This window comes from Bufo gargarizans, chromosome 3 (genome assembly GCF_014858855.1).
Source record: "Bufo gargarizans isolate SCDJY-AF-19 chromosome 3, ASM1485885v1, whole genome shotgun sequence".
Classification (NCBI taxonomy): domain Eukaryota; kingdom Metazoa; phylum Chordata; class Amphibia; order Anura; family Bufonidae; genus Bufo; species Bufo gargarizans.
In genome coordinates, this window is record NC_058082.1 from 464,314,128 (window position 1) to 464,455,667 (window position 141,540).

At 44.4% G+C, this 141,540-nt stretch overlaps 1 protein-coding gene and 1 long non-coding RNA gene across 3 annotated transcripts; one reads left to right on the top strand and one right to left on the bottom strand.

Annotated features, from left to right (window-relative positions):
* Positions 1–17,804: 17,804 nt before the first annotated feature.
* Positions 17,805–97,311, bottom strand: SPAG5 (sperm associated antigen 5). Of its 2 annotated transcripts, XM_044283640.1 has the most exons (25): positions 97,176–97,311; positions 95,762–95,842; positions 95,566–95,682; positions 93,330–94,504; positions 80,449–80,632; positions 78,854–78,973; positions 77,684–77,776; positions 76,211–76,345; positions 74,707–74,826; positions 71,917–72,009; positions 64,002–64,136; positions 58,472–58,544; positions 55,035–55,182; positions 51,334–51,387; positions 49,564–49,678; positions 47,488–47,621; positions 39,186–39,354; positions 38,490–38,580; positions 36,486–36,612; positions 31,881–32,013; positions 23,240–23,320; positions 20,131–20,274; positions 19,336–19,410; positions 17,987–18,068; positions 17,805–17,907 (listed from the first exon to the last, which is right to left on the bottom strand). In XM_044283640.1, exons 2-25 carry the CDS (start codon positions 95,816–95,818, stop codon positions 17,876–17,878), a joined length of 3,687 nt encoding a protein of 1,228 aa, XP_044139575.1. In that variant the 5' UTR covers positions 95,819–95,842; positions 97,176–97,311; the 3' UTR covers positions 17,805–17,875. The 2 variants fall into 2 exon arrangements, with proteins under 2 accessions (XP_044139575.1, XP_044139576.1); XM_044283641.1 differs by lacking the exon at positions 64,002–64,136.
* A 178-nt stretch (positions 97,312–97,489) lies between these two features.
* On the top strand, positions 97,490–107,173 carry LOC122930290. The gene is made up of 3 exons (XR_006388115.1): positions 97,490–97,633; positions 99,448–100,406; positions 107,076–107,173. It is a non-coding gene; the product is annotated as an uncharacterized LOC122930290 (long non-coding RNA).
* Positions 107,174–141,540: the final 34,367 nt, after the last annotated feature.

The window sequence follows — 141,540 nt, forward strand, 5'->3', positions numbered from 1 at the left end:
AGATTTGGTGAGTGGCTCACTCAGCCTTCCACTTCTGCACCCTCCTCATCCTCTCTACCTGCAAACTCTTCACTCTCTGCTGTGTGCACCCCCAAAGACACCACCACCACCATATACCCTCCGCCTGAGTCACAGGAATTATTTTCTAATCCATTACAAGACATTTCTGATGCGCAGCCATTCTTGGCATCGGATTAGGAATAGGAGGTAGCAACGGCCGCCACTCAGCAGTCTGACGACAGTACCCAGATCAGCCCAAAGAGGTTGATCCCTGCTGTTGCTGCCTACTCTGAGATCTCTAATGTCAGTGGTGGTGAAGGTGACGAATCCGATGATGACGTGTCGATGGGCATCACGTGGGTGCCCACAAGAGAGGAAGAGGAGGGGAGTTCAGAGGGAGAGATGGACCAGCAGATAGGGAGAAGAAGCAAGCAGAACTTACATTGCACAGGAGGCAAAAAGCAGACTGCAAATGTATCAGGAGCGAGCCATCTACCATGCACGGTCACATCTGGCGCTCCCAGGACGTCGGCACATGGCTCCGCAGTGTGTTTTTTTTTTTTTTTAACGTGTCCGCTGCTGACAATAGTGTTGCCATCTGCAGTCTTTGCTGTCAACACAAGTCGCGGTAAGCCTAACACTCACCTAGGGACGACTGCCTTAAGAAGGCACCTGGCCTCCCATCACCGAGCCCTGTGGGAGCATTGCCATCAGAACCCACAAAGCCACACTCCAGGCGCTCACTGTCCAGACTCTTCTCCTTCTCCTCCCAATTGTCCTCCACTCCACCTTCCATCGTGCCGTCCTCACATTTATCTGGCAAAAGGCAGGCTTCCGTGGCCCAAATTTTCGAGTGTAAAAAGATGATGACGCCGGATAACCCTCTTGCCCAACGGTTGACCGCTAGCTTGTCGGAACTGCTAGCCCGCCAACTACTGCCATATAAACTGGTGGACTCGGAGGCCTTTAGAAAATTTGTGGCCATTGGAACACCGCAATGGAAGGTCCCAGGAAGGAAATATTTCTCCCAGAAGGGCATCCCAGAGCTATATGGACATGTTCAGCGGCAAGTGAATGTATCTCTGGCACACAGTGTCGGTGCCAAGATACATCTAACCACATACACGTGGTCTAGCAAACACGGGCAGGGAAGGTACAGAACTTTTACTGCTCACTGGGTGAACCTTCTGACGGCCGTCAAGCATGTAACCCGTGTAGATTTGGTGTTACCGCCACGGATTGCATGCAGGCCTGCCTCCTCTTCTCCTCCTACTCCATCCTCCCTCTGCTGACTCCTTTTCCGCTGCTACCATCTCTTCCGCTGCGCCCCCCCAAGATCCCCAGAACCTATTCGACATGTCAGGTGAGACGTTGCCATGCTGTGCTGCGTCTGTTGTGCCTGGAAGCCAAGAGGTACACCAGTCCTGCACTCCTTTCAGCTCTGCGGTCACAGGCCGATCAGTGGCTAACCCCGCTTAATTTGACAGTTGGTAAAGTGGTGTGCGACAACGGTGCCAATCTGCTGAGCGTGCTGAAACAGGACAAAATGACACACGTGCCGTGCATGGCACACGTCCTGAACTTGGTCATTCAGTGATTCATTGCCAAATACCCCAGGGTCCAGGATGTCTTGCGGCAGACCAGGAAAATCTCTGGCCATTTCAGAAGATCTTACACGGCCATGGCTCGCCTTGCTGACATTCAGCGGCGACACAACCTGCCTGTCTGATTTGTGACTGCCCGACGTGATGGAACTATACCTTGTATATGCTTGATAGGCTGCTCCAGCAGAAATATGCAGTTAATGACTACCTGTACGAACTCTGCGGCAGGACAGGTTCTGGGGAGCTTGTTTTTTTTTTCTCACCGTGCCAGTGGCTGCACATGCGCAACGCATGCAGACTTCTGTGGCCATTTGAAGAGATCACTGATAACTGAACTGGTTAGTTGCAGCCAGGGTCCCATCAGTGACATTGTACCTTATGCCTTCTATCTGGAGTGTGCATTGCGATGTGTCATTGACAGGGCTTTTTTTCTCAGAGAAAAGGTGGTGGAACTCACCCCCCCCCCCCCTTGAAAATCAATGGGTCTGTAACTGTTCCGCTAAATTGCGGAACGGATGCGGACCCATTTTACAGACGTGTGAATGGACCCTATATGTATTTAACATGTATTCACCGGCTGCTGTCAGTTATGGCTGATTTAGGCCGAGCTATTACACTAAAAGAAAGCAATATTAGGCTACTTTCACACTAGCGTTCGGGTGTCCGCTTGTGAGCTCCGTTTGAAGGGGCTCACAAGCGGCCCCGAACGCATCCATCCAGCCCTAATGCATTCTGAGTGGACGCGAATCCGCTCAGAATGCATCAGTCTGGCAGCGTTCAGCCTCTGCTCCGCTCAGCAGGCGGACACCTGAACGCTGCTTGCAGCGTTCGGGTGTCCGCCTGGCCGTGCGGAGGCAAGCGGATCTGTCCAGACTTACAATGGAAGTCAATGGGGACGGATCCGTTTGAAGATGACACAATATGGCTCAATCTTCAAACGAATCCGTTCCCCATTGACTTTCAATGTAAAGTCTGGACGGATCCGTTCAGGTTACTTTCACACTTTAACAATATAATGCAGACGGATCCGCTCTGAACGCAAGTGTGAAAGTAGCCTTACAAAAACCAAAATACACGTTATAACTGTATAAATGATTTATATAACTTATTAGAAAAAATAAATACATTTTAAGGTAACTTTTCCAATAGCAGGAGCATCTCCTGCACCCCCTTCATGGCCAGGCGGTGTCTCTCCTCAATGGCCTTCATCCGCTCCTGAATGGCCAACATATCCTGGCGGTACTCCTGCATTTTTGCCACTTTGGCCTTCAATGTCTTCAGTACTGTTGGGAGAAAAAAAAAAAAGAACATTATTTGCAATTATTATTAAACCTTTAAACTTTTATTTTGTGGTGCATATGACTTTTTGATCGCTTGCTATTACACCTTTTTGTGATAAAAGTTGTCCAAAAAATGCCTTTTTGGAGAGTTTTTATTTTTTGTTTTGAAAGGTGTCCACCTAAGGGGTTACTTGGTATGATATTTTTATACAGCTGGTTGTTACAGATGCGGCAAGACCTAATATGTTTCCTTATTTTTTTTGTTATTTCTGTTTTACACAATAAAAGCATTGTTGAACCAAAAACAATTCATGTTTTAATGTCTCCATAGTTTGAGAGCCATATTATTATTTTTATTCGGCGATTGTCTAATGGTAGGGTCTCATTTTTGGCCGAATGAAATGACAGATTGGTACTATTTGGGGGGCATATGCCTTTTTTGATAGATTGGTGTTGCACTTTTAGTGATCTTAGGTGACAAAATTATATATTTGTTTTAATTGTTTCTTTTTTATTTTATTTTTACAATGTTCACCTGAGGGGTTAGGTCATAGGATAAGACGGTCAATATGTACACAGCGGTACCAAATATGTCTGTCAATTTTTTACCTTTTTTTTCTTCATACACATTGACAATTTAAATCTCAATACATGTCAATATAGTGATATTTATGATGATTATATAGTTTATTAGTTTGTGATATTTCAGTACAGTATAATTTTATTTTGTTAGTGATAGTTCAATAAAGTTTAATATTATTTATTTGTTAAGTTAATGGTTTTAATGTACATTAAAGAGTACCGTATTTTTCGCCGTATAAGACGCACCGGCGTATAAGACGCACCTAGGTTTTTGGGGAGGAAAATAAGAAAAAAAATATTTTTAACCAAAAGGTGTGCTGTGGGTTTGGTGGGTTTGGAACTAGGTGGTCTGTGGATGGCACTATTACTGGGGATCTGTGGATGACTGACACTGTTATGGGGGGGATCTGTGGATGACGGACACTGTTATGGGGGGATCTGTGGATGACGGACACTGTTATGGGGGGATCTGTAGATGACGGACACTGTTATGGGGGGATCTGTGGATGACTGACACTGTTATGGGGGAATCTGTGGATGACTGACACTTATGGGGGATCTGTGGATGACTGACACTGTTATGGGGGAATCTGTGGATGACTGACACTGTTATGGGGGAATCTGTGGATGACTGACACTTATGGGGGGAACTGTGGATGACGGACACTGTTATGGGGGAACTGTGGATGACAGACACTGTTATGGGGGGATCTGTGGCTTTCACTGTTACAGGGGGATCTGTGGCTGGCACTGTTACAGGGGGGGGGGGGGGATCTGTGGATGGCACTGTTATACATGTGTCATCCACAGACCCTCCCAGCCCATAACTGTGCCATCCACATATCCCCCGCCGCTCCAGTATACTAATATAATATGTCTTATTCAATTAATAGTTATTAAATATGCCTCTTTATTCCTAAAAGTACCTTAAATCCTAAGCGCTTCAGTACAATGCCGGCAGGCCGGGCAGCCGGCGCGGCGCGTCACTCACTGACGTGACTTGCCTGCGCCGCCTGCTTCATTCATAAAGTAGGCGGCGCAGGCACATGACATCAGGGAGTTACGCTGCCGCCCGCCCGGCCTGCATTGTACGGATGCGCTTAGGATTTAAGGTACTATTAGGCATAAAGGGGCATATTTAATAACCATTAATTGAATATGACATATTTTATTAGTACACCGGAGCGGCGGGGCGGGCCTTTAGTACAGTGACTGCACCGCCCCGCCGCTATTGCCGGCCCCAGCTCCTCCTCCCAGTCCCTCCCCGAGTCCTCGCTCGCTTTACATCGCTGCCAGCGATGTAAAACTGACTGCATTCGCCGTATAAGACGCAGGGGCATTTCTCCCCCATTTTGGGGGAAGAAAAAGTGCGTCTTATACGGCGAAAAATACGGTATGTTGTCCCCTCATTGTTGGCCTTCCGAATGGAGGGAATAGGAACTTCTGTAATCACAGAATGTTCAGACTTTAGAGAAACCACTCCGAAATCTTAACATTAGATATAAAGAAATTCCAATATGGAGGGATCTATATATAATTGCAGTGGCTGCCAGCTTCATGCCACATAACTCAATCAAAAATGAACAGCATGCAAACAGACATCCAATCCAGTGTGTCTTGATGAAACAATAGGGAGAGAGGAGACCCATGGGATCATAGGATGATCTACTTCTCTACACCAGAGTCGGCTACTTCTTAATCCAATCACTAACACAATAGAACAACCGGACAAATAAACTAACACATTAATTGGGAGTCTCAGAACAGAGTTAACCCTTATTGCGTTTATGGATTCACACCATGCAACTTTAATGGGGAATAGGAAATATGTGGCCTATAAGCTCAACCAATAAAGCATGGTTTATAGTTCACTCTAACCCAAATAGGTCAGAGTGGGGGGTCTCCATAGTCTTGGGGCCATAACCCGTAGGAAGGAGGCTAGCCCTCAGGCTTCTACTGCAGACCCAGTGATGGTTCAGTCAGTCACTTGTCTGGCACAAAGCCATCACATCACCCAAAGAACACCATCCCCACAGTGAAACATGGTGGTGGCAGCATCATGCTGTGGGGATGTTTTTCATCAGCCGGGACTGGGAAACTGTTGAGGGAAAGATGGACAGGGATATTCTTGAGCAAAACCTGTACCACTCTGTGCATGATTTGAGGCTAGGACAGAGGTTCACTGTCCAGCAGGACAATGACCCCCAAACACACTGCTAAAGCAACACTTGAGTGGTTTAAGGGGAAACATGTAAATGTGTTGGAACGGCCTAGTCAAAGCCCAGATCTCAATCCAATAAAAAATCTGTGGTCAGACTTAAAGATTGCTGTTCACAAGCGCAAACCATCTAATTGGAAGGAGCTGGAGCAGTTTTGCAAGGAGGAATGGGCAGAAAATCCCAGTGGTAAGATGTGGCAAGCTCATAGAGACTTATCCAAAGCGACTTGGAGCTGTGATTGCCGCAAAAGGTGGCTCTACAAAGTGTTGACTTTAAGGGGTGAATAGTTAAGCACATTGACCTTTTCAGTTATTTTGTCCTATTTGTTGTATGCTTTACAATTAACCAATTTAAAAAAAGTTCTAAGTTGTGGGCATGTTCTACAAATCAAATGATGCAAAGCCTCAAACAATCCATGTTAATTCCAGGATGGGAGACAACAAAAAAAAAGAACAAAGTCAAGGGGGGTGAATACTTTTGCTTAGCACTGTATACATTGCAGGGTTAGCAAAACATACAAAAGTTATTTTACGCATCTACCTGGGCATTTTTGGTCCCCGATTTCGCTTCATGTCTGACCATTTTTTAATGATAGCCAGGCGGCGGTGTTTAAGACCCGATCTCGCACAATCCGCTGCTTCTCGGCGTGGGACCGGGTGCGGTCGTATTCCTGCCCCAACATCTGCTGCAAGATAAAAATGCAAGCATATAATCCCAATTTTTAACAATAGTAGTATTGAAAATAATTTACTCAAGTAAAGTATTTAAAGGGATTCTGTCACCAGTTTTTGACCCCCACATTCAAAAATATGGTTATGTGCATGGAGCCCTTGTGATTCCTAATGTGGTCTTATAAGCTAAATCTGCAGGCTCATTTAGTGTAAAAAACGTTTTATCTAACCTGTCATTCATCTCAGTAAGGTGCCCAGGGGGATGCTCATGTCTTCCAGATGCCGCCCGCACCCGCCGCCGTTGGTGCCCAGCTCCTCCTTTGCTGTCATCAGCGCCGCCTCAGAATCATTTGCTACTCCTCCGGCTCTCCCTCACTCCCCCCTCCTTCTTCTCTAACATCCCGCGCGTGCGCACAGGCCTGTGCCTGATGCGCCCATGCGGACTTCTCCATTCAGCTTCATTGAGCGAAGTGCGCATGCGCCGGCACTTCGCTCAACCTCCCGATGACCTGAAGGCTGAAGTCATCGGGAGGTTGAGCGAAGTGCCGGCGCATGCGCACTTCGCTCAGTGAAGCCGAACGGAGAAGTCCGCACGGGCGCATCAGGCACAGGCCTGTGCGCACGCGCGGGATGTTAGAGAAGAAGGAGGGGGGAGTGAGGGAGAGCCGGAGGAGTAGCAAATGATTCTGAGGCGGTGCTGATGACAGCAAAGGAGGAGCTGGGCACCAACGGCGACGGGTGCGGGCGGCATCTGGAAGACATGAGCATCCCCCTGGGCACCTTAGTGAGATGAATGACAGGTTAGATAAAACGTTTTTTACACTAAATGAGCCTGCAGATTTAGCTTATAAGACAACATTAGGAATCACAAGGGCTCCATGCACATAACCATATTTTTGAATGTGGGGGTCAAAAACTGGTGACAGAATCCCTTTAAGGCTTTGAAGTGGAAATATTAGTTTAGGCCGCCTGCACACGGGCATGTTTTTTCACAACTACGGACCGTACAAACCCGTCCTGCCGAGTGGAAGAGCGCACAGCGTCATTGGTTGCTATGACGCCGTGCGCTTCCGGCCACCTCCGCTGTACTGTGATACACTTGTATGATCTATACAAATGTAATACTGTACAGCGATGGCGGCAAGAAGCGCATGGCGTCATAGCGAATTAGCAACCAATGCTGTGCGCTCGTCCACTCTGCAGGACAGCAGCCAGGGTTTTTACGGTCCGTAGTTGTGAAAAAAACACAAGCGTGTGCATGCGGCCTTACTGTTAGGGGTAGTAGATGGGATTGTATTACGACTGTATGTGGGACGGGTCTGAGCTATCAGATATTGTCCAGCTAAGCAGAGATGTACCTGTCTAGTGAAGTGAGGGTACGGTATGGGGTGTACAGTTGGTTCGCCTCCCCGCGATTTTTTTAACACTCTTTATGCATATAAAGCGATTGTTCAGACATGCAGGTGAAATGTAATCAAATACACTACTTTAATGTAAGATTACTTACAGTCACCAGGAGTTCTTCCTCTTAGTCGCTGAACTTGGTTCCAACCAACGCATCCATTTAATTTCTAGTCGATGCAAACCAGTTGCTGTAGGCCACGCCTTCCTAGCGCATGTGCTCTTGCGATTAAAACTATGCCGAAATTTTGCATATAAAAAAATAATGCTTGTAGATCGCAGATTCGCTTAATACTTCTGGCATGTCAGTGTCCATGTTGTGGGACTGTGTGCACATCTAGCAAGAATTTTGTGGCTGCAAATATGACCTGGAGGTTCTTCAGGTTCACCTGACATTAAGATGAATGGGACCCGCTGCGAACCTGCGGTTCGCGAACATTTGATCGCGTTCACGAACCGTCCAAGCAGATGTTCGTCCATCACAACTGGTTTGTAAAATGAAGAATATTTTTCATGGGACAACTCCTTTAAGTATTGTGTTATATTTAATTTTCCATGTCACTATCAACATTAAAAAATCCCAAAATCCTGCAGGTACTGGCCACCAAGCCTAATAATAGGCACCACTTGTTCAAAGTCTGTTTAGAACACTTTTCAGCAGTCACCTCATTATCACAGGCAGGATTAGAATAACTGATACAGAAAGATAGGTAACACAGGATCCATCATTCACAATAGTAGATTATCAAAGTTTATCTATTATTTCCTAGTACAATGACATCTGCACAGGTCACAGAGCATGCCTCCATGACTCCGGTCTATGGCCCATTGTGGCTGCTGTAAAGCATGTCTCTAAGGGCTGTTGCACACAGCCGTAGGCGTTTTTGCAGAACGGAAACATCCAGCCCATAATAGAACTTCCTATCCTTGTCGTAATATGGACAAGAATAGGACATGTTCTATTTTTTTGTGGGGAAAACAGAACAGACATACGGATGCAGATAGCACATGGTGTGCTGTCCGCATCTTTTGCAGCCCCCTTGAAGTGAATGGGTACGCCACTCCTACAGGGCTGTTGCCCTATTCTTTAGTGCTGCATTGCAGCACCCTCCTTCCTTCTCCTGCTGTTTCATCCTCTCTGGTGCGGCACTCCAGTACTCTGATGAAGGCTTAAGGCTGGTTAGAAAAGACCAGGCAAGATGGCCGCCACCATAATCCTGTTCAGGAAATAGAATAAAAATAAATAAATCTACAATCAGAAAACAAAAACAGATTTGAAAAAAATTTCATTTTCTGGTTTCAACTCACAGAAAAAAAATAATTATAGTTGACACATTCCCTTTAAATTGAAGGTTTCCGACTGTAAAGATTATAAAAGGAGACAGACTCTGCTGGTGGCAATCTTTTGTGAAGTGTTGTCTTGAAGTCCCAAAGGTCAAGGAGAATATGCTTTGACTCGATCTCTCCTATTTCTGACAGCCAGGGAAATGATGGGAGTGTTTACCTCAGGAATTTGTCAACCTCATCCTGCTGAGGGTACACTTTAAATCATTAGATGACAATTAGTATAAAACATTGTCCTTGTAATGGAAGAAATCAGGACAGAGAATAAATCAGTGATCTGCTCCAGTAGAGCTTTTTCTATCACCTTGCATTCACCCAGGCATCTAATGGCCGTTCTGTATACCACAGCGCTGCACACATCCTCCCACATCACTGCCTAAGACAAGTAAGTGCTGTTCAGGTCACCTTTATCCCTGGGATAATCGATTTAACTCATACACTGCCAGGTGCATCGCTATCAGAGGGGTATTATAAAAAGATCAGTATAGTAAAAGATCAGATGCATGTGGATTATAGGCCACATGATCATTCAATGTAATAGCTGAGAAATATACCATGGTGGAGGAAGAGACATATCTCCCAGTGAAATTAGAGTGCAGTGACCCAGCGGATCAATGCTTATAGTTAATTGTTTTTGCTGTGATTTAATGCTAAAAAACACTTTATGCACTGTGTATCCCAGACTGATGGACAACAAACAGTTAACATTGGCAGCGTTAGCCTAGTTTCTAGGGTGATGGTCTGGTCCCACTCCCTGGCTAGTGAGAATCAGAGTTGTACAGAGCTAAAAGCAAGACCTACATGTGTGAATTCCTGCTAAGTATGCCCAAAAGAGAAGCCTCAACCAGTAAATGCCATTCCTGAGACTGAAAAGCTGCCAGAACGCAGCTTAAGGGCTCATGCATGCCACCATAGCCTCTTTTGCGATCCACAAAACACGGATACTGGGCGTGTGCATTCCCCATTTTGTGTAACGGAACGTCAGGGCCATAATAGAACAGTCCTATCCTTGTCGTAACTGCAGACAAATAATACATGTTCTATATTTCTGCGGATGCCACGGAACGGACAAACAAACAGTGTGATGTCCGCATCTTTTGGGGCCCATTGAAGTGAAATTGGTCCGCATCCAACCCACAAAAAATGCAGACTAGACAAAAATTCACATTTGTGTGCATGAGACCTAACTGAGAGACTAGACATGAGGGAAGAGAACAGACATTTACATAAGGTCTAGAACCATCGAGCACCCTGCAGCTGGCAACTGCAGAAAGAGTTAAGGCTAGTTTCACATTAGCGTTAAAACCATTGTATAGTCGGAAACGGTAAGAGTATTGCCAGGCCCCATTGACTATAATGGGACCTGGCAGGGATAAGACTCGGCTAGACAGAAAACAGTGCTTGCACTGGTTTTTGTCAAGTCCCATAACAGTCAATGGGAAGCCGCAGTGAAAGGCAGTATCCGGCTATGCTAGAAGCCAATTTTCCTCACTTTAGGGGAAAAAAATCTCCCCGACTCCAATCAGATAACTCCCTGGATCAATGACCCCTCTCTAGTAGCTATAGCCTGTAATATTATTACACTCCAGAAATACATCCAGGCCCCTCCTGTACTCACCATCACCACCTCCTCAGGCAGAGAGTTCCATAGTCTCACTGCTCTTACCGCAAAGAATCCTCTTCTATGTTTGTGTACAAACCTTCTTTCCTCCAGACGCAGAGGATGTCCCCTCGTCACAGTCCTGGGGATAAATAGATGATGGGAAAGATCTCTGTACTGACCCCTGATATATTTATACATAGTAATTAGATCTCCCCTTAGTCGTCTTTTTTCTAAAGTGAATAACCCTAATTTTGATAATCTTTCAGGGTACTGTAGTCCCCCCCATTCCAGTTATTACTTTAGTTGCCCTCCTCTGAACCCTCTCCAGCTCTGCTGTCTGCCCTGTTCACAGAAGCGCAGAATGTAAAAGCCGATGCCAGTAGATTAATCCCCTCTATGCCGCAGTCAGCGCTGTCCGCGGTATAGAAGGTGCTTGTGGTCAGTGAGGGTTCCCATCGGGTCCCCGCTCTGCAGTGACAGGGACCCGATGTGTGAGAAGGCAGCCTGATGCCTTGCAGAGGCATCGGGACCTGCCATCTATGGAAGCCTAGGAGATCCAGATGTATTGTAATTCATTGCAGCGGGGATCAGACTCCCAAAAGTTGAAGTTGGGACAAAAATAAAGTAAAAAAAAAAGTTTTTTAATAAAAATAAATAAGGTTTCAAGTAAAAAAAAACAAAAAAAATGTAATTGAAAAAAACTAAAAAATTAGACATATGCATTGCCGCGTCTGTAACGATCAGCTCTATAAAAACATCACATAATCCACCACGTCAGGTGAATGGCGTCAAAATAAATAAAAACTGTGACACAAAATAATTCTTTTGTCACCTTTCATCATAAAAAGTGTAATAACAAGCGATTTTATGTGTCCAAAATAATACCAATCAAACCATCACCTCATTGCGCAAATAATGAGCCCCTACATAAGACAATCGGCCAAAAAATATAAATATATGGCTTTCAGAACATGGAGACACTAAAACATCATTTCCTTTCCCACAATGACAAATCAGTCTTATTCAGCTTTGAAATGCACAGAAATATTGTTGATTTTAGCATTTATTCCAGGCAAAATCCTTCCACGAACCATGTCTGATTGATCTCAATGGGAAATCCGTGTGGCAGTTCATACAAAGATTTTTTCCCCAGTGAATTTGAAATCTGTGTTGCAGGGAAAAATAAAAGGTGATGTCACTTGTGGATGCAAAAAACTCAGCTTGTAGGATTAGTCCCATTGATTATTCCATACGGTATTTTATGTCTGGATTGTGTATACTTCGGTTGGTCTCAATGCAGTCTTTGATATTTGTTGTCTGTTGATCCACTAGCCATTGATGCTATTATTTAAATAACTGTTTCTTAAGATATATATATAAAAAAAAAAAAAATATGTATCATTTTTGCAAAAGCTACTAGAAATGTATGAGGGAGAAATGTTACCAATTAGGTTACTTTCACACTTGCGCTTTCCCTTTCCGCTATTGAGATCCATCATAGGATCTCAATAGCGGGGGTTAAACGCTTCTGTTTTGTCCCCAAACATTGTCAATGGGGACAAAACTAAACTACATGAAACTGAGTGCACCAGAATACATTCTGTTCCGTTTGGTTGCGTTCCCATTGCGAAAAGAATAACGCTGTCCGTAATATGTTGCGGATCAGATTTTCTCAAACACAAAAGAAAACGGATCTGTACCTCATTGACTTACGATGGTTTTAGAGACTGATGCATCTTGGCTATTTTAGAGATAATACAACCCGATCCGTTCAGAACAGATGCAGATGGTTGTATTATTATGACGGAAGCGTTTTTTGCTGAACCAGGACGGATTGGTATTATTGCTTTTATTGGTATGCAGTGATCCCTCAAGATACAATATTAATTGGTTCCAGGATGACCATTGTATCTTGAGTAATCTGTTCCAAAAGCCCCAAAACATCATACAAAATAACAGAAAATGAAGATTTAAGAAAAATAAGCAACCAGATTGTGTCAGTGAAAACGGATCCGTCCCCATTGACTTACATTGTGTGTGATCCGTTTGGCTCAGTTTCGTCAGACGGACACCAAAACGCTGCACGCAGTGTTTTGGTGTCTGCCTCCAAAGCGGAATGGAGACTGAACGGAGCCAAACTGAGCGGATCCTTATCCATTGAGAAAGCATTAAGGGCAAAAATGATCCGTTTTGGACCGCTTGTGGGAGCCCTGAACGGATCTCACAAACGGAAACCACAACGCCAGTGTGAAAGTAGCCTAAGACAGATAAGACAAGTCCTTATATATAATAGTCAGGAATAGCTGTCAACTAGCAACTAATCCGGCTATTTTACCAGAGAAGTGGCCTTGATTGGCTGGATCTGAGTCTGGGACATTGTATGTTGAGTCTGTAATGTTGCAGACGCCGGGAGGCCATCGGACGCTGACAGAAAACATTGCTATAAAGATGGCAGTGTCACTGGTTCAGAGTTATCATATACGCACTGGGCCCCGTAGATTTACCATCCAAAAAGGTCGGCAGAGACACCACTGAAGTACCATTATGTTCTTCTGATTACTGGACCCCGGCAATTAGTCAGTACTACACATGGTAATACAGACATCTTTCTGCATGTTACAACTCAAAGCCAACCATAACCAGGTGACTGCTACTACATGGAGATAGCGGGTATAACGCCCTCATCCGTGATACGCAAGTAGACAAATATTTATCAATGTCATAACTACCAATTTAAATATCATTTAGATACTAGGGCACTATTAATACCCCTGTTTCTGAATACAATTTGGTTCCCTGATGAACCCGAGTACAGTAAGGGTGAAACGCGTCAGGACAATGGTGTCATCAACCTAGATGGCATCATATTATCTATGAAATAAAGGGATATTGATACCACCAACTCTAGGTGATGTCACACATTCTGTTTAGCTAGACTATGGGATTATGTGCTATCTGACCACTAATAGTATGTATCTACAAGTATAAGCAGGAGATAGACTAATCATTTCATGATCGGTCTCTAAAACTTTTATTACTTTTTATGGTATATTTGGCTTTAGTTTTTTTGTACCTTCAGTCGTTAGCCATTACAATAACGTTTAACTAACAGGTTAGCATACAATAGCTACCAGGGACACCCCGACTCAGGGCCATCCAAGGACATTCAGGAGGTTCCTGATACGGGATCGCCCCTATTGGGGTGGCTATTCCGTTTGTAAGCAGGGCACAATTAGTGAGAGGGTCAGCTATGGGGAGAGAGCCCATAGCTATATATTAGGCCCAATCTCTGCCATTCCTAGCCCCAAAGCTAAGTATCAACCTAATGATATCTTCCATCTTGTTTTCTTATTTTACTGTTAAGTGGTTTGTGTTGGAGGGTTTGTAGCTATTTTAGATAGATATTAAAAGTTAAGTTTTAAGGGTGGTTACCTGTGACATTGTTAATTGGAATTTGCCACCCCAAACACATAAGACCTGCAGACGGGTTATTGTCTGAACTGTGAAAATCATTTTAGTAATGTAATTTTTTTTTAAGGACGTTAGAAGGTTTTAAAAGCAATTTAACATTTTTAAGAAAATTTTCAAAATCAACTTTTTTTTTTTAAGGACCAGTTTGGTTATGAAGTCACTTTGTGGGGCTTACACAGTAGAAAACCACCCATAAATGACCCCATTTCAGAAACTACACCAGTCAAATTGTTCAAAACTGGTTGTAGAAATGTTAACTGGGTTCTCCAGGAATAAAAAAATTGAAAAATACTTAAATATTATTTTGTAATAAATGTATTCACAAATACCTTTCATTACTTAGAATGGCTTGTTTTGTCTAGGGAGCAATCATTAGGAGAAATAAAATGGCCGCCGTCCTATCAGTACACACAAAATGTGTCACTGACAGTGGGCCCTATGCTCGACAGCTGCACGATTAGAGTGTAGCTACTTTCTCTGAAAAGATGTTTAGAAACGTCCGATCAGAGAAACCCGACCGCCCAGGAAGTTTTTAGTCAATGGGTGATCAGGAAGTGGTTAAGAAAAGCTCATGCAAGATGGCCGCCCCCATAATCATGTTCAGGAAATAGAATAAATAAATTTGCAATCAGAAAAAAAAAAAAAAAAAAAAAATAGATTACAAAAAAAGGATATTTGCCACTATCTGCATTTAACTGGCAGATAAAAAATTTAGTGACACATTTCCTTTAATTCAACTGATCCTTCTTTTCCTTGACATCATTTGGTCGGGAGTGAGTTAAGAGTCTCACACACATTAGTGAAAAACTATAATGCATATAGCCAGCTTTTGCTACTGATGTTGTAAGTACAGTTAGATTGAGACACTATGATATGGTTGCTGCTCCATGTAAAATACTGATCATCTGGGACAGGTGACATCTGCACTAGCAACTAGAGGAAAGGCTTGGTTTAACTGCTGCCCTCAAGTGCGCATGGCACTTTTTTTTTTTGTCAATGTCCGTTTCATTTTTTTTTTTATTGCGGCCCATATGCCGAACCATTCATTTCAATGGGGCCACAAAAAAAATAAAAATAAATCTGCGTGCATTTCGTATTCGTATGTCCGCAAGTCCATTCTGCAAAAAAAAAAAAGAACATATCCTATTCTTATCCGTTTTGCGGAGAATGGCGAGCATGGTTACAATTGATCCGCAAAAATACGTATGAAACACGGACGTGTCACTTTTTTTTTTTACCACACAATACATACAGTGATGTGCATGAGCCCTAAACCAGATTACTAATCACTGCCACTGGAACAAGGGCAGAGAAAGAAACCTCGGAACCATTTATTGTGGCTTTCCCAAAAATGGATAATGATCAGCCATCCACTGATTTGCTGACTGAATGCGGAAGCCCCCACAGATTACTAGAATGGGGGTCCATCATCCCCCTTCCTATTCATTACATGATCGCAATCAGGAGTTTGAATGGAGTGGTGGTCGAGCATGCGTCTTGCTGCTCCATTCAATGACTATGGAGCTGACAAAAAGAGTCAAGGCTCGACTTGTGTCAGACTATCAAGAGTGAAGCAGCCTGTCCTAGATTGGGCAAGTTCTGCCAACCCACGATCTGTACTTTTAGCATATTGGAGTCCAGATTTCTCAGTTTGTACCAAGTGTTTTACCCACACTATTAGAGTATCTGCGCACGGTGTGGATTATACACAGTTTTTTGTGTGGAAAATCTGCAGCATAATACAGTAACAGCAAAGTGAATGAGATTTGCCAGATCTCGTGTATATTTTGTATGCGCAGATATTGACCTGTGGTGCGGCCTTTAAAATCTGCAGCATGTCAATTGTTTGTGCCGATCTGCGGCTGATGTAATGTGGTTTCCCATAGACGTCAATGGAGTTGTTAAAATCCACAAAAAATAAAAGATGCACGAAATCCGTGATAAACAGCGCTGATTTACATCTGGTTTTGCGTTTTGATGTGGACTTACTGCATACAAGTCTGCACTGTGCGCAGGAAGTCTTCGGATACGTGCACTTGTGTGTTTCAGCCCATGTAGACAAAGTTACATGAAAAAGGTTTTCCAAAACTTTTTTTATATTTAAAATATTATTTAACTCAAGAAATACATATGAACAATAATATACATATATTAACATTGTAAAAGCACTAAGTGCAGGATACTACAACTTTACATAGAAAGAGAAGGACCAGATATCAGTGCTTGAAATTACAGTCACGGTGTAGCCGCTTTTATTTTCCCCATGATAACACTTCTTGCCTGAGATAGGAAAGGTTCAATTTACTGGCGGTACATTAATATGTAATTACATGAAAGCATGTGCCATATTCTCCAACATGGCACTTTATACTTGGAGCTTGCTGACACATTTCTGGACAGAAAAACGTTATCCATTTTTTTCGCCCAATGGAAATGCCACGGGTGAAAGAAAAGGTGCAGAGATGCCAAATAAATATACTATTCTGTATGGCCCTCCATTTATTTCAATGCAGTTTTGCCAGGAATTGAGAGGCATAATAGCGATTTATAAAAACGGTATTTGTGCTGTGTGGCCGTATTAGACAGCCCGATTTAACTGGCAATTGTCAGGAGAGAAGCCTTCCCTCTCGGCAATCGTCTGCTCGCTAGTGGAGGAGACCACTGCTACTGCATGCAGCGAACTCCTCCTCAGTATAGGGAGGAGCGATCGTTATGCCATCGCTCATTCCTATACTGAATCATTGCTTGCCGACAACAGATCATGGATTAGACACCACTGATCTGCCACCTGTAAACAATGTTTTTTTTTTTTTTTTAACCTTTAAAAAAAAAAAAAATTGATTGCCCGACGAACGAGTGTTTGCTCATTCATTGGCGGCAGTATTACACTGCCAGATGATCGCTAACTAGTGTTACTTCCAACGCTCGTTACCAATCATCTGACGAAAAATCGGCAGGTGTAATACGGGCTTTAGACTGCTCATGAGAAATTATAGCTTTAATTGGCTATTTAAAGCAATAAAGACATTTTTAAGAATTTCTCTCATTGATATTGGCCTCATGCACACAACCGTTGCTTTGGTCCGCATCCGAGCTGCAGTTTTTGCGGCTTGGATGCGGACCCATTCACTTCAACGGGGACGCAAATGATGCGGACAGCACTCAGTGTGCTGTCCGAATCCGTTGCTCCGTTCCGTGGTCTGCCCAAAAAATATAACCTGTCTTATTCTTGTCCGTTTTGCGGACAAGAATAGGCAGTTATATCAATGGCTGTCCGTGCCGTTCCGCAATTTGCGGAACGCACACAGACGCCATCCGTGTTTTGCGGATACGCAAAACACACAACGGCTCGTGTGCATGAGGCCATTCATGTTATGATCAAGTTCTAATAAGCTTGAATAACAGTAGCAGTCGTGTTTGTGAATGTCAATGTGGATGGCCACCTGGATTAAGACAGTGGCCCTGTGATAACACTGAACTTGCCAGAGACCAGGCAGGGAGTTTGTCATGAGGACACAGGATGCAGAGTTACTACAGGCTTCAGTGCTGAATATTTAAAGCACTGATAACTTGTAAACGAAGCTTTAAATAAAACGTAGCTGGCTTGTTTTGGTATATATTTTTTTTTCCTTCTGGCAGGTTCTCCTTTGAGCCGATCCTCTATTTTAGGAAATCCAATAACTGTTGCAGTTTATCGCAGTTAGTTACAACTTCTGGTATAGAAATGAGAACCTACAAAATAAAAGGAGAACATTACGTTATCACAATGACCATGAGCATTTACCCCAGAATCATCTAGTCACCATCTTACCTGTCGTATTCTTACAACAATGTGGTCCAGTTTCCGCACTTCTGCCTCCTGATAAAGCTAGATTCGATTTCAGTATATCCTTCTACAACAGACAACACAGATACAGTATGACCAGGATTGTCCATAATGCCTCCCATTTTATGGGCTTCTACCTGTCATGATTCAAGAATATCCCCACAGAATGAGTCCTGATGCATTGACACTAATTATATCACCCGCTCAATGCAAAGGAAATCCTGAAAATATGACATGCTGATGGGGCATGATTAGGCGTGAGCGAATCAACTTTCGCATTATAGAACAGAAGTTGATTCGTTCAAATACTTACATTTTAATGCGGTCTCCATACAGCATTAAAATGTATTGGCTCCTTGGAGTCAAAGTTCGTTTCGGCTAAAGTCACGCATATTTGCGTATTGAAAAACTATTTAAAATGGCAATACAAAGTGGTAACTCGGAACCAAGGTCCAGTTAGGATTGCCATTTTAAATTGTTTTGTTTTTCAATAAGCAGATATGCATACAGTAGGCGCGACTTTGAGCGAGTCGAGAGGAGAACTGTATTAGGGAACCCACTTACAACTTGGCTACCCTGTGACTTTTTGTAGCGCAACTGATTTGAACAATTGAGTAACATCTGCAGTCCACAAGATTGGATTTAGTTGAAAGCATTTATTTGGACTGCACCTGTAGTTCAGCCCATCTTCAGCAATCGAGAGGAGACGCTTGTCAATCAAGGGAAGAGGGGAGTGTGCAAAGCACAGGGGGTGTGACAAAGCAGTGCTCAAATGATTCAGCCTCGCCTCCTGGTGCTCCAGTTGCTGATTGGCATATGAATAAAAACACATATCTCTGCAGCTGTTTCGCATACAGACAAAAGAAAGGTATAGTTTTAATCAGCATGATGAGCCCTACCTGACAGCATGTCTGGTTAAATACGGTTGATACTGGTGACCGAGCCGCTTTCAGCTCAGAAAGAGCGGAGATTTAAATGCATAAAATGATAAGCATTACTGAATCTTTTCCCGCAAAACTATAGATGAATCTGCTCAGCTCCTCCTGCTGTATAACATGCTGCCTGCAGGTAGCACTGCATTTCGTGGTGACAGATTCTCTTTAACACTCTCCCTCTCATTACATACAATTAAAAGCTGTCCAGGATTACAGTTTTATATTATTTTTTTAAACCCAGGCAATATTTCTAAGTTTACAATTAGCATTACAAATTAGGCACACAGTTTCTTCTTACAGCTACTGTCTTATAGAGTTAACCGTATAGGATGCTGGGGAAAAACGTCAAGCAGAAGAGTAATGTGTGTAAGGAAGCTGGTCAATGTGGAGAATACTTACATGTCTCAACAGCCGCTGAATAGCTTCAGACTTTGAAGATTCGGCGTCAACTAGTTTCAGTCTCAATGTAGTTAACTAAGGACGACAAATACAACATTAAGATGGATAAAATGAAAGGAAAAAAAATAAAAATATATAAGCTCATATAGAAGAAAAAACACAGCCCTCCAGAAATAATCTTCAAACCTTCATCTTCATTTCTAGCTTATGTTCATGGGAATAAAAATAAAGGTCGGAAGATTATTTCTGCAGTGCTGCGCTTTTTATTCAATATCACCTAAGAACCAGGATTTGTTGTTTGAAAGTCTTGATTAGGGCTCATGCACGCGTCCGTATGAATTTCACAGTCCGCAAAAAATATGGATGACATCCGTGTGCATTCTGCATTTTGCGGAACAGCATGCCCCTAATAGAACAGTACTGTCCTTGTCTGTAATACGGACAATAATAGGACATGTTCTATTCTTTTTGTGGACCGGAATGCACATGAAGTAACTTCCGTTTTTTTTTTTTTTTTTTGCGGACCCATTGAAATGAATGGTTCTGCATACAGTTTGCAAAAAAAACAAACAAAAAAAAAAACACGGACAGAAAATACGTTTGTGTGCATGAGCCCTTAGTCTGAGGACGGTGAGGATTGTGCTGCTGGTCTATTTTCTTTACTGTTGCCCATTATTCTATGGTGAGATTAGGATAACTGACCACGAGGCACCTTTATGTTATAGCCATTAGACTGTTGGAGGACCCCGGTGGAATCCACAAGAAGCAACACACACGGTCAGAAATCAGACTCACATCCTTGTGTAAGAGCAGCTTCTCTTGAATCCAGTTTCTTGCGGCCTCTGTGGAATTCTGTGCTAGTTCTTGCTTCAAGACTTCTACCTGATTTTCACACACCTTTAAAGACATCTGCAACTCTGCAATTTCCCGAATAAGGACCTAATAAAACATTAGGTTATAGAAATCTTCCATCACTTAAAGGGGTTGTCCACACAAATATAATTCAGCATGAAAAACGACTTTTGTTTTATATATTACTTTCTTAAAAGATGACCCCTGGTTTTCAGTCTGGATAGTAATATGCATGTCCTGCTACTGAGCTGAATCAGCTGGGTCACACATGCTCAGTTCTATCCTTTAACTGCCACCAGCCAGATCTACTTTTAGAAGTTGTGATAATTAAAAAGGGAGAGAGCTGTGGCAGAAAGGACATGCTCCCTAGCTGCCTACTTAAAGAATGATTGGAGAGATCTCTGGATCCATGCGAGTAAAATTTTTTTAAACCTTGAAGTAGCCGTATAATGGCTTTTTGGTACGATGCGCTGTATTTTTCAATGGCCCTAATTTGGGTTAGATACAACTTATTGAGTCATTTATAATAGTTCTTTCTGAAGTTATTAAAAAAAAAAACATTGAATTTGACACTTCCAAATAATATCAAATATGTATATATATTTTTTAAACCGTACTGCTTTTGAGTAAATTGCATATCCTTCACAGTTATTTTTAGGGACGCTAAAATGAAATAACAAAACCAAAACTTTAATTTTCGTACTTTGCTTTGCTTAAAAAAAAGGGGGGTCACACTTCAAACCCAATACCATAAAGAGGAGTAGCATGTAATTCGCCCTGCTGAACCAGCTGGGAGTTGCTCCAAAAAGAGGCCCAATGGACTTTGCGCCTCAGAACGGTTCGACCTGATGGTCTAAACGATCACATTTACTATAGTTGCTTTCTTTAATATGTGATGTGACAATACCTCTCGGTGCTCCGATACACCTCTGTTGTGTTTTCTGCGAATCAAGCAACTCATTGACATCTTTTACGCTTCTACAATGTTTAATACTGGTGACCAGGGCGACAAATCAGTATGTGATCCAGGTTATTATAGAGACACCAGTACAGGGATTGTGGTAAGTGATGCCACAGTCCGGTGCTGATTTCACCCACATGTACTATTCAATTATGACATTTAATCAGGTAGGGTTGTGAAGCCCCCCATCTCATCATCATAGTGGTACCCAGTCATGATCTGACACTGAGGGGTAGATGGAACTAATGCATCAGCTGGTACCTAAAGTATGGGATTATACACTAGTTGTGTTTTGTACCCATACTATTCTATACCATTGTCGACACGTTGTATGAATACAGGTGAGCAGGGAATATATTTACTTGCCACTGGGTTCATCTGTATTATAATATGTACCGACGTCTGCAGTTAGGGTAGCGAAGTAGTGGGCAGCCGTCAGGATGTCTATCATCATAGGTTGAGGGTCCTCATTGAATTTATAGTGCCCTGGTCCTTTTTTGTGTCACCCGGATTATAATCTTACAGAATCAGGGGAGTGTCGGCTGATTGGCTGGGCCGCTAGTTAGGGGTGGAGCCACAGGGGTTAAAACATTGTGGTTCTGGCGGCCGCTTCATGGCCGCACTAGTGCCGGGAGCGCTGCAACATGCGAGAGGTGGCGTGCTCATATTTATGTTTGTTTGTCTGTACGGATATAGGCAGTATTGGCTGTAACGGGGAAAGGGCTACAGATGAGGTCTTCCAACTGGAAACGCGTTGAGCAAGAGTTCTACTGTAGCCAGTATTAACAGACGACATCAATACGTAACAGGCAGCTATAATTATTTTATTCAAGTTAGTAGTGAGGGTTTTTAAGGATTATACCGGTGCTCTTGTTAACTGGTAACACTAAGGGCTCGTTCACACGAAAGTTTTTTGTGTTCCGTATACGGGCCGTATTTGGTGTTCCTTATACGGAACCATTCATTTCAATGGGTCCACAAAGATGCGGACAGCACTCCGTCTGCTGTCCGCATCAGTTGCTCCGTTCCGTGGCCCTGCAAAAATTATGAGGCATGTCCTATTCCTGTCCGTTTTGCAGACAATAGGCATTTCTGTAATGGGCCTCCTGTTTCGCAAATTGCAGGATCCACAATTTGCGGACCGCAAAAAACGGCACGGTTGTGTGAACGAGCCCTAATAGTGAGCAAGATTCAGTTTAGCCTCTACCTGAGCCTGGTATCCCTCACTAATGATCCTAATTCATATAGGAGCAGCAGTGTTAGTACATGGATATAGGCACCCACCTAGTTCAGCAGAGTGAATTACATGCTACTCCTATTTATGGTATTGGGTTTTTCTAGGCGATTAGAAGCGTGACCCCCTTTGTTTTAAGCAAAGTACGAAAATAAAGTTTGTTAGTTATTTTCATTTTAGCGTCCCTGAAAATAACTGAATCGTATCCATCAGTGACGCAATTGTGAATATCTATCAGTAATTGCAGTGATTCAAATGGCATATCCTATTGTAAAAAATAAAAATGGTTTAAAGTCTCCAAATTCCAAGGGTCATAGATTTTATATATTTTTGTACATACACCTGGTCGCGAAGTGGTTAAAGGCAAGGTCAGTGATAAGTTGTGATGGCTTTGACAGAAGCATCAGAAAACCATATGCAGTCCCTGGTATTGTTAAAGGGTTTGTGTCACTTCAGCAAATAATTATTATGTAAAGAAAGTTAATACAAGGCTCTTACTAATGTATTGTGATTTGTCCATCACATTATAAACGGTTTGTTTCCATGGTTTCGACTACCATTTAATCCAGCAGTGGTGACTGTGCTTGCTCACGTTAGGAAAAAGCACTAGCTTATGTGCTAGAAGCCAAGCACAACCACTGCTGCTGGATTTCAGGGTGGTCGTAACCATGGAAACGAGCAGTGTATAATGTAATGGAAAAATGAATCCAGTTAGCAAAGGAGGCAATATGGACAATCACAATACATTAGTAAGTGCCTTGTATTCACTTATTCTACAGGATAAATGCCACTTGCTGAAGTGACACAACCTCTAAGGTTGAGGGAAGACAAGTAATTAATGTCCACTGGAAGATTACCTCGCTTTCTTTAGCCGTACTAAACTGCTGAAATATCTTCTGTTCTTGCTGATTCACAACCTCCTGGAGCTCACTGATGCACTGCAGACAAACGAGGTGCATAATTTATCAAGTCTCTAGCCACATCACATCTGTCATACAACTAATGTATTCAATACATACAAATTCATGGCAAAAGGATGCAAAAACTGTATAAGCATGTTTAAGTATATACTTTTTGAATACAAACTAATCCCTTAAAGGGGCTGTCCACATTTGTTATTATAGCTCCTCCTTTCCATTCAATAGGAAAGCGCCTTCCTAATCGAGTGAATAGAACAGAGCCTCCTCATTTAAAGGGAACCTGTCACCTGGATTTTGTGCATAGAGCTGAGGACATGGGCTGCTAGATCACCACTAGTACATCAACAATACCCAGTCCCCATTGCTTTTATTGTGTCAAAAAACCGATTTGATACATATGCAAATTAACCTGAGAGGAGTCCTGTACGTGAGATGAGTCGGGGACAGGACTCATCTCAGGTTAATTTGCATATGTATCAAATCGTTTTTTGACACAATAAAAGCACACAGAGCTATGGGGACTGGGTACTGTGGATGTGCTAGTGGCCATCTAGCAACCCATGTCCTCAGCTCTATACTCAAAATCCAGGTGACCGGTTGCCTTTAAGTGAATGGAAACGGTGGAGTTGTAATTTTACTGCTAAACACTGCAATCATGATAGTGAGCTAAACAGTTCAAAAATAAAAAATAAAAGTTCTCTGATTGTTGGGGGGTGCCGGCAGTCCTGAGAATAGGTCATCAATATTACAAAAACCAACAACCCCTTTAAAGTAAATTGTGGACTTATCCTGATAGGAACGTTCAAAGGGAATGTGTCACCTATAATTTTCTTCTGCCAGTTAAAGGGGGGATACGGTAAATGATAATGATGACCTACACTCAGAATAGGTCATCATTATCAGATTGGCAGGGGTCAGAGTCCCGGCACCACCCCCAATCCGCCATGCTCCTCGAAGCTTTCCAAGCACAGTGCAGCTCCATTCACTTTTATGGGGCTGCACTGCAACTAGGCCATGTGATGTCACATGGCCTAGGAAGAGGTGAGCTGATTGGCGGGGGTGCCGGGTTAATGGCATAATGATTTGTATTATGAAAACAGAACATATTACAACTAGAAAAGCTACAATTTTGGGGGAAATTGTGTGAAGTGTTCTTGCCTCCACCAGTAGTCTACAACTGGAGTGGGCGGAGTAACTGGGTGGAGTGGCTTGAGTAACTGTGGAAAGGTTCGACTGGGCAGAGTAACTTTATGGAGTGGGCAGAGTAACTGTGTGGAGTGTTTGGAGTGAGTAAAAAATAGTAAACATTACACTAATCAATTGATCAAATTTAAAAAGTGCACATGGCAAGCTTGATAGAGTGAGAAATGCATTTTTACTTTTATTTATTTATATAGCACATTTAATTGCAATGTTGTTGCCCAAAGTGTTTCCCAATTGCATTAAAACATACATTTATAAAAACATAAGCAGCCGATTTGTGTAGGTGGGCTTGAAAATGAGGGATTTTTCAGCTCACACTCTAGCTTTTGTCACTCTGCTGGCTGCTCACACACCTGTGTTCCTATGGCAACTCACTCCACAGCAAGGGCAGAGAAGAGCGGTTAAAAACAAACTGCTCCAACTAGCTCACTTCACTGGCAGTTGCCATCTTCAACGGTTGTAGTTTAAAAATGATAAATCCTACAGCGAAGAGCTTTATATTGTGAGAATCGCAAGACCCAGACCTATATTGATGCATTGTATGTCTCTGAAATATTAAAAATGAAGGCACAGTCGCAGTTTAGAAATTGCCCTTCAAATTTGAGGTGGCTAGAGTGGTTTTTCAATGAATGTCAAAGCGTGAGTTGCAATCAAATGGTCATATTGTGAAAACTATCAGGACTATGGCTTAGCCGTGGACATTTTTAGTGGCAGCAGGGATAGCTGAACGTTTTGATATAAGATTTGTGTAGGAGGGCTTGAAAATGAGGGAGTGGTGGCAGTTTAGAAATCATGTCCTGATTTTTCAGCTCGCACTCTAGCTTTTGTCAGCTCCCACTCTAGTTTTGAACATTCCGCCATTCATTCCTATGGGACCAATTTCGCCACAAATACACCGATATTTTGTGAACCATTCGGCGAAATGTTCCACTAAGTAATAGCACAACAAATCGGGAACAATCCGCACGTTTCGGTATATTACCGTCTATGTAGTGTAATAACTGGGAGGAGTTAGGTGGTAAATTTGGCTACAATAATAAGAATATATATGCAAGATAACAGTAAGTGGTCTTGCCATGCAAGAACATTTAATTATTGGTAAAGATGACCTATGAGGATCCTGCTGTCCGTGCAGTACCCATTCCAGAGTGAGCATACTTTCACATATTTTAGCTCAGAGGGAATTAAATTTATATGTTCTGCATGGGCTCCACATCTTTAAGAATTTGTCATGCCTCCTTTCTTCCCAACTGGCCAGCTCCTCCAAATCAGTACATCTGATCGCCTTTATCTCTCCGTTGTTCCACCGTGGGTGGATCCTCACTTAACCATCTCATTGGGACTAAAAGTCTCGCTGCCTGGATTAGGTGGTGAGTAGGTTCCCCTTGGAGGGCTGCAAATCTGGAGTGGGTAGCCATAGGAGGACAGCTTCTGGAGTTAATTTGGTGGGGCGTGTGTTAGTATTTTGTTGATTAAGCCTGTGATTTCTGACCAGAAAGGTACTATCTTAGGGCAAAACCAAACTATATGACTCAATGAGCCTATCCCTGATCTGCATCTCCTGGATTTATCTGAGTCCCGGAGACCTCTTGAGTACAATTGTTTGGGAGGGGGCTTGTACCATTGTGTCAGGACTTTATAAGCGTGCTCTTGAACCCTAACACACCTCGAGAACCCATGAGATTATGAGTGCATATGCAGGGTATCGGTTTCTAAAAAGCCTCTTCCCAGCTCTGAAGCCCATGTCTGTATGTACTGAGGTGTGACTTTGGTCTTTGGTGTCAGTAGGCTGAGGTATAAATGCGAGATTAGTTTTCTTGGGATAGAGTCTTTATTCATTAGTTTCTCAAACCATGTCCTTTCCCTATCCTTCCCTATATTCTTAAATAATAGTTTTCCAATAGAGTGAATTTCTTAAGTGTCTAGGAAGTCACTACGCCCAAGGGCCTGAGGAATAGGTTGATGAACCTCTTCAGCTTTAGATGGTTCTTCTATAAAAAGTCTTCTACTGTGTGGTTCCTAAATTTTTCCCATATCGGAGCAATGTCAGTGGCTCCTGGTCTGACAGAAAAAGGGATAAGGTCTGCTGGCATATGTAAGGATGGTCTTCCAAGGAGGTTGTGATCTCTATTTATATTTCGTAACACAGATGCTGTTCCTCTCAGGAGTGGATTGTCCTCTATGGGAGAGGTGTTGAGACACCACAGACCAGCTCTCTGCACGTGTGAGGCATGCTAGTTCTATTTCATTGCCTAGGGCTTGAATTGGGGATTTGAATTTGGAGCCATCTTTTTAGGCCAAACCCACCCTGCTCTTTTCTTAGTATTAACCTTTGGGAGGTTATTCTTGGTTTTCTCCCACTCCATAGGAAGTTAGAAAAAAATCTCTCTTATTGTAAAGAAAGAGCTGGGCAGAAAGACAGGCAGCATTTGCAGTACATATAATAGTTTGGGCATAATAAAGGTTTTTAACCATTTTTTTTCGACCCATCCATGAGACATATGGGATCTTAAGGGATTTTAAGTGTGCTTGGATATCCTTGAGCAGGGGCAAGTAATTTAATTGGAACAGCTTTCCCAGCTGAGAGGGTATTTTAACCCCTAGGTAGGCGATATGGGACACCTGCCATTTAAATGGAGTTGAGGCCTTAGGGTTGTGACTATCTCCTGAGGGGATGAGACACTCATAGCTTCGGATTTGGAGTGGTCAACCTTAAAATTGGATAGGCTCCCATATAGGTCAACTAACTCCAGCAGATGCAGGAAGGCCTCGACAGGGTTTGTGACCATGAGGAGAGGATCATCAGCAAAGGCCACATTTACATATCTTGGCCCCTTATCTCCGATCAGGAATCCCCGTATGCCCAGGTGATCTCTGATGGCTTGAAGAAGAGTCTCCATAACAAAGATATAAAGAGTGGGAGACAAAGGGCACCCCTGCCTCGTACCATTCCTGATAAGGAAAAAAAGAGTTGGAAAAAGAGTTCTGCACTTTCATTTAACTGATTATCTATCCAGAGGATAGATCAGCTTCTAATCGGCAGGGGTCACTTGAATGGAGCTTAGCCGCGCCCACGCTAGTTGATACTAGTCGTGACGTCAGTGGGCCGGCGGTAAACAGTGAGAAGGCCGCGGCGCTGCTGGAGCGCCACTGCCTTCTCAAACAGCTGATCGGAGGATAGATCATCCAGAGGATAGATCATCCAGAGGATAGATCATCAGTTAAATTAAAGTGCAGAACCCCTTTAAGGCTATCTTGCCCCCTTTTGATTTGATCATGGAGATTAATGTGGAGTCTCTTCTCTGTTTTAGGAGTCTAGCCATGAGTTTTCTACCCTTGTCTCCATGAGCATAAAAGCAATACTTAGAGTACTGACATACCTTCGCATTACATACATTAAGGTGATTTAATATTTTTTTTAACTCCCCCCCCCCCCCCCTCAGCCTCAGCAACTCTGCATGTTCCTGTGTTGCCTTGGATCTTTTATGTAGGGATTCTATAGTTGCTATCTGAGCAAGCAGAGAATATAGTAACTTTTGCCTGCCTTTTTTGATTCTGCTCCCCAAAGCAATGAGCTCCCCCCTCATTATGGCTTTATGCGTCTCCCAGACTGTCTCCACTGAAGTATTCCCTGGTTTATTTTCCTGAAAGAACAATTGGAGCTTTCGCTGAAGGGACTTTTAAGTCCTCTCCTTTGTCTAGTAAAATTTCATTTAAAATAGCCACATCCACCGTCTCTGGGGTAGACTAATGAAATTCACCGAAGCCAAAACGGGAGCATGATCTGACACTGTAATAGAGTCTATGCTTGCCTGCTGTAGCGAATCTATGGGAGATGAAAATATAATCTAATCGTTGAAGGGAATTGTGTAGGTGAAAAGAATGTATAGTCTTGCCCTGTTGGGCGAAGCAATCTCCAGGTGTCAACTAAGCATGACTCATAAATCATTTTATTAATGCTTCCTAAAGAGGTTTAAGAATGCCCTAAGGAACCTTCTGATCTATCCAGTGCCACATTTAGATCCCCACCAACTAGTCTGCAAATGTGATTAAGCTTCTCAGGGTCTTCTCCACCCATCTTCTGTTAGGACCATATAGGCTGGCCAGTGTTACCAAGTCTCCCCCTATTTTCCCTTTCTCAAAGATATAGCGGCCCTCTGGATCAGTCTGGGTGAGTATGTGTGTGAAGGGTACATGTTTGGAAATTGCAATCCCCACCTCCCGCGACGCCTTCACATAAGAGCTATTATACCAGGAATGAAAGTGAGCTCGTGGCAGGCTGGGAATACGTCCCTCTTTAAAATGTGTCTCCTGAAGGAAACCGATATCAGATTTGGTTTTCTTTAACATGCATATTATTTCGATCTTTTCTGTGGGGTGTTTAGGCCCCGAACATTGAATGATATACACTTAATAGAAGTCATCTTAGTATGCCTGACATTTTGTGGTGCCCGAAATTAATACACAGTGGGCCACCCAGGGTAAAAGGGAGGGCAATGAAGTGGAGGTATAGTAAATGTATATGGCAAATCAAACAGATCAACAGTACCGTTATCTTCATAAACTGGTAAATTGGCATGGTGGTGCATAATAAAAGGATCTCGGGAAGGATCTCATGTGTTCCTCCTGTGTGTGAGACGTGTAGTAACAGACTCTGCAGACATCTGATAATAATCAGTTATGTCAATGGCGCCACTCATGGACATGCCAACTTTAAGAACAGTGTAACTGACTAATGATAATAACACCGATAAACAGGTTATAGATTAAAGTCCAAGTCTGTATTGTCCCGTTAAATTACCGATCTAAATGGTGATCATTACAGCTGGAACGGGACTCTCACATAACACCCAGCTTAGTTATCTCAGGGCTTAGTGTAAGGCAGCAGGCCCTGCTTCCACTTATTACATTATTAAATAGCATGATACTTAGCTATCAAGTGTCCTTGTGTCTGGGGCTTTGTTTCTTCCTCTGTATTACTTTCTCCTAGCGGCCTATGTCTGGCAGCTCCGGCAATGGCCCGCCGACAGCCGCCACTGGCAACCATGAAGGGATTTCCACAGGAGGTGTCCGCAGGAGCGACCACGCCGCCGGCAGATCTCCAGGGGTGCGGACTGTACATCTTTTGCCATTGGAGGTAAAAGGTAAGTCCAAAAGGGAATAGCCACTTGAAGGGTATCTGGCTGGACTTGAGAAGATCTTTCAGCGGGCGCAGCACCCTTCTTTTGTTGAGCGTTGATGGCACCAAATCTTGAAACAAGATGATCCTCTCCTTCAAAGAGAATTTCTTACCTTTCCCTGGCAGCTTTGAGTAGAGCAGCAGTAGCTGTATAAGGCCTCTTTCACACGGCCGTCATGTTTTTTGCCCGGATAAGAGGCGGGTGCGTTGCGGGAAAATGTGCGATTTCTCCGCGCGAGTGCAAAACATTGTCATGCGTTTTGCACTCGCGTGAGAAAAATCGCGCATGTTTGGTACCCAAACCCGAACTTCTTCACAGAAGTTCGGGCTTGGGATTGATGTTCTGAAGATTGTATTATTTTCCCTTATAACATGGTTATAAGGGAAAATAATAGCATTCTGACTACAGAATGCATAGTATAATAGTGCTGGAAGGGTTAAAAAAAATAAAAAAAGTTAACTCACCTTATCCTCTTGTTCGCGTAGTTCGTTCCCGGTCTGTTCTTTGCTAGCTGTGGGCTTGGGCTAAAGGACCTGTGGTGATGTCAGATCACATGCTCCATCACCATGGTGATGGACCATGTGATTGGAGCATGTGATCTGACGTCACCACAGGTCATTCAGCCCAAGCCCACAGCTAGCAAAGAACAGACCGGGAACGAACTACGCGAACAAGAGGATAAGGTGAGTTAACTTTTTTTTATTTTTTTTTAACCCTTCCAGCACTATTATACTATGCATTCTGTAGTCAGAATGCTATTATTTTCCCTTATAACCATGTTATAAGGGAAAATAATACAGTGAATAGACTGTCACCTAGAACCCATGCATGAAAATCGCACCGCATCCACACTTGGTTGCACAGCCCCATAGAAATGAATGGGTCAGGATTCAGTGCGGGTGCAATGCGTTCAACTCACGCATCGCACCCACGCGAAATACTCGCTTGTGTGAAAGGGGCCTAACTTAGGAGACCACACACCACGTCCCTCGGGTGTTCACCCTTCTTGGGCATCTGTGAATGTGCTCTATCTTGATCTCGGAAGCCCTTTCTACTCCTAGAAGGGTAGTAAATATGGCATCTGCGGCCCTGTGAAGAGTCTCGTGCAGCACACTTTCTGGGATGCCTCGAATCCTGATATTTTTGCGCCTGCTCCGGTTCTCTTGGTCCTCTATTAGGGCAAAGGAGGTGATGAGCGAGTCCATCTGAGCCGCGTTATTCTAGGGCACAGTTATAGGAGATGATGGCCGCATGGTTGTTTTCTAATACCTCAACTCGATGTCCAATGTGCTTTATATCGCTTTTGATCTCAGCAACATCTTGTAGCACCGGGGCTAGTGCTTTCAGCAAAGGCTGTTGCAGGAATTGACGAGATATTTGAGTGGCGTTGCATGATGGTGTTGCAGAGCTAATTTCAAAGGCGTCTTCTACTTTGGCATCTGAACTCATCTCCCGCTCCTCTAGTTCCTCCGGCGCCATCTTACTTGATCCCGCTGGTTTGCTGTAGTTTTCTTGGAGATATTTCTCCATGTCCGAGGGACCCGGATCTTGTTTAACTTGGTCCGTCTTATCTTTAGGTCTGTCTTTGCCTATTTTGACCATTATTTGGTTAGTGTAGTCGCAAAATATACCAATCTGCAGAGTGGCGCAGCGAGGAGCTCACATACACACGTCCGTCTTGCTGAGCAGTCAAGCTCCGCCCCCCCTCCCCGATAACTCCTTTTAAACCGCATCGTAACACATTCTTTTTTTCTAATCTGTTTGATAAGATATTCTTTTTCCAGTACATGATTATGGGGGCTGCCATCTTGCCTGAGATTTAGAGCAGCCACAGTGGTCGATAGACATTATAGATAGGAGGGTACCCCTTTTACTTCTATGGGAGTTTTCTAGGCATGCTCTGTGGCCTGTACAGAGGTTGTTGTTCTAGGAAGAAGTAGATAAGATGTGACCATCACCTACTGTGAATGGTGGATCCTGTCTTATCTAATACATTGGTGATATCGGTCATTATAATTCTGCCTGTAATGATTAAAAGTGATCTGTAGAAACCAGGAATTGACGCTTATTATTACGTTTTTTTATGTAGATCATATAAACCACCAAAACTTTTAACATAAAACTGGATTTAAATAATAGGTCATTTTCTGATGACACATTCCCTTTGATTAGATTTAAAAGTTTTGCACGGTCACCTTTTCTTTGCTGTTTAACTTCTCATCTAAGACACAATTTCTCCTTTTCAGGCTGCCAAGCTCCTCCTGGAGGACACGAGTTTCAGATGTATGCCGCAATCTTTGACTCTGAAGTTCTTCCTTTACAGATGCACTGAGAAGAAAATAAATAAATAAAATAAAAATTCCAACTGCATCATTATTTCTGCAGAATGGCAGAAAGGAAGAACATTGAGCGAGAAGGTGGATAGAGGCCTCACAGGAGACAGGGTATTCTAGAGAAAATCCCATTTATATTGTTCACAAAAACTTTATGCCATTTCAAAATTCTAAATCAGGAACTATAATATTTAGCAGAAGACCTTTTTGCTACAAAACTAAATGGTTCTCCTGTTCCATACTACCAGTTTCATGCTTACGTTCTTGTCAACAAGATGGGTGGAATCATCAACTGCCCCTTTTGTAGCATTCAAACACCACAACTATTTTAGCTTTACCGTCCCTTTAAAAGGAGGATCTTTCATGTGTCCAGACATGATGAAATAAGTAGGGGTGTGTGTAGGGTATAGTGCAGTCATGTAAGATCACTTACTAGCTTTATCTGTCTAGCACTCCGTTCCCCCGCTGTGCCCCCTTTTATGGAATTGAATATCATCGGTACAGGGAGGAGGAGGAGACTGCCCCCGTTTAACAATGGGCGTCTCCTTCTCTTTGGCTGTAGAGCGGTCCAATCACAGCCAGGGAGAAAAAATGCTCCCCTTCTCTCCGCTGTAATTGGACCGCGCTACAGCCAGGAGAAGGAGACGCCCATTGAGAAACAGGGCCGCCTCCTCCTCCTCCTTGTACCGATGATATTCATTAGCATAACAGGCAGAAAATAGTAAAAAAGGTTGCTACAGTGGGGGAACGGCGCGCCAGACAGATAAGCTAGTAAGTGATCTTACATGCCTGCACTATGCCCTACATAACCCGCTACTTATTTCATAATGTCTGGACCCATGAAAGGCCCTCTTTAAGGCCATTCCAAAGTCCATCTTATATTATTTTGCCGTAAAGTTGAATACAACATTTTTTTCTTTGCTGTCAGTGATTTTGGGACAAGTAGAGGCTGAATGTAGAGTAATTCAATGCAGTAACTGACAGGAAGCACCCCCCGTGATTACTACTCCATCTCATATATCCAGATCCGAGGCCCTCCAGAGACATTTCCACAAGTGTGTGAAAGTTTTTTTTTTTTTTTTTAATAAGCTGCACTTTTAGGCTGGATTTCAGTGTGCAGGCTTTTTTTATGCAGTTTTTGAAGCCAAAGCCAGAGTGAACAGAGAAAACGACTCAATTTTGTCTTTATGTGTGTCCTCAGGTCAAGATCCATTCTAGCTACAACTTCAAAAACTGCATAAAAAACCTGAACATGGAAACCCAGCCTTGTAAAAGTGACCATCTTTAAAAGGGCTTTTCAGAGACCTTTATACTGATGACCAATCCTCAGGATAGGTAATCAGAATCTAATCTGTGGGGGGTCCGTCACCAGGGACCCCCTGCTGATCAGCTGTTTGAGAAGGCAGCGGTGCTCGCAGTAGTTCCACGGCCTTCTCACAGCTTTTTTTTTTTTTTTTAGGTCAGTGACGACACGTTTATTGGTCACTTGGCCTAGGTGCAGCTCAGCCCCATTGAAGTGAATGGGGCTGTGCGTAATACCAAGCACAACCGCTAAACAATGTATGGTGCTGTGCTTGGTGAGCACATAGAAGGCAGTGGCGCACATAGGAGCACCGCTGCCTTCTCAAACAGCTATCGGACCCCACTGATCAGATACTCATCAGTATTTAAATCTTGGAAAACCCTTTTAAGCCCTCTCCTGCTGTAGCCAGTTTTCTTTTTTTTAAATCTATATCCACATGATCGTATAAGTCTTATTTTCAAATCATACATGTTAATCTGGGGACAGATTATATATATATATATATATATATATATATATATATATTTATAAAGTACAGACCAAAAGTTTGGACACACCTTCTCATTAAAAGAGTTTTCTTTATTTTGACGACTATGAAAATTGTAGATTCACACTGAAGGCATCAAAACTATGAATTAACACATGTGGATTTATATACATAACAAAAAAGTGTGACACAACTGAAAATATGTCATATTCTAGGTTCTTCAAAGTAGCCACCCTTTGCTTTGATTACTGCTTTGCACACTCTTGGCATTCTCTTGATGAGCTTCAAGAGGTAGTCACCTGAAATGGTCTTCCAACAGTCTTCAAGGAGTTCCCAGAGATGCTTAGCACTTGTTGGCCCTTTTGCCTTCACTCTGTGGTCCAGCTCACCCCAAACCATCTCGATTGGGTCCAGGTCCGATGACTGGAGGCCAGGTCATCTGGCGCAGCACCCCATCACTCTCCATGGTCAAATAGCCCTTACACAGCCTGGAGGTGTGTTTGGGGTCATTGTCCTGTTGAAAAATAAATGATGGTCCAGCTAAACGCACCGGATGGAATAGCATGCCGCTGCAAGATGCTGTGGTAGCCATGCTGGTTCAGTATGCCTTCAATTTTGAATAAATCCCCAACAGTGTCACCAACAAAGCACCCCCACACCATCACACCTCCTCCTCCATGCTTCACGGTGGGAACCAGGCATGTAGAGTCCATCCGTTCACCACCTTTTCTGCATCGCACAAAGACACGGTGGTTGGAACCAAAGATCTCAAATTTGGACTCATCAGACCAAAGCACAGATTTCCACTGGTCTAATGACCATTCCTTGTGTTCTTTAGCCCAAACAAGTCTCTTTCGCTTGTTGCCTGTCCTTAGCAGTGGTTTTCTAGCAGATATTCTACCATGAAGGCCTGATTCACACAGTCTCCTCTTAACAGTTGTTCTAGAGATGTGTCTGCTGCTAGAACTCTGTGTGGCATTGACCTGGTCTCTAATCTGAGCTGCTGTTAACCTGCGATTTCTGAGGCTGGTGACTCGGATGAACTTATCCTCCGCAGCAGAGGTGACTCTTGGTCTTCCTTTCCTGGGGCGGTCCGCATGTGAGCCAGTTTCTTTGTAGCGCTTGATGGTTTTTGTGACTGCACTTGGGGACACTTTCAAAGTCTTCCCAATTTTTCCGACTGACTGACCTTCATTTCTTAAAGTAATGATGGCCACTAGTTTTTCTTTACTTAGCTGCTTTTTTCTTGCCATAATACAAATTCTAACAGTCTATTCAGTAGGACTATTAGCTGTGTATCCACCTGACTTCTCCACAACGCAACTGATGGTCCCAACCCCATTTATAAGGCAAGAAATCCCACTTATTAAACCTGACAGGTCACACCTGTGAAGTGAAAACCATTTCAGGTGACTACCTCTTGAAGCTCATCAAGAGAATGCCAAGAGTGTGCAAAGCAGTAATCAAAGCAAAAGGTGGCTACTTTGAAGAACCTAGAATGTGACATATTTTCAGTTGCTTCACACTTTTTTGTTATGTATATAATTCCACATGTGTTAATTCATAGTTTTGATGGCTTCAGTGTGAATCTACAATTTTCATAGTCATGAAAATAAAGAAAACTCTTTGAATGACAAGGTGTGTCCAAACATTTGGTCTGTACTGTATATTATACATAAACAGGATGACGGTAAGGGGGTTATGTCCACCTTTAAACATCATTTTACAATTTGCATACAGGACTGAAGCACAATCAAGTAACTTTTTTTAAATACAATATTGTGCTGGGTATAGACAACAATCTCATGTCAGATCCATCTCTTTGATTTCTCAACATCAGATTACTGCACAGTCTGGTGCAAATATCCTCAAAACTGTACTGGTAAATAAACTGTGGAATGGCACCCTGAGAGGGACATATCTGTAACACCCCTGAGTGGTGTTGCCACTCCTACACCCTGCTACTGTCCTTAATGGTCTAACAAAGTCATCTATGCATTATGTTCCAGGTCCTCGGCCTTCTCGCTGTTTACCGCAGTGACGTCACAACTGGCACCACTGGCCTTTGCGAGGCTAAGCTCTGTTCACTTGAATGGAGCTTAGCCCCGCCCAGGCCAGTGATACTAGTCGTGATGTCACTGGGCCTGTGGTAAACAGCGAGAAGGCCGCGGCACTACTGCCAGTGCCGCTGCCTTCTCAAACAACTGATCGGCGGGGGTCCCGGGTGTCGGACCCCCCACCAATCAGATACTGATGATCTATCCAGATGATAGATCATCAGTTTCAAATAACTGCAGAACCCCTTTAAGCTTGTCAGGACAGCAGACTCAGATATAGCAGAGTTGAGTTGGCCTGCCATTTTAATGCTAAAGCCTGCGGGAACCAAGATGAAGCCTGAAATCTGTTTTGGAAAAACGTTTACCCAAGTAAAGCTGCCATTGAACTTCATCTCAAGGTCTGGACTCAAGTTCTTCCTTAATCCCTCAATTATTCCCCTTTATTTATTGCTTCGGAGCCAAATCCTGGGGTCCAGCGGTATCCAGGTAGGAGCACCGTGACACAGATAGGCTGCACTATACCACTCGGCATTCCTACACCATAGAGGGCCCTAGGGGGAGGTGCCCATTGCATATCCATTAAACTGTAACTATGCAATAATGTCTGCATTCCAACTCACATTTCCACTCGAAGGTCTTGGATGATCTGCTGTTTTTCCTCCATGGCATTCGATGAAGTGGTGATGAGATCTGCAAAAACACTTCTCAACTGACGTAATACATCAGCCAAATCTTCCTCTGGTGGACCTGGAAGCCAAGTCATGGATATTGCAGGTGAAAAGTAGCTTGCAGATGTCCTTGTTGACCAAGCAATTTTATTTTTTTATTTTCTCATTGTCATCTTCCAAGAGGTATAATCTTTTTATTTTTCTATGTAGATTGGGGGCTTGTGTTTTGCAGGACAACTTCCGTAATACATTTGTACTCTTTATGCAGTACAATGTATGATACTGTCAGTGATAACGGACAGTCAACAGCAGGCTGCACCAAAGAGGCACAGCCTGCTAGGAATACACTGCAGGTAGGCCTAGGGATATTATCAGGCCCCAGGCTGCCATGCGAAGACATCGGCACCCCATAATCTCATTTTGAACCACTTAGATGCTATTAAAAGCTGTACCTAAGGAGTTAGGCTACTGTCACATTTGCGTTTTTGCCTGATCCAGCAAAAACGCTTCCGTTTCTGATAATACAACCGGCTGCATCCTTTATGAATGGATCAGGTTATATTATCTTTAACATAGCAAGGACGGATTTGGCATGAACACCATTGATGGTCTATAGGGGACTGATCATTTTTATTTATTTTTTGCGTCCGAGAAAACATTACGTTCTGTTGCGTTCCAATACCGGAGAGCAAACCGCAGTAACCTGCAGTTTTGTGTCTGGTGTGGAATGCAGAGCAAATGGATTTGGCATGATACACAATGGAAGTCAATGGGGACGGATCAGTTTTGCTCTGCATCCCACACCGGACACAAAACTGCAGCTTTCTGCGGTTTGCTCTCCGGTATGGGAACACAACCAAACGGAACGCAATGCATTTTGGAACATGCTGTTCTGTTCAGTTTTGTCCCCATTGACAATGAATGTGAACAAAACAGATGCGTTTTTCTCTGGTATTGAGATCCTCTGCCGGATCTCAATACTGGAAAAGTTAAACGCAAGTGTGAAAGTAGCCTTAAACAGCCAAGATTGACGCTTCTGGCACTCCAGGGCTTTAAAACAGGAGACGGACACATGCGAGAACCGCATCCCATACAGGGCTTAAACTAGGCCACCGTAAATAGGTGGCCTGGGCGCTTGCAACGGCTCAGTAGAATATAATGAAAACTACTTTGACAATATGGAGGATCTGAAAATAAAAGTAACATCTGTGTTATGTCTTTGAGTCCCTCTGAACTATGCGAACGGTTTAAAACCAGTCAGATTTGTGACAGACTCCCTTTAAAGGGTAAAGCCATTTACATGCTCGAGGCAATTATTAGGAGGGGACCTTCCCAATACCTGCCTGCTCGTCAGTGGAGAGACGAGCAGCATTTACATGCAGCAATGTCTTCCATTGTATATCATACAGATTCATTGTTCACGCAGTCCGATCTGATCCCCACTAACGACGACAATGTTCTGCATAAAAGATCATTTCACCTGATGACTGAGTGTTTTGCTGGTTCATCAGCAGCACATTTACACTGGTCTATTATCAGGAAAGTGTTCATAATAATGTTCATTCCCGATAATTGGTCCAACAATTGTGCAGTGTAAAACCGCATTAAAGGGTTTTCTGCAATTTCGATACTGATGGCCTATCCTCAGGATAGGTTATCAGTATCTGATCGGTGGGGGTCCTATACCCAGGGACCCCTGCGCCCACTGTTTGAGAAGACACCAGTGCTCCTATGAGTGCTGCGGCCTTCTCCTTGCTCACCAAGCACATAGCCGTACATTTATAGCAGCTGTACCTTGTATCGTGCTCAGCCCCATTGAAGTGAATGATGCGTGGTAGTTCAGGTTTAGAACAGCTCAGCAGCTCCCGTGAGCCGTACCCCCGCCTGGTATTGATAAGCTATCCTAAGTAGAGGCCATCAATATAAAAGTCCTGGAGAACAGTTTTAAATTCTGACCTTCTGCATAGACACTTGTCGTCAGCTCTTCATCCTTACATGGTACAAGGTTTCGGCCGGGTGTTTGTGACCCAAGTAAACTCTCTATTGCCTACAGAAAAGGATTAAACTTCGGCTATAAATACAGAATATAACATTACAGAGACCACAGAAAATGTTACAATTTAAAAATGTCTAAATTTAATTATTATTCTACAGGGTGGTCCACGAAAAAGTCCTGTAGGGACTAAAAGCAGTTTTACATGAACTTGTACATTTGTAAAACCCCCTGTATGGGTTGGTTATAAATCACAATGACAAATCATTGTTTTCAGAAATATCCCCAAGTTAAAGGGGTTGTGTCACTTTAGCAAATGTCATTTATAATGTAGAGAAAGCCATTTACTGATGTATTGTGATTGTCCATATTGCCTCCTTTGATTGGCTTGATTCATTTTTCGATCGCATTATAGACCGATTATGACCACCATGTGACCGAGCAGCGGTGGTCGTGCTTGCACATTACAGGAAAAAGAACTGACCATGGATGCACAGGCACACATGCGCAGCAACTCCTACCCAGCCACCCTGTATCTGCGTGGCGGTAGCCCTTGGAAACCAGCAGTGTAAAATGAATGACATTTGCTGAAATGAGACCCCTTTAATAATTTTTTGTCATTTCTATATTTTTTTTTATTGTTTTACAGAATTCTGTACCTCAGTCTTTGTATTTTCTCTCAAATCCTCTACCAGCTCTAACATACGTGACTTGATTTTGGATACTTCTGTGGACGAGTCTGACATTTCTTTGTTCAGTTTCATGATCCTGGTCTGAGCTTCTGCCTGAGTGTGCGACAGCTTCTCTTTTAAGTCACTTCCTTCCTTCCTGCAAATAAATCACAGCTTAACATACAATAAAAAAAAATTCTTTAGGGCAGTGGTCCTCAACTCCAGTCCTCAGGGCCCAGCTGCCGGTCATGTTTTCAGGATTTCCTTAGTATTGGGCAGCTGATATAATTAGTGACTTACCACAGGTATTCATTCTGTGGGATACTCCTAAATCCTGACCGGCAAGTGAGCCCTGAGGACTGGAGTTGGGGAACCCTGCTTTAGGGGCTTAAGGGAGCAGGGAAGACCTGATCTGTGTCCTCCAAGCAGTCCTCTGTATGCAGATCACACACTTGGTGCTGCTGGCCATTAGATCCCTATTAGCAGTTATCCACATACTAAGGAATGCTGGAGGACACAGATCATCTCACTGCTGCGTCCTCTCCTCTCCGATGTGAAGCAGATCCCGCTATGATCACGGTGTTTTGTACCATTTGTGATCTATAGACTGGCAACAGGAAGGGACTAAAGTAGTTTTAGCTTTAAAGGGAACCTGTCATCAACTTTATGCTGCCCATACTAAAAGGCAGCATAAAGTAGAGACAGGCGAGTTGATTTCAGCGGTCGGTCATTTAAAAGTAAAAAAAATAAGTGGTTGCCGAGAACCAACATCACAATCATTGCAGACTAGGCCTGGAAAAGAGTCACGGCCACCTGAGAAGAGTCCTGGTTATTCATGAATCCCTGCTCTCCTGCCCACCTGCTGATGACTGACCGTCTTCTACCTAGTTTTCTCCCTTTCTCTCTAGGAGAGAACTGCCAATCATCAGCAGATGGTCGAGGAGAGCAGGAGATTAGGAATAACCAGGACTCTTCTCAGGTAGATTGGACTCTTCAAGGCCTGGGCTGTAATGATTATGATACTGGTTCTCAGCAACCACTTACTTTTAGCTCATGAGTGACACACCTGCTGAGATCAGCATTTCTGTCAATTTATGCTGCAGTCAGTGAGGTCAAGATAAAGGTGATGACAGGTTCCCTTTAAAGGGAACCTGTCACCAGTTTTATGGTGTCCTAACTAAGGGCAACATAAATAAGTGACTGATTCTCTTAGCAAAATGCTGGCTCACTTTCTTTAATTGACCCAGTCAATCTGCCAACATCTTGTATTGAAAAGCTCCAGCTGATAATGATCAGTCATGAATATTCATGAGCTCCTGACTCTCCCCGCCCGCCTGCTGCTGAATGACAGTTTGTTTCCATAGGAATCAGCAGCAGGTGGGCAGGGGAGTGGCTATAGCTCTGAATTAAATATGCGCTGGACTCAATGACATCACGCTGGACTCGAATCAGCTCATTAGCATGCGGCATCTTTGTGTGTATATTATGAGGTAACCATCTGTCACACCAGTAAGTGAATACATCTAAGGTACTTTTTAGTAGTTAATGATTGTATATAATTAGTTAGGTTCCCTTTAAAGGTAATGTACCCTTTACTTATGCAGCAGTTAGGGTCACATGTTAATAAAAGTACTTAAACCCCTTACAGTCTTTAACCTCTTAAGGACCGGGCTCATTTTCACCTTAAGGACCAGGCCATTTTTTGAAAATCTGACCAGTCTCACTTTGTGGTGATAACTTTAAAACGCTTTGACTTATCCAGGTCATTCAGAGATTGTTTTTTCGTCACATATTGTACTTTATGGTAAAATGGAGTCAAAAAAGTTAAATTTTATTTATAAAAAAAATACCAAATGTAAACAATTTTTAAGTTTCCATTTCTCTACCTCTATAATACATAGTAATACCTCCAAAAATAGTTATTACTTTACATTCCCCATATGTCTACTTCATGTTTGGATCATTTTGTAAATTACATTTTATTTTTTGGGGACATTACAAGGCTTAGAAGTTTAGAAACAAATCTTGGAATTTTTCAGAAATTTTCAAAAACCCACTTTTTAAGGATCAGTTCAGGTCTGAAGTCACTTTGTGAGGCTTACATAATAAAAAACAACCCAAAAATGACCCCATTCTAGAAACTACACCCCTCAAGGTATTCAAAACTGATTTTACAAACGTTGTTAACCCTTTAGGTGTTACCTGTATGCCCCATGTCCCAAACAGGTTAAAAATGGCACCCCAATCAATAGCTTTTTGGTTTCTGCCATTTGACACGGCTGACAACCGGGACTAAATGTCTGTGATTGGCAATAATGCCGATCACTGATATTTAACCACGCAGATGTAATGGTCAATTGCATTTGAGGTGACTTTCCCAGGAGGCGCTGTACTACTGGGACCTGAGCAGCCCCCCTGTGCAGCAATAAACCATTTGTTCTCTGTGGTAGCTTCTCTTTTGGGAATCTTTATATTCCCTAGTTTGATATCAAGCCAATGAATTCATAAGCTTTATTGCACTACTACTAATACATTCTGAGATTGGTCATAGTTTTGGCAGAGCAAGGGCTCGTATCTGTCAGTCAGTCACTTGATTGGTTTATCTCATAAATTGAAAGCAGTATTGCATAATATTCTTGTGTTGATTGTATAGTGTTTTGTTAGCGAATTCTGGGTACTGCATATTATTGAAATTTACATTGATGAATTTTTGATTGTATTTTAAATTCTTGTATAATAAATCATTTATATTTTTGCATAGACACTTGTACCCTGTTCTTACTGATTGCACAAAATAATTAGGCTCTCGATCGAACTCTTTTTGGAGAAGTTTATATTTCCACTTTGCGGATCAATATCATTTGAATAATTTTTCTTTTGATCCATTAGTTTTTACTGTTAGGCGGGCCTCTGTGGACGACGCACTGTTAGGCGGGCCTCTGTGGACGACGCACTGTTAGGCGGGCCTCTGTGGACGACGCACTGTTAGGCGGGCCTCTGTGGACGACGCACTGTTAGGCGGGCATCTGTGGACGACGCACTGTTAGGCGGGCATCTGTGGACGACGCACTGTTAGGCGGGCCTCTGTGGACGACGCACTGTTAGGCGGGCCTCTGTGGACGACGCACTGTTAGGCGGGCCTCTGTGGACGACGCACTGTTAGGCGGGCCTCTGTGGACGACGCACTGTTAGGCGGGCCTCTGTGGACGACGCACTGTTAGGCGGGCCTCTGTGGACGACGCACTGTTAGGCGGGCCTCTGTGGACGACGCACTGTTAGGCGGGCCTCTGTGGACGACGCACTGTTAGGCGGGCCTCTGTGGACGACGCACTGTTAGGCGGGCCTCTGTGGACGACGCACTGTTAGGCGGGCCTCTGTGGACGACGCACTGTTAGGCGGGCCTCTGTGGACGACGCACTGTTAGGCGGGCCTCTGTGGACGACGCACTGTTAGGCGGGCCTCTGTGGACGACGCACTGTTAGGCGGGCCTCTGTGGACGACGCACTGTTAGGCGGGCCTCTGTGGACGACGCACTGTTAGGCGGGCCTCTGTGGACGACGCACTGTTAGGCGGGCCTCTGTGGACGACGCACTGTTAGGCGGGCCTCTGTGGACGACGCACTGTTAGGCGGGCCTCTGTGGACGACGCACTGTTAGGCGGGCCTCTGTGGACGACGCACTGTTAGGCGGGCCTCTGTGGACGACGCACTGTTAGGCGGGCCTCTGTGGACGACGCACTGTTAGGCGGGCCTCTGTGGACGACGCACTGTTAGGCGGGCCTCTGTGGACGACGCACTGTTAGGCGGGCCTCTGTGGACGACGCACTGTTAGGCGGGCCTCTGTGGACGACGCACTGTTAGGCGGGCCTCTGTGGACGACGCACTGTTAGGCGGGCCTCTGTGGACGACGCACTGTTAGGCGGGCCTCTGTGGACGACGCACTGTTAGGCGGGCCTCTGTGGACGACGCACTGTTAGGCGGGCCTCTGTGGACGACGCACTGTTAGGCGGGCCTCTGTGGACGACGCACTGTTAGGCGGGCCTCTGTGGACGACGCACTGTTAGGCGGGCCTCTGTGGACGACGCACTGTTAGGCGGGCCTCTGTGGACGACGCACTGTTAGGCGGGCCTCTGTGGACGACGCACTGTTAGGCGGGCCTCTGTGGACGACGCACTGTTAGGCGGGCCTCTGTGGACGACGCACTGTTAGGCGGGCCTCTGTGGACGACGCACTGTTAGGCGGGCCTCTGTGGACGACGCACTGTTAGGCGGGCCTCTGTGGACGACGCACTGTTATGGGGGGGTGATCTGTAGATGACACATATCTAGCATCTTACGCTATATGTGTGTCATCCACAGATTCCTCCCGTCCCCCCATAAGTGTCCCTGTGTAAATAGTGACCCCAATACACCGGGCCTCGCACAGCAATCTTCATATGTAAAGTGTATTCATGTAATCCTAATTCAAGTAGCACAATCCTCTCCAGTAGTACTTACTATCAAACTACTGTAGCAGGCTGGCAGCGTAACGTCACTCACTCCGCTACGCGCCTGCTCCTCCCACTTTATTAATGAAGCGGGAGGAGCAGGCTTGCGCTACTTTCATTAGGATTACATGACTACTAGGGCTGCACGATATGGGAATTTTGTGCGATTGCGATTAGGGCCCTAAAAATTGCGATAACGATATGCGATACGATATTTTAAAGGGAATTGTGCTAGAGGTCTATTTGCTTGGATTTTCCCATATGAGCCGCTGACGCGGCTGGGTATGACATTGTGTTGTGGGGGGGGGGGGGGGGATCTGTCGAGGGCGCCGTGTTGTGGAGGGATCTGTCGAGGGCGCCGTGTTGTGGGGGGATCTGTCGAGGGCGCCGTGTTGTGGGGGGGATCTGTCGAGGGCGCCGTGTTGTGGGGGGGATCTGTCGAGGGCGTCGTGTGTGGGGGGATCTGTCGAGGGCGCCGTGTTGTGGGGGGGGGGGGGAATCTGTCGAGGGCGCCGTGTTGTGGGGGGGGGGGGGGATCTGTCGAGGGCGCCGTGTTGTGGGGGGGGGGGGGGATCTGTCGAGGGCGCCGTGTTGTGGGGGGGGGGGGGGGGGGGGATCTGTCGAGGGCGCCGTGTTGTGGGGGGGGGGGGGGGGGGGGGGATCTGTCGAGGGCGCCGCTGTTATGGGGGGGGGATCTGTCGAGGGCGCCGCTGTTATGGGGGGAGGGGGGGGAAATCTGTCGAGGGCGCCGCTGTTATGGGGGGGATCTGTCGAGGGCGCCGCTGTTATGGGGGGGGGGGGGGGGGATCTGTCGAGGGCGCCGCTGTTATGGGGGGGGGGGGATCTGTCGAGGGCGCCGCTGTTATGGGGGGGGGATCTGTCGAGGGCGCCGCTGTTATGGGGGGGGGGGATCTGTCGAGGGCGCCGCTGTTATGGGGGGGGGGATCTGTCGAGGGCGCCGCTGTTATGGGGGGGGGGGTCTGTGGAGGACGCCGCTGTTATGGGGGGGGGGTCTGTGGAGGACGCCGCTGTTATGGGGGGGGATCTGTGGAGGACGCCGCTGTTATGGGGGGGGATCTGTGGAGGACGCCGCTGTTATGGGGGGGGATCTGTGGAGGACGCCGCTGTTATGGGGGGGGATCTGTGGAGGACGCCGCTGTTATGGGGGGGGATCTGTGGAGGACGCCGCTGTTATGGGGGATCTGTGGAGGACGCCGCTGTTATGGGGGATCTGTGGAGGACGCCGCTGTTATGGGGGATCTGTGGAGGACGCCGCTGTTATGGGGGATCTGTGGAGGACGCCGCTGTTATGGGGGATCTGTGGAGGACGCCGCTGTTATGGGGATCTGTGGAGGACGCCGCTGTTATGGGGGATCTGTGGAGGACGCCGCTGTTATGGGGGATCTGTGGAGGACGCCGCTGTTATGGGGGATCTGTGGAGGAGGCCGCTGTTATGGGGGATCTGTGGAGGAGGCCGCTGTTATGGGGGATCTGTGGAGGAGGCCGCTGTTATGGGGGATCTGTGGAGGAGGCCGCTGTTATGGGGGATCTGTGGAGGAGGACGCTGTTATGGGGGATCTGTGGAGGAGGACGCTGTTATGGGGATCTGTGGAGGAGGACGCTGTTATGGGGGATCTGTGGAGGAGGACGCTGTTATGGGGGATCTGTGGAGGAGGACGCTGTTATGGGGGATCTGTGGAGGAGGACGCTGTTATGGGGGATCTGTGGAGGAGGACGCTGTTATGGGGGATCTGTGGAGGAGGACGCTGTTATGGGGGATCTGTGGAGGAGGACGCTGTTATGGGGGATCTGTGGAGGAGGACGCTGTTATGGGGGATCTGTGGAGGAGGACGCTGTTATGGGGGATCTGTGGAGGAGGACGCTGTTATGGGGGATCTGTGGAGGAGGACGCTGTTATGGGGGGATCTGTGGAGGAGGACGCTGTTATGGGGGGATCTGTGGAGGAGGACGCTGTTATGGGGGGGATCTGTGGAGGAGGACGCTGTTATGGGGGATCTGTGGAGAAGGACGCTGTTATGGGGGATCTGTGGAGGAGGACGCTGTTATGGGGGATCTGTGGAGGAGGACGCTGTTATGGGGGATCTGTGGAGGAGGACGCTGTTATGGGGGATCTGTGGAGGAGGACGCTGTTATGGGGGATCTGTGGAGGAGGACGCTGTTATGGGGGATCTGTGGAGGAGGACGCTGTTATGGGGGATCTGTGGAGGAGGACGCTGTTATGGGGGATCTGTGGAGGAGGACGCTGTTATGGGGGATCTGTGGAGGACGCTGTTATGAGGGATCTGTGGAGGACGCTGTTATGGGGGATCTGTGGAGGACGCTGTTATGGGGGATCTGTGGAGGACGCTGTTATGGGGGGATCTGTGGAGGACGCTGTTATGGGGGATGTGTGCTATGACACATAGGGCCATGAGGGGGGCCAGCATAAGACATATAGCATCTTATGCTGGTCCCCCCATGTGTCCTAAACTGCGCACATAACTGGCTTTGCGTGTAAAGTGCTTTACTAGTGTGTGTGAAACAATCTCTCTCCTATTAATAACAGGTGCGGCCTCTGTACTCACTGCCACTATGAATGCACTGCAGCGAGCGGTAGCGAGCTGGCCGGCCAGCGCGTGACTGACGTCACTTAGTAACGCTCCTCCCACTTCAGGAAGCAGGAGCGTTACTAAGTGACGTCAGTCACGCGCCGACCGGCCGGCCAGCTCGCTGCAGTGCATTCATAGTGACAGTGAGTACAGAGGCCGGACCTGTTATCAATAGGAGAGAGCTTCTTTCACACACACACTAGTAAAACACTTTACACGCAAAGGCAGTTATGTGCGCGGGGCCCTTTTATATATAAATCGCGGCATTTTCGGGTCGGCCAAATCGCCATATCGCATTTGCCGATTATCGCGATTCCATTATTTTTTCGATTTATCGTGCAGACTTTACATACTGTATAAAGATTGCTGTGCAGGGCCCAATGTAATAGAGTATAGTGACTACACCGGGCCCGCCGCGAGTTTCCTGCCTCCAGCCCCTCCTCGCTGATGCATCGCAGGCCACGCTGTGCAGCATAGCGGCCGGCAATGTATCAGTGTCTGCAAAGTAAAAATAGCAGCATTCGCTTTATAAGACGCACTGGCATTTCCCCCCCCCCCACTTTTGGGGGGAAAAAGTGCATCTTATAAAGCGAAAAATACAATATCCCTTACAGTGAAATGTGCAAAAAAAAAAATACGGTATCCCCCCCAAAAAAGTGATCAAAAAGTCACACACTCCAAAATAGTATCAATAAAAACTACAGATGAGCCCTCACACAGCACTGTGGACATAACTATAAAAAAAATATATTGGAGTCAGAATATGTCGAGGCAAAGAAAAAAAAAATGTTTTCCCTTTTTTTTCAGTATTAAAACAGAAGAAAAACTATATAAAATGTGTTATCTCTGTAATTGTACTCAGAGAATGAAGGTAACTGGTCTGCTTTACCGCACAGGGAACTCTATAAAAACAAAACCAATATAAAACTTTTGCAGAACTGCATATTTTTCCAACTTCAACCCATTTGGAATTTTTTGAATGCAATATTTAATGATGCCATTAGAAAGTGCAACTCTTCCTGCAAAAATACAGGCACTCATACAGCTATGTAAATGGGAATAATTTTTAATTTTTTTTTTAAAAGTTAGTTATGGCTCTAGGAAGGCAGGGAGTAAAAAATGTAAAGCAAGAAAATTGCAAAGTCCTGAGGGGGTTAAGTTAAAAATATATATTTTCTTGAACATCAGTACACTTACTGCAATTCTTTGACGGTATCCTTTAGATTCTCACACTGAAGGTTCCTGTCCAGCACTGTGCGAAAATGAATTTTGAGCTGGGATTCAGTCTCTGACACCTGCTCCCGATACACACTGTTCTCCTGTTCAAGAAACTTGAAAAAAACAACACACGTCTATACAAACACATACATTTATACTAATTTTATATACTGTAGCTACATACACATGCTGTATAGATACAAGTCAATACAGAAATCTACATTCCATATGATTAATAGAAAAATTATGTCCAACTGGCAATAGAAGTACCTGCTGGGAATTTGAATGTCGAATGTTTTGGATAGTTGGACTGTCGAAGAAAAGCAAGTAAAACTTGATTGTAAAGGCTTTGTAAATACAAAATTTAAGGGGTTGGCCGTTTTCCTATATTGATGGCCTAAGCTCTGGATAGGTCATCAATATCAAAAATCGGCAGGGGTCTGACTCCCAGCACCCCCCGCTGATCAGATGTTTGAAGAGAACGTAGAGCTCATACGAGCTCTGCATTCTCTTCACAGTTTACCTGCTCACTGTCGACATTGCAGCAGTGATCAGGTGTAATTGCTGCTCCTCCGTCCCATTTACTTCAATGAGAAGGAGCAGATGAAGTGTAATAGCTGATCGGTGGGGGTGTTAGGAATCAGACCTCGACCAATCCAATATTGATGACTGATCCAGAGGACAGGTCATCAGTATAGGAAACCGGCCACTCTCTTTACTCACTTTTCTAAATAGGTCTTCATTAAAAATGTCCTACGACAGTTTGTGCATGTCCTTCACCTAGAATCTATTAGAGCAGTGTTTCCCAACCAGTGTGCCTCCAGCTGTTGCAAAACTACAACTCCCAGCATGCCTGGACAGCCTTTGGCTGTGCGGGCATGCTGGGAGTTGTAGTTTTGCAACAGCTGGAGGCACACTGGTTGGGAAACACTGTATTAGAGCACTGCTCCTGAAATGTCTCTCTGTTCTTTCCCTCCCTTACTCTCGGTGTTTGATATGGAATCAGGAAAAGGGAGAACGTTGTACATGGCAGATCAGAGGGTGGTCGGAGGGCTGGAGCAGCCGAGCAGGACAGCTCACACAGGCTACAACATAGGGAGGGGCAATTTGCAAAGGGGGTATCAAAGTTTACAAGTGTAGAAAGAGAAAAAAAAAAAAAAAAAAAAAAAAAAGCAGAGCACACACAGAAAACTCTGTGGGGAGAGGAATCATGCATGCCTCAGCATAAATAACTAGTGCAGAGATCTCTCATGAACGGTAAAACAATCCAGAAAAGAAGAAGATGTGCCGATACATAGAGCTAGTCAAGACAGCAGCGTCCTGTATACACAGACCTTCTATAAATCCCAGTTGTCCCAGAAGTATTCCATTTTTTCATGTTGTTGTGACATACCATTCCAGATATGGCCCCCAGTTATCTCTGCTGAGCTATATGTTAATAGTATGTTGTTCTATGATGATTGGGCAGAGTCAAAGAGGTGCAGATGATGCCAGCTCTGCAGGAGACCACACACTATTAGCATACAGCATGGCAGAAATAAGGAAGGGGGTCATACCTTGTAGTTTCACAGCCAGCGGCTGGAGGTTGCTGACCCCTCTTTCAGTGCATGAGTTATCTGTGACAGCCGGTAATATAGGACAATGTTTTTAAGCAGCAATAAATGAACTAGAAAAAGTTAAAAAGGGGCTGTCCACTGCAGAGAGGTTGCCCTCCACTGCAGAGAGGTTCCCCGCCACTGCAGCCAGTATGTCAGCTGCATGGATGCAGTGGTGACATGACATAATACCTCAGACACTGGTGCAGCCAGTCACTGACTTCAGCAGTATACAGTATATGAAGCCAGAAACCATGTGGAATATATGGGAACATCATCACAGCAGCCAAAGAAAGCCCAGTGGAGAGGATCAGAGTGACAACTCTGGAAGTGGCAGGGGGTAAAAGAGAGGAGTAGATGTTATTTTATGACAATTTCTGCAGGGTGTGGACCTACTTTGAATTATTCTGAGAGCCCATCAAAAATTTGTTATATTGCAAACAGCACTATGTTACAGTACCTCAAGGCTCTCTGTGTAATATGCAATTTGGGACAAATGTTCTTTTGCTAGCATCTCCAGCTGTTTCTGTAGGTCCTGCTTCTCATTTAAAGCATTTGACAAATCCATCTCGAGGCTGATTTAGCAGAGGAAATAATGTTATTGTGTTAACTAGACAAACACCATCATAAAACAGAGGAACATTCACAGGGAGTCTGACTAGTTTTATGGTGCCCTAACTATGGTCAGAATAAATTAGATCCCCTTAGCAAAATGCCTGGTCATTTTCTTTAACTTAATCCAGCCCTGCTAAAATCTATACTGAACAGCTCCAGTGTAGGGGCGGCGAGTCCTCATATACATGAGCTCCGGCTTTATTTGCCTCCCATTCCGGCTTACATTCTTTTCCTACTTCAAGCGGCGTCCAGGGGAGGCGAGAGCAGGGACCTCATGAATATCAGGACTCACCGCCATGTTCAGTACAAGATTTTAGCAAAATGGCTGGGTCAATTAAAGAAAATGACTCAGTTTGATGCAAACTATTTATGCTGAAACAAACTGGTGAGATTTTCTTCAAAAGGTTAAATGTCACAAACAAAATAGGTACATTCACAACTCCTTGTAAAATTATCGATCTCTTTTTCACCATTCTAGAGATACTTTGCTCAGGTCCCTTGCCCTGGCCCTGCTCCTGCTTTGATTCAGAGTTTGGTTCGGTTCTGAGGTGCACACAATTGCAGAACATTAAGAGGTTCTTGGCAACTTTCTGCAGCTCAATCTAAGCAAATAGGACCTGCTTCTGGGCAGTAGTTCAGTAGCATCATGCCCAGTTATCCCCATCTCTTCTGCAATGGAGGAGAAGATGTTCTCAGCACATAATGCTGAGAAGTACAGCAGAACTCTCATCAGGGCTGTTACGATGCAATGCTCTCAAGCACAGAGAAATACCAGTGTTGGCTTTAAGACAGCTTTAAATGGGCAGATTAATCGTGAATGAACGGTTGTACGAGTGTTCATCCCTGTTAATGGCCCCATGTAAATATGTCACCAATCGCCCACTGAATGAGCCAACACATGTTCAATGGGTGAAACAATCATTGAGGCAGCACTCAAACTCATTGTTTCTGACCTGCCGATCGTCCCATGTAAACAGCAATTTGCTGATCAAACAATGAATCTGAATGGAGACGAGCCATTGCATTGAGGAGACGATTGCTGCATGTAAATACCGTACGTATATGAATACGATCTGCTCCCCTGGCAGTAGACTCTAGCATAAAGACGAGAAAGCATTAGGGCTCTTTCACACGAGCGGATGTTGTGCGGGTAATCTGCTGCGTGAAATAGCCAAGCCCTGTTCCGGACAGAGACACGAGCATTAACATGATTGATAAGGCTCTTGATCTCACTGTGATTTTGTAGTAGAAAGATCACAGGGAGGCAAAGTTGTCACTGTGATTTTGTAGTAAAAAGATCAGAGAGGCACGGAGCATCAATCATGTTAATGCTCCGTGTCTCTGCTGTCCGGAACGGGGCTTGGCTTTTTTTCACGCAGCGGATTCCACGCACAGGATACGCTCGTGTGAAAGAGCCCTTATGGGATCGTTTGGATGAACAATCCCACAGCAGAATGCCAGACTAAACTTGCCAAGCAACTGAGCAACAGGTGAGTATAAGGTTTTTAATAATAAAAAAAAAAAAATTGTAGCGGTTGTCCAAGGTTTTTGATCATCTTGGACAACCACTTTGAGATTACTTCTACAAAACAGTAACATCATTAATGTCACTTACCCGGGCACAACCTCTCCAGTCAGGTACTTAATGCGATCTTGGTGTTGCCGTCCTCTGAAATGAAAAGAATTGCAAAAACCATCAAGTACGTTAATCAGAATACGAGATATCCTCAGGATAGGTTATCAATAGGTTTCAGTGAATCTGGTTCAGATTGCTGTATCCAAACCAGATTCTTTTAAAAACTTTAAGAATACGGGCTCCATCCTACTGTAAAATCTTTCAGAAGTTTTAGCAAATATCGTGGAACTTACTTTGTCTCGCCTCTATCATGTGTCACTTCGTTTATTTGCATAAATTACTGTATCAAAATATGAAGCCGAACTCCTCTTCGTGCCTCAATAACAAAGCCAAGTTCAGCTTCATATTTTGATACAGTCATTTATGCAAATAAACAAAGGGACACATGATAGAGGCGAGAAGAAGTCAGTCTTGCAATATTTAGGCTACTTTCACACTAGCGTTTTAGTTTTCCGGTATTGAGATCAGTCATAGGTTCTCAATACCGGAAAAAAATAAAAATTTAGTTTTGTCCCCATTCATTGTCAATGGGGGTCAAAACTGAACTGAACAGAATGCTCCAAAATGCTTCCCATTTCATTTAGTTGCATTCCCATACGGGGAGAGCAAACCGCAACATGTTGTAGTTTGCTTTTCGTCCTGGGACGCGGAGCAAGACGGCATGACCCCCCAATGCAAGTCAATGGGGACGGATCCATTTTCTCTGCCACAATAGAAAACGGATCCATCCTCCATTGACTTTCAATGGAGTTCTTGACGGATCCGTCTTGGCTATGTTAAAGATAATACAACCGAATCCGTTCATAACAGATGCAGATGGTTGTAATATCAGTAATGGAAGCGTTTTTGCGGAACCCTGCTGGATCCAGTAAAAATGCTAGTGTGAAAGTAGCCTTACTGAAGCTTCGGAAATACATTTTACAGCAGGATGGAACCGATATTCTTAAGGTAGTTTTTTTTATAAGATTTGGGTTCAAATACAGCAATCCGAACCAAATTCGCTGAACTCTAATCATCAATATCAAATTGGTGGTAGTTCGACTCCCGGGACCCCCACCGATCAGCTGTTAGAAGAGGCCGGGAGCTCAATGAGTGCAGTTCTCTTCCCAGGCCACCATCACTGTACAACAGTCACGTGTCCTAGTTGCAGCTCGGGCCCATTAAAGTGAAGGGGGCTGACCTGCAATACCAAGCACTGCCGCTATACGATGTACTGCGCTGTGCTTGGTAAGCTGCCAGGGGACCGCTGCACAAACCAGAGCTCCGGTAAGTGTCACATCTACCTGAAATAGCTGATTGGTGGGGGTGCCGGGACACAGACCAGCCAGTAATTGGCTAACTGGTTGTTTCCTGCATGCTGCAAAGGGAACAGGAAGAAGAGATCAGCAGGGGACCAGGAAGTATCGAAACAGAAGTGGTAGGTGAACAGTATTACTTCATTTATATGGATCTGATTCCATTTTAAAAACTTTAAAAAAAACTTTAAAACATTTTCAGCAGACAACTCTTTCAAAAGGGGTTGTCTGACTTATTTGAAAATCTATGACTATTAAAAAAATAAAATAAAAAAAAATAGATACCACCTAACCCCTAGTTTCCAGCACTTCTATGCAGTCCTTACCTCCAAACCAGAGTGGCACTGCTAGAAACAGTGGGGGTGATAAAGTGGCATCTGATCTTTTGTTATTTTATAAACAGAGTGCTTCCGTGGGGTTTCTGTCCGTGCCTGGACACCACAAAAAAAAAAGTGCATTCACTACTTTTTTGCGGTGCGGACAGACCACAGACCCCATTCAAGTTGAATAAATCTGGATCCGTCAGCCAATGCACGGAACGGCCATGTGCATGAGGCCTAAGTAGCACTAGGAAGATTTTTAAACAAGTCTGATTTCCCTTTTAGGAGGTTGTTTGCTTTGGACAATTACTTTTTATTAGAAGGTTACTAAATAATATACAGGTGAAACTCGAAAAATTTCATTTATTTCAGTAATGCAACTTAAAAGGTGAAACTAACATATGAGATAGACTCATTACATACAAAAAAAAAAAAAAGGCGAATCGCGCAGTTTCCATTTTTTTTTCTGTTCCTGCGTTGACCGCATAGGAATTTTTTAAAAATATTTTAATAGTTTGGACTTTTCGGATGTGGCGATAGGTGATATGTTTGTTTATTTATGGTTTATACATTATATATAAATATGCGCAAGATTGGGAAAGGGGGTGATTTATACACACACACACACACACACACACATATTATATATATATATAAAAAATAATTTATTTTTTTACTTTTTATTTAATAACTAATAGCCCCCACAGGGGCTAGAACCTGGGATCTTTTTATCCCTTGTCCTATTCACCCTAATAGAGCTCTATTAGGGTGAATAGGACTTTACACTCTCCCTGCTGCTCTGTGTACAGTACACACAGCAGGAGGAAGCTTACCATGGCAGCCAGGGCTTCAGTAGCGTTCTGGCTGCCATGGTAATCGATCGGAGCCCCAGGATTACAGGGATCGCAGGTCAGTGAATGTTACGAAGCATTAGATTGCATAGAAAGGGGGAATATAAATGTAATTTTAACTCCTAAGACTCCTGTGCTCAGCCTTCTGTCTCCCAGGGAAGCACGGGAGGCAGAAGCATAGTGTCTGGCTGCACAGCCCGTCTTTTGTAATCGGAGACGGATGGCCCTTAGCAACGCTCTTTTGAAGAGTGCTGCTAAGGGCCATTTCAGCCCCAGTTTTCTACCAAAAATAAACGTTTTGGCTAAATAAAGTCTAGTGCAAAATTGTTACCCATCACTTGCCCTACACTTTATCCCAAAAATTTAAAATATGACAGTTATCCTTTAAGTCCAGTGTCAACGCAGCCGTCTACCAGGAGATTGTGGCGCACTTCATGCTTCCTTCCGCAGTAGAGCTTTATGGAGATGATGACTTCATTTTACAGAAGGACTTGGCACCTGCCCACACTGCCAAAAATACCAAAACCTGGTTTAATCACCATGGGATTACAGTGCTTGATTGGCCAGCAAACTCGCCTGACCTGGCATTGCCAAGAGAAAGATGAGAGACATGAGACCGAATGCAGAAGAGCTGAAGGCTGCTATTGAAACGTCCTGGACTTCAATCGCACCTCAGCAGTGCCATAGGCTGATAGTATCCATGCCACGCCGTATTGAGGCAGTAATTGATGCAAAAGGGTCCCAAACCAAGTACTGAGTACATATGCATGATTATACTTTTCAGAGGTCCTACATTTTTTAATTTAACATCCTTTTTTAAATTGATTTCATGTAATATTCTAATTTTCTGAGATTGTGACTTTGGGGTTTCATAAGCTATAAGCCATAATCATCCAAATTATATCAAATAAAGGCTTGAAATATCTCGCTTTGCATGTAATGAGTTTCCCTTATATTAGTTTCACCTTTTAAGTTGCATTACTGACATAAATGAACTTCTGCACGATATTCTAACTCTTCGAGTGTCACCTGTAGTTAGGGTGCCCCAGAGCTTAGGCCACCAGTTGCAATTTGTGCAGAAACATAGCAGCAGCTGTTTAACACCGCCGAGGCACCATCTCAGGAGAAAATTTTTTACGTTTCCCAATAAAATCTCCAGAAGAGATAATGCTCTGTATACAACCTACAACAGTAATACAAGTGACAGGTCATACCGCGCAGTCGCCTCATTAAGCTCTTTTTCAAGCAGTTTTATAGATGAATCCTTAGCAGAGAGCATCTCTTCAAGTTCTGAATTTTCCTCTTTTATTTGTTCATTTTCAGATTGCAGGGCACACAAACGATCCATTAGCAATTCTAGTTCTAAAACAAACCAAAAAAAAAAAAAAAAAGTCTGAAAATTCACACAATTGTGGAAGTAAGAATTTCTGAACAGCAGGGAGGCATTAAAAGGGGTTGTCTCCACTCAGCAAATGGCATTTATTACGTAGACACAGTTACTACAAGGCACTTATAATGTATTTGGATTGTCCATATGGATTCAGTTTTCCATCACGTTATACACTGTTCATTTCTAGGGCAAACTTGAAAAGAAAGTTAATTCCAGCCTCCAGATAGAACAACGGAATCCTTTATTGAGAAATAGTCATAAAATCGAGGTATGCCGTTTCCGATCATATCCTCCATGTGCAGGAAGGTAACAGTTCACACTTGGAGGTGCAAGGTATTGAAAAGGCGACTCCGCCAGTCAGAGGTGGAGATGCACACCGTAGACATGGGATGCTCAACCTGCGGCCCGCCAGCTGTTCTAAAACTACAACTCCCACCATGCCCCGCTGTATGGACGATAGCTGAAGGGCTATCCAAACATTCTGGGAGTTGTAGTTTTGCAACAGCTGGAGGGCCGCAGGTTGAGCATCCCTGCCGTAGACTATTAAATGCCGAAGCTAGATGGATATTCAAATTGGATACTTGTGTACCTAATGGACTAAACCAGTGATGGCTAACCTTGGCACTCCAGCTGTGGTAAAACTACAACTCCCAAGATGTCCCCCTTGCTTGGCTGCTCTCAGAACTCTATAGAAATAAATGGAGCATGCTGGGAGTCGTAGTTTCACCACAGCTGGAGTGCCAAGGTTAGCCATCACTGGACTAAACCATAAACAAGATTTTATATTACATTAAGGATTCTGACCCGTTTTGGTGCACGTGTGTTTTTTGGGTTTTGTTTTTCCTATGTATACGGCTGGTTGTGTCTGCTGTATCTGCGAGCCGTTTTCACACATGTATTAAATTTTTTAATTAATTGAATTAAGCTCCGCCCCAACCTCTGATATAAGCAGCACCAGTATTCACACCACCTCGCTAGGACTAAGGGCCCTTGCACACGACCGTATGCCCTCCGAGACATAGGGTCTGTGAGTGGGCCATATGTCCCGAAGCGGCATTGATCATGCGCACGGGAGTACACAGCATAATCAATTACAATGATGCTGTGCACGTCAGGCCGCCCACGGGGCTATTGTTCCCGCACTCCCGCATGATCTTATGAGTGCAGGACAATAGCCCCGCTGGGAGGCCTGACGTGCACAGCATCTTTGTAATTTAAGATGCTGTGTACTCCCGTGCACATGATCAATGCCGCTTCGGGACATATGGCCCTCTCACAGACCATATATGTCTCGGAGGGCATAGGGTCGTGTGTAAGAGGCCTAAGGGTGTAATATACATCCGAAACGCGTCACAGGAGGTGCGTTTTTCTGTGCACTATGTGTTTGGCATACCTGAATTTTATGACTTTTTCTCAATAAAAGGATTCCATCGTTTTATCCGGAGGCTGTAATAACTTTCTTTTCAAGTTTGCATTTGTTGGAGTGCCACGCTTTTCCGTGCCTTGGACCTCTGCATTGGAGCCGGCCGTGATTTTGTGTCTGTTCATTTCTAGGGGGTTATGATCACCACAGATGTGGCGCAGATATAAGGTGACCGGGATGGGAGCTGCTGCACATGCACGTTTCAATGGTCCTGGCTGCCAGAGAGCCTTTTCAACAGTGTACAAGCACGACCACCGCTGATGGATTGCAGGGTGGCCATAACCCTCGGAAACGAGCGTATATTGTGATGGAAAAATGAATCCAGCCAGCAAAGGAGGCAATATGGACAATCACAATACATTAATAAGTGCCTTGTATCAACTTTCTCTACATGATAAATGCCATAACCCCTTTAGGTCTTATGCACACGACCGTGGTTTGGGTCTACATCCGAGCCGCATTTTGGGCAGGTTGGATGTGGACACATTCACTCAGTGTGCAGTCCGCACGTCCGTTCCTCTGCCCCACAAGGATAGGACTCCATTTAAAGGCCATGTACACATTTGGGGGCAATGTTTTATTTATTATTGCATTATACTTATTTTGAGGCAAAAATATTTTTTTTTCCCCCATCACTCTATTAACAATATGGATTCCTTTTATCTGTACAGAGATGACATGCTCTACTAGCTGCCTGTGTCCTTTCAGTCATCTGAGGAGCAGACAAACTCCTTATCTTTGCTCTCAGACATTATAAACACTCATTAAAGCTCAATCCTCATCTTACTGATAAGAATGTCCTTAAATAAGTGTTTATGACTTCTTAGTCTGCTTTCACACTGGCGTTTTGGTTTCCGTTTGTGAGATCCGTTCAAGGCTCTCACAAGCGGTCCAAAACAGATCAGTTTTGCCCTAATGCATTCTGAGTGGATAAGGATCCGCTCAGAATCACATCAGTTTGCCTCCATTCTGCTCTGGAGGCGGAGGCTTGCAGAGTTTTGGTGTCAGTTGGCAAAACTGAGCCAAACGGATCCGTCCTGAAACACAATGTAAGTCAATGGGGACATATCAGTTTTCTATGACACAATCTGGCACAATAGAAAACGGATCCGTCCTCCATGGACTTTCAATGGTTTTCAAGACGGATCCGTCTTAACTATGTTAAAGATAATACAAACGGATCCATTCTGAACGGTTGCATGCGGTTCTATTATCTGCAAACGCGAGTGTGAAAGTAGCCATAGTAGTTTAGAAATAATGGTAATTAGATGACCACCACAAAGTGAAAGTAACAGTCACACAGTTAGAAAAACTGTTAACCCTTTGTGACTTAATGGTTCAATATTTTTTAATAAATAATTTTTAGCCAAAAATAAGTTAAATGCAATCATAAAAAAAAAAAAAATTGAATCCAAAAAGGTGTACATTGCCTTTAAGGCTGGACGTTCCATTCCGCAAAGTGCAAAACACACATGGACGGCATCAGTGCTTTGTGGATCCTTAATTTGCACAAAACGGACACGGTCGTGTGCATAAGGGCTTAATCTTTATTGGGGAGCATGTAATGGCATTTAACAATGTTGTCCTTATGAAAGTAGATATTTGTGTAGGCTCGACAAAGCGCTGTAGGAGCGCGAAACGGCTGTTGCCTTTCTTTCTGCTATGTTTTAGACCGAATAAAACTGCGATGTTATGAAGATTCGGTGAGTGCCGCCTTGTTTTTTCTTTTTCTTCTACTGTTGTAGATATTTGTTACCTCTTTCTAGATTGGTCCAAATTACACATGAAGCCGACGCATGTACATTCACTTTCCAAAAACAAAAATCGATAAAACAAACCTGAGCCCAGACGTGAATTCTCCAGCTTCATCTGCTCATGCAGAGACATAATGCTTTCTAAATGACTGTATACCTAATTGGACCAAAAGAATGTTCATGAAAAACTTCTGCCATTTCAGTAATATTCACATAGGTATATGACAAATGCGCAAAGAAAGCCTCTTCACCCGCAGATGGTATCCTGAGGGAGCAGACATGAAAGAGCCGTCTCATTAAAGGGAACCGGTCACTAGGAGAACACAGTAGTCCGCGGGCAGCATGTTATGGAGCAGGAGCAGCCGATCAGACTGATGTATAGTTTTGTGGAAAAAACATCCAGCAAAACTTGCAGCTTATTTAAAGTGTTTGCGGTTACTGAGCTCGGTTACCCATGTGGGTGGTCTAAGCCGCAACGGGCAGCCTGTGGTGCTGAGTTCTGGTGCAAAACAGCCTTCAAAAATGACCCTCATTAATGCCTTCTCATAGCACCGATGGGTACAATCCTATTTTTATTTGACATGTTTGTATATGCTTTTATATATTATTCTTTTTTTTCATATTACCTTTGCTCACTGCATTGTAATGCATATATGCCATCCTGAAAATTTTCAATTTACGAAAAAAAATGTATACAAAAATTGCGCTTATGATAACCACCCCCCTTCCCAATATCTTATTCTCTACAGTTTAGCATTTTAATAAATTACAAGTTTTGCTGAATCTTTTCCAACAAAACTACAGCATTTTCATGGTGACAAGTTCCTTTTAAGACAAGGAGACATCCCATATGCCCTATTAGGACCAAGTAACTTGGATTGAGCTGCAATACCAAGCACAGCTGCTATACAATGTACAGTGCTGTGATTGGTATATTATGTGCCGATAGGAATTGTTCCCCCTGTAAATACCACAGGTGCACTTAAAACCCACAGCAAAACTGCAACCGTCTTTCCCATGAAGCTTTTGATGCGATTTTAAACCACAACATACCCTAAGGAACGTGGCCAAGAGAAATGTATTCAGCAGTTTTAGGCTACTTTCACACTAGCATTTCTATTTTCCGGTATTGAGATCCGTCATAGGGGCTCAATACCGGGAAGAAAAAACAAAAAACAAAAAACTTCTGTTTTGTCCCCATTCATTGTCATTTATTGGGACAAAATTAACTGAACAGAACGGACTGCTCCAAAATCCATTCCGTTCTCAGACCAGAAAGCAAACCGCAGAATGCTGCCGTTTGCTTTCTGTCCTGGGATATGGAGCAAGACGGATCGGTCATGACCCACAATGCAAGTCAACAGGGACGGATCCATTTTCTCTGCCACAATAGAACTTGACTTTCAGTGGAGGTCATGACGGATCCGTCTTGGCTATGTTAAAGATAATACAACCGAATCAGTTCATAACAGATGCAGATGGTTGTATTATCAGTAACTGAAGCATTTTTGCTGAACCCTGCCGGATCCAGCAAAAACGCTAGTGTGAAAGTAGCCTAAGGCTGCATCCAATACTGCCGTGAGTAGGATGTCGATAGATAAAAATGCAATCATATCCCTTGTACAATCAAGAAAAGCAGAGTTAGAAACTCCTGTATAAACGAGAAAAAAAAAAAACTAAAAAAATAAAATATGTATGTTTCCCCTCATAAACTCACTATTGTGCCATTCCTCCTAAAAAATAGGAGATATATATATATATATATATATATATATATATATAATAATCTATATATACATATACACACACACACACACACATATATACATACACAGTACAGACCAAAAGTTTGGACACACCTTCTCATTCAAAGAGTTTTCTTTATTTTCATGACTATGAAAATTGTAGATTCACACTGAAGGCATCAAAACTATGAATTAACACATGTGGAATTATATACATAACAAAAAAGTGTGAAACAACATGAAAATATGTCATATTCTAGGTTCTTCAAAGTAGCCACCTTTTGCTTTTATTACTGCTTTGCACACTCTTGGCATTCTCTTGATGAGCTTCAAGAGATAGTCACCTGAAATGGTTTTCACTTCACAGGTGTGCCCTGTCAGGTTTAATAAGTGGGATTTCTTGCCTTATAAAAATGGGGTTGGGACCATCGGTTGCCTTGTGGAGAAGTCAGGTGGATACACAGCTGATAGTCCTACTGAATAGACTGTTAGAATTTGTATTATGGCAAGAAAAAAAGCAGCTAAGTAAAGAAAAACGAGTGGCCATCATTACTTTAAGAAATGAAGGTCAGTCAGTCCGAAAAATTGGGAAAACTTTGAACGTGTCCCCAAGTGCAGTCACAAAAACCATCAAGCGCTACAAAGAAACTGGCTCACATGCGGACCGCCCCAGGAAAGGAAGACCAAGAGTCACCTCTGCTGCGGAGGATAAGTTCATCCGAGTCACCAGCCTCAGAAATCGCAGGTTAACAGCAGCTCAGATTAGAGACCAGGTCAATGCCACACAGAGTTCTAGCAGCAGACACATCTCTAGAACAACTGTTAAGAGGAGACTGTGTGAATCAGGCCTTCATGGTAGAATTATTGCTAAGGACAGGCAACAAGCAGAAGAGACTTGTTTGGCCTAAAGAACACAAGGAATGGACATTAGACCAGTGGAAATCTGTGCTTTGGTCTGATGAGTCCAAATTTGAGATCTTTGGTTCCAACTACAGTGTCTTTGTGCGACGCAGAAAAGGTGAACGGATGGCCTCTACATGCCCGGTTCCCACGTGAAGCATGGAGGAGGAGGTGTGATGGTGTGGGGGTGCTTTGCTGGTGACACTGTTGGGGATTTATTCAAAATTAAAGGCATACTGAACCAGCATGGCTACCACAGCATCTTGCAGCGGCATGCTATTCCATCCGGTTTGCGTTTAGTTGGACCATCATTTATTTTTCAACAGGACAATGACCCCAAACACACCTCCAGGCTGTGTAAGGGCTATTTGACCATGAAGGAGAGTGATGGGGTGCTACGCCAGATGACCTGGCCTCCACAGTCACCGGACCTGAACCCAATCGAGATGGTTTGGGGTGAGCTGGACCGCAGAATGAAGTCAAGAGGGCCAACAAGTGCTAAGCATCTCTGGGAACTCCTTCAAGACTGTTGGAAGACCATTTCAGGTGACTACCTCTTGAAGCTCATCAAGAGAGTGCAAAGCAGTAATCAAAGCAAAAGGTGGCTACTTTGAAGGACCTAGAATATGACATTTTTAGTTGTTTCACAATTTTTTGGTTATGTATATAAATTCCACATGTGTTAACTCATAGTTTTGATGCCTTCAGTGCGAATCTACAATTTTCATAGTCATGAAAATAAAGAAAACTCTTTGAATGAGAAGGTGTGTCCAAACGTTTGGTCTGTAATAGATATATTTATTATATCTATATCTCTCTCTAAATATATATTATATAATATATATATAGAAAAGGAAGGTCCGCAGCACTCCTTTAAGTAAAAAAGTGTAATTTATTCACACATGTCAGACAACGTTTCGGTCCTCTCACAGGACCTTTTTCAAGTCAAGTGCACTTTGACTTGAAAAAGGTCCTGTGAGAGGACCGAAACGTTGTCTGACATGTGTGAATAAATTACACTTTTTTACTTAAAGGAGTGCTGCGGACCTTCCTTTTCTACTGAATTAGTCCCATATCGAGGGACCACCGCGGGCACCTGCACTACTACATTTGCACTGAAGGGAGTTAGAGATTATATATATATATATATATCTCTATCTATCTCACTACATACAGCTGGAGTATAATTGGATTTATCTTACCATAAAATCCCTTTCTTGTTCAATGCACTGAGGGACACAGCACCATGAGCATATGCCCAGCTGACTAGGAGGCTGACATTAAAATAAAGAAGGTGTTGGCTCTGCCCACATGGCTATACCCTCTCCACAGACACCAGTCTGACCAGTTTTAGGACTAATACCCACGGACGTAATGGCTCCATGCCCGTATTGTGGACCGCAAACAAACAGTTTGAGCAGTTGGTGTCCACAGCAGTAGGAAGGAGACATACACTGTACAACCAAACAGAAAACCAACACGTCCTCAACCCGAAACAGAACCAAAAATAAGAGCCTGGGGACGGGAAATAAGATAGATGGGTGGGATCTGTGTCCCCCAATGCACTCAGTGAGAAAGATCTTATGGTAGGTAATCAAATTTTCCTGGTAATGACATTGGGGGACACAGCACCATGGGACATCCTAAAGCAGTCCCTGAGGGAGGGAAGGAACAACCACATGAACAACTTACTGTACAGCCACCTGCAGAACCTTATGACCTAAAATTACATCGGCAGAGGCCAGGGAACAGATCTAGTAAAGTTTTACAAAGGTGTGAACGGAGGAGTAGGTGGCAGCCTTGCAGACCTTGGAACCTAGAAGCTTTATGCTGGACCCCTAAGGATGGTCTGACGACTGGTAGAAAGTGCCGTCACTTGGGAGAGTTGTGACCCTTAGCCATGTAGGCTTTCCTGATAGCAAGCCGAATCCATTGGCAGACAGATGACTTAGTCAACAAGACTTTGCACGGACCCTTCGGCAGGACTAAGAGTTTGAATGACGAAACTGCTCCGTCGGACAGAACTGCACGGCCAAGATCGAAACAGCAAAGAGAATTTTCTCACGTATGGGAAAGGTTGGGACAAAAAGGAAGGAAGGATAATGCCCTCAATGTGAGAGAGAACACCTTGAGAAGAACGGACAGAGAACCACAAGAAAGAGCAGCCAACTCAAATACCCTGCAAAGAGAGGGAGGTAATGGCAGACACAGAGATCCCCTGCAGGAGGAAAAGGATGGCCCATGAGCAGAAGAGAAGATGGGAGTCTGTGTGGCCTAACCCCGCAGAGAAATGGGGGTTATGGAATGACAGGAGGACGGCTGTCCAGCATCTTTGGGCACCACAGTTAGATTACCAGCAATTCACTGTATATGCAGTAAGGAGGACTGGGTGACCGGCAAGGTACTGAAGTACAACGCCTGCAGTGGGTGCTACTAAGCGGTGGGCCACAATGAAGAGCCCCTGCTACAGGCTAAAAACCTGTAGGAGTTGAGGAAAATAAAAAGCAGAAAGACATGGAAACAAATATATTAAATAAAAAAATTTAAAAAAAGGAACTCCGTTGACTTGAATGGGTCAGTGATTCGCAAGATATAGCTGAAGATAGGACATGTCCTACCTTTTGTGGAGCGGAGGCATGGATAAGAAGCCCGTATATTGCAGACCCGCCATTTGCAGTCTGCAATATGGGCACGGAGCTCTTGAGTTCGTGGGCATGAGCCCTAAAACTGGTCAGTCTAGTGTCTGTGAAGGAGACATAGCCCACCATAGCCAACATCTTTTTTGTTCTAGTGTCAGCTGGGCATATACCCTTGGTGGAGGTGTCTCCCAATTTCATTAACAAGAAAGTAAAGTATTTACTAAAACAGGCACGTCAGGAGGGCTTACAGGTCCTCTTTAATCACCTTCACTCATCCCTACAGGGCAAGAGGTTGCATGGTTGACATTTATAAACCCATCATAAACTCACTTTTTCATTTTCTAGAACTGCCCTGTCCCTTGCCATCTTGATTTCTTCAGCCTCCTGAAGTACTGATTGCATCTTCTCCTTCATAACTTCAAACTGACGCAAGTACATAGACATCAACTCCTTTGCCCGAGAGCACTAACAGCAGGTAAAAAAATAAAAATAATAATCTTGAGTCATTGGCGGACACAGAAGGCTGTGGGTATAGCTGTTGCCACTGGGAGGCGACACCAAGTGAAACAAAAAAAATAAAAATAAAGTGTTAGCTCCTCCTACCAGCTATACCCCTCCTGCATACACTGTTAATCAGTTTTAGCATAGTGTCCACAAGAGGCAGATATGTCTGCTTGCAGGTCTGCTATTTTTCCCTCCAACTTTCTCTTGAGCATAGAAGCAGTTCTAACCTGTTGCCTCACACTCAGAGGGAAAGGTGTCGGCCATTTATAGAGTGATGGGGGTGTTTTTTTAGAGAGATGAGGAGAAAGCAAAGCTATTAAATATTTTTTCTCCACTGTATTCACTGAAGAAAATAAGCTGTCAGATAAAATTCAGAATGTAAAAGTAAATTCCCCATTAAAATTGCCCCGTCTGACCCAGGAAGAAGTACAGCGGCGTCTGAAAAAGATTAAAATAGACAAATCTCCAGGACCAGATGGCATACTCCCCCGTATCCTAAAATAATTAAGTAATGTCATAGCCAGACCCTTATTTCTGGTATTTAATGACTCTATACTGACAGGGAGTGATCCACAAGATTGGCGCATAGCCAATGTGGTGCCAATATTCAAAAAGGGTCCAAAAACAGAACCCGGAAACTATAGGCTGGTAAGTCTGTCGTGGGTAAACTGTTTGAAGGTTTTCTAAGAGATGCTATCTTGGAGTACCTCAATGAAAATAAGCAAATAACGCCATATTAGCATGGCTTCATGAAGGATCGGTCATGTCAAACTAATTTAATCAGTTTCTATGAGGCAAGTTCTAGACTTGACCACGGCAAATTAATGGATGTCGTATATCTGGACTTCTCCAAAGCATTTGAAACTGTGCCACATAAAAGGTTAGTATATAAAATGAGAATGCTCAGACTGGGAGAAAATGTCTGTATGTGGGCAAGTAACTGGCTGAGTGCTAGAAAACAGAGGGTGGTTATTAATGGTACACACTCAGATTGGGTCACTGTCACTAGTGGAGTACCTTAGAGGTCAGTATTGGGCCCTATTCTCTTCAATATATTTATTAATGATCTTGTAGAAGACTTGTACTGTAAAATATCAATTTTTGCAGATGACACTAAATTGAGTAAAGTAATTAACACTGAAGAGGACAATATACGGCTACAGATTGATCTGGATAGATTGGAGGCTTGGGCAGATAAGGTTTAACACTGACAAATGTAAGATTATGCACATGGGAAGGAATAATGCAAGTCACCCGTACATACTAAATGGTGAAACACTGGGTAACACAGACATGGAAAAAGACCTAGAAATTTTAGTGAACAGCAAACTAAACTGTAAAAACCAGTGTCAGGCAGCTGCTGCCAAGGCCAATAAGATTATGGGTTGCATCAAAAGGAGGAGATCTAATAACAATGTATAAAAATATTACGTGACAGTACAGAGATCTCTCCCATCATCTATTTATCCCCAGGACTGTGACTGTGACGAGGGGACATCCTCTGCGTCTTGAGGAAAGAAGGTTTGTACACAAACATAGAAGAGGATTCTTTACAGTAAGAGCAGTGAGACTATGGAACTCTCTGCCTGAGGAGGTGGTGATGGTGAGTTCACTAAGAGTTCAGGAGGGGCCTGGATGTATTTCTGGAGTGTAATAATACTACAGGCTATTGCTATTACAGAGGGGTTGTTGATCCAGGGAGTTATTCTGATTGCCTCATTGGAGTCTGGAAGGAATTTTTTCCCCCCCTTATGTGAGGAAAATTGGCTTCTACCTTAGTTTTCTTTTTGCCTTCCTCTGGATCAACTTGCAGGATAACAGGCCGAACTGGATGGACAGGTGTCTTTTTTCGGCCTTATATACTATTTTACTATGAAAGAAGCGGGTCACCAAGTCTGCTGCATCGTAAGATCAGTATTCTTTCGGGTTTTTCCACCACAAATGGTCAGAAGATTGGGTTTCTAAAATCAGCAAATTTGGTTTCCATTACCATCGTTTGCTGATAACACCCAACTATACACTTTATCCTAGGATATCACCCTGGCTGTACTACAAACCACCAGTGACTGTGTATATGCTGTATTTAACATCATGTCCTCTCTATCTGAAACTTTCAAAAATAGAACTTCAGGTGTTTCCTCCATCTACTAACCTACATACCTAAACCTGATATTTCTATCTCGGTGTGTGGCACTATCATGCCTAGGCAGCACACCCACTGGGAAGGAAGCAGCAGAATCGGGCTGTCTAATACAGCCAATGACTTACGATTGACAGCCACCATAATCCAAACCTCTCACTCCTGTCTTCAAAACTTCTCCTGAGCTGCACACGTTCTCTGGAATGCCCTACCTCAAACAATTGAGTTAATTGACTTAATTCCTAATGTATTCACAACGCAACATCTTTCAAGTGCAACCCTTTAAGTGCACATACCGAATTATACCAAAATGTAATACTATGGATATGGAATCCACTTTGTCATCACTGTCTACTGACCATCACCCAATTTTCTCCTCTCCAGGTATGTCTGCATTGAACCTAACTGCTGCACCCAACTTTTCCAGAGTCTGATATTGTCCACACCCTTCATCTTTCCTTCATCCCCTGGTATGTCTGCATTGAACTATTAATGTCTCTTTCCCTGCTGGATTTATTGAGTATTTGTTTACATCGACTATTTCACCCCTGTATCTGGTAGGGATCGACAGATATTGTTTTCTTAGGGCAGATACCGATAATTTGTGAACTTTCAGGCTGATAGCCGATAATTTATACCGATATTCTGGGAATTTTCATTTTTGAAAAAAAATAAAAATTCCTACACAAATCTGCAGAAAATGTATATGTTTATTGTTATCGTGTATTTTTTATTTTTTTTGTAAATCTTTCTTTTTCATTGATACTTAATTTTTTTTGTTTTTTTTTTTACTAACTTTTAGCCCCCTTAGGGACTAGAACCCTTGTCCTATTCACCACACAGCAGCATGGAGCTTACCATGGCAGCCAGGGCTTCAATAGCGTCCTGGCTGCCATGGTAACTGGCCGGAGCCCCAGGATTACACTGCTGGGGCTCCGATCGGAGGAGCAGGGGAGAGGGGATCCTGTGGCCACTGCCACCAATGATTAATACTTGGGGGCGCACTGCGCCACCAATGAAGAGAAATCTCTCATTAATTCATATACAGGAGGCGGGAGCTGGCTGCAGAATCACATAGCCGGCTCCCGACCTCTATGAGCTGTAGCTGCGATCCGCTGCACCTGAGGGGTTAACTATCGCAGATCACAGCTATTGCTCATAGAGGTCCTCTCTTATTCTCACCTACCAATACTTTCTCTGCTTCTCCTTATTGCTGGTGTTCTCTCTCCAAATCCAGGCCCCCCCTCCTCAGCAAATCACCTCTACTTCCCACTACAAATCTCCTCCTACAATTTTCTGCAACCCCTTAAACCTAATAACCATTTCTCTGACCGCTGCTCCTTTGATTCCTCTTGCAGGAGCATTATGGAATGCATGCTCTGTCTGTAACAAACTGTCCTACATTCATGATCTCTTTATCTCTTGAAAACTTTCCTTTCTGGGTCTCAAAGAAACATGGCTGACACCCTCTGACACCTCCTCCCCTGCTGCACTCTCTTATAGTGGATTTCATTTCACTCACACCCACTGCCCCGGGCAGCAAACATGGTGGAGGAGTTGGTCTTCTATCAGACACCTGCTCCTACAGCCCAACTCCACTGCCACCCTCCATTACGCTCACTTCATTTGAAGTACACTCTGTTCGCATCTACTCTCCCTCCAACCTCCAAGTAGCTGTCATTTACCGCCCCCCAGGCCCAGCCACCATCTTTCTTGAACACTTTAACACCTGGCTCCTACACTTTTTCTGCCGACATTCCCTACTATCATCATGGGCGACTTCAGCATCCCTACTGACACCTGACACTCAGCCGCCTCTAAACTCCCATCACTCTCTTCCTCCTTCGGCCTCTCCTAGTGGTCTTCAGCTCCCACCTACAGAGATGGTCACACTCTGGATCTTATCTTTACCTGCTTCTGCTCCCTATCGAACGCTTTCTGACTCTTCTGCCAATCTCTACCATTTGTTCCCTCCAAGACCCAGATACTGCCACCACTCTATATAACACCACAATAAGTACAGCTCTGGACATTGTTGCCCCCTCACACACAATAAAACCCGAAAAATCAACAGACAACCCTGGCACACCAACCTGACCAAAAAACTCAGACAAGCTTCCAAGGCTGCCAAGCGGCGATGGAAGAAATCCCACTCTAAGGATCACTTCACCACATACAAACAATCCCTCCTCATTTTCAAATCCTCACTCGCTGATGCAAAACAGGCCTACTTATCTCTCATATCTTCCCTATCCCACAGCCCTAAACAACTTTTTAACATTTAACTCCCTTCTCGGCCCCCCAGCTCCCCCACCCTCTTCTCTCATCTCAGCTGAGGACTTTGCCACATACTTCAAATAAAAGATGGTCAACATCAGAGAGCGTCAGTGCACAGTCCCCACAGTACCCTGTACACAACTGCTCAGTCCTCTTCACCCAAGGACATTCTGATCCTGGTCTCCAAATGGATTCAAGAGTCTGTTGCCACTTGAAAATTGCGTTGTAATTCTTTGGAATACTGGAATCTTTTTGTTTTGCCTTTATGGGGTGGGAACACTTTCTGCACTAACAATTAGTGACACAACACATTTCCAGACTTCTTAGTCTTCTTCTCTTTTTCATGCACAGTCCAGGCTCATTATAGTTTCCACCATTAGGGAGACCTTCTGGTCAGTATACATCAGTGGGGCAAGGTTGATCATTGGCAGGATGCTGTAGGTACCTCCGTTCTGCAGGTCTGTCAGTCCACTGTCCATCCTTTCTATATGGCATGACTCCCGCTCACAGCTTTACTTTCTTTTTCTAACCTTTCCTCTGGGACAGCTTCTGAAAGTCACTGGGCCTTCAGTGTCCCCCAATGAGACATGTAAGAAAACAGGATTTTGTACTCGCCTGTAAAATCCTTATATCACTAGGTTCATTGGGGGATACAGCTCCCAACCACTTGTTTTGCAGTTTGTTTTTTCAAATGGCTCCCACTTGCCGTGGTTCTGACCCATCTACAGCCCTCATTCTACTACTTAACGTCAATCGCCTTCTCCTTGCTGCTCCTGCTACTTGTGTACAAATTGATTAGCTCAGTATCTGCAGGTGGGATATAGCAGGTAACAGGAGCTAACACTTTCTTTTATTTAGTGTTGCCTCCTAGCAGCAGCAGCTATAGCCACGGTCTTTGTGTCCCCCCAACGAATGCAAAAAAAAGATTTTACAGAGAGTATAAAAGGACATCTAAAGACTCAAGAGAAAATTTATCAAAACTGGTGTAAAAGTAAAATTATCTTAGTTGATCATCGCAACCAATCACGTACTACTTTTCATTTTCCAATGGAGCTCTGAAAAATGAAAGGTGGAATCTGATTGGTTGCGATGGGCAACTAAGTCAGTTTTCCTTTACACCAGCTTTAATCAATTTCCTCCTTAGACGCCCAAGTATATTATAATCAATGCATAGAGCCCCTTTGTAGCGGACCACTGCTGATATCATAGTAGGTACAAAGTACATGTTTACAGATATGGTATGGCTAGAGAAACCAGTTAAAATGAAAAACTGCAGGCATTACACCAATATCCATTGCAATAGAAATTAGTTGATCGTACATGGTCACAGCTATATCTGATATTTCTCTCTTTCCGGTTTGAATCTGATTTGCTTACAATCAATTCACTTATCTCTCAGTTGAGATGTTCAAAAAGTCAGTCTTAAACTAAAGTTATTTGGCACATTTCAGTCTGTCTTCAAGACAGAAAATGAAATATACATCAAAGCAGGCATATATATGTGTAGTTTGTGTAAATTTTAAAAACGGATAACAAAAGTGACACATTTTTGCACAAATATGGCATGCGCAAAATTTGAAACTCTTATGTATCGCAAAACTGGCACAAATCATTTGAGAAATTCCTCCCATAACGCCTAAGGCCTCTTTCACACGGGCGTCATGTTTTTTGCCAGGATAAGAGCCGGGTGCGTTGCGGGAAAATGCGCAATTTTCCCGCGCGAGTGCAAAACATTGTCATGCGTTTTGCACTCGCGTGAGAAAAAAATCGCGCATGTTTGGTACCCAAACCCAAACTTCTTCACAGAAGTTCGGGCTTGGGATTGATGTTCTGAAGATTGTATTATTTTCCCTTATAACCTGGTTATAAGGGAAAATAATAGCATTCTGACTACAGAATACATAGTATAATAGTGCTGGAAGGGTTAAAAAAATAAAAAAAGTTAACTCACCTTATCCTCTTGTTCGCGTAGTTCGTTCCCGGTCTGTTCTTTGCTAGCTGTGGGCTTGGGCTAAAGGACCTTTGATGACGTCAGATCACATGCTCCAATCACATGGTCCATCACCATGGTGATGGAGCATGTGATCTGACGTCATCAAAGGTCCTTTAGCCCAAGCCCACAGCTAGCAAAGAACAGAACGGGAACGAACTACGCGAACAAGAGGATAAGGTGAGTTAACTTTTTTTATTTTTTTAACCCTTCCAGCACTATTATACTATGTATTCTGTAGTCAGAATGCTATTATTTTCCCTTATAACCATGTTATAAGGGAAAATAATACAGTGAATAGACTGTCACCTAGAACCCATGCGTGAAAATCGCACCGCATCCGCACTTGCTTGCGGATGCTTGCGATTTTCACGCAACCCCATTCACTTCTATGGGGCCTGCGTTGCGTGGATTATCGCACCGCAACGCACAAAGAGGAGCATGCTGCGATTTTCACGCAACGCATAAGTGATGCGTGAAAATCACCGCTCATGTGAACAGCCCCATAGAAATGAATGGGTCAGGATTCGGTGCGGGTGCAATGCGTTCAACTCACGCATCGCACCCGCACGGAATACTTGCTCGTGTGAAAGAGGCCTAAGGCTACTTTCACACTAGTGGCAGGACGGATCCGACAGGCTTTTCACCCTGTCGGATCCATCCTGCCGCCGCTCCGTCCCCATTGACTAAATTGGGGACGGGGGCGGAGCTACAACGCAGCATGGCAGTGCACGGCGAAAGGCCGCCGGACTAAAAGTACTGCATGTCCGACTTTAGTCCGGCGGCCTCTCACAGCGAAATGCCGTGCTGCACCGAAGCTCCGCCCCCAGCCTCTGCCGTGCTGCACCGAAGCTCCGGCGGCACGGCGAAATAGCGGCAGGACGGATCCGACATGGTGAATAGCCCGTTAGATCCGTCCTGCAGCTAGTGTGAAAGTACCCTAACAGGTGCGTGAAGACTCCCTCGCACGACTCGTAGAATTGCACTGTTCCCTGGCATGCCCATAATATCTCAACTGATTTCTCCAACATTTAGAGGGCAAATGTAGTGGCGGCTGCTACAATTAATGATAATTAGTGTAGTTGTGCAGAAACCCAGCAGTGTTGGATTTCTTACGAGTGTTGAGTCACAAGGCAACCACATACACTAAAATCTTGGGATTAAAATATGATCCAAAGCAAAAAAGGATAGCATTGATATAGGATGTCACCAGAATTATTATGCGGATGTCACCAAAATTAATCTATCAGTGCAGCAGACAAATGTTCATCAAAAGTATATGGCTACCATCAACGCCTTGGATAACTCAAAATATCTAAAACACGTCTTATTACCTGTCTCTGCAATTGGGTTCGGTCGTCTTCCACTTCAGAGCAAACGTACTGAGCCCCATGTACAAACTCTGCCAATTCTTCATTGTAGGAATGCTTTAGAAGAAAAGCAAAAATAGATTAAGACTAGTGTTGGTCGAGCACCAAAGTGCCTGTGTGCTCAAGTAGAAAACTTCCCGATGCACAATAGAAGTCAATGGGAGAACCCGAGCATTAAACCAGGCACCCCCTGCTCTGAATCCATATATAGCTATGTCCATATATGGAGTCAGTGTTTGGGGACACCACAGTGTATTTAAATCTAATTTAGCCTCCATTTCTTTTTTTTTTGTAATTACACATTTTTTACAATTACAAAAAATAATTTAGCCTCCATTTCTGAAAAGTTTCTGGCGGGATTCAAATTCACAACCTTCTACATTACAGCCCAGAATGTTAACCACTACACTATAGAGCTGCATGGCCAGTTATTACTAGTAAGTATTCCTATACAGCAGAAGTCTCATTTTTTTTTAGTAACTGGCGATGCAGCTCTATAGTGTAGTGTTTAACACTCTTGGCTGTAATGTAGAAGGTTGCGAGTTCGAATACTGGCAAAAATCGTTCAGAAATAGAGGCTAAATATTATTTAAATACACTGACTCGAGCATCTCGCTTGAGCGCACATGATATATTCGGCCGAACACTGCCATGTGCCGGGCTCGCCCAAAACGAATTAAGACGCATTCAGAAAGAATTTACAGGCTATGCAGTAACATGCCCACTTGACCACTGCTCCATACCAAATTCTCCTTCACTATGGTCATGCAGCGATGAGGAGAAGGGGACTCGGGGCTCGTCGTACAAAAAGAAGGAAAGGTATAAAAGTTAGATTTCTTCTATCTTTTGTATCCACTCCTGTGCTTGTCTCAAATAATTAGCATAAAATCTGCCAAGAGCATGGTTTCGCATACAATAGGGATTTATTAAAGGTTCTACACCAGCTTTCTGTCGTAGAAAATGTGCAACTTTTATCTTATTTATGCTTGGCTTGCTACTTTTGAAAAAAAAAAAAAAGTGCAGCTGTGTGGCCCGACAGATTGAAAAACAATGAACAACTTTGAGGGCAATTTTTTTTTTTTTTAGCGAGTGCATTTTACTCATTTTGGGCTATAAATGATTTTTTTTCAATTGGTCTTATTATATTTTCAGCAGTTTTTGCCCTAAAGGGTTAAGTTTCAGTCTAGCTGCAGAATATTTACTTCATTTTACTTTGACCAGTTGTATAGCCCTCCTCTCTGAACAGACTCATTTAAAGTGCACCTAAGCGTTCAAATATACTTTATTAAAACCTATTCTAAAAAGTCAAAAAAAATTCATTTTTCTAGTATATTTTTTATGTTTCGCATGCAAAATAGGCACCTAAAAATGTTTAGATGCGATATGCCAGGTTTTAGTGGAGAAGGTACAGGCAGGAGCAGCGATGTGCTATGCAGAGCTCCTACTTGTGCACACTCCACATCGATGCCAGCCACTTAACTCACTAGATCCCGTGATCAGTAGCAACCATGGCATCTACGCAGTTACATGAAAGCTCATTATCACCACCGCTCCCCTGTGAACACAATCGCTAGGCACTGATGTGTTACAATGCTAGCCAGGGGCTTAACAAAGGCCTCTTGGCCTGCTGTGGCTGTATGTCTATTAGGGTCCATTCACACATCCGTATGTGTTTTGCGGACCGCACATCGCCAGCACTCTCAGAGAAAATGCCTTTTCCTGTCCGCAATTGCGGACAAGAATAGGACATGTTCAATTTTTTTGCGGATCGGAAGTGCGAATGCGGACAGCACATTCCGGCCCCATTGAAAATAAATGGGTCCGCACCTGTTCCGCAAAATTGCGGAACAGATGCTGACCCATTTTGCGGACGTGTGAATGGACCCCTAGACTGTACAACAGAAACAGAAAATATCAGCCTAGAAGAACGCAAATAACAAACAAAATAATCAATCTTTATTAAGAACAAACGGTATAAAAATAAGGGGGACAATACACCCTCTTCAGTTTAGAACAGGCCAAAAAGGAAACTTAGCAGGTTGAGAGGGACTCAGATATGTGTCATCAACCTGTGTGGTAGCCTAATAAAAACCTGGGGTGACATTAGCTAGTAATCTGACAGTGAGTATTGGTCACACACAGGTCTGAAAAAAAAAAAAAACAGCCCCCACAAACAGTCAGGTGGAACTAGTCACCGTGGAACAGGTCAGCCTCAGTGATATTGACCTGTGTGAATGGGAGCCAGGACCAAATAACCCAAAAGCAATGTGCCACAGATGGAAGGCACAATTGCCTATCACCCTGCCTGGCCTGCCAGTTTTACTCCAAATAGGTGTTGGTAACATGCTCTACGCGTTTCTGTGTGGAAGTTGCCATGCTTCATCATCAGGAGAAAACAACACTAATAAGTTGCTGTCTAATGATACATAGTTGCCGCACTGTAGCGTGCGCTTACCGGCGCTATTGCGGCCGTATACTGCTGGTGACACGCCAAACTGAAATAGGCAAAGCCCCACCCTCCAGCCTCCCCAGCCACGTCGACAGCCAATCGGGAGCAAGGGCACGTCAGCCTGGCACGCTTCCCCCCTGGACTGGAGGCAGCGGAGAATATCACAATGTAATCCCGGAGGAGTGCGCATGCGAATATCTAATAAGAATATCTAATGTGACATCAACACATTATAAGTACCACCAGACCTACTATCTGCTTTCCCAAAAATAAAGCGAGAAACACCGTATGAGCTTTGTAATTACCTGCTGGTCATATGCATCTTTTACAGACTGACAAAGCTGTTTTTCAGATTCGAAGTCCCGCCGCAGCTTAGTAATGACTGCTGAAGTGTGGCTCTCAAGATCCTGGAGACACTGGTCCGCCTGAGACAGAGAACAGATATTGTAAAGTCAAATCTGTGACATAAGTATAAATAGATCAGAATCAATATCACATTTTCATGGAAAATCCATTAAAATAAAACATATCCTTAATTTTATTCAAATGTTAGGGATAAACAAGGCTGCCCTAATAGCATATACACAAGTGCTGTACTAAGGATCCAGCAGAATATACTACAAGCAAGCTTGCAGCCCTATTCCTTCTCCCACTACATGAGTGATCTCACTATGGAGGGATGTGGGAGCTTGGCTGCGAGTTAGATCTTAGCACCATTCAGACAGTGTTCACACACCGTAGGTAGTCTAGTGGTAGGACCCATGCCACACTGAGATACCTCGACGGTGGTGCAAAAGGGCTTTGTTGTGTTCCCGACTGGAATATCAGTTTTCAACATCAGCCTGAGGCCTCCTTCACACGACCTTATGTCTTTTTCAGTGTTTTGCAGTCTGTTTTTCAAGGATCCATTATTCCGTTTATTTGTTACCGTTGTGTTTCCGTTTCTGTTCTGTCAGAAAAAATTAGGCTGGGCCTAAAATTTTCAATAGATGGTTCCACAAAAACGGAACAGATACGGAAGACATACAGATGCATTTCCGTATGTGTTCTTTTTTTGCGGACCCATTGAGTTGAATGGAGCCACGGAACATGATTTGCAGGCAATAATAGGACATGTTCTATCTTTCAACGGAATGGAAAAACGGAAACGGAATGCATACGGAGTACAATCTGTTTTCTTTTGCGTAACCATTGAAATGAATGGTTTCATATACGGACCGTACACGGAACACAAAAAACGGCCCATAAACAGGAAAAAATAAAATAAATGGTCGTGTGAAAGAGGCCTGAGGGATTAGCCAGTATTGTCAGTTGCATATCATTGTGGTGCAACTTTCTCAGTGATGTATATTTTTTTTTTATATTTGCATCCACACACTACTTGTGTAGGATGCCATTGCCATCTGATCCTGAGTTGTGTCATGTGACCAGCACTCAGACTTTCCAAATAACACAGCATCTTATGTGTGGACAGGAAGCCAGTCTCTCCATGTATTCCTATGGGAGCCTCAATGTCAGTCTCATAGGAATGAATAGAGAAGTAACTGACTTCCTGTCCTGTGTCAGCGAGTTGGTCACATGACTCAGCTGAAGATCAGAAGGGAGGGTATAACTCACAAATACAGTCACTGGTGAGAAGATCACATTTACTACAAATTACATCATGCACCTTTCTAACAGGCCAGAGAACATTTTTTCTTGGAGTGCGTCTTTAATATTGCTGGTCACACACCAGCCATATGTTGCATTATATCAAGGTACAATATTATTTTTTTCTAGCTATTGGTTTGTAGTAATAGCTTTAAATACCGCTTCCTTAGCCTGCATAGCGTCTTCCAGTCGTGCTTTCATTTCATCCTGCTGAAGGAGACTGTCCTTTAACTTCTCGCTCATTTTCTTTAAAATGCTTGTGTAATCTGCTAGAAGCTTGCGAGTATGGCTCATCTAAAAGGCAAGGACAAAAAGGAATATTGCCGTTTAACTTTATAATCTGCATTTTTATAAATGTACAATTATTTCTACTCTCAGCTGAAAAAAGTGGTTACAGTTGCAGTCTAGATGCAAAGTCTAGGCCAGGGGTGCACAACCTTATCTGATGAGAGAACCAGGCTGTCCTAAGGGCTGCAAGAAAAATTATAGGTGGTTTTCCCAGGAGTCAAGTATTCAGCACAGGATAGCTGATCAATATCAGATTGGCCGGAGTCCAGCTCGCAGAACCCCCCCTCCCCATCAGCTTTTTGGAGGGGATGTGGTGCTCGGATAAGTGCTACGGCCTCTTCATAGGATATGAAGCACAATGCCGTACATTGTGTAGTGTCGGTGCTTTGTATTGTAGCCCAGGACTGATGTGCACAAAGGCCATGTGACTGATGGACGGGACATCACTCTCCAAAAAAGGGCCTCATCTCCCATCTGAGCACTCTGGCGCCTTTCAACAGAGGTGCTGGGAGTCAGACCCCTATCAACCCTGAGAATAGGTCATCAATATGCAAGTCCCAGAAAACACTATTAAAGGAGCATTATCTTCTGTGGCTAGTCACTGGTGATTAACATGTATGGCACAGAAATTATTACTTTACAGCGGGAGACCCACATTCATTAAAGCTACAATGCCATGCTCAGATAAGGGCTATATAATGTAGCTCAAATTTTTGGACTTGGTGACAGGTCCTCTTTAAAGGGTACCTAGCCCTTCAGAAAAGCTAAATAAATAAAAAATCTAATAAAAAAAATGTAATCGTAACTGCGATCAAAAGCATATTTGTAATTATATTTTTATTTTACAAGCACTGTTCTCCTAAAGCCTTGCACAGGTGGGCTATGTCAGGGACAGGATGCAGGATAGATGTCCTCTGGGGGACCTGCCCTGTGTTCACTCCGCTCAACGTATAGCCTGCACAGATACGGTATGCAGGCTATTTGTGAAGCGAGGGGAAGGCACGTCACCTATCTATGCCAGGCTTTTGGAGAACAGTGCTGGTACAGACAGGAGCAGCCACAGAGGAACCAGTATTGCTATACACAGCCGCGTATGGGAGTACGGATTGCAAAGCACAATAGGCACCTGAACTCTCCTAAAGAGGTCTCCAGTGGATGCCTGCTGTGTAACAGAGACGGCACTGGCCTGTTATGATGCTCACACAGCTACTAAACTGGCTCCATCTCTTAAGACCCATTATTCTCCTCAGCACATGTATGGAGGATGTCAGGAAGGGGTTAAAGGCAAGTAACAACTTTGTAGCACCACCTTGGCTACACTGCAATTAGTCACTAACTTCTTACCTCTTGCAGTAGGTCAGCTCTGTCTTTTTGAGTAATTTCATATAGACTCTTCGCAAACTCGATCATAGATGAGGCTTCATTCTTGTGTGATGTCTGCAAAAGAACACAATCCAGTCCTAAAACTACTGAACTTTCCTCTCAAACTGCAAGCATAGGGTCAAGTCAGAAATCTGATCACATTGACAGACAGCGATTAGACATTGAAGGGAATCCGTCACCACAATCTTGGAACATTCAGCTGTATTACTCCAGATAATGAGTCCTGATAACTAGTTTTCATTTTACTACTGCCCTTCGCTCCCCCACTGAAATACATTATCAGGACTGCTGTGCATGGGCACAGGAGTCCTCTCCATTATGTTAGCATGGCACAGCAGCCCGGACTGCGCATTTCAGTGCCACTTTGGGCGTTGACAGCAGGGGAGATGGAGGGCTGTAAGAAATATACCTGTATTAATAGGACATATATTATTTATATAAATGAGGTATTTAGAGCACCAGGGGACTGGCCATAGCACCAGGAGCACTGCCAGCACAATGCCCCCTGTACTCCCTCCTTCTCTTTGAGTGACAAGGCTGAACATCTTGTCCATCCCTTTGTTCTCGATGCAACGCCAAAGCTCAGGGATCAGAGTTATTGCACATCATGGACTCTGCCTCCAGCTATCTGCTATGTAACACAGCAGGCACCTGACAGCTATGGCATCGCTCAGTTTCTGAATGGGCACCATCTTTAAGAATCAACATCTGCTATACATGTACGGCAGATGTTGGAAAAAGGTTAAAGACAACCAATTATACTGCCAGAGTTCAGAGTATGAATAAATATATATAATGCATGTAAGACAGCATTAAAGTGTTCCGAGTGTGTAGAGTATGTTGCGTTTTGCACAACATTAATTACGGTTTGTAGTTTGCACTCCTTTCATCTGCTAATTTGTGCAAAAGTAAAGATCTTACGTTCTTACTGTGTGTTGCACAGTAACTTGTAGGAGAACAGAATTTGGCAGAGTAGAAATTCCTTCCTAGCTAATCACTGCTGCTGTCTGGCTGTGCAGGCTCTGCAATGCAAATATCTAATGCTTTCTTACACATGTGATACAGAACATATAGTACATCAAGACGGTCTGATCGTGACCAGTACATCAGAGGTGAATATTCCCAACTCACCAAAGCGTCAGTAGCTACTTTAAGATGTTGGTTTAAGGTCTCTTCTTGCTCCAGACTGCGCTGCACTGACTCAAGTCTACTCAGCGTTTTCATATACAGATCATGGTAGTACTCTTCCTCCTGAAAGCAATACATTTGGAACAGGACAAGTTTATTTTATAAACTCTGAAAACAATAAAATTATATACATTAAGACAATGTAACTTACACTGAACAAAAATATAAACACAACACTTTCGGTTTTGCTCCCATTTTGCATGAGCTGAAATATTTTCTACATACACAAAAGACCCATTACTCTCAAATATTGTTCACAAATCTGTCTAAGGGTGCATTCACACGTCCTGTTTTTTTTCATCCTGAAAAACGGTCCGTTTTTTGCGGATCCGTTGTTCCTGAAAATGTTTCCGTATGTCATCCGTTTTTTGCGGATCCGCAAAAAACGGAAACATGTATACATTTCAATAATCAAATAAAGTTGTTTGGATTTCTTTGAAAAAAAATAAAAAAAATAAAATAATTTGTTATGTGTTTCCAGGAACGGAATCCGCAAAAAACGGATGACATACGGAATGACATCCGAATGTCATCCGTGTTTTGCGGATCCATTGACTTTGTATTGTACCAGGATCCGATTTTTCAGGACAAGAATAGGACATGTTTTATATTTAAACGGACATGCGGAACGGAACAACGGAAACGGACAGCACACATTGTGCTGTCCGATTTTTTCCAGGACCCATTGAAAATGAATGGGTCCAGATCTGGTCCTGATCTGTTCCTGAAAAAACGGAACAGATCAGGAAAGAAAAAACGGACGTGTGAATGGACCCTAAGGGTCCATTCACACGTCCGTTGTTTCTTTCCTGATCTGTTCAGTTTTTTGCTGAACAGATCTGGACCCATTCATTTTCAATGGGTCCTGAAAAAAAAAAAAAAATCAGACATTGTGCTGTCCGATTTTTTCCAGGACCCATTGAAAATGAATGGGTTCAGATCTGGTCCAGATCTGTTCCGCAAAAAACGGAACAGATCAGGAAAGAAACAACGGACGTGTGAATGGACCCTAAATCTGTATTAGAGAGCGCCTCTCCTTTGCCGAGATAATCCATCCCACCTCACCGGTGCGGCATATCAAGGTGCTGATTAGACAGCATGAATATTGCACAAGTGTGCCTTAGACTGCCCACAATAAAAGGCCACTCTGGATAGGATAGGACTGCTCTATTATGGGTCGGACGATCTGCAGAATGCACATGGTCGGTATCCATGTTTTGCAGATCTGCAATTTGTGGACTGCAAAACTGACACTGTCGTGTGCATGAGGCCTTATGCTGCCAAAAGTACTGGACAGACCACTGGTACCAATGATGGAGATTCCAAATGCATATGAACAGAGCATATATAGTCTGAAAACTCATTTGTTGCAACTCTATAATTTTAATAATGATTTTTTTTTTTGAAAACTAGGATGTAATCTAAACTATTTAGTGATTTATTAGGAATTTACATACAAGCTAATAGCGACTCAAGCGGAAGCCTTCCTATTTATGACAAGTCCTGCACAGCCTATGAGCAGATAGTCTGGCCCTTACCCTACTGGTGCAAGTGACACATGTTTGTGTGGCACATTCCCTCTGCTCCGATGGTTTAGAAGAAACTTGATTCTGTTGCCAGCCTTGAAGTTGTCGTGAAAGCACTTCAACTACGATTAGCGTGCCTTCCAAGCGATCCATCAGCTCCTCCTGAGATGCGTTACGTAAGGCCTCTCTAGAGAAACTGAAAGATGAAGCAACGTGTATAAATCCTCCATGTGTCAGACTCTTTGGCCTCAAATATATTATTTTCTAAAGCACGCCACACAAGTCAAGTAATGAGCAATAAATGTACAGTACAGACCAAAAGTTTGGACACACCTTCTCAAAGAGTTTTCTTTATTTTACTGACTATGAAAATTGTAGATTCACACTGAAGGCATCAAAACTATGAATTAACACATGTGGAATTATATACATAACAAAAAAGTGTGAAACAACTGAAAATATGTCATATTCTAGGTTCTTCAAAGTAGCCACCTTTTGCTTCGATTACTGCTTTGCACACTCTTGGCATTCTCTTGATGAGCTTCAAGAGGTAGTCACCTGAAATGGTCTTCCAACAGTCTTGAAGGAGTTCCCAGAGATGCTTAGCACTTGTTGGCCCTTTTGCCTTCACTCTGCGGTCCAGCTCACCCCAAACCATCTTGATTGGGTTCAGGTCCGGTGACTCTGGAGGCCAGGCCATCTGGCGCAGCTCCCCATCACTCTCCTTCATGGTCAAATAGCCCTTACACAGCCTGGAGGTGTGTTTGGGGTCATTGTCCTGTTGAAAAATAAATGATGGTCCAACTAAACGCAAACCGGATGGAATAGCGTGCCGCTGCAAGATGCTGTGGTAGCCATGCTGGTATGCCTTCAATTTTGAATAAATCCCCAACAGTGTCACCAGCAAAGCACCCCCACACCATCACACCTCCTCCTCCATGCTTCACGGTGGGAACCAGGCATGTAGAGTCCATCCGTTCACCTTTTCTGCGTCGCACAAAGACACGGTTGTTGGAACCAAAGATCTCAAATTTGGACTCAGACCAAAGCACAGATTTCCACTGGTCCAATGTCCATTCCTTGTGTTCTTTAGCCCAAACAAGTCTCTTCTGCTTGTTGCCTGTCCTTAGCAGTGGTTTCCTAGCAGATATTCTACCACGAAGGCCCGATTCACACAGTCTCCTCTTAACAGTTGTTCTAGAGATGTGTCTGCTGCTAGAACTCTGTGTGGCATTGACCTGAACTTATCCTCTGCAGCAGAGGTGACTCTTGGTCTTCCTTTCCTGGTGCGGGCCGCATGTGAGCCAGTTTCTTTGTAGCGCTTGATGGTTTTTGTGACTGCACTTGAGGACACTTTCAAAGTTTTCCCAATTTTTCGGACTGACTGACCTTCATTTCTTAAAGTAATGGTCTATTTAGTAGGACTATGAGCTGTGTATCCACCTTTCTTCTCCACAACGCAACTGATGGTCCCAACCCCATTTATAAGGCAAGAAATCCCACTTATTAAACCTGACAGGGCACACCTGTGAAGTGAAAACCATTTCAGGAGACTACCTCTTGAAGCTCATCAAGAGAATGCCAAGAGTGTGCAAAGCAGTAATCAAAGGTGGCCACTTTGAAGAACCTAGAATATGACATATTTTCAGTTGTTTCACACTTTTTTGTTATGTATATAATTCCACATGGGTTAATTCATAGTTTTGATGCCTTCAGTGTGAATCTCCAATTTTCATAGTCATGAAAATAAAGAAAACCCTTTGAATGAGAAGGTGTGTCCAAACTTTTGGTCTGTACTGTATATATTAAAAGGGAACCTGTCACCATAAGAATACAATGCAGTCTGAAGGTTATAGAGCAAGAAAACATGAGTGGATTGAGATATAGTTTTATACATAAAGACTTTGTAATACATAATTTCTTCTTTTAAAACTCTGCTCTTTTAATACTTGGAAGTCATATGGGTAGTTCTGTCAGTGACTGAGAGCTACCGGATTTTTCAGACTGTAAGACTCACTTTCCCCCCCAAAAAAAGTGAGAGAAATGGTGTCTTATAGTCCTAATGCTAAAGGATCACTTCAGTTATTGAAGCAGTAATTTGTATGCAGGAGGTGTGGGGAGTGCTGTGTGACTGTACTTACCCTCCTTGGTCTTCTTTTGGGCCCCACTCTGAACTGTGTCCTGACTGCATACAACATCAGAACGTAGTTGCTGTGCGACATCAGGTCACAGTGCAGCACGGGCCAGAAGAGCAGAGCGCTGCATCCGAATAGTGGCAGTGCCGCCTGGAGCAAGGGAGGTAATTTTTTTTTTTAAATGTCTGATCTGAGGCCGATGGCGCTTTGAGGTCTGATGAAAAATATATTTTTTCTTATTTTCATCCTCTAAATACTAGGCGAGTCTTATAGTCCAAAAAGCCAGTAACTATGCATGAGAACTACCGACTCCTAGCATAGAAAAACCCAGACATTTAAATGAATAAATTACGTTTTACTGAATCTTTTCTTATAAAACTACGCCACTCTTCCTGCTCTATGACACACTGCCTGCAGTTAGCACTGCATTTGCAAGGTGACAGGTTCCCTTTAATAAGGATTTTTTCAGGATAGGACATCAATAATAAATCAGTGAAGGATCTGTCTCTCAGGACCCTCCAATCAGCTGCAGGAGGGGCAGTGGCTTTTGGCGGGTTACTCAGAGTCAGACTGACAATAATGAAAAACTGATCTATAATATTCTGAACGGAAAACCCCTTTAAAATGTATCACAAAGGGCTGCTGTTACAGCTACCACACACATACAGTTGAAACCAGAAGTTTACATACACTGTATAAAAAGACACATGCCTCTTTTTCTCAATATCTGACATGAAATCAGAATAAACCTTTCCTGTTTTTGGTCATCTAGGATTACCATAATTCATATTTGCCAAATGCCAGAATGAGAAAGAGAATGTTTTAAGGCATTTTTATTACTTTATGCAAATCTCAAAAGTTTACATACATTTCATTAATATTCGGTACCATTGCCCTTAAAAACTGTATGACTTGGGTCAAATGTTTTGGATATCCTTCCAAAAGGTTCTCACAATAGTTGGTCACAATTTGGGCCCATTCCTCCTGATAGAACTGGTGTAGCTGAGCCATGTTTGTTGGTCGCCTTGCTCGCACCTGCCTTTTCAGCTTTGCCCATACATTTTCTATAGGATTGAGATCAGGGCTTTGTAATGGCCACTCCAAAACATTGACTTGGTTATCCTTACGCCACTTTGTAACCAGCTTGGCAGTATGCTTCGGGTCATTGTCCATTTGGAAGACTCATTTCCGCCCAAGCTGTAATTTCCTGGCTGATGTCTTGAGATGTTGCTTCAGTATTTCCACATAATCTTCTTTCCTCATGATGCCATCTATTTTGTGAAGTGCACTAGTCCCTCATGCAGCAAAACAACATGATGCTGCCACCCCGTGTTTCACAGTTGGGATGGTGTTCTTAGGCTTCCAAGCGTCTCCCTTTTTCCTCCAAACTTAAAGGGTTTCTACCACATAGTTTTGACAAATTTAGCTTTCAGACACTAGCGATCCGCTAGTGTCTGCTCTACCAAACAATCCTAATATAATAGCTTTTTGTGCAGCTGTTTCCATAAAAAACAAACTTTTATTGATATGCTAATGAGCCTCTAGGTGCTATGGGGGCGTCTTTTCAGCACCTAGAGGCTCGGTCTACCTTCACAAAATGCCGCCCAGCGCGTCCCTCCAGCCCGCCCATCTCCTCTGGAATGCGATCCTTCCTCTGAGTCAGCAGACGAATTCTCGCACCTGCGCCGTGCGCGTCTGTCTTCGGCGCAGTAAATGTCTGACCGCTGCCTGCACAGACATCTCGGTTATCGGCGCAGTGAATGTCTGACCGCTCCCTGCACAGACATCTCCACTGCGCCTGCGCCGATGACCGAGATGTCTGTGCAGGCAGCGGTCAGACATTCACTGCGCCTGCACCGAAGACAGATGCACTGAAGACAGAGGTAGGATCACATTCCAGAGGAGATGGGCGGGCTGGAGGGACGCGCTGGGCGGCATTTTGTGAAGGTAGACTGAGCCTCTAGGTGCTGAAAAGATGCCCCCATAGCACCTAGAGGCTCATTAGCATATCAATAAATGTTCGTTTTTTATGGAAACAGCTGCACAAAAAGCTATTATAATAGCATTGTTTGGTAGAGCAGACACTAGCGGATCGCTAATGTCTGACAGCTAAATATGTGAAAACGATGTGGTAGAAACCCTTTAAAGATGGTCATTATGGCCAACATTTTTGTTTCGTCAGACCACAGGACATGTCTCCAAAAATGTAGGTCTTTGTTCCTGTGTGCATTTTCAAACATTAATCTGGCTTTTTTCTGTTTCTTTTGGAGTAATGGCTTCTTCCTGGCAGAGTGGCCTTTCAGCCCATGTTGATACAGAACTCGCTTCACTGTGGATATTGACACAATCTTACCTGCTTCCGCCATCAACTTGACAAGGTCTGTTGATTTTGTTCTTGGGTTGATATGCACATGTCGGACCAAAGCACGTTCATCTCTGGGACACAGAACTCGTCTCCTTCCTGAGCTGGGCCCATATGATGGCTGGACATTCCCATCTTGTTTGTACAGATGAACGAGGCACCTTCAGGTATCTTGAAAGTGCACCCAAGGTTGAGCCAGACTTGTGCAAGTCCACAATTCTCTTCCTGATATCTTGGCTGATTACTTAAGGGCCGTTTCACACGAGCGGATGCCGTGCGTGGCATCCGCTCCGTGAAAGAGTGCCAAGACCCGCTGCAGACTGCAGAGGCACGGAGTATTAACATGACTGTTAATGCTCCGTGCCTCTCTGTGATCGCTTTACTACGAAATCACAGTTGTCACTTTCCCATGATGCTACAAGACTTTCCCATGATGCTACACAAAGAAGCAGTGTGTTTCCAGGTGTGCATTTAAATACATCCACAGGTGTGTCTCTAATTAAAGAGGACCTTTTTTGTTTTGTTTTTTTTTAGTTTAGATCAGGGATGCTCAACCTGCGGCACTCCAGCTGTTGTAAAACTACAACTCCCACCATGCACCTATGTAGGCTGTCTGAGAATGATGGGAGTTGTAGTTTTACAACAGCTGGAGGGCCACAGGTTGAGCATGCCTGGTTTAGATAATACCTTTCTTTGTGAGGTACCCCCCGCTGATGCTGCCACCCTGGCCGTTTTTTATTTTTTTTTCAAATACCGCTCCTACTCCCCGCTGTGCCCCCTGTAGTTTTCCCGCTCAGTATGTTAATACTGAGCATCGAAACAGGGAGGAGGAGACACACCAGGGTTTCTCAATGGGAGTCTCCCTCTCCCTGGCTGTGCTGCGATCCAATCACATCAGAGAGCGTCACAGCCGGGAAGAAAATAAATAAATAAAAAAGTTCACCTTCTTCCTGGCTGTGACGCTCTCCGATGTGATTGGACCGCGGCACAGCCAGGAAGAGCGAGACGCCCATTGAGAAACCCTGGTGTCTCCTACTCCCTGTACAGATGCCTAGTATTAACCTACTGAGTGGGAAAACTACAGGAACACAGCAGGTGCGATATTTAAAAAAAAAAAAAAAAAAAAGGCAGGGTGGCAGCATCAGCAAGGAAAGGTATTTATCTAAAGTAAAAAAAACCGCAATTAGACTTACCGGTAATTCCGTTTCCTTGAATCCACCATGACGGCCCACATTGAGATTGACCCTTGACCTCTGTAGGGGCAGGAACACATAGAGAGTTTAAGAACCCCCCACCCCTCCACCTCCTCAGTGCTTCACAATTACCCGAAAAGGTGGAACAAACGTAAAAGGATATTGATCCATACCCTTAAACTCCTGCATGAATATGCAACATAAATCCAAAAAATCTTTTTTTTTTTTTTTTTTATATTTTATATATATTTTTTTTTTTTTTTTTTTTTTTAGGGACGGGGAATAGTATGGGCCGTCATGGTGGATTCAAGGAAACGGAATTACCGGTAAGTCTAATTGCGGTTTTTCCATTTCATCCACCATGACGGCCCACATTGAGACATATCAGATAACTAAATGGGTGGGGATATCGCCTGTAGAACCTTCCGGCCGAAAAGAGCTTCATTTGCGTCCGGAAGATTAAGACGATAGTGTCTTACGAAAGTATTAGCACTAGACCAGGTTGCGGCTTTACAAATCTGGTCCAGCGAGACCCCTCCTTTCTCGGCCCAAGAGGAGGATGTGGCCCTAGTAGAATGGGCTTTAACATTACCAGGACAGGGTTTGTTCTGGATCTTGTAGCAACATTCAATAGTGGATTTGATCCATCTAGCTATGGAAGACCTGGCTAACTTCTTTCCTTTATTCTTCCCTGAAAACTGAATAAGGAGATTGTCGTCCACCCTAAAATCTCTGGTAGAATCCAGGTAACGGATAACTATGTCCCTGACGTCCAGGAGATGTAACCTATCACTAGACCCTGCCTGATCGGACCTAGGGATAGAGGGTAGGAAGATCTCCTGCTCTAGATGGAAAGGAGAGACTACTTTGGGGAGAAAGCCTGGGTCGAGAGTTAAACGGATGTGATCCTTGTTAATTTGGAGGTAGGGCTCTCTACATGATAAAGCCTGGATCTCCCCGATGCGTCTGGCTGAGGTGATGGCGATCAGAAAGGCAGTCTTAAAGGAAAGGTGTTTTAGAGAGATCTCCGATGAAGGTGCAAAAGGAGGTTTTGTTAAGCCCTCTAGTACGGTGTTAAGATCCCAGGTCGGAATTCTGGATCTCAGGGAGGGTCTCAACCTAGCAACCGCTCTGAAGAACCTCCTGATCCATCTGTGGTTGGCCAGGCTACAGTCATAGAAGGAGCTTAGGGCAGAAATTTGGACCTTCAAAGTACTAGGTCTAAGGCCTAACTCAAGGCCGCACTGTAGAAAGTCCAAAATTCTGTTGATGGGAGGAGAGGTGGTGTCTGGGCGCTCAACTCCTAACCAGGAACAGTATTTCTTCCAGATCTTGAGGTAGATGGAGGAGGTCACCTTTTTCCTACTTGCCCTCAGAGTACATATCACCTTTTCCGAAAGTCCTCTGCTTCTTAGTGTCTCGCTCTCAGGATCCAGGCTGACAGCCTGAACATGCCTGGGTCTGGGTGAAGAAGAGGGCCCTGGACTAGAATGTCCCTCTGGAAGGGAATCTCCCACGGATCCTCCAGCGATAGCTGTCTTAGGGTGGAGAACCAACTTCTCTTTGGCCATAGAGGGGCTATCAGGATGAGAGTAGTCGGTTCCTCCAGAAGCTTCTGGACAATCCGAGGTAACAGTGGTATTGGGGGAAAGGCGTAGGCTAGTCTCCAATTCCAATGTATTGATAGAGCATCTATTGCCCATGGATTGTCTCCTGGGTTTAGGGAGCAGAAACAGTCTACCTGCGCATTTTTCCTGGTGGCGAATAGGTCTACCTCTGGACAGCCCCACCTTTCTGAGATCTTTTGGAAGATCTTCCTGTTCAGAGACCATTCTCCTGGGTCTACTGTCTCTCTGCTCAGAAAGTCTGCTACTGTGTTTTCGCAGCCCTTTAGGTGGATGGCGGACAGAGATAAAGTGTTTACTTCTGCCCAGGAGAAAATTCTTTTTGCTATCTCGCCAAGAGGCCGTGATCTTGTTCCCCCCTGGTGACGCAGATAGGCCACCGTTGTGGTGTTGTCTGACATTACTCTTAGATGTTGTCCTTTTAGAAGGCACTCTCCTTTTAGTAAAGCTTCCAGGACTGCGTAAAGCTCTCGGTAGTTGGAAGATCTGTCTCTTATTTCGGCAGGCCAGGTACCCTGTAGAAGATGATCTCCTATCTTTGCTCCCCAGCCTCCGAGGCTTGCGTCCGTAATTACCTGAATGACGGGATGATTCCGCCACTGAAGGCCCCCTAGCAGCCTTCTTTTTACTTTCCACCAGTCCAAATCTGTTTTTACAGACTGAGGGATACGAAAGACCCTGTCCAGGCTTAACTGTTTTCCGTCCCAGATAGTTAGGATCCAATTTTGGATTATTCTTGTGTGGCTTTGGCACCAAGCCACCGAGGGGATGCAGGCCGTTAGGCTTCCTAGGAGACTCATGGCCTTTCTGATGGAGCAGTTGCGAGCCTTCTGGAATGTTCTGACTTTCTCTATCAGGGCAGTAGCTTTGTCCTGAGGGAGGAAGGTCATCAGCCGAGACGAATCTAATTCCACGCCCAGGAACTTTATTCTTGTGGACGGGGTTAGGGTGGATTTTTTTATATTTATAATCCATCCGAGGCTCCTTAAGAGTTCCGAGAATCTTTGGGTTGCCGAAAGGTTTTCGGATTCTGTCTTGCCCAGGATTAAGAAGTCGTCGAGATAAGGTATAATTGTGATTCCTTCTTGACGAAGGCAGGCCACCATCTCTACTACGATCTTTGTGAAGACCCTGGGGGCCGAGGAAATACCAAAAGGGAGGGCGACATACTGGAAGTGATGTATAGACCTGTCTGGACCTCTTAGAGCGAACCTTAAATACTTTTGGGAAAGATGATGGATGGGGACGTGGTAGTAAGCGTCCTTCAGATCGATTGACGACATGAATGCTCCTTTTGGGATCAGAGGGATTGTGGATGGGATGGTCTCCATCCTGAACCTCCTGTATAAGATAGACCTGTTTAGGGGTTTTAAGTTTATTATCGTGCGAAAGGATTGATCTGGTTTTTTTACTAAAAAAAGACTGGAATAGAATCCTCTTCTTTCCTCTGGTATAGGAACCTTTCGTATTACCCCTAGCTCTAAGAGGTCTTGGACGCCCTGCCAGATTTTCGGGAGATCTGATCTGCTCTGAGATGTGATGCAGTATCTTTTTGGGGGGACTGATGTGAACTCTATCCTGTAGCCCTGGGAGATTATATTTAGCACCCAGGGATTTGAAGTTACCCGACTCCAGGAGGATAGAAAACCCATCAGTCGCCCCCCTACCCTGGCGTCATTGCTGCTTCGGTTGCCTATTCTGGGGATTGAGGATAAAGCCTCTTCCTCTCCCCCCTTTTGGATAACTCCATCGGCCAGACTTCCCTTTCCCCCTGTAGGATCTCTGCTGGGGTTGGTACTGCCGAAAGGGCTTCTTCTTTGGTTCTTTGTCCTCTGGAAAACCCTTCTTCTTGTCTGCTGCGCCCTCTAGGATTTTATCCAGAGTGGGGCCGAAGACAAATTCCCCTGAAAAGGGGATAGAACAAAGCTTGGCCTTGGATGCCTTGTCTCCGGACCAGGCTTTCATCCATAAAGCCCGACGGGCAGCATTAGAAAGGGCAGCATCCTTGGCGGAAAATCTGATTGACTCTGCCGATGCATCGGCTAAAAATGCCGTGGCGGAGCGGAGAAGGGGGAGAGATTCCCTGATCTCTTCTCTTGGAGTCTTGTTCTTCAGATGTTCGTCTAGTTCTCCAAGCCATATATACATTGCTCTGGCAACGGATGTGGCGGAGATGTTAGTTTTTACCCCAAACATCGCCGCTTCCCAGGATTTCTTAAGAAGGCCATCTGCCTTTCTATCCATAGGATCACTTAGCTGAGAGGAATCCTCAAAGGGTAGGGCGGTCTTTTTTGCTACCTTGGATACTTGCAAGTCGACCTTAGGCGTCTGGTTATATATTTTACTTTCAGACGGGTCAAAGCAGAGCCTATTCCTGAATTCTTTAGGAACGCCAAGTCTCTTCTCTGGATCCGACCATTCCTCTAATATCATCTCCTTTATATTTTCATTGATGGGGAAAACAATAGGAGACCTAGCTCTAAGGCCCCCAAACATCTCATCCTGAACCGTACGGGGTTTAGGAATATCTTCAATACCCATGGTGGACCTGACTGCTCGGAGCAGCTCTTCCATTTCTTTAGCGGAAAAGAAGTATCTTTTATCCTCCTCCAGAATCTCTCCGTCCGACAAGGGTTCCTCGTTAGGAAATTGTCTGGATGAGGCAGAGGCCACTTCAACCTCTTCACCCTCAGAGGAAGAAATAACGGATATTTTACGCTTCTTAGAAGGGATGGGGTCGCTGGCAGGAGTAGATAAGGAGGCTAAAGAGGACTTAATCTCATCAGAAATAAAGGACTTCATCTCCGAGAGTATATCTGGTTGCTCCGCTTTCCAAATCTCCGAAGTGCAAGGTTTGCATAGTCGCTTTTTATAATTTTCGGGGAGACGCTTGGAACAAGCACAGCATTTTAAGGGCTTTGTTTTAGATTTTAATTCCTTGCTGCCCTGCAGAAGGAAGCAACCAGATAACCCAGCATCAGTAATTCAGATTTACAAGAACTGAAATATATACCCCCCCGAAGGGGACTCACTGTGCTGGAGGCAGAAGGATCGGGACCTTCCTGGCGGGGAGCAGGTGTCTCAGACATCGCGGTGTGACAGGAGAGGTGCTGAGAGGAACCGTGGTCTTCTTTTTAAATTTCCCGGCGTCTGACGTCATCAAGCTGCGCCCTGCATGACGGCGAAGGCCTGCGCCGCACTAGCCTACTAAGAGAGGCGTGCGTCGCCCGGCCCGCCCATAGAGACGCTCCATGCGTCGCACCTGCTCCCCCTGCCGGACGCTGGAGCTCGGTCCTCCGGAAGGAAAAGGACGCCGAGCGCCGCGCGTGCTGAGAAGCCGGCACCTTCGACTGCGTCCACAAGGAGGGAAGGAAGTCAGAAGGTATGGGGAGGACCACAGGCCTCGGCATAAGCCAAGACGAGGGTCCTCGATGCTCCTAGCTGGCCAGCCTTGGCCCCTGCCGCGGGAGGCCAGCTGGAGAACCTGTAAGAAAGATACGGTTATTTCATCCTCCATGAAGGAGGAACTCTCCACGTGTTGGCCCCTGTAGGGGCAGGAAAGCACTGAGGAGGTGGAGGGGTGGGGGGTTCTTAAACTCTCTATGTGTTCCTGCCCCTACAGAGGTCAAGGGTCAATCTCAATGTGGGCCGTCATGGTGGATGAAATGGAAAATAAATAAACATGAAAGGTCCTCTTGAACGCAGATGTTGCCAACAAACCTAACAGAAGCTTCCAAACACATCATTATATGGGCAGTCCAGAATTGTTTAAAGGCATAGTAATCTTAGTGATTGTAAACTTTTGACATTGCAGAAAGTAATAAAAATGCCTTAAAACATTCTCTCTCATTATTCTGGCATTTGGCAAATAATAATTATGGTAATCCTAATTGACCAAAAACAGGAAAGGTTTATTCTGATTTCATGTCAGATATTGAGAAAAAGAGGCATGTGTCTTTTTATACAGTGTATGTAAACTTCTGGTTTCAACTGTATGGGTGACAAATGTGTGTATTTAAAGGGGTTGTCCTATTACAACATAATAGGGGATAAGTGATAGTTAGGGATATGATGGCTGAGGCCCCCACCAATCATTAGAAAGGGGGCCCGTGTTCTCCTGTTTGAATGGCGAGGTGGACCCACATGCATGCTTCCGCTCCACGAGATTGGCGGAGATGGCAGAGTACAATCACTTGGCTACCCCATAGAGTTGAATGGTGTGGCAATGTGCATGCTTGTCCACAGCTCCATTCACATAGAGGAACACAGGCCCCGTTCTAGTGGTTAGACCCCCACCAAGTAGACACTTATCATATATCCTGGAGATAAGGGATAAGCTGTTGTAATGGGACAGAGGCTTTAAAGGGAATCTGTCACCTATTTTGAGCATATAAAACCGTTAACATAGCAATGTGCAATAAACGGCGCCGCCCCCTCCACTACGTCATGTAATTTATTCACCCCACCATCCTTGCATTCTCCTTTCTTGGCCTTCGAAATCCCGCGCAGCCGCAGTATCGCTGACTGCCTGCGCCTGTACGATGCTCCTGGGTCCTGAGGCAACAGCGCTCTGATTACGTCACTGGGCTCGGCACATGCCCAGTGACACTATTGAGGATGTTGCCTCAGAACCATCGTACAGGCGCAGGCAGTCAGCAATACTGCGGCTGAGCGGGATTTCGGAGGCCAAGAAAGGAGGTTGATGACCTGACCTGTCCTGAGGAGAGGTTGGTTTGAGTAAATAAGTATATTCCTGGGGATAAATCATCGATATAAAAAAAAAAAAAAAACACCTGTAAAAGGGGTTGTTCATCTGTATGATGATTGCAATGTATACCTCGCGGTATTGTGTAATGACAATGCAGAAGGTGTTGTGACTTTCGCTGCATCAATAAAATATCTTTAAAAAAATATAAAATAAAAATTAAAGGGGCTGTTCGCCTCTGGGTGACCCCCAGTGTGGCTTGAGCTGTGGAGGAAATCATACTTACCTGGTCCCTGCATCAACATCCAGTTTGCGGGGGTCACGTGGCCGCTGCAGTGGCGACATGTTTCTCATGCATCACGTGACATGATGCACAGGGGAAACATCACATACACACTCTGCATCACTGAGTTTGTATGTGTATGGAAGGCGGCGGGGGTCAATAGCTAGGGCTGTCAGCCAAACATGCATTTAGTAGACAGCTAACTAAAGTTCATTGCCACCTTCACCCTTGGAAGAACGGTTAATTCTGCTAAATACAAGTTAGGTCTTGTGAGAACATTTCAAGGAGTATTGAAGCTGATCCAAGTGCTGCTATGGCCGGGTTCACATCACTGTCTAGCTCTGTTCTACTGATCCGCCAGAAGAACAGAAAATAACGGATCTCAGGCAGAACTGACTAAATTGGATGTAAAATAAGCACAAGGATCCTTTTTTTTTTTCAGTTCTTTTGATGGATCCGAAGAACGGAAAACTAAACGGTGATGTGAACCTGGCCTTACCAGGTTTGCATCATATCAGTAAGTGTTTTACTTAGTTACAAAAAGGTGAACTTTTTTCCCCTAAAATGGGCCCTGGGAGCATCTTACTTACGTCCATAGGACCGAATCTGTCTCTGAGGCACTATCCTTTGCACTTCTCTCCCCCTTCCCTATAATGTCACAGGAGGTATTCATGCTTTTGTTCAGAAGCATTATAGGGGTCGTCCATGTCACGCTCTCAGTGGTTGATACAGGAGTCATAGAGGTCTCAGCTTCATGAGAAGAGGCAATCATCCTTGGGGTAACAATTTTACAGATTTCTTTGCTAAGAAATAGGATCTCAGGAGACATTGAAGGATTTGGCATTATTGGAGTGGGACAGCTCTCTGTGAATGGGGTATTCTCCAAGACATGCCCTTGATCAGGGTCGAGGTTAGACGTACTGACATAATCAATTTTGGAAATAGGAGAAAACCACTTCGTATGTTTTAACGGAGTGGAGTCACCTTGATCTGTGGTCACCCCATCAACAGGTGCACAGCACTTATTTGCATGCGTCTCTGATGTGTAATTATGATCTGTTCTACATGAAGACATCTCAGGATCTTGAAATAAGACCTCTGTACGAAAAGCGTCCCAATCAGGTTCAGTATCAGGAAGAGATCTCTCAGAATGATCACCGTCTACAGGACCAAGTCTTTCAGGAGGACTACTGAGCAGTTGTGCATCCTTTAAGTCATCCATGATAGTTCCTAGGGAAGAGGAATACAATATCTCCACCAGTGGACAGCCCTTAATATTGCCTTCATCATCAGTTGACTCATTCAGGATGTAATCGTCAAAATCTTGTACGGATAAGTTCCAATTTTCAATACTCTCAGTAACTTCTGACAGAACATCCATCACCGTAACAGAGCTTAGCTCAGAGCTTGCATTAAGGTAAGGGTCCATTTCATAGGTGTCATTTGCAGAAGTAACAAAACCTGGCTCTGGCATGACCTCCACCTCATCGGTGAACTGCAGGTCTTCTAACAGACTGTCGTTTCTCGTGGAAGGCTGGCTGTCAAATGAATCTATAGGCCGTGATAGTATGGCAACGCCATGCGACTGACTAAACTGAGGACAGTTTCCAGGACCAGTAGGCAAAGCGGGTATGTCCCCTTCTGACACTTCAGACTCCAAGAGAGGAGTGTTGGCTTCAGCTTGTGAACTTTCTGTCAAAGAATCATTGTGGCAGGGGTCAGTCCAAACACTGACTGGCGTGCGAGCGCCAACTCTCGCAGACTCCTATAAAAGAGAACAGGTAAAAAAAATAATAATAATTCTTTCACTTAATAGCATTCCAAAATGTATCATTTATTTTTTTGCAAAACAAAAAAATACAAAGGGTTCTATAAATCAAGTAAAAACTGTCTGTTTTAGTATACATGTATGCTCACGAAATAATTTTGTCAATTCTGTTTTTGTTTATTAATCTGCGTAGTGCCTTTCCTCTGTTTTTTCCTCCTAGAAATGTAGCAATAAATTGACAAGTGTGTGGTACCATTCCCATTGTCAAAAGGCTGGGTCCCTACACATTTTGACACTTTCAGGACACCGTATGAAGGGACACAACCCTAACTGTCAGTTGCCAATTTATTCATGCACGTAACCCTTACAGTTCTGGAATGTATTAGATGACACTGACTGGATAACACTAATAGCATTAGGTCAGTGTCATCTAATACAATCCAGAACTGTAAGGGTTACAAAGCATCATAAATCAATATAATGCTGCCTCCCTCCGGCAGTGCTGGGAGTTCAGGACGGGGGCCGCGCTGCGAGTACAATGCGTGACACTCGCTCATCTGAAAAGGGCCTTAGGATCTGCTCAAAATGAAATTGCTAATATTTTAGTCAACTCACTGAATCATACACACACACAATGAGCAAGTGTCAGCAGGAACAACCCTATTAAATCAGGCATACTGCCAGGTAGGGTGCATACTTGTCTAGTGAAAGTTGGTTGCAATTTAGGGCTTCAGTGCACGGAGAGGCAGGGCCTGGCCCCTCAGTCCATCCCAGCTTTCCAGTGCTGGCCGTGACCCTCTGCACCGAAGCCATAATTTACATAAATAATGAAAAAGTGTTCTTTTCCAGGAATGCCACAACTGATTTTTACAAAAAAACACATTTGAATCAGCAGGATCAACCCTAGAAGACAGTCTGCCTGGTTAATAGCACCGATGCTGCTGACAGGTGCCCATTAGGACGAATCCTGAATTCTGGTAAACGAAAGGTCCATTCCTGTTTCCAGGCTCATGTTATACAGTCTCAACGTTATAAAGAACCTACATCTGAATATTTACCTTCCTCGTAAAAGGCGGCTGGCTGCACGTTTTACACTGAGTATTTGGATTAGGCACAGCAAGATGCTGGCCACTGAGAACCTTTAAGGGAGTCCGGCCAACAGATTTTCGGGATACCTGAAGGCAAACACAAGGTAAGAAAAAAAAGCACACTGTATGGACTGTAGTCTTTTCTGACAATACATCTCTGACTTACATTCTGCACGGCCGGAGTCAAATTTTCGTCACTGGCAGGGTTGTCTGACGACCACATGTTGCATACGGTAGGCTTCAATGTCTAAAAGTGAAATTACAATTAAAAAAAATTACTTTGCACTGCACATCTCGGTGTGGAGCTAGTCCCCGCACTGTGACATACCTTTTCATCATGTTGATCTGACGGGTGCACTGACCGCTCCCATGGGATCAACATGATGAGAATGTATGTCACATGTATGAGCGTCAAGCAGTGGATGCCCTGCTGCCAGAAAACGGAGATAAGGGTGAACCAGGCGGTTTAAAGGGGTTGTGTCACTTCAGCAAATGGCATTCATCATGTAGAGAAAGTTACTACAAACCACTTACTAATGTATTGTGATTGTCCATATTGCCTCCTTTGCTGGCAGGATTCATATATTTCCATCACATTATACACTGCTTGTTTCCATGGTTACGACCACCCTGTAATCCAGCAACAGTGGTCGTGCTTGCACACTATAGGAAAATCTGCCGCCCTCTCTGGTGGCCGGGACTGTGGGAGCGCACATAGGCTGGTGCTTTTTCCTATAGTGTGCAAGCACGGCCACCGCTGCTGGATTGTAGGGTGGTCGTAACCAAGGAAATGAACAGTCTGGTGATAGCGGCAGCAGTCACAAGTGGAATATGGGCACATCACGGCTGCAGCAGCAGGAAGGGCGGCTACGGTGGCAAAAAAAGCTTCTTATTATTTATTTTTATGTTTTTATTGTGCAAAAGTAGCAAAACATGAAATACATGAATTTAGCATGGCTATAATCGCACTAATGTGCAGAACAGAGTTGTCAATTTGACCCCCTGGTTTATTTTCCCCCTTCCAAAAAAATAAATTGTAAAATCTAATCAATAAATTAAAGGGATCGTCTGAGAAAAAAAAAAAAAACACCTGACTTTTCAACTAGGACATTGATGGGATATTGAGAAGATAAACCCTCAATGTCAGGTGGGAGCAGCACCCCTGAAGTGAAGGAGAGCAATGATTCTAGGGCCCTCGAGTTGTTGTTAAACTACAACTCCCACCATGCCCTGCTGTGGGCTATCGGGCATGCTGGGAGTTGTAGTAGTTTTGCAACAGTTGGAGGGCCACAGGTTGGGCCTGTACATGTTCATAGTAAGCGGCATGCGGCATTAATATGGACAGGACTATAATTCTATCTTACACAGGAAGGGGGGGGGGCACATAGGGAATAACTGAGATCGCACCCATGTACTATGGCACCTCACACGGCAGTCACCAGGCACGTTAGACCCGCACATACAAAGCAACTCAGTAAAACGTCTGTGGAGAACCTTGAGAACGAGGCCGACACGAGGCCGACACAATCCCTCCATGGACGCCCCAATTCCGCGGACAACCACACTGCGCCCCCAGTTACCTCTTTCCAGCTGCCTCATTCAGCGCCACTGGTTCAAATCAATCTCGCAGGATTCTATTGGTAGAAGTACGACCAATCAAAAGCTGAACCTTTTCTCTGCGTTCCGAGCCTCGTTCTGAAACAGCCAACGGCTTCGAACCTCCGCTAGTTCGCGCGGTCACGTGCCTTGGTCACGCCCTGTTTACCTCGGAGTTTAGTGTTTGGAAATAGGACGTCACGGGGGGCGCGGCTTGTGTGGGCGGTGCGCAGGGCAGTTGACAGGAGAGAGGATTATAATGTATGGGCTCCTGAGTGGTCGGGGATAAGAGATTTGGGGTCACGCAGGTATTAGACCTATTTGCCATGTCTTGTTGATATAAGACGAGGAAGCCCCCTTCTGCCCGAGCCAGGCTCCTCAGCATGTTACAATACCGATTCTGTAACCAAGTAGTTTGGAATGTCCTGTAGACCATCAGCAGGTGCGATATATTAACCCCTTCCTGACATGGCGATCCCCCCATGTCTATGATTTGTTTGTTTTTTACTTCCTGCCTTCCCTGAGCCATACCTTATTATTTCTCTGTGTAAGTTCTTGTATTCTGCAGGCTAGGTTGTACTTTCTAATGGCAGGACCTTTCACCAGTTTTTACTTTATAAAACCGATATCTCACACTGTAGCCCATGTTCCCTAGATGTCATATCCTTAAGGCTAGGTCTACACGACGACATATGTCGCGCGACAATTTTTATAATGGCAGTCTATGGTGTCGCACTGCAACATGCAACATGCTGTGACTGCAACACGACAGTCGCAGAAAATCCATTCGAGATGGATTTTTCTGCGACTGTCGCAGTCGCAGCATGTCGCATGTTGCAGTGCGACACCATAGACTGCCATTATAAAAATTGTCGCGCGACATTAGTGCAACAAAATGTCGCGCGACAAATGTTGCGCCCTATTTGTCGCGCAACAAATGTCGTCGTGTAGGCTACTTTCACACTAGCGTTTTTCTTTTCCGGCATAGAGTTCCGTCACAGGGGCTCTATACCGGATAATAACTGATCAGTTTTATCCCCATGCATTTTGAATGGAGAGTAATCCGTTCAGGATGCATCAGGATGTCTTCAGTTCAGTCGTTTTGACTGATCAGGCAAAAGAGAAAATCGCAGCATGCTACGGTTTTCTCTCCGGCGCAAAAAACTGAAGACTTGCCTGAACGCCGGATCCAGCATTTTTTCCCATAGGAATGTATTAGCGCCGGATCCGGCATTCGGAATGCCGGATCCGTCGTTCCGGCATGCGCATGCGCAGATCTGTGAAAATGTGAAAAAATGTACAAGACAGATCCATCGGTCCGCATGACAAGCGGAGAGACGGATCCGTCCTTGCAATGCATTTGTGAAATGCTTTCAGTCAGCGGCAGATCCGGCGGCCAGTTCCGATGACGGAACTGCCCGCCAGATCACACTGCCGCAAGTGTGAAAGTAGCCTAATTGTTTTCATGTTATGCTCCTCCATTGCGCCACTGTGCCCCTCGTTCTGTTTAGGCACCCTGTATGCTAATTAATAGCATCGGAACAGGGAGGAGGAGACATCAGCTCTCCCCAGGGGGCGTCTCTTCTATCCGGCTGTGGCGCTGTCCAATCACGGTGGAGCGCGTCACAGCCAGGGAGAAGGTGAGCTGTTTTCTCTCAATGGCTGTGACGCGCTCCGCTGTGACTGGACAGCGCTACAGCCGGATATAAGAGACGCCCCCTAAGGAGAGCTTTGCCGGAGATAAAACCGTAGCATTCTGCGACTTTTCTCTTTTGCCTGATCAGTCAAAATGACTGAACTGAAGACATCCTGATGCATCCTGAACGGATTACTCTCCATTCAGAATGCATGGGGATAAAACTGATCAGTTCTTTTCCGGTATTGGGCTCCTGTGACGGAACTCTATGCCGGAAAAGAGAAACGCTAGTGTGAATGTACCCTAAGCAGACAGTTCTCATGAATAATTTGTAGCAGTTTGTATCAATCTGCTTATGGTAACGTATCTCCCTAATGTTGCTGGGCACTCACTGTTAGACGATCTTATGCTGTCAATCTCTCCAGCCCCCCACGTGGAGACAGACAGTATGAAGATGAGCAATACAGTTTACGGCCATGGGGGCGGCCTGAGGGCCGTCCTACGCCAACCTTTTCCTGGGGCTGTGGGAGAGAGGCGTTTTCCTCACGGATCCTGTCCCTCTCATTGAAAAGGTACATCTTTGGGATCGTTATATTGACGATGTGCTCATTATTTGGCAGGGCACAATTGAAGAACTGGATTCCTTCACAACTAATTTGAATGACAATGACCTTAATATCCATCTGACATATAAATTTGGTCGAGACAATATGGACTTCTTAGATGTACTTCTACAAGTGGACCAGGACGGGTATATTTACAACCGACTTATATCGGAAACCCTAGTCTCCTGCATGCAGAATCATCTCATCCAAGGAAATTGATTGAAGGTATCCCTACGGGTCAATACTTACGGCTCAGGCGAATATGTTCCAATGATGACCTCTTTGAAAAGCGGGCACAAGAACTGACCAAGAGATTTAGGGAGAGAGGTTATAACGAATCCTCTTTGAAGAAGGGCTACTTCAGAGCTAAACGATCTAGAAGGGACAAACTTTTACAAAAGCGACCCAGAAGGACATTGAACTCTCCGAAAAACACGGTACGTTTTATCACCACATATAATTCGGGTCATGATGCGGTATTAGAATCTTTGAAGAAACATTGGAATATTCTGTATATGGATTCCACTTTGAAACAACATTTACATCCAAAACCATCCCTTACGTTTCGAATAGACAAAACAATATCCGGGATGTCTTAGTTCACAGCCACTATAAAGGTACTAATCCCCCCCAGACTGTTTGGCTCCTAGGGCCCTAAGTGGGGCTGCCGCCCATGTGGCAACTGTGTTGCTTGTGTCAACATTTTAACCACAACGTCTTTTTCAGATTCTACTGGTCATAAGACGTACCAAATTACCCACACGATCACATGCAATACCATTGGGGTAGTCTATGCTGCCAGTTGCCTGTGCGGACTTCAATATGTTGGTCTTACCTCACGCGAATTGAAGCGTCGAACTAGGGAACATGTTCTGGGGATACAGTCAGCTCTGAATGAAGAAGATGATACCTCGCTGAAGGCGATTCCACGTCACTTTAAGGCCCACCATGCATGTGATGGCTCCCTTTTGAAGGTAAGAGGGATAGACAGAGTGTTTGTAGGCAGTAGGGGTGGTAACTGGAAATGTCTTTTGGCTCAACGCAAAGCCAAATGGATTTTTGAGCTAAACACCGTTACCCCCCATGGTTTAAATGAGGGTCTCAGCTTTGCACCTTTTCTTTAAAGGGAACCAGTCATGTGAATATTTGATTATAATCTAACTAATTATATACAATCATTAACTACTAAAAAGTGCCTTAGATGTATTCACTTACTGGTGTGACAGATGGTTACCTCATAATATACACACAAAGATGCCGCATGCTAATGAGCTGATTCGAGTCCAGCGTATATTTAATTCAGAGCTATAGCCACTGCCCTGCCCACCTGCTGCTGATTCCTATGGAAACAAACTGTCATTCAGCAGCAGGCGGGCGGGGAGAGTCAGGAGCTCATGAATATTCATGACTGATCATTATCAGCTGGAGCTTTTCAATACAAGATGTTGGCAGATTGACTGGGTCAATTAACCACTTCAGCCCCGCTAGCTGAAACCCCCTTCATGACCAGAGCACTTTTTACAATTCTGCACTACACTACTTTCACCGTTTATCGCTCGGTCATGCAACTTACCACCCAAATGAATTTTACCTCCTTTTCTTCTCACTAATAGAGCTTTCATTTGGTGGTATTTTATTGCTGCTGACATTTTTACTTTTTTTGTTATTAATCAAAATGTAACGATTTTTTTGCAAAAAAATGTCATTTTTCACTTTCAGCTGTAAAATTTTGCAAAAAAAACGACATCCATATATAAATTTTTCGCCAAATTTATTGTTCTACATGTCTTTGATAAAAAAAAAATGTTTGGGCAAAAAAAAAAAATGGTTTGGGTAAAAGTTATAGCGTTTACAAACTATGGTACAAAAATGTGAATTTCCGCTTTTTGAAGCAGCTCTGATTTTCTGAGCACCTGTCATGATTCCTGAGGTTCTACAATGCCCAGACAGTAGAAAACCCCCACAAATGACCCCATTTCGGAAAGTAGACACCCTAAGGTATTCGCTGATGGGCATAGTGAGTTCATAGAACTTTTTATTTTTTGTCACAAGTTAGCGGAAAATGATGATGATTTTATTTATTTATTTTTTCTTACAAAGTCTCATATTCCACTAACTTGCGACAAAAAATAAAAAATTCTAGGAACTCGCAGTGCCCCTCACAGAATACCTTGGGGTGTCTTCTTTCCAAAATGGGGTCACTTGTGGCGTAGTTATACTGCCCTGGCAATTTAGGGGCCCAAATGTGTGAGAAGAACTTTGCAATCAAAATGTGTAAAAAATGGCCTGCGAAATCCGAAAGGTGCACTTTGGAATATGTGCCCCTTTGCCCACCTTGGCATCAAAAAAGTGTCACACATCTGGTATCGCCGTACTCAGGAGAAGTTGGGGAATGTGTTTTGGGGTGTCATTTTACATATACCCATGCTGGGTGAGAGAAATATCTTGGCAAAAGACAACTTTTCCCATTTTTTTATACAAAGTTGGCATTTGACCAAGATATTTGACCAGATGTGTGACACTTTTTTGCAGCCTAGATGCGCAAAGGTGCCCAAATTCCTTTTAGGAGGGCATTTTTAGACATTTGGATCCCAGACTTCTTCTCACGCTTTAGGGCCCCTAAAAAGCCAGGGCAGTATAAATACCCCACATGTGACCCCACTTTGGAAAGAAGACACCCCAAGGTATCCAATGAGGGGCCTGGCAAGTTCATAGAATTATTATTTTTTTCGCATAAGTTAGCGGAAATTGTTTTTTTGGGTTTTTTTTCTCACAAAGTCTCACTTTCCGCTAACTTAGGACAAAAATTTAAATCTTTCATGGACTCAATATGCCCCTCAGCAAATACCTTGGGGTGTCTTCTTTCCAAAATGGGGTCAGTTGTGGGGTGTTTGTACTGCCCTGGCATTTGAGGGTCTCCGCAATCATTACATGTATGGCCAGCATTAGGAGTTTCTGCTATTCTCCTTATATTGAGCATACAGGTAATGAGATTTTTTTTTCCGTTCAGCCTCTGGGCTGAAAGAAAAAAATGAACGGCACAGATTTCTTCATTCGCATCGATCAATGTGGATGAAAAAATCTCTGCCCAAAAAAAAAATGGAGGGGAAAGGCGTCTGCCAGGACATAGGAGCTCCGCCCTACATCCATACCCACTTAGCTCGTATGCCCTGGCAAACCAGATTTCTCCATTCGCATCAATCGATGTGGATGAATAAATCATTGCCGGGATTTATTTTTATTTTTTTATATATATATATACAAAGTGTTTGCCAAAGCATAGGAACGCCGCCTCCTCCTCAGCTCGTATGCCTTGGCAAACGTAACTGTCACTGCAGAGGAGAAAATCCCGTCTTGCAGCGCCGCATACACTGACTTGCGTGTAATCTGACAGCAGCGCAATGCTTCTGTCAGAATGCACATCGGTGCTGCAGCTGGTCGATCGGTTGGTCCACCTGGAAGGTAAAAAAAGAAAAAAAAAAAAAGAAAAAAACAGGCCACAACGCAATAATTTTATTAACTTTGGAACAGAACATGTAAACTTTAACTTTTTGAACTAAACATTAACGTGTTTGCTTACTGGTGTTTTTTTTTTTTTTTACCTTTATAGAACAAACCTCTCCTTCCCCATGGGTCAATGTGCAAAGCGCAAATCGCCCAAAGATGTGGCGAAGTGCGTTATGCACTTTGTTCCATGTGGAAGGAGACGTTTGCAGCAGCTGTGAGTGAATGGGCCCTAATAGCCCTGTGTGCCTGTCCTGGTGAGATGATCCCTATGCTAGGTGTACCTGTGTGTGGTACTTCCGGAAACACTCCCCTAAGCATAGGGCAGGGTGGTCAGGACAGTCAGGACAGAAATAGCGGGTGTCACGCCTTATTCCACTCCTGCTACAGACACGACATTTTTTTCGGGGTGGCGGTCGGTTTGAGGTACCAGGAACGACACTGGGGAAATGTCGCTCGTGTAGACGGCTAACTACACTGGTGGATGGGGCCACAGAACCTCCTGGGTACAGGAGGTTCTCGATGATCTCTTCCTGAAATTTGAGGAAGGATCCAGTTCTCCCAGCCTTACTGTAGAGAACAAAACTATTGTACAGAGCCAATTGAATTAAATATACAGACACCTTCTTATACCAGCGTCTGGTTCTGCGGGACACTAAATACAGAGCCAACATCTGGTCATTGAAGTCCACCCCTCCCATGTGAAGGTTATAGTCGTGGACTGAGAGGGGCTTTTCAATGACACGGGTTGCTCTCTCAATTTGGATTGTCGTGTCTGCGTGAATGGAGGAGAGCATGTAAACGTCACGCTTGTCTCTCCATTTCACCGCGAGCAGTTCTTCGTTACACAGTGCGGCCCTCTGCCCCCTTGCAAGACAGGTGGTAACGAGCCGTTGGGGGAAGCCCGCGCGACTAGTTTGCGCGGTACCACAGGCGCCAATCCGTTCTAGAAACAAATGCCTAAAGAGGGCCACACTTGTGTAAAAATTGTCCACATAAAGATGGTACCCCTTGCCGAATAAGGATACTTTCACACTAGCGTTCGGGCGGATCCGTTCTGAACGGATCCGCTCATAATAATGCAGACGGAGGCTCCGTTCAGAACGGATCCGTCTGCATTATATTAGCTTAAAAAAAGCTAAGTGTGAAAATAGCCTCGGACGGATCCGTCCAGACTTTCAATGTAAAGTCAATGGGGGACGGATCCGCTTGAAGATAGAGCCACATTGGCATCTTCAAACGGATCCGTCCCCATTGACTTACATTGTAAGTCTGGACGGATCCGCACGGATCCGCACGCCTCCGCACGGCCAGGCGGACACCCGAACGCTGCAAGCAGCGTTCAGCTGTCCGCCTGTCCGTGCGGAGGCGAGCGGAGCGGAGGCTGAACGCCGCCAGACTGATGCAGTCTGAGCGGATCCGCATCCATTCAGACTGCATCAGGGCTGGACGGCTGCGTTCGGGTCCGCTCGTGAGCCCCTTCAAACGGAGCTCACGAACGGACCAGCGAACGCTAGTGTGAAAGCAGCCTTAGGGTGACACCAAGTCCCAAACTGTCTTCCCACTGCTCCCCAGGTAGTCAGGGCAACCGACCGGCTCCAGGGTCTGATCTTTTCCCTCATAGACCCGACATTTGTGGGTATAGCCTGTGGCCCTTTCACAGAGCTTATACAATTTGACCCCATACCGGGCGCGCTTGCTTGGGATGTATTGTTTGAAGCCAAGGCGCCCGGTAAAATGTATCAGGGACTCGTCTACGCAGATGTTTTGCTCTGGGGTATAAATATCTGCAAATTTCAGGTTGAAATGGTCTATGAGGGGCCGAATTTTGTGAAGCCGGTCAAAAGCAGGGTGGCCTCTGGGACGGGAGGTGCTGTTATCACTAAAGTGCAGGAAACGCAGGATGGTCTCAAATCGTGTCCTGGACATAGCAGCAGAGAACATGGGCATGTGATGAATTGGGTTCGTGGACCAATATGACCGCAATTCATGCTTTTTTGTCAGGCCCATGTTGAGGAGGAGGCCCAGAAAAGTTTTAATTTCAGAAACTTGGACTGGTTTCCACCGGAAAGACTGGGCATAAGAGCTTCCCGGGTTAGCGGTTATAAATTGTGTGGCATACCTGTTTGTTTCGGCCACAACTAAGTCTAAGAGCTCCGCAGTCAAGAACAGCTCAAAAAATCCCAGGGCCGAACCGATCTGAGCTGTCTCAACCCGAACTCCAGACTGGGCAGTGAAAGGGAAAACTACAGGTGCGGCTGAAGTTGGGGACTGCCAATCAGGGTTTGCCAGCACCTCTGGGATTCTAGGGGCTCTACGGGCACGTCTTTGCGGTGGCTGCGACGGGGTCACTACTGCACGTGCCACCGTACCAGCTTCAACTGCCCTTCTGGTGCTCGCTACTTCACCAGGTTGTACGGCAGTGCTGGTACTAGGTCCAGGAAGGGCTGGGCTGCTGGTGTATGCCTCACCACGTAATCCGACAGCACCAGCCCCACTCTGCTGCTCTTGAAGCGGATCCTGCGCAACCTGCGGTCTAGCGACACGGGGCCGGGTACGCCTGCTGCTATCAGGGACCTCAGCCTCCTCGTCCGAACTTTGGGTCAGAGAGCCACTGCTTTCTACAGGTTCGTATTCTGACCCGCTGGATTCATCAGATGAGGGTTCCCACTCCTCATCCGACTGGGTCAGAAGCCTGTAGGCCTCTTCAGAAGAATACCCCCTGTTAGACATTTGGGCAACTAAATTTAGGGGTATTCCCTGAGACTACCCAAGAAAAAAAAAAGCAAGCCTGTCTTACAAAGGGGAGGCTAGCGAAGTACCGGAGGCCGCTGCGGTTGATAAAAAATATCAAAACTGATTTTTTTTTTATCGCCGCAGTGCGTGTAAAGTGAATGTGCAGTGATCAAAAAATAATAATTTTTTTGTCACTGCGGTGGGGCGGGCGTGGGCGAACGCACGTGTGGGCGACCGATCAGGCCTGATCGGGCAAACACTGCGTTTTGGGTGGAGGGAGAACTAAAGTGACACTAATACAATTATAGATCTGACCGTGATCAGTTTTGATCACTTTCAGATACTATAAAAGTACAAATGCTGATTAGCGATACGCTAATCAGCGAATAACGGACTGCGGTGCGGTGGGCTGGGCGCTAACTGATCGCTAACTACCTAACCAAGGGACCTAAACTATACTGAAACCTAACGGTCAATACCAGTGAAAAAAAAAAAGTGACAGTTTGCACTGATCACTTTTTTCCTTTTCACTAGTGATTGACAGGGGCAAGAAGGGGTGATCAAAGGGTTAATTGGGGTGATCTGGGGGCTAAGTGTAGTGTAGTGGGTACTCACAGTGATGTGTGCTCCTCTGCTGGAACCAACCGACCAAAAGAAGGAGCAGAGGAGCACAGCAGCCATATAACCCCATTATATTTACTAATATGATGGGTTATCTGGCTGCTGATTTGGATTTTTTGAAAATCATCAACCTGCCAGCCAATGATCGTGGCCGGCAGGTTGATGACGAACTTCTTCTTTGAATTTTGCCGGCCCGCGATGCGCATGCGCGGGCCGGCATACCCGGAAATCTCGCGTCTCGCGAGAGGACGCACCGGCGCGTCCACCCAGAAGAGCACGACCGCCGAGAAGACGCAATCCTGCGTACGGCGGTCGTGAGGAGGTTAAAGAAAGTGACCCGGCATTTTGCTAAGAGAATCAGTCACTTATTTATGTTGCCCTTAGTTAGGACACCATAAAACTGGTGACAGGTTCCCTTTAAGTGTTCCACCACCACTCTATTATATTTTATAACATCTTTGTAGTCTATTGAGGATTTCTTGATCCTGATTTGGATTGTGTTCTTTTGTTGATTGTTTGTTGATTGATGTGTATTCTAATATATGCATGTATGTATCTATGTATATTTTTATTTATGTTGGTGTCTATATCATTTTTATATGTATATGTATTCCTTTCATATATATATATATATATATATATATGCATGCATATAAGGTTGCTTGTAGGTGTAATCATCTGGAGATATGATTATTGGACAAATTGGTTTTTTGTTCATACGTATCCTCTGGGAGATATGATTATATTGTATGTGATTTTTAATTATGTTTTTTTTTTGTCAGTTATTAGGTGTGGCTGCCCTATTTGTGTCATCGATTTTTCATCTGGAGGAATTGTCAGGGATGAACTTACAAATGGAAGCATCGATGAGAGAGAGATCTTTATATATACTGTATATACATTGTTCTTATTATTATTCTTTACTTTTAATTTTTATTAATTTTTATAAATTTTTTCATTCATTTTTATTTTATTTATCTCAATACTACACTACATCATTTGTTATTCTTTCATTTACCTTGACCTTTTATTATTATAGAACATATATATGTATTTTACATCTTCTATACACTTACTGTATCACTTCACTTTTATTGCACACTTAGTTCATTTTCACCCCATCCACATTTTTATTCACACTTTTGTGTTTTTCATTTTTTAATATTTTTTCATGTTCACCTTTTATTTTTTATTCTATTTTATTTGATTTCATCAACATACACTTTTTTTGAATTGTGGCATGGTCTCTTTGCCTCGTCACTTTTTCTCTTTTTGATCTACAGGTCCTTCTCAAATAATTAGCATATTGTGATAAAGTTCATTATTTTCTGTAATGTACTGATAAACATTAGACTTTCATATATTTTAGATTCATTACACACAACTGAAGTAGTTCAAGCCTTTATTGTTTTAATATTGATGATTTTGGCATACAGCTCATGAAAACCCAAATTTCCTATCTAAAAAAATTAGCATATTTCATCCGACCAATAAAAGAAAAGTGTTTTTAATACAAAAAAAGTCAACCTTCAAATAATTATGTTCAGTTATGCACTCAATACTTGGTCGGGAATCCTTTTGCAGAAATGACTGCTTCAACGCGGCGTGGCATGGAGGCAATCAGCCTGTGGCACTGCTGAGGGGTTATGGAGGCCCAGGATGCTTCGATAGCGGCCTTAAGCTCATCCAGAGTGTTGGGTCTTGCGTCTCTCAACTTTCTCTTCCCAATATCCCACAGATTCTCTATGGGGTTCAGGTCAGGAGAGTTGGCAGGCCAATTGAGCACAGTAATACCATGGTCAGTAAACCATTTACCAGTGGTTTTGGCACTGTGAGCAGGTGCCAGGTCGTGCTGAAAAATGAAATCTTCATCTCCATAAAGCTTTTCAGCAGATGGAAGCATGAAGTGCTTCAAAATCTCCTGATAGCTAGCTGCATTGACCCTGCCCTTGACAAAACACAGTGGACCAACACCAGCAGCTGACATGGCACCCCAGACCATCACTGACTGTGGGTACTTGACACTGGACTTCAGGCATTTTGGCATTTCCCTCTCCCCAGTCTTCCTCCAGACTCTGGCACCTTGATTTCCGAATGACATGCAAAATTTGCTTTCATCCGAAAAAAGTACTTTGGACCACTGAGCAACAGTCCAGTGCTGCTTCTCTGTAGCCCAGGTCAGGCGCTTCTGCCTCTGTTTCTGGTTCAAAAGTGGCTTGACCTGGGGAATGCGGCACCTGTAGCCCATTTCCTGCACACGCCTGTACACGGTGGCTCTGGATGTTTCTACTCCAGACTCAGTCCACTGCTTCCGCAGGTCCCCCAAGGTCTGGAATCGGTCCTTCTCCACAATCTTCCTCAGGGTCCGGTCACCTCTTCTCGTTGTGCAGCGTTTTCTGCCACACTTTTTCCTTCCCACAGACTTCCCACTGAGGTGCCTTGATACAGCACTCTGGGAACAGCCTATTCCTTCAGAAATTTCTTTCTGTGTCTTACCCTCTTGCTTGAGGGTGTCAATGATGGCCTTCTGGACAGCAGTCAGGTCGGCAGTCTTACCCATGATTGCGGTTTGGAGTAATGAACCAGGCTGGGAGTTTTTAAAAGCCTCAGGAATCTTTTGCAGGTGTTTAGAGTTAATTAGTTGATTCAGATGATTAGGTTAATAGCTCGTTTAGAGAACCTTTTCATGATATGTTAATTTTTTGAGATAGGAATTTGGGGTTTTCATGAGCTGTATGCCAAAATCATCAATATTAAAACAATAAAAGGCTTGAACTACTTCAGTTGTGTGTAATGAATCTAAAATATATGAAAGTCTAATGTTTATCAGGACATTACAGAAAATAATGAACTTTATCACAATATGCTAATTTTTTTAGAAGGACCTGTATATGCATGGGTGTGTACACACGCCCCCCCCCCCCCCCCCTCCTTTTGGGCTGCTGTGTTCTATGCCCATAGTTGTTGTTATCACCATGGTTACCACCATATGCAATATTCACATTCACCATTCACTTCCATATTTTTATGAACATCTACACTCACTGACGATATATATGCCCACTCATCAGTGTTTATTTAATACTGGATTGTATACTCGTTCTTCATTTGCATCTTAACTGCGGGATCTGTATCTCCAGTCTGTAGGCTTATGCGTCCCAAAGGCCACGTGATCAGCCCCATGCGTTCCATGTACACTATGTCATTTCCGGCGCTATCCCTGCCCCTTCCGATGGCTTCTTATGGTACACATCAGCTTCTTCTTTTTTCTCTCCTTTTTTCTTTCCTTTTGTTATCATTTAGTGATTTCTCTATTCCATCTTCCTTGTCCGCTCTACAAGCACCATAGTAGGTACATCGCAGTTTTTAGCTCGAATCGCTCAGTCTGCATTTTTTCCTCCCGAACCGGAAGTGACGCTGTGCGTTCCACTGTGGAACGCACGCGCTTCACCTCCGTGTGTGGCCACACACGACTGTGTTCTCCTCCCCTTTCCCAGCTGTTCATCATCAATAAAGTTATTTTACACATAAAAGGCACATACATCCCCCTGAGGAAGCTTACGCAAAATGTGCGTTGGGGCTCATTGGATCACTATTCTGGTATTTATTGATGGCATTTATTATTTATTATATTGCAATTTATTGTCCATGTACATTGTATTTCATGCACTTTGCACTTTAAATGTATGTACTGAATCTGGCTCCAATATCTTGTTCACGGTTGGCGAGGTCATCTATACATGTCCCCCACTGGGGTATTCTTTTATTAACTATCTAGTATCTCTTCGGCCTTGTCTAATGTTCCTTTAATGCTGTATTTTGTCCATTTGTGATCCTTCCACCCTGTGTGTCATCCACCATTGTATTGTATTCTCTGTTATTGTATTTTATTGGATTTTCCCCTTTTCGGGAACCATAATAAAGTTTATATATATTGTTAGTCGTGCTTTGCCTGTTTTCTCCTTTTGGTGTTGATACTTGGTATATAGGCCTAGTATGCATACTCACTTTGTGAGTTATCTACGATTGGTGTTTATCTACTTTCACATAAGATAAGATGCCTTTATTGTCACTGTACAATACAATGTAATACAATGTACAATACAATGAAATGTTGTTTGGAGCAATCCTAGATGCCATGGACAGGGGAACAAGAACTGACATTTAAACTAAAGTATTACACTAGGAAAAAAAAACACATTGCACTAGAAGGCATTACTATTCACAGTTCACAGCATATATATAGTAAGTGCTTGGGAGTATATATATATATATATATATATATATATATACAGTGATTCAGACACCACTGCAGACAAGAGGTCATCATGGGGTCATGAATGCAGCAGTCACTTTCAGTCTGTGGTAGTTTCTATCCTAGGAAGGGGCAATAATCTCAGAGCATTTAGTAGACTGATTGCTTTGGGGTAAAAGCTGTTCTTCAGCCTAGTGGTGCGGGCATGTAGGGCTCTAAGACGCCTACCAGAGGGTAGGGGAGTGAAAAGGCTGTGGCCGGGGTGAGTTGGTTCCCCGCAGATAATTTTTGCCCTGTTGCTGCAGCGAGCAGTGAAGATGTCATCCAGTGATGGTAACTGAGTACTAGTAATTCTTCCAGCCATTCTGATGATGCGCTTAAGGGTCTTCTTGTCCTCAGAAGAGCAGCCGGAGTACCACACTGTGATGCAGTATGTGATAACAGATTCTATGGTGCACCTGTAAAAATTGACAAGCAGCTGTTTTGGGAGTTGTGCTTTCTTCAGACTCCTCAGAAAATAAAGCCTCTGAAGGCCTTTTTGGGTAATTTCTGTTGTGATTTTTATCCATGACAGGTCCTGACTAATATGAACTCCCAAGAATCTGAAACTTTGAACCATCTCCACGTTTCCACCATTAATGCTAATGGGATGGTGTCCATTTTGTTTATTCTTCCTAAAAGATTTGCGGCAGTGTGATCCGGCGTGCAGTTCCGTTGTCAGAACTGCCCGCCGGATCCGCCGATCTGCATGTGACTGAAAGCATTTGTGAGACGCATCCGAATGCGTATCCGTCTCACAAATGCACTGCAAGAACGGATCCGTCTCTCCGCTTGTCATGCGGACAGACGGATCCGTCTTGTATATTTTTTCACATTTTTACCGGTCTGCGCATGCGCAGACCGGAAGGACGGATCCTGCATTCCGGTATTTTGAATGCCGGATCCAGCACTAATACATTCCTATGGGGGGAAATGCTGAATCCGGCATTCCGGCAAGTCTTCCGCGGTGTCCTGGCATCGGCCTCACAGAACATATTGAGCATGCGCTGACTGGTCGTGTGCAAGATGCCTCATAAAAAGCCAAACAGTTCTAATTCTGCATTGAGTCCCCCAGGTATCAGTGTGTCAAAGTAAAAAATTCTCCTAGATTCTGAACGAGACATTCTTGATTTCCTCCTCCCCAGTGTTTTTCTATTTTTTCAAAAGCTACAGAAATTAAGCCCGTTGGGTTTTTATTATGATGTTCTTTAGGCCTCATGCACACGATAGTTGTTTTTTGCGTCTGCAAATTGTACGTCCGCAAAAAAAACATATGCGGCAGCCCTTTTTTTTTTTTTTGAGGATGCGTTTTTTTCCACAGATCCCTTGTAATAAATGCCTATCCTTGTCCACAAATGTGAAAAAAGTAGGACATGCACTATTTTTTTGCTGAAGGGAAACACGGACAACGGACGCGGAACACAAACGGATGAACTATCAGCATTTTTTTGCTGACCCATTGAAATTAATAGGTCCCCATCCTATCCGCAAAAAAAAACTGAACGGAGGCTGAGAAAAACATGAGGCCTTAAAGTGTTTAGATAGAGAATGTTTCTCAAAACCATTTTTAATGTTCGTAAAATGTGTTCAGATATTTTTGGTTTTTAGGTTCTTTTGGTTCTGCCTATATACTCTTTTTTACAAGGACATTCAATCATATATGTAACATTGGTTGAGTTAGGAATTCTTGTATCCCATAAACGAAAGAATTCTGATTTGAAATGACTTTAGTGTTTTTTTCTGAAATGTAGTGTTTTTACAATTATTATATTTCCCACTGTAGTGTCCCACTATGTAAATGTGGGCACTACTCAAGGGTCAATTGAGTTACGTTGTTCTCCACCCCCTGTGGAACATGGTCATGGTATTTTGTATTGCATTTTAATGTATGTTGTCATATTATCTCCTGTGTACCAGGCCTGTTATGGATGTAGTTCCTCCTCCTAGGCAGTAGAGGGAGCTAGGGAACCCCCTAGTACAGTGATAGGCAAACTGTGGCTCTCCAGCTGTTGCAGAACTACAACTCCCAGCATGCAAAGACTGCCTACAGCTTTAAGCCTACAGCAGGGCATGGTGGGAGTTGTAGTTTTGCAACAGCTGGAGAGCCGCAGTTTGCCTATCACTGCCCTAGTATATATAGTTAGGCCCAGACAGGAAAGAGTCAGTCCAGTCTAGTCCAGGAGGCAAGGTAGTGCAGTCTAGCCTGCCTGAAGTGCTGAACAAGTGAAGCTCAGAAGTTATTCCAGGAGAAGAAGTTGCCTCCTGAAGATATCTAGTCCCTTGAAAAGTACAGAGCAGAGCCACCTTTATCCAGCCAAGTAGAAAGCTGAAGGGCAGAAGGATATTTACAGCAAGAAGATTTATACCAGAGGAAGGTTTCCCTACCCAAGGATAAAGCCAGCTATAGGGCATACGGGCCTTGGAGAAAGCCAGACAGGATCTGAAGAAAGTACAGCCTGATCTGTGAGTGTTATTCCCTCTGAGTATCTTGCAAGAACTTTGCCTGCCATTTATGTGAAGCCTGCCTGTTTCCAAGTCCCTGCATATGGAACTAACTGAAGCCTGTATATAGTTGAACTGTTCAGTAAAAAAGAGTTCTGGTTCACTACAACTGTGTATACCTCAGTTATTCCTACAATAAATCGGTGTGCCACCGTTACCGGCACTGGCGTCACGAATTATGAGGGATCTTGCCACAGGCACACTAAACCTGCAAAACCCAGGGCACCTCACCTACCACCGGCCTGGTCCCTATATACAGAGAGTGCCCCAGAGGATCTATGTGCCAGCCTCTCCATCACTGCTGTACGCCTGCCCAGGGTATATAAAAACTGTGAGTACTAAGAGCAACCCTCGGTCTGTTAACTGTCCCCTGTGACCTCACATTCGCTCACCCTGCAGGATTGGCGTACTGCACCACATTTAAAGAAACCTTTTAAGCCAATTAAGGTATGTATAGAATTCTCTCCCTTCTTTTTTTATTTGACTGATGGTGCAATTTTCAGTCCCAAATTTTGGGATTTCGTATAAGTTATTTGAGGTGACATTGTTAATAGAGGGCCAATTATTTTGTCTTTCAAAACATAATGCCAATGTTTTTTTATAATTGTTTCTACTTTTTTGTATTGTGAATTAAAAGGTAGGACAGTCCGTATAGTTTCATTGTCCATTGTTGTTTATTTTTTTATTTGTTGAATTTGCAACAAAAAAAGAACTTCTATTCATATCCCTACTTTCATTAAGACCTCATGTACACGAACGTTGTTTGTTTCCGTGTCCGTTCCATTTTGTTTGCGGATAGGATGTGGACCTATTTATTTCAAGATCCGCAATTTGCAGACCACAAAACACATACGGTCGTGTGCATATAGCCTAAGCGTTTAGTTTTTTTGCATTCTGTATACGGAACCATTCATGTCAATGGATCTGAAAAAAAGGAAGGTACTCCGTATGCCTTCCGTTTCCGTTTTTTCAGTTCAAAGATAGAACATGTCCTATTATTGTCTGCATAACGGACAAGGATAGGACTGTTCTATCAGGGGCCAGCTGTTCCGTTCTGCAAAAAACAGGAATGCACACGGATGTCATCCATATTTTTTGCGGACAGCAAAATACTAAAAAAGCCATACGGTCATGTGCAAGAGGCCTAAGGCTGTATCAACCACCTTAGGGCTCATGCACCCGAACGTTTTTTGCATTCCGTATACGGACCGTATTTTGATTCCGTATACGGAACCATTCATTTCAATGGGTCTGCAAAAGATGCGGACAGCACTCTGTGTGCTGTCCGCATCCGTTGCTCTGTTCCGTGACCCCGCAAAAATTATGAGACATGTCCTATTCTTGTCCGTTTTGCGGACAAGAATAAGCATCTCTATAATGGGCCTCCTGTTCCGTTCCGCAAATTGCATGAGCCCTTAGGTGGATATTCTTTAGCCAAAAATGTTCTCTCATTTCTTTGGCCTCTTTTCAAATCTCTCTTCCTCTGTACAGTGTAAGTGATACAGTGAGCCCAGAACCAACCAAAAAGGACCCATTGGACTCAAGGATGAAAAACGCAACTTTTCATGAAGCGCTTCAGATATAATATGTGAGAATTGCCTTGAGAATCTAATATATTCCACCATGTGCAACGCTGGGACTCCATCAACACATGGGACACCGAGTCTCTGCCGGCTCTGCGCAGGCTGATTGCCTACACTGAAGGTAATGGCGGACGCCGCATCTGAGTGGAGTGTTGCCTCACCTCCTACCACCCTGCTACTGTACCGCCTGTACCTAAGTGAAACGCTACTGTATTGCTCATCTTCATACTGTCTGTCTCCACGTGGGGGCTGGAGAGATTGACAACATAAGATCGTCCTAACAGTGAGTGCCCAGCAACATTAGGGAGATACATTACCATAAGCAGTTTAGAACTTTGGACTGGCAAGGACAATAATCAAAGACATTTATTTACTGATTAACTATATGAATGAAGATGAAAAGACTAATGTGCTCTGGTTATAAGGGAGGTATTTATTGGGAAATATTTGCACAATAAGATGTAAATAATCACATAGACATCTATGATTGTTTCAACTCACTCCCTTCATTAGTCTGCACATGGTGAGGGAAGTGAAGAGAAATAAGGAGTCTGTTGTGCAATACATTTAATGAATTGCAATTCATATACACCATTTTTATTATATTTATTGCAATTTTATTATTATACATTTTTACTTTATTTTCTATACTGTGTTATAATTAATAAATGAGATATTTGAAACGGATAAGATCTTTCTGGATTTCTCCAAATGAAGTGTGCCTGTCTACAGCTAGAAATTAAATGGCCTAAGGCCTCATGCACATGACCGTTGTGTGCATCCGTGGCCGTTGTTCCGTTTTCCGTGATTTTCTGCGGACCCTTTGATTTTCAATGGGTCCGTTGAAAACTCGGAAAATGCCCCGTTGTTCATCCGCAGCAGTGATCCGTGTTTCCTGTCCGTCCGAAAAATATGACCTGTCCTATTTGTTTGACGGACAACGGTTTACGGACCCATTTAAGTCAATGGGTTCATGAAAAAACACGGATGCACACAAGATTGTCATCCGTGTCAGTGATCCGTGTCCGTAGGCTACTTTCATACAGACGGATACGAAGATCCGTCTGCATAAAAGCTTTTTCAGATCTAAGTTTTCACTTTGTGAAAACTCAGATCCGACAGTATATTCTAACACAGAGGCATTCCCATGGTGATGGGGATGCTTCTAGTTAGAATATACTACGAACTGTGGACATGACTGCCCCCTGCTGCCTGGCAGCCCCTGATCTCTTACAGGGGGCCATGATATGCACAATTAACCCGCCTCCCCTCACACAAATAGCCATTTGCCTATAACTTGTATTCGGGTCGGCTCAAGATAAGTACGCCAACCTACCTACCTACTATGCTAAGCAGTAGGGGTATGCCAAGACTGCAGTACGGAGGGTGGGCTAAAGGGGCCAAAAATAACAAACATAGCTCAGGGCAATAGTGTTATTAACAAAATTACAATACCAGATTCCTGAAAGCATTCAATATTTCACACTGCGGATTTGGTATATATCGTGCATGACAAGCCGACTGCCATCTCCCCAACTTCTTAATAACATGCACTGAGACGTTGTGCTTGGAGGCGGCGAATCCTTACCAGTGCGAAAGGAATGCCCTGTGATGGAACTGACCCCAACATTCCTCAATAATATTCGGATGAATTTGAGAAAGTTCTGACAACTCAAAGGCGCAGAGCCCAGCCTTAGCAGAAGAGCATCCCCTGGGATTGCTTCGGTAAAGCGCGTCCAATCCTGCACTGCCATAACTGGGCACCATTTATTACCAGTGGGGAAGTATCTAACCTCTGTGAGCTGACCCGCTCGGGCCGTCTTTGTAGACGTTAAAGTAAGAACTTAGCATGACCATTCCCATGACAGCTGATCCTTCCTCACATAGCTCTTGCATGTTGTGGCGCAAGTGAACTCGCCTGGTCTGGGGAAGCCCAAAAGGCTAGGTACATGGTGTCTTGATTAATAAACTAGTGTGCTTACTGAAAGGGTTTTGCGTAGTTTATCTGAAAGCAATCTTAAACATTGACCCTGTAAATGGCTGTCATGTAGGGCGGGCCACAGCGGACCCCTTCTGGATACCTTTCAGTAACATTCTAATTGAATGGGCTGAAAACAAGGAGGGTTAATTAGGATGCCATAGATACAAATGATGTTGCAACCCGGCCGGGTATAACTTAATAGTGCTAAATGACAGCTTGTGGTGAGAGTGGCCAAAAAATGCGGCAAAGGCCAGTAGGTGAGATGTTGCCCACTCCTGCCGAAGAATGGGTTCTCTTAAAATTACAGAACGAGGTCCATGCCTTCTTATATATCCTCAGGGTGTTACAGGACAGGGCTTTAGTCATAAGGGACCTGGCGGTGGTGGGATGAACCGTTAGTCCATCACCAGCTGGTTGAGCCTGGGCACTGGTGATGGTACGCGGTCTGCTTGTGGAGAGACCTGCAAAAAGAGAAGAGCCAATAGCCCTGTATGGAAACCTGCAGAAAGACCATTGATAACATACTGTACCCCATCTGCATGTGGATGGGACCCTAACAGGATAAGACAACAACCCTGTACAGACTAAAGGCTAAGACAAACTCTGGTTATGCTGAGTTTCTATTCAACCTCACGTCCTTAGATTTGAGGACCACCGAGACCTCCCCTCAGACTATGGTCTTGTTATCTGGCGCCTCATGAGTTGTTATGAGTAAGGATGCTAAGTTCACGTCCTTGCCGTAAATTATTTCCTATCAAATGTTGGCTGGAACGAAGTGGAACGTTGCGATAGGGGGTACAGCACCTGACCCACCAGCAACACTAGCCTGGAGGCTAGAAGAACCTGCCGGACTTTGGCACACCAAACGGGCAGCTGTATCGCCTGCCTCGACCGACTCTAGCCTGGCCTGAAAGTTCAACATTGATGACGCCATGGAGTTGATGGCCGCGTGCAGTTGCGTAAGCGAGGTCTGAATAGTGTCCATGGACACCACCTGCGGATTTTGGACCTCCGGAACTGAAGACGGAACAGTTCCGCCTTCCTTGCAGAAGCTGGAAATAGAATGCCTCTTTTGGATAACTCTGCCATCAACTTGCACACAGTCCATGACCTAATGATGGTGTGGAGTCTCTTGCGGAATGTGACCCCACGCTCCCACGGGATGATGATGTATCGTCCATCAATGATTCTTGAGACATCCTACTAAAACACAACATGATTAATGCAGAAGATGAATAGCCCACACCAGTTTGTGCCATTCACCAGTATCACGGACCACCGATGTGCCAAGAACCGCCTTACTAGCACGCGAGATGCTGCCCAGCATGCGGAGCACCCCTTCACCGAAGTGACTAAATATGGGAAGATGTCAACATAGCAGAATAGAATGTGACCTAAGTAGCCTTGCAAGCTCCGAACGAGTGTAGACTGAGACATAAGAGTGGACGAGGCATACAGTGTAGGACCGTATCCTGTGGCCGTGACAGGACTTAACGTGACTGTAGACGTGACCAGGGGAGCACCCAGGAATTTTGTCTAGGGGGGGTCCGAAAGGCAAAAAAATGTGGCATGTGTAGTGTGCTGTGCTAATAAAATTTTTCAAAGCCCCCTTTATATTTAAAACTGCAGGGACAGGGGTGTAGTGTGTTGCGCTGATTCTTTTACTTGGCAATTCTAAAAGATCTGCAGGAAAAGAACAATGCAGCGCGCGAAGCGCGCCGCAATTTTTTGGCCCCGCCCATTATTAAAAACCCCTCCTACATATAATAGGCCACTCCCAACAAACACTGTACAGCTGACATTCTATAGTTGCGGCCTGTCTCTACACATCATACTGAGAGAGGGGGAGTCTGTCCTGGCTGCACTGCCTGCTTCACATCATACAATAGACAGCCGGCTGCAGACAGGAAGCTCCTCCGCTCTCCTCCCTCCCCAGATCCTGCTCAAGGCCTGTGGTTCCCCCCACCATCTGCCTGATGCCCCCTTTGGCTGTCCTCACCCAGCTCTGAATCCTCCTTCTGCAAATGGCAAGGGAGGAGCCGGAGCATCTCCTCTCCTACATAGCGCCCCCTACCTCTTACATCCAGTGATGTCACCTTTGTTGTAGACGTTCTCTTTCCTCATCTTCTCCATTCAGACCAGACCGCCATGATGATTTTTCAGCCATCTCCCGTCTCTGCAGAGATTAACAAACAGACATTAGTTTCCCACATTTCCATCATCTTCTGAACCCCCTTTCCTGCCACCCCCAATACTGTGCCCGCTGTGCCTCCAATACTATACTGCTGAAACAGTCCCCCTGGAAATACTACTACCACACAGATAGTGCCCGCTGTGCCCCCAATACTATACTGCAGAAACAGTCCCCCTGGAAATACTGCTACCACACAGATAGTGCCCCAATACTGTGCCCGCTGTGCCCCCAATACTATACTGCAGAAACAGCCCCCCTGGAAATACTGCTACCACACAGATAGTGCCCCATTCAACAATTATTGGCACACAGTTCTCTAAAAAAAATAACTGCGCCCAGACACTAATAGTATAAAGATAATGTCCCCCAAAAATGATTGTACCCCCGCTTAGTACCCGCTGTTGAGCTAATGTCCCCATAATGTATGCCAGCATAAAATACCCCTATATAATGCCCCAGTAAATGCCCTCATAGTGCTCCTCTCCCCTTCCCCATAGTGTCGCCCATAATATGCCAGTAAAAAATGCCCCTTCTAAGTGCCACCATATTCCCCAATAGTGCTCCTTTCCCCCATAGTGCCTACCATAATGTGCCAGTAAAAAAAATGCCCCCTTAGTGCCACCAGATGCAATAATGCCCCCATAATGTGCCAATAAGAATAAAGAACACTTTAGAGCCCCCACTTCCCCTTAGTGCTTAGTGCCCCTAAATAATGCCCTATAGTGCCACCAGATGCCCCATAGTGCCATTCTCCTTTATAGTGCCCCCCATAATGTGTAAAAAAAAAAGCCCCTTTAGAGCCCCCATAGTGCTCCTCTCCCCCATGGTGCCCCCCAAATAATGCCCCCATAGTGCCGTTCTCCCCTTTACTGCCCCCCATAGTGCCGTTCTCCCCTTTACTGCCCCTCATAGTGCCGTTCTCCCCTTTACTGCCCCCCATAGTGCCGTTCTCCCCCTTTACTGCCCCCCATAGTGCCGTTCTCCCCTTTACTGCCCCCCATAGTGCCGTTCTCCCCTTTACTGCCCCCATAGTGCCGTTCTCCCCTTTACTGCCCCCCATAGTGCCGTTCTCCCCTTTACTGCCGCCCATAGTGCCGTTCTCCCCTTTACTGCCCCCATAGTGCCGTTCTCCCCTTTACTGCCCCCCATAGTGCCGTTCTCCCCTTTACTGCCCCCCATAGTGCCGTTCTCCCCTTTACTGCCCCCCATAGTGCCGTTCTCCCCTTTACTGCCCCCCATAGTGCCGTTCTCCCCTTTACTGCCCCCCCATAGTGCCGTTCTCCCCTTTACTGCCCCCCATAGTGCCGTTCTCCCCTTTACTGCCCCCATAGTGCCGTTCTCCCCTTTAGTGCCCCCATAGTGCCGTTCTCCCCTTTACTGCCCCCCATAGTGCCGTTCTCCCCTTTAGTGCCCCCATAGTGCCGTTCTCCCCTTTAGTGCCCCATAGTGCCGTTCTCCCCTTTAGTGCCCCCATAGTGCAGTTCTCCCCTTTAGTGCCCCCATAGTGCAGTTCTCCCCTTTATTGCCCCCATAGTGCAGTTCTCCCCTTTTTAGTGCCCCCATAGTGCAGTTCTCCCCTTTTATAGTGCCCCCATAGTGCAGTTCTCCCCTTTTATAGTGCCCCCCATAGTGCAGTTCTCCCCCTTTTATAGTGCCCCCCCATAGTGCAGTTCTCCCCTTTTATAGTGCCCCCCATAGTGCAGTGTCTCCCCTTTTATAGTGCCCCCCCATAGTGCAGTTCTCCCCTTTTATAGTGCCCCCATAGTGCAGTTCTCCCCTTTTATAGTGCCCCCCATAGTGCAGTTCTCCCCTTTTATAGTGCCCCCCCATAGTGCAGTTCTCCCCTTTTATAGTGCCCCCCATAGTGAAGTTCTCCCCTTTTATAGTGCTCCCCATAGTGCCAGCCCCCCATAGTGCCAGCTCCCCCCCCCCCCCTCAAAAAAATAAAAATAAAAAATAAAAAAATACACCGATACTTACCAGCAGCGATGCGATGCAGCCTCTTCCGGCCCGTGTCCCTGCTGTGTGCTTCCCGGCTCAGGCAGCACGATGATGACGTCATCGCTCCGCCAGAGCCGGCCTCTGATAGGCTGCAGGCATATGTGCCTGCGGCCTATCAGAAGAACAGGGGAGGGACACACCTCTTCCTCCCCTGCCGCAGCACAGATATGGAGATGAGCGCTTCCACAATGGAAGCGCTCATCTCCTACTGCCCCCCGCCGCCGCCGCCGTAGCCGCCACTACAATTACATCCAGGGCCGCGCCGCCTGTGGTGATCGGCGGTGCGGCCCTGAAGGATTAAAAAAAAAATTTTTTTGCCTGGTTGTTCTAGGGGGGGTCCAGACCCGCTGGACCCCCCCTGTAGGTGCGCCAGTGGACGTGACAGACGTATTGAATTGATGCCTGTAGTCGTGACAGGACTTAAGGTTTTATTCTTATTTATTTATTTTTTATTTTTTGGCAAGTGCTACCTTGCTGATGAAAGACTGAACGTAGCTGAACATGTTAAAAACAGAGTATTAGAAACTGTTCCAACCCCCTAGTCTTAAATCTACTCCCGTGATGCACAATAGCTAACTTTGACCCTGATGCTAAATGTGTCTACTAAGAATGGCTGCGTCTGCTGGTCCAAAGCCGTGCATCGGGTGGATAGAAGGAGCCACGAACCTATGGACGCATATATGAAAGAAAAACCTGTAGACAATGGACCCAATAATTGATAAGCAACGCACTCTCGAGATGACCCCACTAGAGAAGATGATGGGCAATCAACTTGCGACACACGCTGCGGAACCTTGGATTTGATTTTTTTTTTTTATATCCCCTGGGAGGCAGAACTGCAGTAGGAAACAGAAAAAAGGCAGCTGGAAGGATTTCCTGGAAAGGTGGTCCTGTGAAAGCAGAGACGGCAAGAGAAAAAGGTGACCCTAAGGAGCTAGAGAGACAAACTAGAGAGAGTGAAAGTCCAAACGGTAGGCTCTGAATGCTTGACTTGTAATGACAAGAAAAAAAGAAGACCCAACAATCTGGAAAAAGAAAAACAGAGAGAAACGATAACTAACGTAGACTCTAGTGGCCCAAACCACGCGTGCGAGTCTCCCAAAAACATTGTATTGGTGTAGCACAGATGACCAAGCCAAGTGGGCGGAGCTTGGAAGCAAGCAACCTGAACTTTGCCCAACCCCAAAAGGCGGAGCCATGCGTGCGAGACTCAGGATGGCGGAGCCATGTGTGTAGGATCATACATGCAATACTTCTGAAAGCGGGGCCCAAAATGGCGTAGCCGAGAATGCAAGATTCTAATGGCAGAGGCCATGTGTGCGAGACTCTAATGGCAGAGGCCATGCGTGCGAGACTCTAATGGCGGAGGCCATGTGTGCGAGACTCTAATGGCGGAGGCCATGCGTGCGAGACTCTAATGGCGGAGGCCATGCGTGCGAGACTCTAATGGCGGAGGCCATGAGTGAGAGACTCTAATGGCGGAGGCCATGCGTGAGAGACTCTAATGGCGGAGGCCATGCGTGAGAGACTCTAATAGCGAAGGCCATGCATGAGAGACTCTAATGGCGGAATTGCGCGGAAATATGTGTGCGAGATCCCGTGGTGGCAGCCTGGACCATGAGGCGAGGGACAGAAACCCCCCCCCCCCCCCCTTTTTTTTTTTTTTTTTTTTTTTTTTTTTTTTGAGCCACTATAATCTGCTGTCTGGAGGCTCCAGCAGACCAGATGAATCAAGAGCCTACCAGAAGCAAACAGCCTTGTATGCACCCCTGCCTCAGTACGAGCTCGGCGGCCCGTGCTATACATTACAATGTGTCGCGCTGACTCCTGCAACCTGAGAGACTGCCGCGGGGGAAGCCGATGCTGCCAGGCAGAAAACGTTCCGGTGCGGTGGTGCTTGCTTACCTAAAGGAGCCGACACACCGCCGGCCAGACTGAGAGGACAAAAGACCGCAGTAAGTCACTTACATTCATGAATCAGGAAAAGCAATGCAACCAAGGTCCCTGTGCAGCCAGACATAAGCCTGATGGGACTGAATATAGCCTATGTACTGCCCCGTCCTATGATGTAACAATACCGGGTATATGTAAAAACACTCCTCAACATTTTTAGCCCCTTTAATTTATTATTATTATTTCTTTTCCTGTAACACCCCTTTTCCCTCCCCCCCCCTTTTTTTTTAATCACTGTAATACTACACAACTATAACCAGAATGTATCAAGACATGACAGGCAAATGTAAGCTGTAATAACACCGCCGACCAGCAGATGGCATGCTGGGACAACCTAAGGCAGCAGAGCGTGGCTCTGAACACATGGAAGCCGGCTCTGCCGCCCGCTGAGACATGCAGGTAACAACGTGCGGCGTGTCGGTGCCGGTCCCTCTCCCCCTGCCCAGGAATGAGCCGCAAGGCCCCAATCTTACCGCTGGAAGACGTCGATGCCGATGAGAGGCAGAGACCGTATACTCCAGGTACAGGCACCCGGAAGTGATGCAAAAACGAGCCGCCGGTAAGGTGAGGACGAGGCTGCGGCTTATAAGCAGTATAGCCCCGCCTCCCCTCACACAAATGCGGCAAATAGCCATTTGCCTATAAGTTGCCAAATCACCAAAACACAGTTGATTTCCAGACTAAGATTAAAGGGTTTCTACCACTTCGGTGTCACATATTTAGCTGTCAGACACTAGCGATCCGCTAGTGTCTGCTCTGCCCAACCATCCTAATATAATTGCTTTTGGGGCAGCCGTTTTGCTAAAAAAAGAACTTTTATTAATATGCTAATGAGCCTCTAGGTGCTATGGGGGCGTCATTAGCACCTAGAGGCTCCGTCTACCTTCAGAAACTGCCGCCGCCGAGCGCGTCCTTCCAGCCCGCCCATCTCCTCCTGAATGCGATCCTCCTTGTGAGCGTATGTATTCTGCGCATGCGCAGTGAATGTCTGACCGCTTCCTTGCTCAGACATCTCCACTGCGCCTGCGCGATGACGCCATAGTGCTCCGAGGAACAGGCGCAGTGGAGATGTCTGAGCAGGGAAGCTGTCAGACATTCACTGCGCATGCGCCGAATACAGGCGCTCACAAGGAGGATCGCATTCAGGAGGAGATGGGTGGGCTGGAGGGACGCGCTGGGCGGCGGCAGTTTCTGAAGGTAGACGGAGCCTCTAGGTGCTAATGACGCCCCCATAGCACCTAGAGGCTCATTAGCATATTAATAAAAGTTCTTTTTTTAGCAAAACGGCTGCCCCAAAAGCAATTATGTTAGGATGGTTGGGCAGAGCAGACACTAGCGGATCGCTAGTGTCTGACAGCTAAATATGTGACACCGAAGTGGTAGAAACCCTTTAAAACATACAGTAGAGAGAGAAAAATTGATAACAATATTGCTGTTTGGTCAGTAGATGGCAGTAAAGTTCATTCTTGTCTCTCAAGTGATATCCTATGAATGGGACTAGTAACATAGAAAGAAGTAGTATACTGAAAATACAATGTCAAATCTATGACCTAAGCAAGAGGAGTGATATAAGTATAGAAACATTTGCAATTATATAACAATATCAGCGAAGAAGCTGTAGGGCAGCAACTCCAAAAGGCACTGGACCCCTCTAAGCAAATGTGTGATGTGACTGCTGCACGATGGTTTGCTAAGCCAGGTATCAAGGTGACCCCCCCAGCTAATGTATAGGTCCCTTCTATAAACCTCCATTTCTCTAAAGCTAACTGTTGGGGTTCATTTTGCAGCATCTGCCCCTCCATTTTAGGTCTGTTTCACACTGACGTTACTCGATCCGTCAGGGGAACAGCCTGCTGGATCATTAAAGGGGTATTCCCATCTCATACATTGGGGGCATATCGCTAGGATATGCCCTCATTATCTGATAGGTGCGGGTCCCACCTCTGGGATCCGCTTCTACAAGGAGAACAGAACGGGGAGAGTGGTGGCTAGAGGACCCTGGGTTTCCCGGGGTCAGTCCACCACCAAGTGCTGCTCCCATACAAGTTAATAGGAGTGCACCGTGCACATGCGCCCCCTGCTTCCATTGACTTCTATGGGGCAGATGAAAATAGCCGAACCTCCGCTCGGCTATTTTCGGCGGCCCCATTGAAATGAATAGAGGGTGGCTGCGCATGCTTTCTGAAAAGCCATATATTTCTTTATTTTTCTGCCAATCATCCAGTGTAGGGGGTCTTTTTTTTGTGGGAAGAGTTGACCTTTTTATTGGTATGATGTTTGGGTACATATGATTTTTTCATCAGTCAATGTTACACCTTTCTCAGGCAAGGTGACCAAAAGATTGTTGTTTTGGCACAGTTTTTATCAAATTGTTTTTTTACAGCATTCACCTTAGGGGATAGATCATGTAATATCTTTATGAAACAGGTTGTTATGGATGCGGCAATACCTAATTTGTTTATTTTGGTTTTACACAATAAAAGCATTTTTGAAAAAAAAAACATCATGTTTTTGTGTCGCCATTTTCAGGGCTCATTTTTTGCAGCATGAGGTGGCGGTTCGATTGATATTATTTTGAAGTAAATATGACTTTTTGATTGCTTGGTATTACAGTTTTTGTGTTGTAAAGGTGACCAAAAAATTGCTTTTTTGGTACAGTTTTAATATGTATTTTTTCTGGTGTTTACCTGATGGGGTGGATCATGTGATATTTTTATAAAGCCAGTCGTTACGGATGCAGCGATACTGTCAAGCTCTAGTTTGGAAGGGAAAACCCACACCAAACCTAGGAGGGAAAGGGGAAAGTAAATAAGACTAGGGACTAACTGACTACCAGTATGAACAGACCCCAGAGGTAGGTGAGTTCATACACAGGAATACCTAAAGTCCTATCTAACCCTAAAGGACCCTGGTACTAATGACAGGAATAAGACATCCTGTTCCTCCGAATGGAAGGATGAACGGGAGTCTCCCTAAGGCCTAATACAAAACAACAAGAAAATGCAACACACAGAAAAGCCAAAATACAAAGGGAAAGGTAACACTTAACTTCCAAGAAGCTATGGCAGCACCAGGAACTCAGCCGAGATCCAAACACCAGCTATCCACAGGTCCATCTGAAGCTATAAACCACACAGCATTGTGGGAGAAACAACTATAAATAGGGAAAGTTAAATGACCACAATAGTAACACCTGGAGGTTAAGGGTGTGGCCAGCAGTGGCGTAGCGTGGGTTGCTAGCACCCAGGGCAAGCCAAAAATTGCTCCACCCCCCAGCCAGTGAGGTAATCGTGACTGCCTGCGTCGCTCTACTGCCTTATAGGCCTATGAGGCATAATTGAAATTTCTGCTGCCTGGCGCCCCCTGCAATTTGGTACTCGGGGCAACTGCCCCACCACGCTGCGCCAATGGTGCCCAGTACCAGAAACTGCAAAAAAAGGGGGTCAGTCAGCACATCCGATTCGTCTTATAGAGATCGCCTTGACGTTTGGCAGACGGGCCAAAATAATTTTGTACAAAATTGTATTTGACAAGAATCTCAAATTTGCTAAATAAGCCTAGCATTAGCACCAGAATGTTTTCTATAATTATGGCATTATTGTACTTTATTTGTGTTTGCAGAGTGCTGCTGCATTCTCTTTTTTTCCAGTACCAGAAACAGCACAGATGCCTATTGATCAACAAGGTAAACATGTCAAATCAAACCACGTGTTGGCAGTCACTCCTCCTGCCACTCACTGTCGCAGGGACGTCCATATATGTCTCGGTACGTTCCGTGACAGATACCTAATATGTCTGTTTTTTTTTTCTTCTATTTTTAACTTTTTTTTACGTCTTTTTTTTATGGGAAATGGGCATTTTACTTTTTTTTATTGTTAAAAAAAAAAAATTCACTTCAAACTGATCTGATCCCTGTTTCAATACAGTACAATATATCTGTATTGCACTGCATTGACTATCAGTGTATTACACAGTGTAATAAACTGATGGTTTGCCTACGAGACCCAGCCTGAGTGCAGCATATGAGGGATTAATCCACTGGCATCGGTGTTATCACTGATGCTGGTGGATGCAGCAGGGGTCCGGCTATCAGTAACAGCTGGGCCCCTGCCGCGGATCGCTGCACTGCGTGTGGGGCCAAAGAAGTACTGCAGGATGAGAATGCTTGCCCTGGGTCGCCAAGTACCAGCAATTTAGGATGAGCATTCTCGGCCTAGGTCCTTGTCGTGTTAGGGTACTTTCACACTTGCGGCAGAGGATTCTGGCAGGCAGTTCCGTCGCTGGAACGCGGCAATCCTAACGCAAAAGCATGGCATTTGTCAGACAGATCCGGACGCGGATCTGTCTGACACATGCATAGAAATACCGGATCCGTCTCTCTGGTGTCATCTGGAAAAAATGGATCCGGTATGTATTTTGTTCACAGATTTAAGGGTCTGCGTATGTGCGGACCGGAAGAACGGATCCGTAAATGCAGCAATTTTAATGTCGGATCCGGCACTAATACATTTCAATGGAAATTAATGCCGGATCCGGCTCCGGCAAGTGTTCAGGATTTTTGGCCGGAGAGAAAAATACAGCATGCTGCAGTATTTTCTCCGGCCAAAAAACATAAAAGAACTGAACTTAGGCATCCTGATGCATACTGAACCGAATGCTCTCCATTCAGAATGCATTAGAATAAGTGTTTTTTCCCGATATTAAGCCCCTTGGATGGAAATCAATACTGGAAAAGAAGAACGCTAGTATGAAAGTACCCTTGAATGGATATTCCAGTTATGTGAAGTTATCCCCTAGTTAGTTGTAGCGGATAACTATTGAACCCTACCGATCATGAGAATGGGGACCCCACACCTCATGAAACCCCCAAGACTAAATGGAGCAGCAGGTCATAGTACACACAGTTCCACTGTAGCAACAGAAAGGAAGGAAGGGAGAAGATCACTGTCCATAAAGATTATTCTGATTGCTGTGCCCTGTAATGCCCACCAGAGAGCGATATGAGCCTACAGAAAATTCCTTTATCTCATTTAGCATTTTCTTTCTCTTTAGTATGTTTAAGGCTTGTTAAGGGGGGAACTAACTCTCCTTAGGGAGAGAGCACCTTAATCAGTGTGAGGAGACTTAGAGGCCATAGATGCTCCTCTGAAATTCTGGGAAGAAGGTATGCAAATTTTCTCTCAACAAGCTCTGCCTCTAATGCCACCAGATGTAAGGCAGCTATCCTATAAGTCAATGTTCAGCTCTTAAAATAAGCCTTGAGACATGACTTGGATATTAAATAAGCCAGCACCCCATCTGCAGACGGGGTGATTGCCCCTCATCAGTGCAGAGCAGAGAGTTAAGCCAGTGATACAAAAGTATTGCATTTTTATTATATGAGCAGTTGGAATGTCACATTTTCATGTTCGCTACTGAAAAAAAGAATAAAGTAAAAGTAAAAAAAAGTGTTTTGAAAAATAAAAAAAAGTTGAACCAGCCCCCCTCAAATATTTGCAAACATTTATTCACATAAAAAAGAAGTTGACCCATACAATAAAATTACTTTTTTTTTTATCCTACATGAAGTACATTTATGTAACAAAAAGATATTCAAATAAAAATGTAATGTTGCATGGTACTGTTAGGTAGTTTTTTTTTTGCAAAGTGAATGAACAAAAGAGAAATTAAATCTAATCAATATTTGGTGTGATCTCCCTTTACCTTCAGAAGGAACTTGACAGGAGGGTTGTTCCAAACATCTTGGAGAACTAACAACAGATCTTCTTTGGATGTAGTATTGCTCAAATCCTTCTGTCTCTTCATGTAATCCCAGACTGGATGATGATGATGAGATCAGGACTCACTTCCAGGACTCCTTGTTCTTTACTCGGAAGATAATGCCATTGGCTGTATGTTTGGGGTTGTTGTCCTGCTACAGAATACACTTAAATGTAACCTATTAACGTTTCTAAGTTGTTTTTTTTACTTTGCAGCTTTTTTCACACCTGCCTTAAGCTTTTGTACGGTACTGTATTTATCCCAAAATGGCAACCGTGAAAACTAGAAGTGATCCCACATAAAAACAAGCCCTCACACAGCTCTGTCAACGAAAAAATAAAAATGGTTCAGTCCTTTGAATGAAGCAACATAAAAAAAACTAAAACAGTTTTTATTGTGCAAAAGTAAAAAAATAAACTATATAAATTTGGTATTGGCATAATCATACTAACCCACAGCATAAAGTTACCGTGTGACTTATACTGCCCTGTAAACGCTTTAAAACAAAAACAAAACCCAAAAATGGCAGAACTGCTGTGTTTCTTTTAACACTGTCAACACATAATATGTACCCCGAAATGATTACAAAATGCAATGGCAATTTTTTCACGAATAACCCATTTCAGTGCTCAATAGATTACAGCCTGCTTGTACCACCAGAAAATGATACCCTACAAACTGTTACACAGGTTCCATGGATATAGCAATACCCAGCTTGTGGGGAATAAAACACCATTATGTGGGTTCTCCGGGTTATTGAAATACCTCGTATGTGGTCAAAATTTGCAGCTTGGCCACACAACAAGGCCCAGAAGGGAAGGGGCACCACTTGAAGCATGGATTTTGCTGAAATAGTTTTTAGACGCCATATTACACTTTCAGAGCCTCTGAGGTACCAGTACAGTTGGAACCTCTGAGAGATGAGCTAATTTTGGAAACTACACCCCTGAAGGCATTCAACTAGGGGTGTAGTGAGTAAGGCGTTGGGTTCAATTGGCCCTGGGCAGCAGTCCTTTCAGACACCCCCCTTCCTCCTTCCCATTCCCACAAGGTAACAAGCAGATTATTCATAAAGAACCCAAATTGTGGTACCATGCATTATTTAAAGGAATTTGTCACAAAGAACATTTTGGTAATAGATACTTATCACTGATACAGGTGTCTATCTACCAACCAACATTGATTATGAGTTTGTATGGAGCAGTAGTCAGACATGCATACTGCTGCTCCACAGAACTCAATAGGGATTTCAGAAAAGCAGATTGTCAGCTAAAATGCTGTATTCCTGCAAACTAGAAAGTCCTGATAATGGCAAAAATAATTGCACCACAGTTTATCCAAATATTTCTGCAGAACACTTTGTAAATAACAATGTGCCCACAAAAGCCTGAGGTGAAAATTGAAATGGTGCACCCCCCTCCCGTGCCAAATTAAACCAACCACTCCATCCTAGCCCTACTGTTAAAGGGATTCTGTCACCTCTTTTTACCCTATAGATTGCCGCTAGCATGTCCTCAATATACCTGTCCCATATCTCTGTGTGGTTTTATCGAGTTTAAAAAATTATTTTATATATATGTAAATCAGCCTGGTAAGGAGCCCAAGGGGCTGCACTAACCGTTCTGGAGTCCATCCACGCCCCCCTGTGAAGGAGCCCAGCCGATCAAAACTTTTGATATGTCTCTATGAGATATGAAAAGTTTTATGAAAAACTCAGTGACCCATTAATACCCCTTTAGGTTTTATCGTGGCTCTTTAACCCCTTAGTGACCACCCATACGTGTTTTTACGGCGGTCACTAAGGGGCCTTAAACTGGGCCGCCGCTTTTTTACGCTGCACCTCTCTGGCACAGCCTGCTGGTCAATGTTACAATAGCATTGCTATTAAAATGCAATGCACTATAGGGATAGTGCATTGCATTTTTAAATCAATCAAAAAGCTGTCTGTTATAGTACCCTTACGGGACTATTAAGTGGTAAAAAAAACCTCATTTATAAAAAAAAAAAATCGCATAGAATAATTACGCTTTTCAATGAAAAAAATTGCAAAAAAAAAATCTTTACCATATGTTTGGTATTTCCACGTCCGTAAAAACCTGGACTACATAAATATCATGTAAATTATCCCCTACGGTGAACGCCGTAAAAAAAAAAAAGACAGAATTGCTCATTTATTCTTAGTTGCTATCAGAAAAACATAATAACAAGCGATCAAAAAGCGCCATTTACTCCAAAATGATACCAATGAAAAATACAAGTCGTCCTGCAAAAATCAAGCCCTCACACAACACCATAGAAAGAAAAATAAAAAAGTTATGGGTCTTTGGAACCGGCAATGCAAAAAAAAAAAATTCTTTAAAATAAAGGGGTTTTATTGCGAAAAAGTAGTAAAATGTAAATAAAAACTAGATGTATTTGGTATCACTGTAATCGTACTGACCCAGAGAATAAAGATATTATATTATTTATAAATGAATAATATAGGAAATAGCTACACCCACTCACAACCACTAAGAGGTGCTCTAGTCTATAAGTGACTCACCCTTCACGGTTACAAGAATATATATAATACTGGAAGACTGGCACTCTCAACACGTGGAGTCGTATGGTTTAAATGCAGATCACAAAATTTATTGATAAGTACATAAAAGATTAAAAAACTAAAAATGTGTTATTACATATACTAACAGTAAATTGTCACAGTATGGTACCAGTGATAGCAAAAAATATCAAGGTCATATATTTGATTGCTCTATATCGCAGATCATTTCTTATAATAGTCCACAATTCAATGCCTATAAAGGAAAAAATGGAAAGGGGATAGAAAAAAGGAAAAAAGGAAAGTCCTCCTTCTTCTTCTCCTTAGCGAAGAAAAATGTCCACTGGCATAGAGTCAATAGTCCAGTAATAATGAACTTTAAGTATAATTTTTCTTTTTCTTTCTTATGCAGACTTTGTGATTTGGCAAATAGAATGTGCCTAATAGTAACCCACTGTGTGGGCTTACCTTTCCTTCGTGCCGGTCAGTCACTCAGATGTTTCGGGGCCCGCTGAGAGCCAGCGTCCCGGCTGTTGCTTGATCAGCGTCCCCCGTCGATTCAGAGACGAGTTCGTCGCTCCGGAAGTGACATATCGGCACTCAGGATTTCGTTCGTTGATTATTTCTTCAGATTTTCTTAGGCTCAAGCTTTAGTTGTTACAGCCAATGTCGAATTTACAGTGCACTGTTTTCTCGCAAAATATAAGAGTTTTCTTCTTATAGATGGGTCATATTTAGATCTCTAATCGGATCACTGGTAAATATGACCCATCTATAACCTGGGCCTGGAAAAGAGTCACGGCCACCTGAGAAGAGTCCTGGTTATTCATGAATTCCTGCTCTCCTGCCACCTTCTGACTGACAGGCTTCTACCTAGTTTTCTCCTTTCTCTCTAGGAGAGACCTGCCAATCATCAGCAGATGGTCGAGGAGAGCAGGAGATCATGAATAACCAGGACTCTTCTCAGGTAGATCTGACTCTTCTCAAGACCTGGGCTGCAATCATTATGATGCTGGTTGTCAGCAACCACTTACTTTTAGCTCATGAGTGACACACCGCTGAGATCAGCGTTTGTCACTTCTGTATGCTGCCCTCAGTGAGGTCAGCATAAAGTTGATGACGGGTTCCCTTTAATAAACTCCTGGGTTGCTTTCGCTTTTTGTTTTGGGTCATTGTCTATCTGTATTATGAAACGCCGACCAATCAGTTTGGCTGCATTTGGCTGGATTTGAGCACACAGTATGTCTCTGAAAACCCCATAATTCATCCGGCTGCTTTTGTCCTGTGTCACATCATCAATAAACACTAGGGACCCAGTGCCACTGGCAGCCATGCATGCCCAAGCCATCACACTGCCTCCACCGTGTTTTACAGATGATGTGTTATGCTTTGGATCATGAGCTGTACCATGCCTTCACTATACTTTTTTCTTTCCATCATTCTGGTAGAGGTTGATCTTGGTTTCATCTGTCTAAAGAATGTTCTTCCAGAAGTGTGCTGGTTTTTTAAGATGTTTTTTTAGCAAAGTCCAATCTAGCCTTATTATTCTTGAGGCTTATGAGTGGCTTGCACCGTGCAGTGAACCCTCTGTATTTACTTTCATGCAGTCTTCTCTTTATGGTAGATTTAGATATTGATACGCCTATATCCTGGAGAGCGTTGTTCACTTAATTGGCTGTTGTGAAGGGGCTTCTCTTCACCATGGTAATTATTCTGCAATCATCCACCACTGTTGGCTTCCGTGGGTGTTCTAGTCTTTTTTCATTGTTGAGGTCATCAGTGCTTTCTTTCTTTCTCAGGATCAGGGCTGGTTTTAGACAAAATGTGGACCTGGGCGAAATTAAAAGCGGGGCCCCAGATTCTGAAATACTGTATCAACAGTCACATTTATTCGCTTGACACAAGGCAGGCAGCATCAAAATGGATTATGACATCCGGGGATCTGAGCAGATATCAGAGAGCACCGGATCCTAGAGCCAGTATCAGGAAGCGGTTAAGGCTCAGTTCACACTTCAGTTAGTTGGTCAGTTATTTCCATCAGTTATTGTGAGCCCAAACCAGTAGTGAAGGCTTCTCAGAGATAAAATATAATAGAAAGATTTCCTCCTGTTCTGTGTTTTTGACCCATACCTGGTTTTGGCTCACAATAATTGATGGAAATAACTGAAGTGTGAACTCAGCCTAAGGGCTCATGCAGACGGCCGTTGCTCGTCTGCAATATACGGGCACCGACCGTGTGCTCACCATATCATGGATGCAGACCCATTCACTTGAATGGGTTCACAATCAAGAAAGATCAGTGTGGAACGGAGGCACGGAACATTTTTTTGCGGTGTGGACGGATCACAGACCTATTCAAGTTGAATGGGTCTGGATCCATCTGCGGCAACCGCATGGATGGTGCCCGCGCATTGGGAACCGCTAATTGCACGGAACGGCCGGCACACGTTTGTGTGCATGAGCCCTAAGTGTGCTTCCCTTAGCAAGTTTGTCCCGGAGACTGGCTTAACTCTCTTACCCCTTAGTGCCCAGCCTGTTTTGTGCCTTACTGACCAAGCATTTTTCTTCCTTTTTTCATTGTCGCATTCCAAGAGCTATGACTTTTTTATTTTTCCGTCTATATAGCTATATAGGGCTTGTTTCTTACGGGACAAGTTGTAGTTTTTAATGGCGCCATTTTGGGGTACACATAACTTTTATTAACTCTTTCTGGGAGGGAAATGGGAAAAACAGCAATACTGCCACTGCGTTTTTACGTTATTAAATTTTACGGCTTTCATTTTTCGGTATAAATAACATAATATCTTTATTCTCTGGGTCAGTACGATTACAGTAATACCAAATACATATATATTTTTTTAGGTTTTACTACTTTTTTGCATTAAAACCTTTTTTTTTTAAAAGAAGAAAATGTTTGTACATTGCCGCTTCCTAAGACTAATAACGTTTTAATTTTTCTTTCTATGGTGTTGCATGAGGACTTGATTTTTGCAGGGTATCATTCTGGAGTAAATGGCGCTTTTTGATCACTTTTTTCGGTGGCAACTACCGGTGAGTATAAATGAGCAATTCTGTCTTTTTTTTTATTTTATTTTTTATGGCGTTCACCGTAGGGGATAAATGATGTGATATTTATGTAGTCCAGGTCGTTACAGACGCGGCAACACAAAATATACGAGGGAGATTTTTTTTGCAAATTTTTTTATTGAAAAGCGTATTTTTTATGAAAAAAAGTGTAATTTTTTTATTTTATGGAATTTTTTTATTTAATAAATGTGTTTTTTTTTCTTCTTTTTTTTTACCACTTAATAGTCCCACAAGGGGACTATAACAGACAGTATTTTGATTGCTTTTAAAATGCAATGCACTATCCCTATAATGCATTGCATTTTAATAGCAATGCTATTTTAACATTAACCAGCAGGTTGCGCCAGAGAGGCTCAGCCTGCTGGAAATTAATACACTAAGTTATAGTAGGCGGAGATTTAGGGGACTTGGTTATAGTAGTCTTCCCTTGTTCTGCTGTAGCGCTGGCCAATCACAGCGCAGAGCTCACAGCCTGGGAGGGTCTTTTCTCCCAGGCTGGGAGCTCTGCGATGTGATTGGCCAGTGCTACAGCAGAACAAGGGCAGACTCCGCCTACTATAACTTAGTGAACGAAGATACCGGAGAACGGAGCGGCGCCCAGGGATAATAGTAAGTGCAGTGAGATCTCCGGGCGCCGCTCTTCATGTCTGTATACTTAGTTCACAATGTCAGGATCGGTGAAAAGGTCCTCTTTAACAACAATTTTTGGGAAACTTTGGTATTACCGTGTATGGGTCTTTTGTCCGTGCTACCCGAGAAGCTTCACAGGTGCAGTTTTTACATATATTCACAAATTTTTCAGAAAAAGGAATTAAATGGAAATTAAAATGCAAGTGTATACTGTGTTAGATTTTGGCCATTCCTCTAGACCACCTTTTTTATTTTTCCATTCACATAGCTGCATGAGGGCTTATTTTTTGCAGAACAAGTTGTACTTTAATATGGCATACAATGTAGTGGAAGCGGGCAAAACATTCAAAATGGGGTGGAATTGGCAAATGGGGGTGTGGCAGGGGAGTGGCCAGGGCAGGAGATAGGAGAGGCCAGGGTGGGTAGTGGGTGGAGTTAGGGGGCCCAATTCAGATTCATGCTATGGGGCCCAATGATTTTTATGTACGCCCCTGCTGGCACATTATTAGGGGCACTTTTTACTGGCACATTATTGGTGAGCACTATAGGGGCATCTACTGAAGCCACAAAGAAGGGGTATTTTATATGGGGGGCTCTGTACAGTAGCATTTTACACTGGGACACATTATGGTGGGTACTGTGGGGGAGAGGAGTACTATGGGGTCATCTACAAGGGGCACTAAGAAGGGGTATTTTATACTTGCAAATTATGGGGGACACTGAGGGCATCTACTGGGGCATTTTATACTGGTACATTATGGGGGCAGTAGGAAGAAGGGGGGAGAGGAGCACTATAGGTGAATTAACTGGGGGCACTATATAGGGGTATTTTATACTGGCACATTATGGGGGCACTATGGGGACATTAGCTTAACTGGGGGGATTACAAGGGGGTATTTTTTGCACTGTCACATTATAAGGAGAATTATTTCTACTGGGGGGGCATTATGGTGGGCTTTATTACTCCCCCATGGTATGAGCCCCCTAGTAGCAGCACCAGCCTCTCCCTGCTCTGCGACCCTACTGCCCCTTCTCCAAATCCTTATTATGAAATCTTTCTCATTAGGATAAAACACATCAGCTCCGCCGAGCCCCCGGCCAAAGTGTTAAAGTGGCGTCCGAGATCCCCAAGGGCCAAGCCAAGTAACTGTAAGTTTTCATGTGAAATATGTTTATGTTATACACATACAGCCTACACTGTGCCACACAATATACAGTATACCGCTACACTGTGTAGTCTGTTCTATAAGCACCACATTGTTTTGTGGTGGCGGACAAAAAAATAATCTGTAAGTGCCCCTCCCGAGACCAGGCTCTGGATCCGCCACTGGCCGTACCCCTATTATAGTCAATGTGAGCATTCTGTCTGCATCCAGCAGTGCTGGATTCAGTAAATTCCGGCAGGCTGTTCTCTGCTGGAAGAGCCTGCCAGAATCACTAACGCAGATGTGGAAGCAGCCTAATGCAGAGCCCCATACCTCTTCCATCCAGTGACGTCTCCTTTGATGTAGATGTTCTCTGTCCTCATCTTCTCCTTTCAGTCTAGACCGCCATGATGACTTCTTTCAGCCATCTCTTCTCTCTACAGAGTTTGACAGACATCTTAGTTTCCTACTTTTCCATCATCCTCCCACCTTCTGAACACCCCATCTTGCCGGAGGGGTAACGCTTCGCTCCACTGCCACTGCCTCTCTCTTGCATACTAGAGGGGGCCCATTCATACTAGTGAGTGCTTCTGGATGCTGAACCGGCTGCACGGGCGATATGTCCGCCCCTGAGACAGAAATTAGATAGATGAATAGATAGATATGAGATATAAAAAAAAAAAACACAAGCGGCACAGCAGGAGAAATGTGAATGACGCTGTGCCAGCTGCTGTGGAAGTGATCACGCATCCAACTAAATAGAAAATAAAATTCCACGCTGCTGCCAAATGTTGTTCAGTGCCATGTTTCAGTCCTTTTACCAGGACTTTTCTTACACAGTATTTTTATAATGCTTGAGAAAAGCCCTGGTAAGAGGACTGAAAGGTTACACTGAACAACATTTGGTAGCAGCGTGGAATTTTCTTTTCGAGATAGATAGATATGAGATAGATAGATATGAGATAGATAGATATGAGATAGATAGATAGATATGAGAAATACAGATGATAACGATATATCGGTAGACCTTTGACCTACGGTGTGTCCTTTTGGCCTCCATCAGGCAGGGATATGGCGGTATACATTTGGTTTCAGGCTGGATAGCATAGTGTTGTACTGTAAATTGTGCTGTTATACATAGAGACATCCCCTAAAAATATGGCATAGTGTGTGGTGTACGCATACATTTTAACACGGGAGTCTGTTGGTGACTATACAGTAGCAGTGGCGTCTCTAGCTTTCAAATTTTGGGGGGGCACACTGGGGGCCAGGACAAAAGTAGGGGGGGCAGCTATAACAACGATACATTTACACAAGTACGCTTAGAAATGCTGCGATACTTTACCCAATACCTAAAACCGCAACAGGGAAGAAAAGTCCAGCTATCTGTGGATGACACTTTTATAGAGAGGGGGATCTGTGGATGCCACATACCGTGTATAGCATCTTATGTGTCATCCACAGATCCACCCCATGACAGTGTCATCCCCATTTCCCCCTCCATAACAGTGTCATCCACAGATCTTCCTCCCCGCCTCTCACAGGAGTGTACATTTGACATTTCTAAACCGTAATCCATATCCTGCAGTAACTTTAACTTTAAATCCGGATTCAGCGGCCGCTCATCTCTACTAGTACCTTAACCTTACACCACTCGGCTAGCTTCAGTAACAGGGCCAGGCTACAGCCTACAGGTACTGCCTGTTAGTTGTTACCCAGCGAGTGCTGATTTCTACAGGTCAGAGGATACGGATTACAGTTTAGAAGAAATGTACACTCCTGTGAGCGGTCCAGACCAGTGGCGGATCCAGAGCCTGGTCTCGGGAGGGGCACTTCCAGATTTTTTTTCTGTCCGCCGCCACAGAACAAGGGTGCTTATAGAACAGACTACACAGTGTAGAGGTATACTGTATATCGTGGGGCACAGTGTAGAGGTATACTGTATATCGTGGGGCACAGTGTAGAGGTATACTGTATACTGTGGGGCACAGTGTAGAGGTATACTGTATACTGTGGGGCACAGTGTAGAGGTATACTGTATATCGTGGGGCACAGTGTAGAGGTATACTGTATACTGTGGGGCACAGTGTAGAGGTATACTGTATATTGTGAGGCACAGTGTAGAGGTATACTGTATACTGTGTGGCACAGTGTAGAGGTATACTGTATACCGTGTGGCACAGTGTAGAGGTATACTGTATACCGTGTGGCACAGTGTAGAGGTATACTGTATACCGTGTGGCACAGTGTAGAGGTATACTGTATACCGTGTGGCACAGTGTAGAGGTATACTGTATACCGTGTGGCACAGTGTAGAGGTATACTGTATACCGTGTGGCACAGTGTAGAGGTATACTGTATACCGTGTGGCACAGTGTAGAGGTATACTGTGTGGCACAGTGTAGAGGTATACTGTGTGGCACAGTGTAGAGGTATACTGTGTGGCACAGTGTAGAGGTATACTGTGTGGCACAGTGTAGAGGTATACTGTGTGGCACAGTGTAGAGGTATACTGTGTGGCACAGTGTAGAGGTATACTGTGTGGCACAGTGTAGAGGTATACTGTGTGGCACAGTGTAGAGGTATACTGTGTGGCACAGTGTAGAGGTATACTGTGTGGCACAGTGTAGAGGTATACTGTGTGGCACAGTGTAGAGGTATACTGTGTGGCACAGTGTAGAGGTATACTGTATACTGTGGGGCACAGTGTAGAGGTATACTGTATATTGTGGGGCACAGTGTAGAGGTATACTGTATATTGTGGGGCACAGTGTAGGCTATATGTCTATAACATAAACATATTTCACATGAACACTCACAATTACTTGGCTTGGCCCTTGGGGATCTCGGACGCCACTTCCACACTTTGGCCGGGGGCTCGGCGGAGCTGATGTTGTGTTTTATCCTAATAAGAAAGATTTCATAATAAGGATTTGGAGAAGGGGCAGAGGGATAGCAGAGCAGGGAGAGGCTGGTGCTGCTACTAGGGGGCTCATACCATGGGGGAGTAATAAAGCCCACCATAATGTCCCCCCCCCCAAGTAGAAATAATTCTCCTTTTAATGTGACAGTGCAAAAATACCCCCTTGTAATGCCCCCAGTTGAGCTAATGTCCCCATAATGTGCCAGTATAAAATACCCCTATATAGTGCCCCCAGTAAATGCCCCCATAGTGCTCCTCTCCCCCTTCCTCCTAGTGCCCCCCATAATGTACCAGTATAAAATGCCCCAGTAGATGCCCTCAGTGTCCCCCATAATTTTGCAAGTATAAATTACCCCTTCTTAGTGCCCCCGTAGATGACTCCATAGTACTCCTCTCCCCCTTCCCCATAGTACCCACCATAATGTGTCCCAGTATAAAATGCTACTGTACAGAGCCCCCATATAAAACACCCCTTCTTTGTGTTGCCTCAGTAGATGCCCCTATAGTGCCCACCAATAATGTGCCAGTAATAAGCCCCCCATTACGTGCCAGTAATAAGCCCCCCATTACGTGCCAGTAATAAGCCCCCCATTACGTGCCAGTAATAAGCCCCCCATTACGTGCCAGTAATAAGCCCCCCATTACGTGCCAGTAATAAGTCCCCCCATCATGTGCCATTATTAAGTCCCCCCATCATGTGCCATTATTAAGTCCCCCCATCATGTGCCATTATTAAGTCCCCCCCCATCATGTGCCATTATTAAGTCCCCCCCATCATGTGCCATTATTAAGTCCCCCCCCATCATGTGCCATTATTAAGTCCCCCCCATCATGTGCCATTATTAAGTCCCCCCCATCATGTGCCATTATTAAGTCCCCCCCATCATGTGCCATTATTAAGTCCCCCCCATCATGTGCCATTATTAAGTCCCCCCCCATCATGTGCCATTATTAAGTCCCCCCCCATCATGTGCCATTATTAAGTCCCCCCCCCATCATGTGCCATTATTAATCCCCCCCCCATCATGTGCCATTATTAAGTCCCCCCTCCATCATGTGCCATTATTAAGTCCCCCCCCATCATGTGCCATTATTAAGTCGTCCCCCCATCATGTGCCATTATTAAGTCGTCCCCCCATCATGTGCCATTATTAAGTCCCCCCCATCATGTGCCATTATTAAGTCCCCCCCATCATGTGCCATTATTAAGTCCCCCCCCCATCATGTGCCATTATTAAGTCCCCCCCATCATGTGCCATTATTAAGTCCCCCCCATCATGTGCCATTATTAAGTCCCCCCCATCATGTGCCATTATTAAGTCCCCCCCATCATGTGCCATTATTAAGTCCCCCCCATCATGTGCCATTATTAAGTCCCCCCCATCATGTGCCATTATTAAGTCCCCCCCATCATGTGCCATTATTAAGTCCCCCCCATCATGTGCCATTATTAAGTCCCCCCCATCATGTGCCATTATTAAGTCCCCCCCATCATGTGCCATTATTAAGTCCCCCCATCATGTGCCATTATTAAGTCCCCCCCCCATCATGTGCCATTATTAAGTCCCCCCCATCATGTGCCATTATTAAGTCCCCCCCATCATGTGCCATTATTAAGTCCCCCCCATCATGTGCCATTATTAAGTCCCCCCCCATCATGTGCCATTATTAAGTCCCCCCCCATCATGTGCCATTATTAAGTCCCCCCCCATCATGTGCCATTATTAAGTCCCCCCCATCATGTGCCATTAATAAGTCCCCCCCCATGTGCCATTATTAAGTCGCCCCCCCCCCCATCATGTGCCATTATTAAGTCGTCCCCCCATCATGTGCCATTATTAAGTCGTCCCCCCCATCATGTGCCATTATTAAGTCCCCCCCATCATGTGCCATTATTAAGTAAGTCCCCCCCCCCTTCAGTATCACTATTGTAAAAAAAAAAAAAAAAAAAAGAACACATACTTACCTCAGTGTCAGCGATGCGATGCAGGCCTCTTCTGGTCTGTGTCCCACGCTGTATGGCTCAGGCGGCGTGATGACGTCATCGCGCCGCCTGTGCCGGCCTCTGATAGGCTGCCGGCCTAGTGCCTGCAGCCTATCAGAGCAAGGGGAAGGGACACGCCTCTCCCTCCCCTGCACCGCCGCTGGCACAGGCAGTAGTAAGGAGATGAGCGCAATGCAAGCGCTCATCTCCCTGTGCCCAGCGGCGGCTCACTTGGGGGGGGGGGGGGCGCATTTTAGTTGGGGGGGCACATGGGGGGGCCCAGCATGATGTAGGGGGGGCCGTGGCCCCCTCTGGCCCCCCCCTGGCGACGCCACTGTACAGTAGCGTATGACGGAGGCATATTGTCACAGTGAGGAGTTGGGGAAACCCCCCCACCGTACAATGTCAGGGATAAAATGGGAAGACATCACTAAAAGACCTTGGTGTACAACAAGGTGGCCCTAAATGACTGGGCAGATGGAATTGCCCAGGAATGGAGCATAGCTTCCAGCCCACTGCAAGGCTAGAGCACAACTCACCTCCATGCTACAAGTCTAGGCTAAATAGCACCAAGAGACCAACTACTTCTGACGCATCGCTATGATGTATACTGTAAGTGAAATGTGAATACACCCCGATATGGTTCATCATTTGCTTTTGTTTTTCTGTCC

Bases quoted from the DNA above. Each gene is read 5' to 3' on its own strand.
- SPAG5 (XM_044283640.1), bottom strand. From the start codon at position 95,818: ATGTGGTCGTCAGACAACCCTGCCAGTGACGAAAATTTGACTCCGGCC. The intron at 64,137-71,916 runs GTAATAAGACGT...ACCTGCTGTTAG, and splicing joins GAACCCAATTGCAGAGACAG to TGCTCTCGGGCAAAGGAGTT. The intron at 20,275-23,239 runs GTAATCTTCCAG...ATGTTTTATTAG, and splicing joins GTACGGCTAAAGAAAGCGAG to GTCCTTATTCGGGAAATTGC.